Raw genomic sequence first — 134,593 nt, 5'->3', positions numbered from 1 at the left:
CACTTCCCCTTCTCCCCCTCATTTCCCCTTCTCCCCCTCACTTCCCCTTCTCCCCTACCCTCTCCCCCTCTCTCTCCCTCTCCCCTCTCTCCCCCCATCTCTCCCCCTCTCTCTCCCCCTCTCTCCCTCCCTCCCTCTCTCTCTCCCTCCCTCTCTCTCTCCCTCCCTCTCTCTCTCCCTCCCTCTCTCTCTCCCTCCCTCTCTCTCTCCCTCTCTCTCTCTCTCTCCCTCTCCCTCTCTCCCTCTCTCCCTCTCTCCCTCTCCCTCTCTTCCTCTCTCCCTCTCTCCCTTCCAATGAATTAGCTTGAATGACCCTGGGTTAGAGAAAGTGAGAAAATCAGCCATGGTTCCTGCTCCCGGTGAACACGTAGTGACCCTCCCGCCAGCCCCCACAACCCCAGAAACTGTATGCCCCCGCCTGTGGGCTTTAGATCATAAAGAGAATTGGGTGATGATTCCCATGGCCGCACAGCCTGTGGATACTCATTGTTTAGGGTCATACATGAAGAATGGCTCCCATGTGGGCATTGGGTTGCCAACTGTGATTAAATGTATTCCTGGAGGCTCCATCACATGACTCGCCCCCACGCTCCAGCCATTGGCCGGCCAACACGTCCATCCTTGTGACGTACGGCCTTCCTACGCCAATCGGAAAGCGAAATGACTCATTACCCAATTGGATGATGTTTGACTGTCGGCCAAACAGCCTTTTCCTCCATTTTCAATATTTTTATATCTGGAAAAGAGAAACGTTCAAAGAAAATGACAGAAAAGAAACAATCTTTTTTAACGTCCCGATGATTTTTCTCCAGGGTGGCCCACGGCAGTGACCCGGAGATTGACCTTCGACTCCTGGAGCCTCCAGGCCAATCCTGGAGGGTTGGCAGCCCTGGTTCTCTTGGGGACTGCACCCCACCTCTCCGAGCCCCACGGGAGAGTTGGGAGGACTGATGGGACGATGGGGCTTGGGTTCCGATTTCTTTAATCCTTCTCATTTCTTTCCCCCCCCACTCTCCCCCACCCTGCCCAGACCTGAGGTCCTCGATTTGGTGAAAATGGTGATCATCGAACACATCGAGGAGACAAGGATCGTTCACCTTCCAGAGCCTGAGGATGAAGACAAGGAGGAGAGGATTCTAGCCATGTTGGGTATCAGCGGCACTGTTCTCAACCTCCTCGTCATTATATTCGTCTACATTTACACGACGTTGTAATAGCCGGAGACTGGGGGGGAGGCGACGGCGAGAGAGGGGAGGAGGCTGACAGGAACGAATGAAACTGGGAGTGTGGAAAACTTCAGCTCCTCCGCCGAATTCTCCATGGAAACCAACAGCCCGACACGCATGATATTCCAGAGACGCTGGGGCAGGAACCGGAGATTGTCCGGAGCGACGCGGGAATGGCTTCCGCTGCCATTATGAGTTCACGTTTCACCCCGGCAACCACAGGCCTGACAGGCCCCGAATTCGGCTTTTCGAAGGTCTCGCTGGAGGGAGAGAGTTGATTGGCCGGGTTTCCCCTGTGTGGTGGGGGTGGGGTGGGGGGGGGTGGGGAAGGGGGGAACCGAGGACCTGAGATTTCCCGATCGCCGTCGCTCGCCTCCCCTCATCCCCCTGCCCTCCTCCCTCCACACCCACCCCCCTCTTCCACCCAGGCGTAGGCCACGTCGCCCTCACTGTTGCTCGTGCGCGAAGAGAATTGGAAAAGCACAAGAGGGTTAAGATCTTCCTCTGGAACATCTGGGCCAAGGAGCAGAGGGTGGAGATGCGGCTGATGGCTCTGGGGGAGCGTCTGGCCGCAGGTCGGAGTCCGAGTTGGGGGAGCCAGCGTCGCCAGGGGAGATGCCAGGAGGAGGAATGCCAGTACCGCCCGCAGCAGAGGGGCAGACTTGAGTTGCTGGCCATTCCATCGCTGGAACGATCACTTTTGCCAGCCTTGAGTGGCCAAGCTCTGATTGGCCAGGAGGGCTGAGGGTGGCGCGAACGGAATGTCTTCACTTTCAGAGACGGATTTTATTTTTAATTTATTTCCAGAGCGATGTGGATTCGCCAACTGAGTAAGAACCCGGAGTTGGCTTTTCCTCAGTCCCGCATGGCTCAGCTAGAGGTTTCTTTTCGTGGCAAAGAACGCCCTGCTGTTCCCTCTTGCCCCCATTGGCACTCGCCCTGGCGCTGAGCCTCACACTCTGGGGCCCGCACCGTCGCTGGGTCAGCCTCGGAGATTGGGATGGCCGGGAGGGAGGGTGGGGGGGTGGAGAATCATTCAGACACCTCCAGCTCTGCGGCACCGTTCATGGGGAACTGGCGTGAAGGCGAGGGGAACCTTCACTGAGATATGCTTGGCCGCTGAGTGACTTCTCGACTCAGAGAGTGTCGACTGGAGTGTCCTCTCTCCACTTGCTGAGTTTGGTCATTTCTTAGCACCTAGTGAGAGATTTCCCCACCCCCACCCCTCACCGTCACATCCCCACCCCCACCCCTCACCGTCACATCCCCACCCACTCCCCATCACGCCCCCGAAGTAATAAAATATTTATCCGCTCGCTCCCTGTGCTATCCCTCCTGCTCCCCTTCACCTTCTGGGTTAGGCCCGACCCGTGTCACTGATTAGCAAGGTTAGTTTAACGAGGAACCCAACTTAATGGGACCAGCCTGTGAGAGGCAAAGTACTTCGCAGCCATTGACCCTCAAGCAAATCCCACTTGCAGCCGTCATTCCCGATACAGGTGAAGATCTTGCCCTGTAAGTGCCTAAGAACTCGAGTCATTCCAGCGGGGCTGTTCACTGACGATTGCACAGTGTGCAATGCTATTCCTCAGATACAGAAGTAGTGCCAGCCCACATGCAGCAAGACCTGGACAACATTCAGGCCTAGGCTGATGGGTGGCAGTGATGTTTGTGCCACACAAGTGCCAGGCAATGACCAACTCCAACAAGAGAGAATCTAACCATCACCCCTTGACGTTCAATGGCATTACCATTGCTGAATCCCCCATTATCAACACCCTGGGGGTTACCATTGACCAGAAACTGAACTGGACCAGCCATATAAATACTGTGGCTACAAGAGCAGGTCAGAGGCTGGGGATCCTGCAGCGAGTAACTCACCTCCTGACTCCCCAAAGCCTGTTCACCATCTACAAGGCTCAAGTCAGGAGTGTGATGGAATACTCCCCACTTGCCTGGATGAGTGCAGCTCCAACAACACTCAAGAAGCTCGACACCATGCAGGACAAAGCAGCCCCGCTTGATCGGCACCCCATCCAGAAACATTCACTCCCTCCACCATCGACGCACAGTGGCAGCAGTGTGTGTACCATCTACAAGATGCACTGCAGGAACTCACCAAGGCTCCTTAGACAGCACCTTCCAAACCCATGACCATTACCATCTAGAAGGACAAGGGCAGCAGATGCATGGGAACCACCACCACCTGCAAGGTCCCTTTTAAGTCACACATCATCCCAACTCAGGAACTATATCGGCTGCTCCTTCACTGTCGCTGGGTCAAAATCCTGGAACTCCCTCCCTAACAGCACTGCGGGTGTACCTACACCATATGGGACTGCAGCGGTTTAAGAAGGCAGCTCACCATCACCTTCTCAAGGGGCAACTAGGGATGGGTAATTGCCAGTGAGGCCCACACCCCCAGAATTATTTTTCTAAAAATTCTTCCATCTCTGCAACAGGATAAGCAAGTGAAAAGATCGATTCCTGGTGCTCCTCAGGACCACAGCCACATGGGAATGGTGTACTCGAATAATGCAGCTAGTGCTTTAACCTTGGTCCATTCTTTGTCACTGTATCTGTCAGGAAAGCGAACTTGACCACGACAATGATATAAAAGGGAACCCTGAATGTTGCACCCTCCCATCACAGTGCCATCACCAGTGGTGCCATTCCCTTATCACATGTCACTACTCTGGGCTCCTACTCTCTCACTTAAGTGCCAGTTAGCTCCGTTGATTAGAGGGCAGTGTTAGTGATGCAGTGGTCACAAAATTGAGTCCCCTGTATTGTCCATTTATTTTTCTTTTGCTGTGGCTTGTTGGCCGAGGATCTTGATTTCTGGCTTTGGGATTCTCTTGGGGAGCTAGCGATAGCCCCCCTGTTTCAAATCCTGGACAATCATCGTGTTTTTATACAAAGGGGAAACTAGCTGAGCTACCGCCGGTGGTGGTGGGGGGGAAAGACTGAGTGAACGGGTCGAGCAAAAGAGGAGGAGTAGGAGGAGGCTCGTGTGGAGCATAAACACCAGCATGGAGCAGATGGGCCGAGTGGCCTGGTTCTGTGCTGTGGACTCAATCCCCGTCACCCTCTTCCAGTCCATGTCAGTCCCCCGCCCCGACAGGGGTATGGCTCTCGCGTCGGCAGTTGCCGACCCCCGGTTCACGATTCAGCTCCTCCCATCGTGGCTTCCGATGCCGACACCTTCGACCCTCTCTAGTCAGCGACCAAACAGACCTCGAAGACCCCACCTTCTCCCGGAACGAAACTGACCCCCCCCCACCGGCTTCCCTGCTTCGTTTAAAATTACTCCCCACAAAAAACATTTTCCCATCCAGAATTTTCCTCTCCCCCCCTGGAAAAACACACCGGGGTTTGAACACCACCTCCTCGGGATCCAGGGTAACAGCTCACGATCGAGGAGCGAGAGTCCGTAGATCACCTCCGGTGTCTGAGACCCAGTCTGGGCCCTATATGTGACTCCCAGTCCCCCACGTCAGCTCTCGAACTGCCCTCTGAAGTGGCCGAGTGAGACCAGAGTTGGGAAACTCTTTCGAGTTATCGACAGTCACAGATTGTAACTCTTTCAAGTACAATCGCAGTTCTTGTTTTTTCCGGGAGTGGGACATGAACCCACAACCCTCTGATTCAAAGGCGAGGGTGCTATGGACTGAGCCACAGCTGACACCTCGAGACCAGAGTCGGAAGCCGGTCTTGGTGACGGTGAGCGAGAAACGATCATCGATTCGTGGTCCAGTGGTGCCCCCGCCTTTCGGGGGAAGGAGATTTGTCGTCCTTACCCGGGTCTGGCCTACCGGGGCACTCTTTAGCTGCCCCCCAACCCCCCCACCCCCACTCTGAACCGGCCGAGCAGCCCACTCAGTTCCGGGGCAATTAGGGACGGGTGACCAACGCTGCCCTTGGCAGAGTCACCCCCCCACACACACACACCCCTCGTGAAAGATGAAACGAGCCCATTGGTAAATAAAAGACGGAGGTTGGAGAGAAGTGGCTTAGCCCACCACCCCCAGTCCTTCTCAGGGCCGCTAGGGATCGGCAGTAAATGGCTGGTCCCACACATCCCAGAGAATTCATTTTAAAGGAAGGGAATTCAATGAGAGGATGGCACAGCTCTGCCCTGCTCTGCTCTGCGGCTGTTCACGGTGGCTCGCGCAGGACCCCTGCTGGTGACTAGCTTCTCCTGCAGCTTTGTAAAGCCAAGGTGGGGAGGAACACTTTGCAAAAAATAAGATGGTGAGGTACTGAGGGAGCCTTTTCCTGCAGATGGGTGAGAGTCGGTCTACAATCTCAGCAGCAGAAGGTTGAAAACGTGGGTAAAGGGGGTGGGGTCCAGTAATGTGGGGGAAGACGTGGTGGAGGGTGGGGACAGGGAGGGGAGAATCCTCTTCTCCGAGAATGTGTTGATCACAGGATCCCACAGCGTGGAAGGCTATTTGGCCCATCGTGGCCATGCTAGCATCATCGAAGGAGCACCCAATTAGCCCCACACCCCTGCCCTTTCCCCGTAGCCCCTGCAAAATTGTTCCTCTTCAAGTATTTACCCAATCCCCCTTTATAGAAAGCTAATATTGAATTTGCTTCCACCGCCCTTTCAGGTCACAACAACCCGCTGCGTAAATTAAACAGCTCGACATCTCACCTCTGGCTCTTTTGTTGATTCTCTTAAATCTGTGCCCCCTGGGGTTACCGACCTTCCTGTAGGAACAGCTTCCCTTTACTAAACCCCCGTGAAAATCGTTCGGAGAGTTACGCCCGGACACTTAAAACTGTATTTGTTTAACACACCCAAATGCAAAAAAAAAAAAGATAAAGGTTTGAAAAGGGGCTGATTCACTCCCAGTGGCAGCAAACACAAGGGACTCGAAATGATTTATCACCTCGCCTCCGGGAAAGAATGGCAGAAGTTTTAAAGTATTTTGTTCAGGAGTGGGAAATTATTAACAAAATGTTTATTTTTAAAATTGTGTATCGTCAGATCTCAGATTCCATCATGATTGACCTCAGAGCATGTCTAATGTGTGAGTTTGTCACAGGATCTTAGACCCTATAATTCATTCACTGAGCAAGGGAAGAATCTGGAGTCCGTCTTTCCTACATGGAGGTTTATTCATGAAATCTGGAGAACACAGGGAGAGACTCCCTGTTCCATCCCCCCACCCCAGTACAGGTGGAAACCGGTTCTTATATATACCTAAGAATAATGCCCTAACCTTTCCCCAGTTGGATACAGTTGCTCTCACCCACAACTAAAGCTTTCAGGATTGCAACATTAACATTAGACACCAAGAGGATGCAGCCAAGACCGGTTAAGTAACTCCCGTCTGGCTCACTGCGGGTGGGTGGAGGGCCATCATTCCCCGAAGCTAAGGGGAGGAGGTGGATCGAGTTCCTTTCCCGCCACCCACCACCCCCCACCAACTCCCGCTCATGATTACCTTCCAAGGTGGAGCGAGGGGGGGCGATGAGCTCTACTGTGATGCACCCCATGGTGCAACATCCGTTCGCCAGCTCCAAGCACGTGTTGCAGGGGTGGGGTGGGGAAAGCGGTCGGCTCGACCTCCAACCGGAGGCGGTGGGAGGGCAGAGTGTGCGGGGGTGAGGGGTGATGGGGGGAGGAGGGGGTCAAGGGAGGTGGAGATCAAAAAGCTCGTCAGCTCCGAATTCAGATAAAAGCGCCGCTAAACGTGGAAACGAATTAAACAGTGGCGTTTGGTTCCTACCTTTCCCTTTCACAGATGTGTTTGCATGCCGCGCCACGCTGATTCTGAAAGCAGGTTCATTCCAAAGAAGCAGTACCTCTTTATCCGTGCGCCGAGTGATTTCTATTGCACGCTCCTCAGGCCGGGAGCCGCGGAGCGGTGAGCTGTGGCTGGCCGACTGTGTGTCCTGTGGAGTAACACCCGGCTGGTCATTTACAGCCGCCTGTTCCCGAAAGGGCAGCTCGATTCAGTTGGGGTGTCCGAGGCCATTAATGAGGATCCGACGGGGTAAAGAGAGAGAGAGAGAGAGAGAAACGACTTACTCTGGGGTGGGGAGCCCAGGGCAGACTTAAAACCAGAAGCAGACCATTCAGGAAGCCCTCCCCTCCTTCAGGCAAAGGAGAGGGGAAATCTGGAACTCTCTCCCCCACACCAACCCCCTCCCCCCACACCCCACACACACACAAAGGCTGTTGAGGCTGGGGGGGGAGGTTCAATTGAAAATGCCAGTGGGCAAAGGGTTACGGAATCCAGGTGTGAAAATGGGGTAAAGATTCCATGATCTAATGGAAAGGCAGTACAGGCTTGAGGGGCTGAATAGCCTCTTCCTAGCAGTGTTGCTATTCAACCCTGTAAGGCATCACAGCCGAGCTTGATTCCGTCCTGATGTTATTTGGAAAATTGGGGGAGCAGGTGAGTGAACGGTGGGCAGGAGGAGAGAGGAATCCTGGCTGATTCTCCCTCGCCACCCAGCTCACCCCACCCCACCCCCAACCCCAACGCCCCCACCCCGGCCTCCCACTTCCTGAGCCTTGCCATGCTTAGGCCGCTTGCAGCGTCCCAGTTGTTGCCCTGACTGAGAACTTAGCACAGGCACAGCCTGCACCCCTCCTCTCCCTCCTGGTCCTCCTCGCCAACCCCCCCTCTGCCCCTCCTCCTTTCCTCAGATACCAGCTCCTCCAACTCCCACATGAAACTGGAAGGAGCATAGAATACCAAGAAGGAGCATGAAACAAGTTGATATCAGGGGTGTACAATATCCCGGGATGGTGGTGGTGGGGGGTGGATTTATACAGTGGGGAGGAAGGCTCCTGGTCTAATGCAGAGTGACGGGTGTAATCTCATTTCTGTCTGCCAAAAGAGGCTCTGTTTCTTTAGAAGCCAGCGATAGCATAAGCCTTTATTAACGGGACTGTGCATACCACCAGACCGGTGTCCTCGGTATATACATTGTGGTCTTACGTTCACTGTGTAGTCCACGCTACGGCAGGATCCAAACCACAGTCAGCTCCGGCCCTATTGGTGCCCCGGTAACTCCGCCCTGTCTGCGTTTACACCCCCCCCGCCCCATCGATGTCTCGGGGTGTCTGTTGCCACGTTTGGTGGGATGAGGCCTGAGTTAGAAGCCGGGGATTCTGTCCGTTATTAGTAGCTGGGCAGGGGTGGCAATTCGTGGCGGGGATGGGGGGGGGACGACAGGTGTTGTCTCTTCAGCTTCTGTGCGACAGGGTTAAAGCCGCCCACACGGTTTGGACAATGCTGCAACGTGGGATGGAACAGCGAGGCAATGCAGCATTTATTCCAGCCACAGTCATTGTGCTGTTGCACTGAAGGCGACTTTAAGTGTATAAATTACTCTCTTTTTCCAAATAAAATCAATATGACACTTTTTTTACTTAAAGAGACTTCCGTTGCTGTTTCTCAAAGTTCCCTCCCTGGGCTCCCCAGTCGCTGGGCAGACTGGGCCACAGCCACGATCCTGGGCACCTTCTCCTCCAATATCCACACGTGGATATTCATGGGTTGTGGGCATCACATCGCTGTGGGCCTGGAGTCACACGCAGGCCAGACCAGGTAAGGACGGCAGATTTCCCTCCTTAAGGAACGAACCAGATGGGTTTTTAACCAGACTTTTCATTAGATTCAAATTCTGCCGTGGGGGGATTTGAACCCAGGCCCCCAGAGAATTACCCTGGGTCTCTGGAATACTAGTCCAGTGACAATACCACTAAACCACTGCCTCTTCTAGGACAGATGGATCCCAAAACGAGATGCCTAGTTGTGCGTCCGCCTGCACAGTTAGGAATGTCCTCCTCAAGAACAGAGAAGGTTAAGAGGTTTTCTTATGAGGAGAGGTTGAGCGGGTTGGGCCTATAAATCATTGGAGTTTAGAAGAACGAGAGGTGATCTTATTGAAACATGTCAGATCCTGGAGGGGGGTTTGACAGGGTGGATGCTGAGAGGATGTTTCCCCTCGTGGGGGTATCTAGAACGAGGGGGCACGGTAAGGGGTCTCCCATTTAAAATAGAGAATGAGGAGGAATTTCTTCTCTCTTCAGTCTCTATAATTCTCTTCCTCAGAGAGCAGTGGGGGCTGGGTCACTGAATATATTCAAGGCTGAGTTAGACAGACTTTTGATCGACAAGGGAGTCAAGGGTTAATGGGGTGGTGGGGGGGGCAGACAGGGAAGTGGAGTTGGGGGGCCACAATCAGATCATCCGCCATCTTATTGAACGCCGGAGCAGGCTCGAGGGGCCGAATGGCCTCCTCCTGCTCCTAACCCTTAGACTGAGAGATTTTGAAGATAATGGGAGGTTTTGATCGGGTGGACTGAGGAATGACTTTGGCGTCTGGCGTGTGAGTCAATCACCAGAGGTCATGGGTGTAAAATAAGTTTCAGCTGGGATTAGAGGGAAATTGAGGAGGATTTTTTTCACCCAAGGTGTGATGGGGGGTCTGGAACTCACTGTCAGAGAGGGTGGTAGAGACAGTCACCCTCACCTCATTTTAAAAAAAAAGAACGGATGTGTATTTAAAAGTGCCGTGGCCTATAGGCTATGGAGCAAGAGCTGGATAGTGGGATCTTGCCTTGGCTGGAATGGGCTTCCATCCAGTGCTATAAATTTCCCGTGTCCTGACATGATGTTTGATTGAATCGATTCATTTTGAGCCACATAAAGGCTGACGCTTTTCAATCTGTGACTTTGGGTTGTGACAAGACGCAGGGTGAGAGCGCTGGATTGTTATATGGATAGGCCGGACTTGGCCGCATTTCAAATGTTCTCTCCTTCCAGAACATTCTCAGAATGGGGAGGCTTTTGTAGCTTGTCAGGGCAGCGTGAAGCCCTTCCGGGTTGCCATGTACGAAAACAGCTCCCCAAAATTAAAACCAGTTTGGGAATGAAAGCTTACATCGCCAGGGGGGTGAGAGGTCAAAACCGCTCCAAATTTTACCCCCTCTGATCTTCCCCCCCCGTCCGACCCCCCCGATAGGGTCTTCGACAAACGAATGGTGAAAGGAGAGGGACGCGGGAAGAAATACAGGGAAGGAGAGGCAGAGGGGAGGAGGTGACAGAGAGAGCAAGAGTGAGAAAAACACAAGGAGAGGGAGTTGAGAAAAGTAACGCGGTGAAAAAAATGGAGTCAGAGGCCAGGATTTTCGGCACCCGACACGCACGGGCGTAAAATAGCGCGGCGATGATGTCAGGTGAGCGTCCCGACATCGTCGCGCAATATTTCGGTCAGCAGGTGCACACGGGAGTCAGCAGCGCGCCCGCCGACAATTAAGAGGGGCCGTTAAGCCCCTTAATCGAGTCATTGAACTTTTCCCCTCCTGCCCGTCCAACCTTACGGTGGACGTGTGGGCGAATAGGCCGGGCGGCCTTCGCATTTTCCAGGAAATCTCCACCGCGGGTGGGATGAGGTTTCCGATGTTAATTAAAAATAGAATAAGAATGTTTAAATCTCAGTTCTAACACGTCCCGGCTCGTGGGACAGAGTCACCCGAGGGGATGTCTCTTCCTTACTTCTGACAGCTTCATTTTTAACGTTCAAAAATCTTCAGCTCCCTGAGGCGGCTCTGTGCCTTCACCCTCACCGAGCTCGCCCGCGCACACTTCAGTGCTCGCGCTCCCCCTGCTCCCCACAGCCCGGGGAGCGCTGAGGCTATCGGCCCGCGTTTGGCACTGGCTGCCCGTTCATCGGCCAGCCGGCATAAAACCGTGGTTGTGGCTTTACCGCGGGCGGTGGGGCTGTTGCGCGGCTGCTCCCGGGCCCGCCCATGTCATGCCCGCCCTACGAGGGTAAAATCCTCCCCAGTGAGTCTATAAAAACCTGCATTTATATAGCGCCTTTCACAGCCACAGGACACCCCAAAGCACTTTACAGCAAATGTCGCACTTTTTGACGCGTTAACCGCTGTTGTCGGAATCATGGCAGCCAATTTGCACACAGCAAGCTCCCACAACCAGCAATGTGATAATGACCAGTTTTAGTGACGTTGGTTGAGGGATAAATATTGACTAGGACCTTGGGCAGAACTCCCCCGGCTCTTCTCCGAATTGTGTCACGGGATTGTTTACATCCACTTGAGAGAGCAGACGAGGCCAGATTCAACATGTTATCTGAAAGACAGCACCTCAGACAGTGCTGCATTCCCTCACGATTGCCCTGGCAGTTGTCAGCCTGAATTGCGTGCTCCAGCCTTCGGAGTGGGACTTGAACTGCATAGGTTTTCTGTCTCAAGAGGTGAGAGTGCTGAGCCACAACTGACATAGAGGCAGAAAAAGAGAAGACAAGGAAAGTGGGAGGCAGGGAGAGAAGAAGCAGGGAGGAACAGGAAGATGAGAAAGAGAGAGTCAGTCAATCAGACTAAGAGTTCAAACAGAGGCAAAGAGACTGAGAGAGAGAGAAAATAGAAGAGAGACGAAGAACAAATAGAGACAGAGTTGGATACTGACACAGGGATAGAAATTAGTGTCGAGGATATTGATGCACAGTTATTGCTGCTATCAAATTTCGCAGGCATTCGTCTTAAATTGGGTTGATGCCTCTGTTAAAATAATGAGCAAAGGGACATGTTGCAAAGAGATTCACAGGTCGTGACGTCAGACTCTGGCAACGAAAAGCAAATGGAGCTAACAGCTGCCAATGAGTCATCCAATCCCAGCTGTCTGTCTGCTAGGGTACGTATGCTGACTAGCTCCTAGATTCTCCCTTCCGATCTGAACATTTATCTCTTCTCTGCGTGTCAAAGAAATCCCTGAGCTGTCCTAACAGAGATGTGGTTAAATCCTGCGCGCTGCTTTTTCTTAGGCAGGGGCTGGGAACTAATGATTTTGCTCTCTAAGCAGCCCGGGCCAGCAGAATCACGTGGCACAGTAAACCATTCCGCTCCCTGAGCCTGTGTCAGCTCAGAACAACTCGCGTCTACATAGCGCCTTCGAGCTAATAAAACATCCCACGGTGTTTCACAGGAGCATTAGAAAGCAAAACTTAACACTGAACCACACCAGGGCAGGTGGTCAAAAGCTTGGTCAAAGAGTTTGGTTTTAAGGAGAAAAGAGGTGGAGAGGTTTAGGGAGGGAATTCCAGAGCTTAGGCAGCTGAAGGTTCGGACACCAATGCTGGAGTGATTAAGGATGTTTCTCCTTGTGGGAGAGACTAGACCTAGGGGGACACAACATAAAAATAAGGGGTCTCCCATTTAAGACAGAGATGAGAAGAGTTTTTTTCTTGAAGAGGGTTGTGAATGTGACTGTGGCTAAAAGAGCAGGTCAGAGGCTATGAATCCTGCAGCGAGTAACTCACCTCCTGACTCCCCAAAGCCTGTCCAAGAAACAAGTCAGGAGTGTGATGGAATACTCCCCACTTGCCTGGATGAGTGCAGCTCCAACACACTCAAGAAGCTTGACACCATTCAGGACAAAGCAGCCCCGCTTGACCGGCTCCCCATCCACAAATATTCATTCCCTCCACCACTGATGCACAGTAGCAGCAGTGTGTGTACCATCTACAAGATGCACTGCAGGAATTCACCAAGGCTCCCTTAACAGCACCTTCCAAACACATGACCACTACCATCTAGGAGGACAAAGGCAGCAGGCACCTGCAAGTTCCCCTCCGAGCCACTCACCATCCTGACTTGGAAATATATCGGCTGTTCCTTCACTGTCGCTGGGTCAAAATCCTGGAACTCCCTCCCTAACAGCACTGTGGGTGTACCTACACTACATGGGCTGCAGCGGTTCAAGATGGCGGCTCACCACCACCTTCTCAAGGGGCAATTAGGGATGGACAATAAATGCTGGCCCAGCCAGCGAAGCCCACATCCCGTAAATGAATAAAAAAAGAATCTTTGGAACTTTGTTCCCCAGACAGCGTTGGAGGCAGGGTCAATGAATATTTTTAAGGCAGAGGTAGATAGATTTTTGACTAACACGGGAGTCAAAGGTTATCAGGAGTAGGCGGAATGTGGAGTTGAAGCCACATTCAGATCAGCCATGATCTTATTGAATGGCAGAGCAGGCTCGAAGGGCTGAATGGCCTCCTCCTGCTCCTAATTTGCATGTATTGGGGATGCTCAGGAGGGCAGAGTTAGAGCAGTGCGGAGATATTGGAAGGGGCTGTGGGGCTGGAGAAGCAGAGACGTGGGGGTGGTGGTGGTGGGCGAGGCCACAGAGGGATTTGAAAACAAGGCTGAGAATTTTGAAATTGAGGCGTTGTTTAACTGGGAGCTGGAGTAGGTCAATGAGTGCAGGGGCGATGGGTGAACGGGACTTGATTCAAGTAAGCACACAGTCGGTCAAACTACCCAATTAGTCCCACTCGCCTAGCTCTTCTCCATAACCTGCAAGTTTCTCTTTCTCAAGTGTGCATTCAATTACCCTTTGCAACTTTCTACTGAATCTGTTTCCATTAGCCTTTCAGGCAACACATTCCAGTTCACAATAACTCGCTGCCCCTCCCGTTGCCTCTGATTCTTTTTCCAATTACCTGAAAACCTGTGTCCCTCTGGTTACCAAACCTCCTCACACTGAAAAGTTCTATTTACTCTACCAAAACCCTTAATGATTTTGAACACCTCTGTTAAATCTGCTCTTAATCTTCTCTGCTCTAAGAACGATCCTAGTTTCACTTGTCCAAATTTCTCCAACCCTGGTAAATTCTAGTAAGATCTTCCTCGATTGTGACCCTCTCCAAAGACTTGACATCCTTCCTAAAGTCTGGTACTGAGTATTGAAGACGGTACTGCAGCTTAGGCTTAACCAGTGATTTATAAAGGTTTTAGCAAAGCCCCCATGCTTTCACTGTGTCAGAGCCTTGAGTGATGATTAATGTGTTGGCCTGGGGAGAGCATTCACTTCTTTTAAAGAGATTTTTCTTTCTATCATATTCACATTAGTAAGCTTGTCCATATATGAAAGAACTTGCACTTAAAATGGCCTCAATCTTAACCCCTTCTGTCTGATGAGAATGGGGTTAAAGTCCCAGCAGTAAGATACCGCTGCCATTTTTACAGGGAGAGTTTGGGGAGCACACGATGACCTCATTCACATTTGATGATGTAATTCAGACCTCAATGGCATTTTAACAATAAACAGATACAGTCGATGCTGGGTGGACGCCTTGGGTTGCCAACTCTGGTTGGACATATTCCTGGAGGGGATTGGTCGCCTGAAGTCTTGCCTCCAACTGCACCTCCCAGTAAAATAGCCTCACTGTCCCAACTCTGCATCTCCAATAACTTTATAACGAGTAAAGAAAATTATTCAACAAAGAAGAAAAAAAAAATCTTCTGGGCTTTTGGTCGTAGGAGTGTCCAATAATCTTTAATCCCTGGAGACTTCAGGGCAGCCTGGAGGGTTGGCAACACTGCAAGCTTTGGCAGGAGCAGTGGGTCAAGCAGGGGATCAAAAATTTTAAACCTTTACGGGTATCAGCACTACCTCAGCGAGCCCAGCATTTTTTTTGTGATGCACTGTCGTTTGTAAGAAGGTCCAACAATTTTTGAGTCGTTTGTGAGAAGTTTTGGATTTTCTGACAAAATCCCCAATCACACTGTAGGTCCCAGACTTCCCAATCACCTGTACCCTCCCCTCACCGCCCCCGAACCACTTACCTGACAGCTGGGGACCACCGACGTTAGGTTCAAGTGGGAGTTACAATGGCTGGGGCCTCAAAGCCGAGGGCCAGCATCTGCAGCATTTTTGGTTTCAGCCAGGACAAGCTTGTTTCTCAGCCCACTAGCTCCATGTCTGCCCAGTTAATATATCACAGCAACGGCACTTTTCCAAGCCTCAAGATGTCTGTCACAAGTGGCTTCGCAACCAATTAAGCTCCCACAAACAGAAATAATGAGGTTGTGTGTGTTAGTGTTGCTGTATCAGCCACACACTGGGACAAACTCCCCAGCTCTTCTTCGATAGAGTGGCAGATATTGTATATTTTATACATCTCAAAATAATGCTGAGATGACAGTTTCTAAGTGTGCAACTGGTTTATTTATAAGAGTTTTAAATATCTTTGTAATCACAAAATGTCTGCACTCTTGCTTACAATTCAGTTTCCAGTAGCTTCTGTGGTGTCTGTTTACTTTGCTCTGAGTCAACATCCAGGCTTAACCAATGAAGCACTAGGAGCATAGATCCGTTGCCAGACCAACATAATCAAACACAGAGCAATGAAACCATTGAACACTAGACCAGGGGATCTTTTACTCATCTGAGAGAGACAGACTGGGCAGCAAAATGAGACAGGAGCCATTTTCGCTGTTTTTCTACTCGTTATTATCTCCTCCCCACTCCCCCCATTTTGAGTTCTCGCTTTTTTTTAAGTCATCCCTGGAACTCGGCCACCGAGCCAGTCCATGATATATATATATATATATATATTTAAATGAGGGCCCGTGGTCCAGCAAACACAGATGTCTTGCTTTGCCATGCGTGCAGCACTGGGGTAAGTTAGACTGAGGGCGGCAAGGTGCATCTGCTGACCCAAGGTGGGCAGAAGCAAGGAGCCTGCGGAGATGGACAGTGTGGATCGTCTCAATTGTAAAACCTTTGCAATTTGTTTTGCAGGGTGGCATCTGCCCCCACAGGCCCAGATTTACCACATGGCATTTGACTTCAGAAGAAGAGCAGCTGAGTTCAAGGGGCATTGCAACGTTAGAAGCTGTCACTGCTAATGACAGCTTTTGCCCTGCCCTTACTAACCTTATTACCACCATCTCCTGTAGTTTCTTCTGCCTGGCTATCTCCCTGGGCAGAATGTTCCCCTGTCGGGAGGGAAGTTCAGGAGTGGGTGTGCCTCCGATCGGGGGCACGCCACCATTTTACGTGGGCGGGCCTTAATTGGTATCTTAATTGTGTGACGTCTGCCAGGAAGAGCTATGCGCTCCCTATGTGGGCAGGAGGGTGGGATTCCCTAAGCCGAGAGTGTGCTCTTTCGCGCATGCGCACGACAGAGCGCACTCATCTCCCTGAGGCTAAGTGCTGCCTCAGGGAGATCGGCGCCAAATTCAAAAATGTTAAATACAGAAAAATAAAATTTCCCTGACATGTCCCCCCGTGTGACACTGTCACATGAGTTGGGACATGCCCATCACTTTTAGTTAAACTTTTGAGAAATTTTTCAAAACCTACATGAAACCTCATCCCGCCGGATGATGGGGTTTCATGCTTTCTCTGAAGCCCGCCAGGGCTCCCGGCCTGCCCGACAACCTTAAGGTTGGACGGGCAGGTCCTTTAACGTGTTCAATTACTTTTTAAATGGCCTCAATTGGACATTGACAGGTTGGAGGGTGCACAGCTGATTCGGCTGCGCCCCCACCGACCTGAAAATTGAAATGACGCGGGGTGACGTTGGGAGTTCCACCCGACGTCATTTTACACGTCGGCGAGCGGGCCCCACCTCTCGCCCTCAATATCCTGCCCCCTATTACAGAGCTCCTTGCTTGTGTGACGTTGGGAGCTGCAGTATTGGTGTTCACTCCATCTCCTGTTCTCTTGTCAGTGGTTGGACTTTGTAAAGGGTTACAAGTTGCATGGACATATAGGTCGAGTATCCTTTATCCGAAACTCTCGGGGCCGATTGCATTTTGGATTTCGGATCATTTCTGCTTTCGGATACCGCATATAAACTTACATTACAATAGTCTAAGCCTAGGCTGGCTACAGTCTAAAGTCAGTAAAATGGCTGGAAAAGTAAGATGTATCTCTGAATAATAAATACAGGGTACCTGCTGTAAGTTTCTTTTTGACATGTTCACCACAAAAATTGCAAGGTAAACAGTGCAGACAAACAACTAGACTTCCTGTTCTAAAGGTGATGAGCTTAAAAAAATGTGCGGTTTTTGAATGTGTTTGGTTTTTTGGATATAGGTACGTGACCTGCATTAATACGCACAGGCCATGATAAGGAAGAACTGTGTACCGCTCCTTTAAATAAAGATATGCAGAATCCCTCGTGGATCTCCTCCCTGTGGAGGCCCAGTACTGAGAATCTGTCCGTGGTGATCCAGGATACTTGCGTTGACAGACTGAGTAACTGGTGATATTCGAGTGTTCACGGAGTTTGCCCTTTGTATATGCGAGTTTCCCTGACGCCCAGTGATAATAAAACTGTGAGAAGCGAGAGTTCTGTGCAGCCTCCAACAGCGCAGCAGGATTGCCAACAGTGCCTTGACTTACCTTAGCCACCCTTGTGAGGTCATTGAATTTCTTCCTGCACTGGGCAAATCCTTGGGATGGCTTGGACCCTCCATCAAAACTATATTACACTTTTCTTTTTAAAAGAAATCACAAATAAACTTTTTATTGTACTAATTTTTTCTCAAAACATAAATAACATTGCAAAATGTCACAGTTTTCAGTAGAGTCTGATACAGTATTCAGAACACGACTAAACCACATCACAACGGAACTAACCAGAGATGTGCTAAAAGCCTGCAGAGGGGGAAGGTGATAACATTTCTTTTTGAATGGCCTGGATGTGACATGTACAGAGAATCCATAGCTATTTACTACATGCAGGAACTGTGCCCATTCTGAAGCACGAGTGTCACCTCTCCCAATCGAACATTGGCTCAAAAATTGCTATGTAGAAATTGGTCCCATCTATTGCTTCCAAGTTGGAATACTTGCTATTAATTATCTCATGTGCCTCCATTCTGATATCCTCACCAGCACCCCCATCCCACATGCACAATACTTCCTTTGACATACCCCAATTTCTCCTTGGGAATGGGAATACCATTTTACATCAGCGGCCTCCCTTCAAGTGGGTAGTAGGCTGTGCCTGCACATCTCCATCGCTTTTACTATTTGCTAAAACTTCTTGTGCAAAACATCTGGGGTGGATCCAAGACTCACAAGATGCAAGCACCTTTGAATTTGAGATCTATCCCATCTGCCCCCATTCTACCCCCCACCCCACCCCACCTCCCCCCCGCCACCCCGCACCCCGTCCCATTTGACGTCTGCTCACACACAGCCTGACATTCAGCCTGTGGTCACTGCAGTGAGAGTTACACTTCTGCATGTGAAGTGCATCAAAGCCATTTGAACAAAGCCCCTAAGATGTTTTGTGAATACCCTGTTCTGGTCTGGTCGGGGAAGCTCTACACTAAGCCATTCATCGCTTAACCTTTATACGATTGGCAGACTAAGTGCTACATGTGCACACTGTAATGTCACTCCCCAAGGACACTAACAGAGTCAGATATACCCAGAATGAAGACCATATATAAGGTACCTTCTGAATACTTGTGCTATTGTGTTAGGAAAGGGCTGTCTTTTAAGTTGACTGGGTTATGTCATAGGGATTAGAGTAGGAATGTGTAACACAAGGAGCAGCCAGCAATGGGATAAACAGGACATAGGACAAAAAGGAAACTCTGGAAGTCATTCAAGAGGCAGTTAAATACCATGACGGGGAATCAGAAGTCTCTTTGGGAGGACGGGTGCAGTGGCCTCCTGTAACGAGGCTTCACAGAATGACATGGCAGAGGCATGGCCCTTTGGCCCATCATGCATGTACTTCTGCAACTAGCAAGCAGCTCATCATCATCTTAAAAACAAAAGGCGCAGGTTAATCTTTCAGGTGCAGTGAAGGGTCTGGTGAAACGTTGAGCGGTCGTCTCTTTTTCAGACAAAGGTGAGGCTGTGTGCACTGACAGCAGTTTCTGTTTTATTTCGGATAATGGGTATTTGTATTTGGGTGTGTGCCCGGGGGCAGGGCTTGCACACTTTCCTGAGTTCGAGTGCACAGCTGCTCACCTGCAGCTGTGTAACATGCGATTGCTGCGCTTGTCTGTTTGGGATTTGGAATCGAAGTTGAAACAACCTCTGGTGGTGATAAACTGTACGACACCAGCTTAGTGTCCGAGGCAGAGGCAGAGAGTTGTTGCAAGCTCCTGATGCAGGATGTTTAGTGACGGGAGACTACAGGAACTGGCCAGTTTTCAAATCAGAATAGAAAAGGCTGGAAAGTGCTATATGGGTCAGGCAGATCAGTGCCCTTTCATGTGAACTAATGGACCTTTCATTGAAAAGTGAATCATACTACCAAAGCGTTAACCCTTTCTTTCTCCCTTGCTCTCTCTCTCTCTCACTCTCTTTCTCTCTCCACAGGTACTGTTTGACCTACTGAGTTTTTTCCTGTTTTGATTTCAGATTGTTCACTCTTGGCTTTCCCATTTTAAGGATCGCTCTTCCATCTCACGTCTGTGTGGAACTGATGTGGTCCAAGAGCGCAGTTATACTGCAGCTTGGCTCTACGGGAGTCCCAAATACCACAACGACATTAAATCACAATCACGGCCGCGTCTTTGTCAAGCAGCCACGCTGAGTATGTAGAGAAGCATCCCCTTCCCAAACCGGAATTCCAATGGGATTAGAAATCCTGGCAGGAGCGAGCTGGGGGCAAGGGAAAACTTCCTGCGCACGCTTATTACAACTAAAATGTAAAAGGGTTTAAACAAATCACACAGAGGAAATCTTGCTCGCTGATTTTCCTACTGGGATAGTCAGAGCAATAATTGTGATTGAGGGGGGGGCGGGTGTGTACATCTCTGCACTCGGTGAGATTTTTAATGGATTGTTAGAACGTGGAGCTCACTGTCATAGGGAGTCATTGAGATAAATAGGGGCATTTAAAGGAAGCTAATTCAGCATATGAGGAAGAAAGGAATAAGATATGTTGGTAAGATGAGATGAGGTGGGGTCGGAGGAGGCTTGGGTAGAGCATAAACACCGGCATGGATCTGCTGGGACAAATGGCCCGTTTCTGTGCTGTAAAATCTGTTGCAATTCGATGAAGTACCCAGCACTGGTTGTGAATTGGGCCAGTTTAAGTACAGAGAGACAGAGAGGCTATAATTGTAACAGTGTCAGGAAGGGGGAGGCAGAGGCTGCCATGAGAGGGTTGAAACATGGAATATATTTTAAAAGGTTTTGAGATTGTGTGGCCTTGCTCTGATCTTTTAGTGTGGATGCATCTAAAGGGAAAGCTGGATAAGCACACGAGGGAGCAAGGGATGGAAGGATATGTTGATGGGGTGAAATGAAGGGATGGGAGGAGGTTCGAGTAGAGCATAAACACCAGCACGGACTGGGCCGAATGGCCTCGCTGATGCTGTAAGTGCTACGTAACTACGTTATGCATACAATCATTGTGGCCTTGACTCAGAGCTGAATGAAGCGGATTTGGCTGCACCTTATACCACGCCGAATGGGGACCTCTGACTTTGCAAGAGCTGGAAGCCTCGTGTGTGTCGGGGGCAGGGTGGGGGGGGGGGGGGGGTAGGTTGAGGGGCAGTGCACTGCAGAGTTCCGAGCAGCTTCAGATGCTCCTGATGCCCGGTGTGTCCTAGCCCGATTCGGTCAGAGACCCACGGCGTGCCAGGTGGGTGTGGCTGGTGCTCAGAACGCGGGATTCTGTCAGGCTGTTGGTCGGCCGCTGCAGCGGGGGAGAAAGAAACAGGGAACAGTGAATGTCAAGATACTGCCTTTGAAATCTGTGTAATGGATCAAATCATAGAGGCAGAGAAGGAGGCTATTCAACCCATTGTGTCCGTGCGTGACTGGCCTTGTAAAATATAAATTTCCTCCCCTCTCAGGCTCTTAAGTAATGCTGGTTCAAAGAGAGAAGAGTCACTTGTCTCCACTCTTGGGCCCAGAGAATACGATTAATTCCCCCCACTCACAAAGGGTTGCATTTACACCCGATGAACGGGGTGAGTGAATACTTGACCATCGATGGTGAGTGACCATTGCCAAAATCATGGAATTTCTCATGAAAGAAGGACTTGTATTCCTACAGCATCTTTCATGACCACAGCGCGTCCCAAAGCGTTTTACAGTCAATGAAGGACGGGTCACTGTTGTAATGTAATGCTGCAGCCAGTTTATGCACAGCAAGCTCCCAAAAACAACTATGTGATAAACGGCCAGATAATCTGTTTTTTGTGATGTTGGTTGAGAGGTAAATATTGGCCAGGACACTAGGGCGAACTCTTCTCCCTTAGAGCCATAGGTTTTTTTACGCCCACCTAAGAGGGAAGACAGGGCCTTGGTTTAATGTCTCATCCAAAAGATGGCACCTCTGACAGTGCTGCACTCCTCAGCACTGCACTGGTAGTGTCAGCCTAGATGGCTTTGCTCAAGTCCTGGAGTGGGACTTGAACCCACAACCTTGGGGTTTATAGGAGCTTTGGTTTTATCAGGTCCAGACTACTTTGTGACCCCTGGGTCCCAGCACCTCTGACAATGCAGCATTCACTCAGTATTGTACTGTGGTGTCAGCAGAGAGCAGAGACCCAGAGCCCCAACATTCTGATCCAGAGGCAGGAGCTATCTACTGAGCCTGGACTAATACACACACACTGGTGAAAATGGGTGAGGTGACTGAAGGCTCTGATAAACCTCAAATAACTTTAAGAGTCGAACGACTGATCACTGCCTGCAATTGACGGCACAAAGATGGGGTCTTGCAGGCATGAAGCAGTGGAAGAGTTTACCTGGTAAGTGTCTCCAGTAGTTCTGCTTCCCACATTCAGAACATTCAGGGAATTTGCTCGCTTCATCCTGTAAGAAAAACACACAGTACTTTGATTTTTATCCTGTTGTATGAGTTATGCACCATCCCCAGTCCATGGGATGAGTTGCTGATAAGCTCTCAGAACTCTTAACTCACTCACAGACTCCAGCAATAAATAATGCAGCCCAGTTAGATTTTAATCTTCTCTATTCAAAATGCCTAGCCATAGGTTGCTCCCATTAGGATACTGGGTAAAGGCAGAACCTGATGTAGTACTACACTGAGACATACACACTAGGATGTCACATCAAATAACTCCAGGGTAGGCACAGCATTGTTTAGGTACAGAGTAAAGCTCCCTCTACACTGTCCCCATCAAACACTCCCAGGACAGGTACAGCACGGGGTTAGATACAGAGTAAAGCTCCCTCTACACTGTCCCCATCAAACACTCCCAGGGCAGGTACAGCACGGGGTTAGATACAGAGTAAAGCTCCCTCTACACTGTCCCCATCAAACACTCCCAGGGCAGGTACAGCACGGGGTTAGATACAGAGTAAAGCTCCCTCTACACTGTCCCCATCAAACACTCCCAGGACAGGTACAGCACGGGGTTAGATACAGAGTAATTCTCTCTCCACACTGTCCCCATCAAACACTCCCAGGGCAGGTACAGCACGGGGTTAGATACAGAGTAAAGCACCCTCTACACTGTCCCCATCAAACACTCCCAGGACAGGTGCAGCACACAGTTAGATACAGAGTAAATCTCCCTCTACACTGTCCCCATCAAACACTCCCAGGGCAGGTACAGCATGGGGTTAGATACAGAGTAAAACTCCCTCTACTCTGTCCCCATCAAACACTCCCAGGGCCGGTGCAGCACAGGGTTAGATACAGAGTAAAGCTCCCTCTACACTGTTCCCATCAAACACTCCCAGGACAGGTGCAGCATGGGGTTAGATACAGAGTAAAGCTCCCTCTACACTGTCCCCATCAAACACTCCCAGGACAGGTGCAGCATGGGGTTAGATACAGAGTAAAGCTCCCTCTACACTGTACCCATCAAACACTCCCAGGACAGGTACAGCACGGGGTTAGATACAGAGTAAAGCTCCCTCTACATTGTCCCATCAAACACTCCCAGGACAGGTACAGCACGGGGTTAGATACAGAGTAAAGCTCCCTCTACATTGTCCCCATCAAACACTCCCAGGACAGGTAGAGCACGGGGTTAGATACAGAGTAAAGCTCCCTCTACACTGTCCCCATCAAACATTCCCAGGACAGGTGCAGCATGGGGTTAGGTACAGAGTAAAGCTCCCTCTACACTGTCCCCATCAAACACTCCCAGGGCCGGTGCAGCACAGGGTTAGATACAGAGTAAAGCTCCCTCTACACTGTCCCCATCAAACACTCCCAGGACAGGTGCAGCATGGGGTTAGATATAGAGTAAATCTCCCTCTACACTGTCCCCATCAAACACTCCCAGGGCAGGTACAGCATGGGGTTAGATACAGAGTAAAACTCCCTCTACTCTGTCCCCATCAAACACTCCCAGGGCAGGTACAGCATGGGGTTAGATACAGAGTAAAACTCCCTCTACACTGTCCCCATCAAACACTCCCAGGGCAGGTACAGCATGGGGTTAGATACAGAGTAAAACTCCCTCTACTCTGTCCCCATCAAACACTCCCAGGGCAGGTACAGCATGGGGTTAGATACAGAGTAAAACTCCCTCTACACTGTCCCCATCAAACACTCCCAGGACAGGTGCAGCATGGGGTTAGATACAGAGTAAAACTCCCTCTGGAGTAAAGCTCTCTCTGAATTGTAACTCAGGTCTAATTGCAGGAGGGTGACGCAAACAACATCCACCGTTGTCATGATTTGACTCACTTGCTCATGCAAAAGGTAAATTGAGAAACTCGATTGAAGGCCAATGCTCACACTACAGGACAGTGGCCAGGTTGATCGGGAAAGTAGGAGTGAAAGCGTGGTAAATACACAATAGTAATTAGGCAGTACAACAACAAGAAGAATCTGTATAGGCCCTTAACATAGCAAGGCATCTCTTCACGGTAATGTCATCAGAGAAAATTTGACACCAAGCCACATAAAGGGATATTAGAATGGCAAAATGAAAAATACAGATGCTGAAAATCTCAGCAGGTCAGTCAGCTTCTTCGGCCATCGATCTGAAATGTTAAATCTGTTTCTCTCCCACAGTTACTGTCAGAGGTGTTGAGTATTTCCAGCAATTTCTGTCTGTAACAGAGATACATACAGTAGGGCAGGTGACCAAAAGCCTGGACAAAGAGGGTTACGCATTAAAAAGCATCTTATAAGAAGGAGAGAGGAGGGGAAGTTTAACGAGCGATTTCCAGAGTCTAGGGTAGAGGCAGCTGAAGACATGGCCGCCAATGGAGCAGTGAAGAAAATCAGGGATACACTAGAAGTCAAAATTGGAGGTACATGGGGTTCTTGGAGACTTGTGGGGCTGGAGGAGGTTACGGAGACAGCAAAGATGGATTTCAAAGCCTGTACATTGTAGGACAGACTGAGCTTTCCCACATCACCCAGTGCCGAGGCATTGCGTACCCTGGGTTCCTTGGCCGCGTGTCCTGTGCTGTGACTCCTTTCAGCTTTCGGACAAGCTTCTCGCTGCTTCTTCGAATGGAGTCACGGAGTTTGGTGAAGGATCCGCTGCGTTTCAGGCTCCCAAGCGTGTCCTACAGGCAGACATTGTCAAAAGAAAAAGAGAGCTGCAACATTTCCTTGTGTCATACCAACCTGCAGCAACACTGATAGAAAGGGTTAAGTTAAACAAAGCACTTGGCAGCAACTGAAAATATGCAAATCCTTTGAAAAGGAACAGTGATGATTTTGGCTATAAACACAACTATGGTTTTTGGTTTCGAGAGGACTGCATAGGCTTGGCTGCTGTAAAGTTTCTTATCAGCAAATAAATAGTTAAGACAGTTGAACCTGGATACACATTCTTGACTGCTTGCCAGGAGACAACTCTTTACAGGGTTAATTAGATGCTCTCATCATACACGCCCTTCCAAAATAAACATTATATATCAAGAGGTTTATTTACTGCAACCTGTATCTGAGGCAGTTGTTAGCCTGTTTTCAGACTGCACATTCCCAGTGTAGTTTTATTCTGCTTTATCCCTACTCAGTCACTTGGCAGACACTCTCACATTAATATCCAGAAAAAAAAACAGGCACAATGTTTATCTCACACCCTCTCTCCTCCGCCTTAACACAATAGAGGTTATCAGACACAGAGCAGGAGAGAAGGAACAGAGGTAGATGTTATTTAGTCTTCATGTGGTGGGTAGTGTTAGTATCAGGAAGGTCGCTGCATCGAAGAGACTGAAAAAGAGAAGATAAAGGGGGTTAATGTGCCTAAGAGAAAGGTTAGACTGTTCTGTGAATTCTTGTTTTCATCAAACACAACCGAGACAGGTGCAGCTGGGGTTAGAAACAGAGGTCTTCTTACACCCCATCCACCTCCCAGTGGGTATGGGGAGGTCCTGCTGCTGGTTTTCTTGCCCAGTAGCTGGCAAGCTTGTCAATTTGTCCAACTGCCAGGCGTGAACGAGAGAGTCCCTGGTCTCGCAGGGTTTGGCCCTGCCACTTCCCTGCCCATCAGTATCAGGACCAGAGCGTAACTCCCCTTACAATGTCCCCATCAAACACTCCCAGGACAGGTACAGCACGGGGTTAGATACAGAGTAAAGCTCCTTCTACACTGTCCCCATCAAACACTCCCAGGACAGGTACAGCACGAGGTTAGATACAGAGTAAAACTCCCTCTACACTGTCCCCATCAAACACTCCCAGGGCAGGTACAGCACGGGGTTAGATACAGAGTAAAGCTCCCTCTACACTGTCCCCATCAAACACTCCCAGGACAGGTACAGCACGGGGTTAGATACAGAGTAAAGCTCCCTCTACACCGTCCCCATCAAACACTCCCAGGACAGGTACAGCACGGGGTTAGATACAGAGTAAAGCTCCCTCTACACTGTCCCCATCAAACACTCCCAGGACAGGTACAGCACGGGGTTAGATACAGAGTAAAGCTCCCTCTACACTGTCCCCATCAAACACTCCCAGGACAGGTACAGCATGGGGTTAGATACAGAGTAAAGCTCTCTCCACACTGTCCCCATCAAACACTCCCAGGGCAGGTACAGCACGGGGTTAGATACAGAGTAAAGCTCTCTCCACACTGTCCCCATCAAACACTCCCAGGGCAGGTACAGCACGGGGTTAGATACAGAGTAAAGCTCCCTCTACACTGTCCCCATCAAACACTCCCAGGACAGGTACAGCACGGGGTTAGATACAGAGTAAAGCTCGTTCTACACTGTCCCCATCAAACACTCCCAGGACAGGTACAACACAGGGTTAGATACCTAATAAAGGTCCCTCTGTACTGCCCAAATCATGTATCTCAGTCCCCCTACTACATCAGTGTGAACTGTTTTCTTTATTTCGCTTGCCAGTTGCTGCTCGATACATACGAATATACGAATTAGGAGCAGAGGTAGGCATTCGGCCCCTCAAGCCTGCTCCGCCATTTGGTAAGGTCAAGGCTGATCTGAATGTGGCCTTGAGTCTACTTTCCTGTCTACCCCCTATAACCTTTGATAAGTTCGTGCTGAATTAGGGAAGGTTTTGTATTTATGGACCAGTGCCCGCCATGAACTGATCGAGCTGTTCTCAACACACTTCATATAATGGGGTGAGTGGGTAAATATGGACCTTTGGTGGGGGCGGGAGCCAGTTGTGGATCAGCTGCCAATCAAATGTCCCATGCAAATTCCCTTTCCACTGTTGCTGACTGATGATCCATAATGGTCAGTTTTCTACCAGCATCCTGGGTCAAAATTACCTCTGGGATCTATATACAGCCAGCATATAGAGGCAACTTTCATTGTGGAATCATACCAACATCCTAAAGTTTAAAGGCCAGTGCCTAACTCACTGCAGCCTTTTCAAATAAATTATTTAAAACAACGTCCAGTGAAACTGTTTTTTCGTTATGCTTTTCCTCCAATCACTGCAGACATCCTCTTTTTAACAGAGTCCAGTACTTTTGAACACCAAAGCATTACCCATGGCTATCTAGCTTTTTCTCAATCACTCAATCAATGCCATGTTGGTTCATCATCTGACTTTCAAAGCTCACCCAGCCACTCTCTCCCTTCATCAGATAAAAAGAGACTTTCATTTATGTAGCACCTTTCATGATCTCAGGACCTCTCAAAGCGCTTTACAACCAATGAGGTATTTTTTGGAGTGTGGTCACTGCTGTAATGTAGGAAATGGGGCAGCCAATTTGCAGACAGCAAGGTGCCACAAACAGCAAAGATAATGGCCAGATATTCCATTTTTGTGATGTTGATTGAAGGACTAATATTGGCCTAGGTTTCACTGAGAAGAACTCTCCTGTCATGTCATCTTCGACATCTACACAAGAGAGCAGGTGGGGCCCTGGTTTTAACATTTTATCTGAAAGATAGCACCTCTGACAGTACAGCACTCCCTCAGTACTGCATTGGGAGTGCCAGACTTGATTTTTGTGTTGAAGTCTCTGGAGTGAGACTTGAACTCCCAACCTTCTGCCTCAGAGTGCTATCAGCTGAATCGTGGCTGACATTGTCAATGATCTCCACTCATCATCCGGCGCCATCCACCCCTTTACTGCTGGTTCCTCTCTAGACTCATCAATGTCTTTCAGGTCACACCCCCAGCTCTCACAATGCAGCGAGTGAATCACCGCACCTTGGTCTCCTTCTAGTTTTTCAATGAAGCGATGAAAATCTAATTTCAACCAAAATCTCACCTTTATTGATAAAAGCAAAAAACTGCGGATGCTGGAAATCCAAAACAAAAATAGAAACAGAAATACCTGGAAAAACTCAGCAGGTCTGGCAGCATCGGCGGAGAAGAGCACAGTTGACGTTTCGAGTCCTCATGGCCCTTCAACAGAACTGGTCTTGAAGGGTCATGAGGACTCGAAACGTCAACTGTGCTCTTCTCCACCGATGCTGCCAGACCTGCTGAGTTTCTCCAGGTATTTCTGTTTCTGTTTTTGTTTTCTCATCTTTATTGACTCCATTCCAAAGCTTCTTTATCTATTTCCCCATAGCTCTAATGGAAAATTGGACTTCAGCCTTCCACCCCATTCCTCCCATGGCTGACGGTGTCACCAAAAGAGTTCGGATTTGTGCTCAATACGCTTTCCCTTAACAACTCTTAACTCTGTTTACAGCCCAAGTCCGTGCAGGATTAAATCCCGCTCCTATATGTGGGGAAACTCTCCCAGGACCTCTAACACAGCACCTGCAAGAGAATACAAGCCTATAACCAAACAGGACTGTCCCTTACCTCCAGCTCCTAATCTCCCTGTCGTGCCTTCAATTGCAGCAATTTCATCAACACTTGAAGGAACGGAGGTTGAGGGGAGATTTGATAGAGCTGTACAAGATTGTGACAGATTTGGCTAAGGTAGACAAAGAAAAGCTGTTTCCATTTGTTGATTCTAGAAGGACTAGGAGACACAGATTTAAGGTTTTGCCAAGAGATACGCCGGGCTGTGAGGAAGAACTTTTTTACACAGCGAGTGGTAATGATCTGGAACTCGCTGCCTACAAGGGTGGTGGAAGCAGAGACGATGAATGATTTCAAAAGGAAGTTGGATGGATCCTTGAGGGAACTGAATCTGCAGTGGCTATGGGAATAGTCAGGGCTGGGGGAGGTGGTAATGGAACTGATTGGATTGTTCCACAGAGAGCCAGCATGAATTTGATGGGTCAAATAGTCTCCTTTTTTGGTGCAATGAGTTTATGACTAATAAGTCTGGTTTCCTCTTTTTTTATTCCAGTGGCTTTTACTGTTGGACAAGCTCTACTTCTCTGATTTACCCTACATCTCTTTCCACTCTTCTCAGCCTTGGCAGTGTCCTGCACTTTGGGACTCAGCCCTTCACCCGCGTTTTGGAATTAAATTATTATCATGTCTGCAGCAGCGGGAGGTGAATAATAACGGTCATCAGTCAAATTTCGTTTCTTCACTGCACCCACTTGACCTCCCAAACATAACATGTTACTTTCCACAGTGTCCCGAGGGATTCACTTAGTTGGTGAAAGTCTTGTAATGATCAGACATCACTCCAGCAAGCAAATAATTCCCGTGACACCACAATCCTGGCTGACTCCCCCCTTTCCTGTAAAAACTGGAGCCCTGAGTCTTCGATTATTGCAATACTAGAGGGTATTTTTTGTTGAATTGGTTAGCCTATGATGTACTTACCCCATTCCATTCCAGTCCCATACTCACTTCCTCGCAGCCCTCTGGCCCATTTGCAAATATCACAGCGGTAGCATCCAGGTAGTCACAGGGGTAGAGCCGCCTGCAGGTGCGAGTGTCGGGTGTGCTGCCAGGTGTCTAAAGAGGAACGCATACGGATCAGTAAATGGCCATTGTTGACAATGGAAAATCATGCTTGACAAATCTATTGGAATTTTTCGAGGATGTAACTAGTAGAGTTGATGAGGGGGAGCCAGTGGATGTGGTTTATTTGGACTTTCAGATGGCTTTCGACAAAGTCCCACATTAGAGATTGACGTGTAAAATTAAAGCGCATGGGATTGGGGGTAGTGTATTGAGATGGATAGAAAACTGGTTGGCAGACAGGAAACAAAGAGCAGGAATAAACGGGTCTTTTTCCGAATGGCAGGCAGTGACTAGTGGGGTACCGCAGGGATCGGTGCTGGGACCCCAGCTATTCACAATATCTGTTAATGATTTAGATGAGGGAAATAAATGTAATATCTCCAAATTTGCAGATGACACAAAGCTGGGTGGGAGGGTGAGCTGTGAGGAGGATGCAGAGATGCTTCAGTGTGATTTGGACAAGCTGAGTGAGTGGGCAAATACATGGCAGATGCAGTATAATGTGGATAAATGTGAGGTTATCCATTTTGGTAGCAAAAAACAGGAAGGCAGATTATTATCTGAATGGCTATAAATTGAGAGAGGGGAATGTGCAACGAGACATGGGTGTCCTTGTACACCAGTCGCTGAAGGTAAGCATGTAGGTGCAGCAGGCGGTAAAGAAGACAAATGGTATGTTGGCCTTCATAGCCAGAGGATTCGAGTACAGGAACAGGGATGTCTTGCCGCAAAGGGTAGGAGTTGGGGCGCTACAGGTTGGCCTCGACGTGCCTGGCACAAAGGAAAAAAATCGAATGAGGAATCACGTTCCCAATCAGGTGAAAGGGGGTGTTTGAGCAGGCGGTGAAAGAAAGACCCTGCATTTAATTAGCACGTTTCACAGTCTTAGTACAGCCCAAAACACTTTACAGCCAATAAAGTACTAGGCACGGAGGAGGCTGGCTAGGATCTTCACATCCCCCACCATGTGCGAGTGTGAGTGGGTGAGTGAGTGAGTGAGTGAGGGTGAGTGAGTGAGTGTGAGTGAGTGAGTGTGTGGTCCCCACCATCCCCCAATTAGTGGGAGGTAAGCCAATGCCCAAGGAACCATATTCCAGATGTCATCACATTCAGAAGTTAAACAAGTAGAAGGGAAATTAAACCTGCTTTTGCAACCCTCATACTGCACAGCCCTTGATGCAATTACAGCCTCATCTGCTCTTGTCTATCTATGGCAGTCTGCGAGGCTGAGTCAGTCCTCATATTGCAGCTAGCAACAGTTTCGACTGTGTGTTACTGAGGCCGGAGTCGGGTAAAGGATTCCTTCTCAGTGTCTGGATTGCTTCATCGTCTTTGACGTACTGACTTTGTGCGGTGTATTTAAAAGTTTTACCTGTCATCCGGCTAAACACACTTGGGCCATTTGACATAAGTTCCTCTTTAATGTCTAGATGAGGAGTACATACCCCTCCCTACCTTGCCTCATTCTGACTAGAGAAGATAATTACACTTCTAACCCAGCAATTTTCTCTCACCCTTTCCTGACTGCTGCTGGATACTGGGGTATAGTAAAGACAGGACCCTGGTAACTCACTCAAATGGGCTTTTATAAGCTTTGACAGGGAGAGTTGGCAGGCTATTCAGCAAGGAGGGCTGAGCCCAAATTCCACCTGCCCCTCTTCCAGTCAGGCATATGGAGTGGTCACTGAACAGAGATTAGGAGCTGGCACCATGACTGATGTTTTCCCGTTGCTGGTACATAGACACTAAAACGAACATCGCTGCACAAACTGGATTCCTCTAGCTCAGTATATCCTCCAGGTATCTATGGTTCAGTTCAACTCTTGATAATACTATGTTGATTCTGGGCACAGCACCTCAGGCTGGATGCACTAACCTTGGAAGGGGTGCAGTGCAGATTCACCAGGATGATTGTGGGCTAAAAGCGTTAGATTATGAGGACAAGGTTGCACAGGCTAGGCTTGTATTCCCTGGAGTATAGAAGATTAAGCAGTAATCTAATTATTAAAGATAATTAAAGAATTTCCAAGGGGTGACAGAGAGAAACTATTTCCTCTGGTTGGGGGAAGCCCAGATAAAAGGGACATTGCCTTAAAATTCGAGCCAGGCTGTTCAGGCGTCAGGAAGCACTTCTTCACACAAAGGGGAGTGGAAATCTCCCTAGAATTGAAACTGGAATGATAGATTTCTGACGGGTAAGGATTGTAAGGGTAAATGGAGCTGAACGACAGGCCAACCATGATCTAACTGAAAGGGGAATGGGCTCAAAGGACTGAATGGCTTGCTGGATTCGGCAGCTGAGACACTAGGGGATAGGCCAACACTGAAGGCAGGAAAGCTGGTCATCCATTTAATGAAAAAAAGCAAGGCTGTGCTAGTTCCCACTGGATCATGCACCGGCCTGCTCACTCACTGAGTATGTCCGAGGCTGGAGTGGTGGGGAGATGGTAGTAACAAAATGGGGGCAATTCTCAGGAGGATCACCACATCAATTTTGGAATAAACAAAGTGAAAACTGAAATGGGGCCATGTCACCCGGGGGCACAATTACCTTTGACAAGAAATCGGTGTTCCTTTTGTTGGGGATCAGAACAATCTCATTCCTTTCCTGTTGCAGGTGTAGAGTTCCGTCACCATCTGGTAGTCCTGCTGTATCGCTGAGAAAGGTAGATTTTTGTCAGTGTTTAAATCGAGCTTCTAATTAAGAGAACAAAAATATAATTAGTATACATTTTAATTTATAATTCAGATGATCCTAGTTCCCAACGGCTGAGCATACACCACATAATTCAATGGCACACAAGGAGCCCATTTGGCCCCTCTTGCCTATGCTGGCTCTTTGGAAGAACTGTCCGATTCGCTTCACTGCCTCCCTGCAAAATTTTCTCTTCAAGTATTTATCCAAATCCCCTTTTGAAAGTTATTATTGAATCTGCTTGAACTACCCTTTCAACCAGCGCATCTCATATCACAACAACTCGCTGCACTAAAAAAAAAACCTCATCTCTTGCCTGGCTTCGTTGTCAATTAACTTGCCCTCTGGTTACTGACTACTGTTAGTGGAAACAACTTCTCCCCATTTACTCCATCAAAATCCCGGAGTCTGCCCTCAAATCTAAGGGCATTTGTTGTGGTTTGAAAAGAAGGAAATGGTGATTTCTCCTTACCCCAATAAGGCCTGCCCTTTTCCATCTCCTTCTAATTCCCCATCTCCTCCCCAGCAGATGGGATTCTGCAGGACTTCAATTTACTTCAATGGGTTCAGAAGCTCAGAATAGACTGCCATTGATCCAGAACTGCACAATCCCAATAAAATGTGGAAACCAATGAACAATTCAGTGTATCCAGCCAGTAACGTGGCTCCATTTTTCTGCAAGGTTACTCCCCACAGCTTAAATGAACAAAGCTTCTCTGAGGCAGAACTGAATCCACTCTCTGTCAGAGGAGCCTGGGAAGGAACCCCCAAAATGGGGAATTTGGATATACCCCCGCAGCATTGCTGGCGGGTGGGCTGGGGTTTGGCACACAGTTGTGACAGCTGCTCACTTGGCCTGTTCCTTTCATGTCATTACCCTGGGAAAAGTGGTCTAACTGAAGGTTAATTAGGTGATAATTGTCAAGGAAGATGCCTGTGGGTTGGCAGCTGCTTGTAAATCGTCTGTCTGGGTGTAGGCTAAATTCTTTTTCTTCAGTTCTCTGCCCAAAGGCAGGTCCGGCCCACCGCGCTGTGACCTCCACCACTGATAGGGCAAGGAGGCAGGTCCTGGATATGTCCCAACCGGACCAGCGATCAAACCCTGTGCTGTTGGCACCAATCTACTCCACACCAACCGTCCAGTCACCAAAGCTGACCGGCACCCCCCTGCCAAGGAACCTGAGTCGCTGTGGCAACATGCACTTTTACACGCATGTTGTAGCCTGGAGCAATGGATAGTGACGGTAGAGGTTCCAACTTTCTTTCCATCACACGGCTGACCAGGAATCTCTCCTGCTCTTACTGCCTGTCATTGGTGTGTGTTGGAAGGAATAACAAGTTGATAATAAACCTGTTCAGCCATGTCCTGAAGGCACCTTCCTTGACCATCGAGACCTAGAGTGGGACTCAAACCCGGATCTTCTGGCTCATAAAGTCTCGACAAAACTAAATTTTGCCTAATAATAAACTGAACTCTCATTACTTAGTTCCACAGTCATCATCACAATTCTTCATAATTTAAAAAAAACTTAATAAACCTCCCCCTAACTCCACTGCTCCATTGGATACAGTACCAGTGTCTCAAGTTCATGGTTATATCTATAACATCACATTCCTAGCACCATGCTGGTAAGTCTCCCTGTGAGGGGGACATAAACAATAGATGTGGTACAACAGAGGTAGGGTGGACGCTTTTCACATTGCATTTTCTTTTGTGCACTCCCCAACCTTAAGAGAACCCAGACGTCTGTACACGAGAATTTTATAGCTAACGTAAAATATTTCTGAGGTGCTGGACTCTCTTCCCCTCCCAACCTGTGGAGAATTCCATGGAAGAACAGTACAGTTCTCAACAAACACACTGGCATGAAGTGACAGAGATCGAATATTTGGGAGGGATTTAACTGCAATGTGAATTAACATCATACCTTTCCAACCCTTGACAGAATCTATTACTTGACAATTAGATTTTTCACCATCGATAACTAGCAGATTTAAAAGTCTTGCTCAGGTTTGCTCAAGTGCAAAATGAGTTGGTATCGGAAGTGAAAGAGTACTAAGATTACCTGCAGGCTGTGCAGTAGACTGAAGATTCGATGCGTTCCCAGTAGCTGTCTGCAGGGGTCAGTCTACCCTAAATGTAAGAAAAGGGGGAATCCTCTTCAATGGGTCCCAGCTGTTCATTCACCCTTGGCAGCAGAAAAGGAAAAGAGAGCGAGAGGGAGGAAAGAAAGAGAAAAAGAGAGCAAGAGAACTTGTGCGCTTGTGAGAGAGAAAGGGAGAGAGAGAGAACAAGGTGCAAGAGACAAAAGGAGCGAGGGCTCAAAAAGGAGCTGAGATACAAATCAGCCATGATCTAATTGAATGGCAGTAAAGGTTTCAGGGGCTGAGTGGCTTCCTCCTGTTCCTACTAATCCTTCCTCAACTTTTCTCAAGCAATTAATTGTGCGACATGTGAGCAGAGATCCCGTGAGCAAAATGTAGATGGAAACCAAACCGAGCAGGGAGCAGGGAGCTGGGGCACAAACAGAAGAGAACTCGCCAATATTTGAGGTACTTGCCACATAGGTACCTCCAATAACTAGAGGCATCCTCATTCCTTCCTATTACTATCAGAAGTAACCCAGGGGCCATGCTCCATCCACTTCATACTAACAAAGGTCCTATATCTTTACGTACAATGCCTAGGTAAAATGTTACACTCTGGCCAATGTTTATCTTGCAACTGACAGTTTGGATGGTCATGTTAATTTATAGTATTGGTCTGCAAGCAAAACAGTTGTCCCGTCTACTGATGCAACAAGTTAATCGCCTCAGTGTAATTCATTATCCATTAAACAATTTGGACCATTTGAGAAAAGCGATAAGGTGCTGTATAAACTGATAGCAAACTGTACAGTCTTATCAGGGAATCTAATCTTTCTCTATTCAGCACTCATTCACCTCTTAGTAGGTATAAAAGGTTAAAAGGGGATCTAATTGAGGTGTTTAAGATGGTTAAAGGGTTTGATTGGGGTTGATGCAGTGAAACTATTTCCTTTGGTGGGGAGAATCCAGAGCAACATTAAGATTCGAGCCAGGCCATTCAGGGGTGATGTCAGGAAGCACTTCTTCACACAAAAAGGTCGTGGAAATCTGGAACTCTCTCCTTCTAAAAGACTAGAGGTTAATGGAAAATGTAAAAACTGAAAATGATAGATTTTTGTTAGGCAGGGATATTAGGGGACATGGAACCCTTTGGAGTTGAGACATAGGTCAGCTATGATCTAACTGAAGGGTGGTAAAGGTTTGAAGGACTGAATTGCCTCCTCCTGTTCAGCAAGTATGGGCATGTGGCAGAATAAAATAGTACATCCAAAAAAATAAATAAACCCACAACCCTATAATTGTTAAAAATCATCACAAGGTTTTCCAATTGGAGCCACAATGCTGCCATATCAGAGACAAGGTGCCAGAGTATAAGGAGTCAGTGTTTAGATTGAGCTTCCAGCACCATTGGTACTCCATCAGTCTGGAAAGGTTGAACGGCGATGAGGATTCTGGCAAAGTTTGGGGTTCAGAATGTAGCTGGGGAATGCAAAGATGTGATCCTAACTGGAAGGATCATAGCTTAACAAAACAATCTCTGAGCAACGGTTTGGAATTTACTGTGCATTTCCCTCTGCCTGTACTTGGGTGTAAAGGGTTGTGTGTGCAATCAGGTGTGGCCCCGTTTCCTTCTATGGCTCCAGCCCAGCACAGAGGACAATCTGTCTAAATATGTTCTTCCTAATATCGAAATGTTCTGTCTGTACCTGCCTGCTCCATGTTGTATTCAAGACATATGCCATCTTCCTACTTTCACAGGGCCCCAAAACTGGACCATTCTGAGTCTTCCCTCTCACCTCCAAACTGCAAACGGTTGAATAGGAGCAGAGAAGGCCATTCGTCCCGTCAAGCCTGTTCTGCCATTTGATAAGATCATGGCTGATTTGAGTGTGGCCTTAACTCCACTTTGTGGCCTGTCCCCCATAACCCTCTACTCCCTTGTCAATAGAAAATCTGTCTAACTCAACCTTGGATATACTCAATGACCCAGCCTCCACTGCTCTCTGGGGTAAAGAATTCCAAAGAATAATGAAACTCAGAAGAAATTCCTCCTCATCTCCATCTTAAATGGGAGACCCCTTATCTTTAAACTGTGTCTCCTGGTTCTAGATTCCCCCACAAGAGGAAATATTCTCTCAGCATCTACCCTGTCATGCCTCCACAGAATCTTATATGTTTCAATAAGATCACCTCTCACTCTTCTAAACTCCAATGTGTAAAAGACCCAGCCTGTGCAACCTTTCCTCATTAGAAACACCTTCATCCCAGGAATCAGCCTAGTGAACCTTCTCTGAATTACTTCCAATACAAGTTTACTTGTTACCTCATCTGCTGTCCTACGCCTGTGGGCCTTAACCCTTCACTTACTGGTCTCAATAAAAAAAAAACACCAGCCTACCCCCATCCTAGAATAGGAATCAGAACAAGGCCTTAAGGTGCAGTTGACACCAACATGGCTGACTGCTGCATCTGCTACAGTTGATTCTTCAAATGAGAGCCAAGCTGACTAGAATTTGCACCTCCAGGGACCACCTATTGAGAACACGCAATAGAATACTTAGGATTTCTGTTTGGTTCTGAAAAATCAGATCAGCCAGCCTCCAAGTGGTTAGATGAAACAGTGCAGACACAGCAAAAGGAAACAGTGATTAGGAGAGGAGGGGCCAGGGAGGCAGCTCATGAAACCTCTGTGGGATGCACTAAAGAGAGAAAATGTAGTTAGATTACATCGACTAACAAGAGTGACGACTATAGCGAGCTTTGAACACTTCTACGGATTTCAGCTGCTGCTGGCAACCTTGTGGGGCACTGAGTGGGTGATGTTGAGTAACTTTACTGCAACAAGAAGCCTTATAATGGGGTGCACTGTGTAATCATCAACCTGACTGTTATTGTACCAGGCAACTTAAAAAGAGACAACTCGCTCAGATTTACAGACTTTGCAAGATCTCAGATCTGATCCCTGGTCTGTGCTGAGTGCGCTGATCTCAACCTGGGTCATCATGGGAATGCTGCAATCGGCCTCAGAATTTCCTGGCTACAGAGAGTGGGGAAGGAGGTGAGAATTTATCTTATACTTATGGCCCCTAGTTTTGACAGTATTGCTGGAGGGAGATGGCTGCTGTTGCTCCCACCAACTGAGCACGTCAGCTGCTCCCAATCACCAAATAGCAGCCCTCCTGAAAAGTGCAAGGAGACTTAGTTTGAGAAAGGACAGGAATATAGGAACAAGAGGCTATTCAGCCCCTTGAGGCTGATCTGCAATGAAGTGGATCAGGGGCTGAATCAGGGTTGGTTGTAATGCTGCCCTTGTGGTAGATCAGTCTCCTGCCACTGTGGCTGGACTCCGACACAGAGCTGGTCAGGTAGAGGAAAGGTCACCTGTGGCTTATGGGGCTAGAACGGAGTCAAAAACTTCAGGGGGGAGGGGGAATTTAGGGTAGAAAGTAACACGTGAATTCCATTTACGGGGATTGCAGTATTCCAACACAATGGACAGGGTGCAAGCACCCAGCCACAACTGCTCATACGGGAGGTCATCTTAACTGCCCTGCCATAGCATCAGGTGACGAGCAAGGATTTTCGAACATGGGGAACAAATAAATAGAGTCCATGGTGGGAGGCTAGGACTGGGCAGCAGCGGTGGGCTAGAGACTTTAACCTCTCGAACCTGGTTTTAAATTCAGCTCAAGCAGGCAGGATGAGTGTCTCCAGCGGGAAGCAGCCAACGTGAATGAAATCTCAATCCAGTTCCTTGTGCATACGGTCCTGTAGTACATCAGTCAGCAGTGCCACTCAGGGAAACAACAGCCAGTGCGGGGAAATGGAAAAATATGATGGAAGGGCAGTGGAAGGAGGCTCTTCTGAGGTTGGGCGAGGGTAGTGAGGGCTTTCTTCTGTATCTAACCATGCAACACCTGACCTGGGGAATATTTCATCTGTGTACAAAATGGAAAGTGCCCCATTTCCAGTACCAACAGCCATCACCTTAGACAGCACAAAAATCCATACACACACAAAAAAGTATAAATAGTCTTGGATCTCCGTGGTATAAACCTTAGCGACACTGACAAGTCTTTTGGGCGGCTTGCCTGATGACAGGCACAGTGTGGTAAACATAACCTGGATGAGGGGGGATAAAAAGAAAAACAGAATAACCTGCTTTTGTTTGAAATATTAAAGAACACTTTGGCATGAAACCTTTTACATCGTAGAGCTGTGAATGAATAGTCAAAGCTTATTACCAGTGACAGAATAACAAAGCTTTACATTAAGCTTGGTGCAAGTAGCTAAAAACACTGCGTCAGAGGAAGAGCCAGATCACTGTCAAACATAAGCAGACATGAATTGCACAAAATGCTAAAGGTGTTGTACAAGCGGGAGTTAAAACCAAACCACTCATTTACCTGCTCACTCAGGTGCAGGTTAGTTTTCAATGCTCGCTGACTGTTGAGTCTTGCCAGTTTGTGACTGAGTTGAAGGATAAAGTAGGAACAGTTTGGTACTCTTGTCGAGTTTATAGCATAGGAACAGGTCCAACTGGTCCATGCTGTTTTCATTCGACACGATACTCCCTCCCGCTGATCCTCAGCTCACCCTGTCAGCAAAATCTTCCATTTCTTTCCCCCTCATTTGTTATCTAGCTTCTTCTTAATGCATCCAAGCTATTCTAACTCAACCACTCCCTGTGCTGGCCTGTTCTACATCCTAATCACTCTCTGGGTAAAGAGGTTTCTCATGAATTCCCTACTGAATTTATCTGATACTTGTGGCCCCTAGTTTTGACAGTATTGCTGGAGGGAGATGGCTGCTGTTGCTCCCACCAACCGAGCACGTCAGTTAAACTGAGGCCAATGTAAAAGGTCAATGTTTTTCAGTTTTACAGATTGAAAAGGAGCTTTCCCGCCGAGACTGCATAATCGAATGAACTACAAAGTCACTGCATCACTCATCCAGCCCGGAAAGAAGAAAACTATTGTTTCCCCCACCACAGCATCCAGTTGGCTCTTGAACAACATTCAGCTTCAGTATGTGGGGAGCCTCTTACGAGAGTTGAGTGCTCCTGAATGTAAAACTCACCAAAAAAAAATCAATCCCAAGTTCTCACACCACCCCCCACCCCACCTCTCCCCCCGCCACCAGTGCCTTATGATCATTGTTCACAAGATAGTGCTCCTGGTTTACCCTTCCTCGACTGCTTCACATCTACTTCTGCAAGGACTGCCCAGCCCACTGCCTCAGTCACTTTCTTTGGAGGTTTAAGTGTTCTAGTTTCTCTGATCTTTTCCCATTGCTCAGCCCTCTGATGTTGGGGATGGTGGGGGGTTGGCTTTGTGGTTCTCTGTTCCACTTTGATGGCTTTAATACAATGCGTGCATCATGGTGACCCAGACTGGACCTAATTATATTAAAGACTTGAAACAATATTGGCCCAAAAACTGGTGTTAAGAAACAAACGGCCCAATTCCTCATTCAGTACCAGATTCTGTATCTTGCAGTTCAGCCAATTCGTTATCTCAGTTCCAGGTTCTGGACTTTGGAATTCAGCCTGCACACAAGCAGCCAAGGCAATACTATCCACCCACTGCCTGGCTCCAGGTGTGATAGGCTCCATATCAAGCTTTGCCTTTGCAGCTCCCCTTGACTGGCAGTGGGTAAATATTCATGTCGATAATGGAAAATAAAATACGTGAGGATATTGAGGACCGCTGCCAAGAACTTGTCGATTTAAAAAAAAAAATCGAATTTAAAATTATTAATTTTTGTTGAAACCCGGTACCAGAAGTAGGACAACAGAACGCAAGGAGACAGATTAAAACCCACTTTAATCCTGAGGGTGGGCGGTGTATTCCTCTTGTCCCAAAGTGACGCATTGAAACCTTGATTCTCTCCATTCTCAATAAGAATGCTTACGTGAGAATTTAGCTTTGCTTAAGCCAGTTAAAATGGTTTTGGGCTCTTTCTCCGCATTCCCCCTCCTTCAGTGCCAGAGCGTGGAGGGTTATCAGGGTAAACCCTATGTTCCATTGAATGACTTAGAATGTCAAAAGCCACTTAACATCCTACAAAATTGTACAACACAGGAGACCACTTGGCCCACCCTGCCTGTGCCAGCCCTTTGAAAGAACTATCCAATTAGTGGATGGTGAGAAGGGGAAATCCTAGTATCCCTCTGTGATGGAAGGAAACTGCAGCTATTGATCCACAGGTTTCTAAGCAGAAAAGGCTGGCTGTTGTGTACATCACTTGCTAAATGGCTAATTTTTCTGTCTCACGCAAAAACATTCTGGCCCGTAGTGTCGATCCACACAGGAAAAATATGCAGGCTGTGAGTAAAGGTGGTAATAGGCAACACTTGGGTAAAAGTTCAAAAATCCAAGCAAAAAATAAGGAACTTGAAAATGAAATCAGTAGAGACAAAATAAAAACCCACTAGAGAAAGTTACAGACAAACAACAGGACACACTGGAAATACATAGCACATCTGAAAAAGTGCTGGCCAACATTTTGGGGGTGGGGGTGTGAAACAGAAAACTCTCACAAAGGTCTACTTCCAAAACTCTTTTCTGTCTTTGCTAATTGCAGAACTTTCTGTTTTTATTTCATCTTTGCAGCAATTGTTGCTTTATTCCCTATTTGCTTTCTTTGATAGATACCGACTGGTCTCCCGTGGCGTTGCTTACAGCGACCGCAGCGGGGGAAAAGAAATAGTTTGGAGGCTGAATACTGCGACGGGTGTGTGGCTATTACCTTGTTTGAATCGTCTCCGTCCTCAGAGTTTATCCACACCCGCCTGTGGTCACCTGCAGGGGAAGCAATAACAGGTTCAACATTAGCTTCACTTTGGTTTTGGTTTTAAGCCGCACTTGCAGAACGGGCTCACTTAACTCATATGATGCTTCACACAGTGATACCTCTTGGGGCTTTGACTAGGATGGATAAGCAAGGATGCAGAGCAAGCACAGAATACAGTATTTCCTCACTTAATGTCCCAGTTGCATTTTCCTTGAAAATTGCGACTTTAAGCGAAACAATGTTAAGCAAATCAGATTTTCCCACTATATGTGGGAAACTAATATGTAAACTGGAGTTAAATTCTTCTGGATGTTTCTCGTCATAAAGAAATAAACATTATAAGTTGAAATATTGTAATGTACAAAACATCCCTAAATGAAATGACTTTTAGAACTTGACATTACAGAGATAGATACAAACTTTTTAAAAATTCTTTCGGAGGATGTGGGAGTCACTGGCTAGGCCAGCATCTGTTGTCTAATTGCTAATTGCTGTCATCCCTAATTGCCCTTAAGAAGGTGGTGGTGAGCCGCTTTCTTGAACTGCTGCAGTCCGTATGGTGTAGGTACACCCACAGTGCTGTTAGGGAGTTACAGGGTTTTGCGACAGTGAAGGAACGGTAAGATAGTTCCAGGTCAGGACGGTGAGTGGCTCTGAGGGGAACTTGCTGGTGGCGGTGTTGCCATGCATCTACTGCCCTCGCCCTTCTAGGTGGTAGAGGTCATGGGTTTGGAAGGTGCTGCTGGTGACTGAGATGATGAAAAGCATCGCAGGAAACAATGGAAGCTGTGCCGTGAGATGGAGAATGTTTCCTGTAGTGAAGAGGTTAATAAGCGGATAGGTAGGGGTGACTATTCTGCAATTTTGCTCTATTCTGTATGGGATTGGCAAGTACTTACACACAAGTTTCCCTCAGGAGATTCAGTGAGTGAGCGGAGCACAGGTCAGTATAGATTGTACAGAGTTATGGAAGCAGTTAGCTCGATGGGTTTTCTCTTGTTCCATGTTTTCTAAGATTCATACAGAATATGATAATTGTCCCTACCTACTATAAACATTTATGCATGCCACTTCATATAATGTGCTTTTTTCATGGTAGCCACTCAATGCTATCATCGGCCTCTTTGATAAATTACCAACTTGTTTTCCCCGGGGTTCACCAAGGAATAGTTCACTCGAAATGTTTAACTCACCATCAACAGAGCCAAACTCCCTCTCGTGGGCCCGTGTCAGGATTTCTTTGTACAGAGCCTCAGCCTGTCTGTACTTGCCTTGCTTTAAGTAGCAGGAAGCCTAGAACGCAGAAGATGAGAATTACAGAGCTCAGGGGCATCTCATTGATACAAAGTGCAGTCCAGACATGAGCTTCTATTTATATGACAAATACGGCCTCCTCACATCTCTATTGATATTACTGTTGCTAACCCACCTGATTCACTGATGTCCTTTGGGGATGGAAATAGAACCATAGAACAGTTACAGCACAGAAAGAGGCTATTCAGCCCACTGTGTTTGCGCCAGCCGAGAAAGGAAAAATAATAAAAAAAGAATCCTGCTATCCTTACCTAGTCTGGCCTACATGTGTCTCCAGACCCACAGCAATGTGGTTGGCTCTTAAATGCCCTCTGAAATGGCCTAGCTAGACTCTCTGTTGTATTCAAGAAGGCAGCTCACCACCACCTTCTCGAGGGCAATTAGGGCTGAGCAATAAGTGCTGTCACAAACATCCTCTGAGTTTTCTGGTTTCTCCGAAGCTGTAAATTCCCCGTCCTCCTTCTCCTTTCCTGCATTCAGACTCCATTGAAACCAAGGCTTAATGCATCAGCTTTTATTCCAGTGGTGCTTTTGTAAGACTTCACATGAAACCTTTCACCACCCTGACTATTCCCTTCCCTCGTACGATCTAAAGCCTCTTAAAACCCAGGCTTGGAGCCTTCTAACTTCCTTTCATCTCACCTCCGACTCTTTTCAATCTTGGTGTCTTTTTTAATTCATTCACAGTTCATGGGCATGCTGGCGTTTATTGCCCAGTCCTAATTTAGAAGGTGGTGATGAATCATCTTCCTGAATACAACTGAGTGTCTTGCTTGGCCATTTCAGTTTGCAGTTAAGAGTCAGCCACATGGCTGTGGGTCTGGAGTCACGTGTAGGCCAGACCGGGTAAGGTCGGCAGATTTCCTCCCTAAAGGGGCATTAGTGAACCAGATGGGTTTTTACAATCCAGCGGTTTCATTGTCACCGTTACTGAGATTAGTTTTATATTTCAGATTTGTTTAATTGTTGGATTTAAATTTTCCAGCTGCCATGCTGGGATTTGAACTTGTGTTTCTAGGTCATTAGCCCAGGGGCTGGATTTTACGATCCCCAGCTGGGCTTGTTTTCAGCCGGGGGACAGGTAAATAAGGACAGGTGGCTAGGCAGCTGCCTTCCCGCCCACCCGCCCACCCACCCACCCCCGTGGGCGCGGGCAGGCAGGGGAGAGTCGGTAGGTCTCTTTTTTTTTTAACCAAACTGGATAAAAGCTGGGAATGAAGGGGTGCTTGTTCTTCGGGGTGGGGTGTTGTTGCCCTGTACACATCAGGGGCACTCAACGCCCCCTCCCCTCGTAACTTCCCGCCTGGCCTACAAAACCCACCCCCAAACCCCCTCCCCAAGCTCCCCGTACAAAACCCCAGACTTACCTGGGGTTTGGATACCATGACTGTCTCCATTCCAGGGCCCGCTTGCAGCCCCATCAGCGGGCACTACTCGGTTCTGGTGGCGCTGGGGCTGCTCGAGCTCCAGCCTAAACAGACTGGCTGGCAGCTCTCGAGGGTGCGACTGTTTCCCACTGAGGGGCAGAAATCCCACTCTCACCTAAAGCTGCCCGCGGCATGTTGTTGCAGTGGGGCGGCCTTGTTTAATGTGGGTCAGCTAGCATCTGACATTTCTTCCGGGGATTGGGGGAGGTGGGAGTGGGCAAGGGGGGTGCAAGCAATATATTCCCCCCACCCCCAGCAACACCCCCCCACCTCCCAATTCAAATTCAGCTGCAAGTCTTTGGATTACTAGGGCAGTAACATAACACAATGCTACCATGACACTTTAACTTGGTTTCTCAAATGAGGAAGGTGTCCATTCCTCATATCTGCCTGGTATAAAAACCAAACAAAACGTCTTCGGAAAGGTAGCATTCTAATGTTTGTGCATCTTTTGTGCAGTACAGGACTGGGGAAATGAAGTATTTCCACATTTTGATCTGAACCACCAGCATTAAGCTAAGCACATCCAGGTCGTTCATAACATGGGTTAGGAATGGAGTAAAGCCCCCTCTACTCTGCAAGGGCAATGTGCCTGAGCCCTTTCCACAGAAAAGCATTCTTGATGCACCAGTGAGGCAGCTTAAGTAGCTCACTATCACATTCAAGAGATGGGCAACGATTGTTGGCCTTGCCAGCGACAGTCACATCCCAAGAAAGAATGGAAAAAAAAGTTCCATTTCGCAAACCAGCCTCCGCGCGGCGTCTCCACAGGTGAGGCTGCCAAATCATGTCTGCAGGGAACTGCATTGGGATTGCCCCATAAAAATCAGGCCCAGGATTTTAATATCCTTTAATAAGAGACAGGTTCCTTTCATTCTAACCTCTGCAGGATTCAAACCGGGATTTGAGAGGTGGTTAGTCTGTGTTTTAACTGCAGCCAGGCCTCAGTAAGGTTGGTTCTGATCTAAATCATATATAAAGGAGGGATGGATTTACTCAGCTACAGTTTGTCTCCAAAATACAACTATAGAATGACCCAATATTGATAGTACAGGAGCAGTTTGTAAGCTGTCCCTTCCCCACTTTCAAATGTTGATCCAATTCTCCTCTGAAAGATGCAATGGTCTGTCTGCTTCAACCATATGAACATTTAATTTAGGAACAGGGAGCAGGCCATTCGGCCCCTCGAGTCTGCTCTGCAATTTGATAAGATCATGGCTGCTCTGACTGTGGCCTCAACCCCACTTCCGTATCTACCCCGCCATAACCCTTGACTTCCTTGTCAATTAAGAAAATTGTTTATCTCCCTTGACTGTCTAACTCAGCCTTAAAAATATTCAGTGACCCCGCTCTCTGGGGAAGAGAATTCCACAGACCAGTGACATTCTGAGAGAAAGATTTCTCCTCATCTCCATCTTAAATGGGAGACCCCTTATTTTTAAATTGTGTCCCCTACTTCTAGTCTCTTCCACTAGGGGAAACATCCTGAACCACTCCCGGTAGCACAACTTTGTTTCAAAGTACTGCTTTGCCTGAAAAGAAATTTCTCCCGACTCCTCTCGTGCCTCTTTAGTGACGATTTTAATATAGCCCTGTGTGATCTGCCTGTTTCTGTTTAAAAGCTATGAGTGGACAACCCCTCGCCAGCTTAGTTGGCAAGTGTAATACTGAGCCAGACTGGCTAAGGGAGGTCTCAGCAATGTTGCCCTATCTGTGCTGGGTCCACTGATTTGCCATGTACTATGAGTGCTCTTAGTGCCTTTGGGCGGGAGGGGGATAATTCAGCCACTGATTTTTCTTAACGTTCTTGGGATATGGGTATTGCCGGCAAAGGAGAGCATTTATTGCCCTTCCCTAAGTTCCCTTGAGAAGGTTTTTGCATCCTGGTGAAACGTGAACACTTATGGATGTCATGCGAGGACAGAGATTAGGGTGGCCTGTGATGCCCCTGTGGTCAAACAGCCTGCTGACACTCAGTTAGATAGCTCATTACGTGAAGAGTTGACATGCTTATTTGCAAAATCTTTCTCCTCTCTGGAATACTGCTGCGAGCTGATTTCCTCACCAAGTTATTCTTCGTCTTGGCCACATTGGGATCCTCTGATCCCAGCTTGGTCTGGTAGATCTCCAAGGCCCGCTCATAGTAATACTCCACCTCCTCATACTTCCCCTGGTTCTGGCATAGCAGTGCCAGGTTATTCAGCTGCTTTGCTACATCGGGGTGGTCCTTGCCCAGCACCTGAGGATTCGTAACATGAAAATTAGCAAAGCTCATTGAAGAAAGCCTCACACGTCTACAACACCTTATACATCTATCAGTAGTGCTTCACTGTCATGAATGGCCTTGAAATGCAGAGACTTTGTTACTTAGGCAGCCAGTCTTCAGATGACAAGATTTCAAAATGAGATGCCTTCTGGAGATGTTGGTTGAGGAAGAAATGCTGGTCACACAGCATAGAAAGAGGCCATTTGACCCATATGCTGGCTCTTTGAAGGAGTTATCCAATTAGTACCACTGCCCTGGTTCTTTCCCCATAGGCCTACAAATTCCCGACATATATCCAATTCCTTTTTGAAAGTTACTATTCAATTTGATTCCCCCACCTTTTCAGGCAGTGCGCTCCAGTCATGGTGACTCGCTGTTTAAAATAAAGAATTCTCCTCACCTCCCCCAATTTGTAAATTGTCTTAAATCGGCATCCCTTCTAACAGTACAAACAGGTTCTCTTTATTTCTGCTCTTCTTTCAATCTGTAACATTACCTGGACAGATAGGTGAGTGTCTGACAGTGCAGCACTCCCGCATTACGTGCTTAAGTAAGGCTTTAATTTTCTGATGCAGACACAAGACACACGCGCGCACTCAAGATGCATGCGCAATCAAATGCTCAGGCACACACACACACACAGGCACACACGTATGCGCACTCAGACACGTACACACACATACGTGTTCTATGCGCGTATTCAAGACATGCACACACACACTCAGACACGCACTCAGACACAGACACACACACTCAGACACACACACACTCAGACACACACACACACACTCAGACACACACACACACACTCAGACACACACACACACACTCAGACACACACACTCAGACACACACACTCAGACACACACACTCAGACACACACACTCAGACACAGACACACACAATCACTCAGACACACACACACACTCAGACATACACACACACTCAGACATACACTCAGACACACACACACACACTCAGACACACACACACACACTCAGACACACACACTCAGACACAGACACACACACACACTCAGACACACACACACACTCACACACACACACACACAGACACACACACAGACACTCAGACACACACACACACTCAGACACACACACACACACTCAGACACACACACGCACACTCAGACACGCACACTCAGACACGCACACTCAGACACGCACACTCAGACACGCACACTCAGACACGCACACTCAGACACAGACACACACAATCACTCAGACACACACACACACTCAGACACACACACACACTCAGACATACACACACACTCAGACATACACACACACTCAGACACACACACACACACTCAGACACACACACACACACTCAGACACACACACTCAGACACACACACACACACTCAGACACACACACTCAGACACGTACTCAGACACAGACACAGACACACACACACACTCAGACACACACACACACTCAGACACACACACACACTCAGACACACACACACACTCAGACACACACACACACTCAGACACACACAAGTGTGTTGCTGTCTGAGCCACACTGACACTTAATAGCTTTGGGAGAAGGGAGACATTTGAAATTAAAGAAGTGTCATGAGAAGTTTTTAAGTTTCGGTAGAATCCTCATTGGCAGCCAATAAAAGGTAAGTAAAAGCAGTGAAAACACACTAGTTATGGTCCTGCCTCTAAATTGCAATGCACAAGGCACCACGAGTTCGCTGCTAATTATATATCCCCCAAAGCACAGGAAAAATAGTTGGCATTTTCATCTTTTAAACTTAATTTGCAGACAGCTCATTTGGGACCTAAACTGGTTAAGGCTGAAAGCCATCTGGGATTAATTAAAAGTCTCTGTAGGAAAGAATTCCTAGGGGGCCACATGGAATAAAAAATTGGATTCAGGCATGCTAAATCAAATCAGCTGTCTTCAGAACTCGGGTCGCACACAAGTATGAAGAAATGTTTTCTGAAAAATTAGGAGACCTTCTGTGATATTATTTACACTATGTCAGAGGGTTCAATCTTCACAAGGAGCAAAGTGTTCTATCCTATCAAACCCAGGTCTTTCAGCTAGGTTACAAACAACAGCAGAACAATATAGAGTTCTACAGCAATATGTGCCACTTGCCCCTTTTTTATTAGTGACAGTCTTATCCTTGTGATATAACATAGCTCTAAATCCTTTTATTAATTAAATGCTTTCCCAGCATTTGCAGTCTTTGATTATAGCTCATCAATTAAAAATGACACATCTAACGAGTACCAGGGTCCACACCAGAGATCCCACACTTTGTTACAGGGCAAAACATTTTCTTTTCTGGATCAGTCAATTGATGTTAGTTGCCTCAGAGCTGGAGCTGAGATTGAAAGAGGGCAGGAGCTATAGGCCATTCAGTCCCTCAGTTCTGTTCTACCCTTCTGTTAGATTATGGCCAATCTGCATCTCATTTCTGTCTATTTGCCTTTGCCCCTAGGTACACCTTCCCAACAAAATCCTGTCCATCTCAGTCTTTTACAGTTTGAATGTTACCAGCATCCACGGGCTTATGTGGAAAGAGTTTTCCAGGTTTCCACCAAGTTTTGCGTGGAGAAAGTACATTCTGATTCACTCCTGAATGGCCTCTCTCCAAATTTATTATGCCCCCTTGTTCTGGATCCCCGCCCCACCAGAGGAAACTCCACATCGACCCTATTCAATCCCTTTATCCGTTCAAACACTCGATTCGATTGGCCCTCAGACTTCCAAACACAAGAGAAACACTCTTAAGCAACCCCCCACCCTGTCATAGTTTAACCCTTTAAAGCCCTGGTATTATTCTGGCAAATATTCACTGCACCCCTTCTGTGGCCTTGAGCTGGAACAAGTCCCATTTAAATTAATAATACATTGTGCAATACCGGCACAGTATCCTGATTCACCGCACTTACCAGAAGCAACGTCACAAGACATCAACTAGTGAATATATTAGTGGATATCCCATGGCATTGCTCAATCTTGTCTTTCTGTGGGGGTACGGGGGGGGGGGGGAGGAGCACACTGAGCAGTATATTGGGGAGGGGGGTTTAGCACACTGAGCAGTATATTGGGGGGGGGGGGTTTAGCACACTGAGCAGTATATTGGGGAGGGGGGGGTTTAGCACACTGAGCAGTATATTGGGGGGGGGTTTAGCACACTGAGCAGTATATTGGGGGGGGGGTTTAGCACACTGAGCAGTATATTGGGGGGGGGGGAGGAGCACACTGAGCAGTATATTGGGGGGGGGGAGGAGCACACTGAGCAGTATATTGGGGGGGGGGTTTAGCACACTGAGCAGTATATTGGGGGGGGGGAGGAGCACACTGAGCAGTATATTGGGGGGGGGGAGGAGCACACTGAGCAGTATATTGGGGGGGGGGGGGGGAGGAGCACACTGAGCAGTATATTGGGGGGGGGGGAGGAGCACACTGAGCAGTATATTGGGGGGGGGGGGGGAGGAGCACACTGAGCAGTATATTGGGGGGGGGAGGAGCACACTGAGCAGTATATTGGGGGGGGGGGGAGGAGCACACTGAGCAGTATATTGGGGGGGGGGGGGGGAGGAGCACACTGAGCAGTATATTGGGGGGGGAGGAGCACACTGAGCAGTATATTGGGGGGGGGAGGAGCACACTGAGCAGTATATTGGGGGGGGGGTTTAGCACACTGAGCAGTATATTGGGGGGGGGGGGGAGCACACTGAGCAGTATATTGGGGGGGGGGGGTTTAGCACACTGAGCAGTATATTGGGGAGGGGGGGAGGAGCACACTGAGCAGTATATTGGGGGGGGGGGAGGAGCACACTGAGCAGTATATTGGGGGGGGGGGGTTTAGCACACTGAGCAGTATATTGGGGGGGGGGGGGGTTTAGCACACTGAGCAGTATATTGGGGGGGGGGGGGAGGAGCACACTGAGCAGTATATTGGGGGGGGGAGGAGCACACTGAGCAGTATATTGGGGGGGGGGAGGAGCACACTGAGCAGTATATTGGGGGGGGGGGGGGTTTAGCACACTGAGCAGTATATTGGGGGGGGGGGGTTTAGCACACTGAGCAGTATATTGGGGGGGGGGGGGTTTAGCACACTGAGCAGTATATTGGGGGGGGGGGGGTTTAGCACACTGAGCAGTATATTGGGGGGGGGGAGGAGCACACTGAGCAGTATATTGGGGGGGGGGGGGGTTTAGCACACTGAGCAGTATATTGGGGGGGGGGGGAGGAGCACACTGAGCAGTATATTGGGGGGGGGGGAGGAGCACACTGAGCAGTATATTGGGGGGGGGGGGTTTAGCACACTGAGCAGTATATTGGGGGGGGGGAGGAGCACACTGAGCAGTATATTGGGGGGGGGGGGGTTTAGCACACTGAGCAGTATATTGGGGGGGGGGAGGAGCACACTGAGCAGTATATTGGGGGGGGGGGAGGAGCACACTGAGCAGTATATTGGGGGGGGGGGTTTAGCACACTGAGCAGTATATTGGGGGGGGGGGGAGGAGCACACTGAGCAGTATATTGGGGGGGGGGGTTTAGCACACTGAGCAGTATATTGGGGGGGGGGGAGGAGCACACTGAGCAGTATATTGGGGGGGGGGAGGAGCACACTGAGCAGTATATTGGGGGGGGGGGAGGAGCACACTGAGCAGTATATTGGGGGGGGGGGGTTTAGCACACTGAGCAGTATATTGGGGAGGGGGGGAGGAGCACACTGAGCAGTATATTGGGGGGGGGGGGTTTAGCACACTGAGCAGTATATTGGGGGGGGGGAGGAGCACACTGAGCAGTATATTGGGGGGGGGGAGGAGCACACTGAGCAGTATATTGGGGGGGGGGGGAGGAGCACACTGAGCAGTATATTGGGGGGGGGGGGAGGAGCACACTGAGCAGTATATTGGGGGGGGGGGGAGGAGCACACTGAGCAGTATATTGGGGGGGGGGGGGTTTAGCACACTGAGCAGTATATTGGGGGGGGGGGGTTTAGCACACTGAGCAGTATATTGGGGGGGGGGGTTTAGCACACTGAGCAGTATATTGGGGGGGGGGGGTTTAGCACACTGAGCAGTATATTGGGGGGGGGGGGATTAGCACACTGAGCAGTATATTGGGGGGGGGGGAGGAGCACACTGAGCAGTATATTGGGGGGGGGGGAGGAGCACACTGAGCAGTATATTGGGGGGGGGGGAGGAGCACACTGAGCAGTATATTGGGGGGGGGGGGTTTAGCACACTGAGCAGTATATTGGGGGGGGGGGTTTAGCACACTGAGCAGTATATTGGGGGGGGGGTTTAGCACACTGAGCAGTATATTGGGGGGGGGGGGTTTAGCACACTGAGCAGTATATTGGGGGGGGGGGTTTAGCACACTGAGCAGTATATTGGGGGGGGGAGGAGCACACTGAGCAGTATATTGGGGGGGGGGGAGGAGCACACTGAGCAGTATATTGGGGGGGGGGAGGAGCACACTGAGCAGTATATTGGGGGGGGGGGGAGGAGCACACTGAGCAGTATATTGGGGGGGGGGGGTTTAGCACACTGAGCAGTATATTGGGGGGGGGGGGGTTTAGCACACTGAGCAGTATATTGGGGGGGGGGGGGTTTAGCACACTGAGCAGTATATTGGGGGGAGGGGTTTAGCACACTGAGCAGTATATTGGGGGGGGAGGAGCACACTGAGCAGTATATTGGGGGGGGGGGGAGGAGCACACTGAGCAGTATATTGGGGGGGGGGGGAGGAGCACACTGAGCAGTATATTGGGGGGGGGGGGTTTAGCACACTGAGCAGTATATTGGGGGGGGGGAGCACACTGAGCAGTATATTGGGGGGGGGGGAGGAGCACACTGAGCAGTATATTGGGGGGGGGGAGGAGCACACTGAGCAGTATATTGGGGGGGGGGAGCACACTGAGCAGTATATTGGGGGGGGGGAGGAGCACACTGAGCAGTATATTGGAGGGGGGGAGCACACTGAGCAGTATATTGGAGGGGGGGAGCACACTGAGCAGTATATTGGGGGGGGGGAGGAGCACACTGAGCAGTATATTGGGGGGGGGGGTTTAGCACACTGAGCAGTATATTGGGGGGGGGGAGCACACTGAGCAGTATATTGGGGGGGGGGAGGAGCACACTGAGCAGTATATTGGGGGGGGGGGGTTTAGCACACTGAGCAGTATATTGGGGGGGGGGGGGGAGGAGCACACTGAGCAGTATATTGGGGGGGGGGGGGGAGGAGCACACTGAGCAGTATATTGGGGGGGGGGGTTTAGCACACTGAGCAGTATATTGGGGGGGGGGAGGAGCACACTGAGCAGTATATTGGGGGGGGGGGAGGAGGAGCACACTGAGCAGTATATTGGGGGGGGGGGGGGAGGAGCACACTGAGCAGTATATTGGGGGGGGGGGGGAGGAGCACACTGAGCAGTATATTGGGGGGGGGGGGGGAGGAGCACACTGAGCAGTATATTGGGGGGGGGGGGGGTTTAGCACACTGAGCAGTATATTGGGGGGGGGGTTTAGCACACTGAGCAGTATATTGGGGGGGGGGGTTTAGCACACTGAGCAGTATATTGGGGGGGGGGGGAGGAGCACACTGAGCAGTATATTGGGGGGGGGGGGAGGAGCACACTGAGCAGTATATTGGGGGGGGGGGGAGGAGCACACTGAGCAGTATATTGGGGGGGGGGGAGGAGCACACTGAGCAGTATATTGGGGGGGGGGGAGCACACTGAGCAGTATATTGGGGAGGGGGGGTTTAGCACACTGAGCAGTATATTGGGGGGGGGGGGGAGCACACTGAGCAGTATATTGGGGGGGGGGGGGAGGAGCACACTGAGCAGTATATTGGGGGGGGGGGGAGCACACTGAGCAGTATATTGGGGGGGGGGGGAGGAGCACACTGAGCAGTATATTGGGGGGGGGGGTTTAGCACACTGAGCAGTATATTGGGGGGGGGGGTTTAGCACACTGAGCAGTATATTGGGGGGGGGGAGGAGCACACTGAGCAGTATATTGGGGGGGGGGGAGGAGCACACTGAGCAGTATATTGGGGGGGGGGGGAGGAGCACACTGAGCAGTATATTGGGGGGGGGGAGGAGCACACTGAGCAGTATATTGGGGGGGGGGGGGGAGGAGCACACTGAGCAGTATATTGGGGGGGGGGGGGAGGAGCACACTGAGCAGTATATTGGGGGGGGGGGGAGGAGCACACTGAGCAGTATATTGGGGGGGGGGGGGAGGAGCACACTGAGCAGTATATTGGGGGGGGGGGTTTAGCACACTGAGCAGTATATTGGGGGGGGGGTTTAGCACACTGAGCAGTATATTGGGGGGGGGGGGTTTAGCACACTGAGCAGTATATTGGGGGGGGGGGGAGGAGCACACTGAGCAGTATATTGGGGGGGGGGGTTTAGCACACTGAGCAGTATATTGGGGGGGGGGGTTTAGCACACTGAGCAGTATATTGGGGGGGGGGGTTTAGCACACTGAGCAGTATATTGGGGGGGGGGAGGAGCACACTGAGCAGTATATTGGGGGGGGGGAGGAGCACACTGAGCAGTATATTGGGGGGGGGGGGAGGAGCACACTGAGCAGTATATTGGGGGGGGGGGGAGGAGCACACTGAGCAGTATATTGGGGGGGGGGGGGAGGAGCACACTGAGCAGTATATTGGGGGGGGGGAGGAGCACACTGAGCAGTATATTGGGGGGGGGGGTTTAGCACACTGAGCAGTATATTGGGGGGGGGGGGGAGGAGCACACTGAGCAGTATATTGGGGGGGGGGTTTAGCACACTGAGCAGTATATTGGGGGGGGGGGAGGAGCACACTGAGCAGTATATTGGGGGGGGGGGGGTTTAGCACACTGAGCAGTATATTGGGGGGGGGGGTTTAGCACACTGAGCAGTATATTGGGGGGGGGGGGAGGAGCACACTGAGCAGTATATTGGGGGGGGGGTTTAGCACACTGAGCAGTATATTGGGGGGGGGGGAGGAGCACACTGAGCAGTATATTGGGGGGGGGGTTTAGCACACTGAGCAGTATATTGGGGGGGGGGAGGAGCACACTGAGCAGTATATTGGGGGGGGGGGAGGAGCACACTGAGCAGTATATTGGGGGGGGGGGGAGGAGCACACTGAGCAGTATATTGGGGGGGGGGGTTTAGCACACTGAGCAGTATATTGGGGGAGGGGGGGAGGAGCACACTGAGCAGTATATTGGGGGGGGGGGAGGAGCACACTGAGCAGTATATTGGGGGGGGGGGGAGGAGCACACTGAGCAGTATATTGGGGGGGGGGGGTTTAGCACACTGAGCAGTATATTGGGGGGGGGGGGTTTAGCACACTGAGCAGTATATTGGGGGGGGGGGAGGAGCACACTGAGCAGTATATTGGGGGAGGGGGGGAGGAGCACACTGAGCAGTATATTGGGGGGGGGGGAGGAGCACACTGAGCAGTATATTGGGGGGGGGGGGGTTTAGCACACTGAGCAGTATATTGGGGGGGGGGGAGGAGCACACTGAGCAGTATATTGGGGAGGGGGGGAGGAGCACACTGAGCAGTATATTGGGGGGGGGGAGGAGCACACTGAGCAGTATATTGGGGGGGGGGGTTTAGCACACTGAGCAGTATATTGGGGGGGGGGGGTTTAGCACACTGAGCAGTATATTGGGGGGGGGGGGGAGGAGCACACTGAGCAGTATATTGGGGGGGGGGTTTAGCACACTGAGCAGTATATTGGGGGGGGGGGTTTAGCACACTGAGCAGTATATTGGGGGGGGGGAGGAGCACACTGAGCAGTATATTGGGGGGGGGGTTTAGCACACTGAGCAGTATATTGGGGAGGGGGGGTTTAGCACACTGAGCAGTATATTGGGGGGGGGGGGTTTAGCACACTGAGCAGTATATTGGGGAGGGGGGGTTTAGCACACTGAGCAGTATATTGGGGGGGGGGGAGGAGCACACTGAGCAGTATATTGGGGGGGGGGGAGGAGCACACTGAGCAGTATATTGGGGGGGGGGAGGAGCACACTGAGCAGTATATTGGGGGGGGGGGAGGAGCACACTGAGCAGTATATTGGGGGGGGGGGAGGAGCACACTGAGCAGTATATTGGGGGGGGGGGAGGAGCACACTGAGCAGTATATTGGGGGGGGGGGGAGGAGCACACTGAGCAGTATATTGGGGGGGGGGGAGGAGCACACTGAGCAGTATATTGGGGGGGGGGGAGGAGCACACTGAGCAGTATATTGGGGGGGGGGGAGGAGCACACTGAGCAGTATATTGGGGGGGGGGGTTTAGCACACTGAGCAGTATATTGGGGGGGGGGGGAGGAGCACACTGAGCAGTATATTGGGGGGGGGGGGAGGAGCACACTGAGCAGTATATTGGGGGGGGGGGGGAGGAGCACACTGAGCAGTATATTGGGGGGGGGGGTTTAGCACACTGAGCAGTATATTGGGGGGGGGGGGGAGGAGCACACTGAGCAGTATATTGGGGGGGGGGGTTTAGCACACTGAGCAGTATATTGGGGGGGGGGGTTTAGCACACTGAGCAGTATATTGGGGGGGGGGAGGAGCACACTGAGCAGTATATTGGGGGGGGGTTTAGCACACTGAGCAGTATATTGGGGGGGGGGGGTTTAGCACACTGAGCAGTATATTGGGGGGGGGGGGAGGAGCACACTGAGCAGTATATTGGGGGGGGGGGGAGGAGCACACTGAGCAGTATATTGGGGGGGGGGGGGAGGAGCACACTGAGCAGTATATTGGGGGGGGGGGGAGGAGCACACTGAGCAGTATATTGGGGGGGGGGGTTTAGCACACTGAGCAGTATATTGGGGGGGGGGTTTAGCACACTGAGCAGTATATTGGGGGGGGGGTTTAGCACACTGAGCAGTATATTGGGGGGGGGGGTTTAGCACACTGAGCAGTATATTGGGGGGGGGGTTTAGCACACTGAGCAGTATATTGGGGGGGGGGGAGGAGCACACTGAGCAGTATATTGGGGAGGGGGGGAGGAGCACACTGAGCAGTATATTGGAGGGGGGGAGGAGCACACTGAGCAGTATATTGGGGGGGGGGGGGGAGGAGCACACTGAGCAGTATATTGGGGGGGGGGGAGGAGCACACTGAGCAGTATATTGGGGGGGGGAGGAGCACACTGAGCAGTATATTGGGGGGGGGGAGGAGCACACTGAGCAGTATATTGGGGAGGGGGGGAGGAGCACACTGAGCAGTATATTGGGGAGGGGGGGAGGAGCACACTGAGCAGTATATTGGGGGGGGGGGGAGGAGCACACTGAGCAGTATATTGGAGGGGGAGGGGTTTAGCACACTGAGCAGTATATTGGGGGGGGGGGTTTAGCACACTGAGCAGTATATTGGGGAGGGGGGGAGGAGCACACTGAGCAGTATATTGGAGGGGGGGGGAGGAGCACACTGAGCAGTATATTGGAGGGGGGGGGAGGAGCACACTGAGCAGTATATTGGGGAGGGGGGGAGGAGCACACTGAGCAGTTTCAGCTCTGCCGCTGGAACGTCTTCTTGTCTTTCTCACCTTCTCTCGAATTTCCAAAGCTCTCTTGCAGAGCGGTTCAGCTTCTTTGTACTTTCCTCTCTTGCCAAAAAGTACGGCAAGATTATTCAACGTGGCAGCTACCTGTGCAGAAAGAATGAAAAGGCCAGGTTAGCACAAGGTGCTTTTTAGTCTGCCTTCTGTAATTTCCTGGTCCTGAAGATGTGAAGGCTCCTTCACTGTTCAGCATTCTATGGGCACATGTTCCAGTAAATTGTACGACCGTTTGGGGGGTGGGGTATGTAAGACCGATTAGTCTGAATCCAGTAGGCATGTTACTGTATGGTGATCAGCAGCTGAAACTCTGGCCCATTTCTTCCCGCCACCCCCCCGCCCAACCCTGCCTAATTCAGGGACATTAAACTCAACCGCAGGGTCCCTTTGCCATTCTGGTGGAGATCAATCCACTCAACACAGACCAGCTATTCAGGAACTAACATCAGCTTCTCCGGTAGTTACAGCACAGAAAGAGGCCATTCAGCTCAACAGGTCTGATACCACGTGAGACTCCTCCCATCCCTCTTCATCTCACCTTATCACCATATCCTTCGATGCCCTTCTCCCCAATGTGCTTATCAAACTTTCCCTTAAATGCGTCCATGCTATTTGCTTTAACCACTCCCTGTGCTAGCAAATTCCACATTCTCACCACTCTCTAGATAAAGAAGTTTCTCCTGAATTCCCTCATAGATTTATTAGTGACCATCTTTTACTGATGCCCCCTGGTTCTGGTCTCACCCTCCAATTTACACTATCCAACCCTTTCATAATCCTGAAGGCATCTATCAGGGTCTTGAGACATTAGGTTAATTTACACAATTTTTTGGTTGATTAAAAAGACTTGCACTTATGTAACGCCTTTAAACAGCTCAAGGTCCCAAGGCGCCTATTATTTATTTTTCCAATGTAGTCAGAAACCAGCAGCCAATTTGCACATAGCAAGATCCCACAAGCAGCAATGTGATCATGACCAGATAATTTGTTTTTAGTGCTAACTGAGGGATAAATATCAGCTGGGTCTTCCTTGCTCTTCTTCAAATCATCGTAGGATTTTTCACATCCATTTGAGAGGGCCGATGGGGCCTCGGTTTAATATCTGATCCAAAAGATTGCACTTGTGACAGGATGGCACTCTCTCGGTCTTGCACTGGCAATGTCAGACCAGAAAACATGCTTGCGTCTCTGTAGTTGCAGTTGCACCTACAAGTTTATGTTTAGAAGTGAGAGAGTGCTAGCCAAAGAAGCCTCGGCAATATATAACGGGTTGGCGTGTTAATGGAGCAGCTGCTGCCCTATGGAATTGCAGTCCAGCAATTGTGAAGAGCACTCAAGAGAGGACAGAAAACTGAGGGAGGCAAGCTCCCTGACTTTTAACCACCCATCTGCATAAAGCACCTACTATCCCACTGCACCCTGACAATCCTTGTTTCTAAATCCCTTCATGGCATTGCCCCTTCCTTTTTTTGTAACCTCCTCCCCTTCCTACAACACTCAAGATTACTGCTCTCCTCCAATTCTAGCCTCCTGCATCCCCAATTTTAATCACTCCACCAGTGTCGGCCTTGCCTTCAGCTGCCTGAGGCCTAAGCACTGGAATTCCCTCCCATAAACCTCTCTACATCTCTCTCCTCCTTTAAAACCGACCTCTTTGACCAAGCTTTTGGCATCTGCCCTAATAACTCCTTATGTGGCACAGTGTCAAATTTTGTCTGATGACACTCCCGTGAAGAGCCTTGGGACATTTTACTACTTTAGAGGTGCTATGTAAATACAAGTAGCTGTTGTATCAGCTGACAAGCCAACCTTTCTGCTCCAGGTATTGAACTGCATTGGGCAGCGATAGATCATCAGACTATCCAGCCCGGTTAAAGGCTGCACATTAAAACAACAAAACTGACCGCTGGATGGTCCTGGCCCAGGGTTTTCTCCCGGATCGTCAGGGCATCGTTCAAGAGGTTTGCAGCTTCTTTGTATTTGTTCTGATCTCTGCAAAACAGGAGAAGGAGGATCGTTAGGAGGATTTCTGAGAGGCACTGTGAATGTAGTGGATGCAGCAAACAATTAATGTTGTCTGCCATTGACTGCCCTTGGAGTGGCTGAGAGAGTGCAGGCAGCAAACAATAAAAAAAGGGAAGTGTTCAGTTAAGGACTAAGTAACAAAGCAGAGCGATAATTCACCCGGAGCGCTGATGGGTTTTGGAGAGTAAATCATTCCCACTTCCCAACATTATTTGCATTTTCAAACTGAAAGAGTTTGGACATCCACTGAAATATAATGGGCTGCTTTGCTTCTCTTGTTACAAGTGCAGCACATGGCATTTTTAATCATTCTCCTAAAGTGTTCTATAAGATTGCAACCTCCATGTGTCAGGGCAATCTGGTCCCTGGTCTCCCTCAGTATTGTCCTTCTCTGCCCTCCTAACCCCGTGAGGAGCAGAGAAAAATAACAAAACAAAAGGGATGTGCGAGAAGGGGCTGCTTACTACAACAAAACGTTCTCTTTTGCGCTGTGAAGTAATATTTTTTTCCTCCTACCCTTCCTCTTTTCAGCCTCTTTGTGTCCTCCTCACAGCTTGCATACTCACCTGGTTTTGTATCATCAGGAAAATTAGATACACCGCTCAGTCTCTTTGTCAAAGTCACTAATATAAATTGTCAATAGCTGAGGCCCCGGCACTGATCCTTGCAGCCCTCCACTGGTCAACGTTAATCTTACGCTAATTGTATTGTTAAGGTTAAGGATAAACAGGTGGAGGGTATTGATTGATTAAGTATCTTAAGCACATGTGAAAAGGGACTCTGGCTCCGCGGGGGTTGGGGTGCTTTATCGACCCCCTTAATCACATTTTGATTTGATGTTTGTAAGTTTTCTTTAAACTTTGTCTTTGGTTTTACAGCTAACCTAACTTAGGGGCTGTGTTTATTTTATCCCTCATTCTGTTAATTTGGTTTATTTGGTTGGCTTTAAAAGAGTTAAAAAGGGACTCTTTGTTACGGTGCCCCACCAGAACTATCACCCCCTCAATTATTAATTTTTGTTTAATTTATTGAGTTTTGTTTTTTCTAAAAAGAGTATAAAAAGGGACTGCCCCTTTAAGAGGCTGTTAGTTTTATTTGTTAATTAGTTTAGTTGGTTACTTGGTGCTCAAAAGAGTATAAAAAGGGACTTGGGCGCCACAGGGGCTGGAGTGTGTCATCAGCCGCAGAAAAGGCATTCTAATTTAATTTGCTAAATTTCCTTTAAAGTTTTGTCTTTTTGTTATAGTACACCTTTAAGGGGCTGTTATATTAGTTTATTTGTCAATTTATTTTTATTGATATTACAAAAGACTATAGACACTCCCTTTAATGGGTGGTTCTTTAGTTTAATTATTTATTTGATTTACTCAAAAGGGTATAAAGAGGGGCTGCACATGGTGTCCGCTGATACACTTGAGGCCTTATGCGAGCAGTGGGTGCCGCAGGGGCTGGGGCGCATCAGCCCCCAAAATATTATTTTCGTTTAACTTTGATCTGTTTCTGTTAAGGCTTTTGATTTTAGTTACAGTGCCCTTTAACGGGCTGTCAATTTGTTAATTATTTTATTTGTTCTAATGGTACACTCATTAGAGTATAAAAAGGCACTGACGACAGCCAGTTAGTTCAGATGGTTAGAGCGTAGTGCCAATGCCAAGGTCCAGGGTTTGATCCCCATACTGGCCAGTGTGCCTGCTCTAAAAGAAATTGTATCAAAAATAATTTGTTTTCCCCTTTAATTGGGGCTTCATTAGTCAATTAGTTTATCTGATACTCAAAAAGGTATAAAAAGGGACCTGCTGGGACACTGGGTTGGTTGGCAGGTAAGAGGCGGAGATATATAATGCCGTCAAGTGTTGGCACTCTGGTTTCCATCTCAAAGCAAAACTCTGGTTTTAGAGTTGATAAAGAAACTAAAATTGAAATATTGGTAAACTGTTAAATGTAACTTCTAGTTCTGACGTAAGGTTATCTATCGACTCGAAACTTTAACTCTGCTTCTCTCTCCACAGGTGCTGCCTGACCTGCTGCGCTTTTTCAGCATTTTCTGGTTTTATTTCTGATCTCAAACAGCCACAGTGGTTTACTTTTATGTGAAAGTTCTACTGTTGTTAAATGCATAGTTATGCTCACAGTAAGATTATGCCTTGATTGGGATGCTGAGTAACGGGGAGATCTTTGTCCCGCAACTCGTGTGAATAAACTGACTATCAAGAAATGGATCTGTATCTAGATTCATTCTTCACCATCTGGCTTGGTTTCTTATAACAGACATGGCCTGGGTGGCGTTCTCCCTAATTCTGCCTGAAGCCCGGCTTTAGATGAGCAACAACCCGTGTGACCCCATTAACCAAACTTCATGCTGGGGCCTTTACTCCATGTTCTGTTCTGCCCCTAGCGACTCAAAGTTGCCTTTACAATGGCGTTTGCTTTCTGGCTGCTGGCCTTGGCAAATCCTGGCAACTTCACCGTCAAGTAAAGAATATGGGACACCCTTGCTGTCAAGTTTGACCGTGGTGAAAATATCCCTTCACAGGCACTGCACCCGCTTCTGCATGTGCTTTTGTAATGGTCCTAACAGCTGAGGAAATTGGTCAGGGTCAGAAGCAGCATGATATAAAAGCACCTTCAGCAAAAGGTTATGCTATGTGTCAGGAGAAAAATTATCTTTAAGATCAAAATGCTCTTCTGGAAATATAGTAGAAAGAACACAAAGTGCCTCTGAGTGAATTGAAAAGCACTAATCCAATTCTCGGATTAAGGCTAGCCTTTTAAAATCTTGATGACCTTCTGTAAACTCAACAGCATTAATTCCTTCAGGTATTCATGATCCTCTTAAAGAACTAAATATAGTTAATCTGCTGCCAAAATTCACCTTCTACATTGTGGAAGCTTGATGGAAATTTAAAAAAATACTGCTTTTGCTTCAGATTTTTGCAGGTGCTATTTAGACACAAATTCCCAACTAAAAGGACGTGTCGGGCTGTGGGACAAAGATCTCCCCATTACTCAGCATCCAGATCAAGGCATAATCTTACTGTCAACATAAATATGCACTTAATGACGGTAGTACTTTAACAAAAGTAAACCACCGTGGCTGCTCGAGATCGGAGATAAAAACCGAAAATGCTGAAAATACTCGGCAGGTCTGGCAGTACCTGTGGAGAGAGAAGCAGAGTTGAACTTTCAGGTCGATTACCTTACATCAGAACTGGAAGTTAGATTTAACAGTTTACCAATATTTCTATTTTAGTTTCTTTATCAACTCTAAGACTGGTGTTTTGCTTTAAGATGGAAACCAGAGTGCCAACGCTTAATGGCTCAGTTGGTATTTGCCTTGTGTGGAAAGGAGCCATTCTGCCACACTTAATCCCTGACAACTAGAAAGGGAGCCTGTGCAGACACAGCATATAGCTGCTGTAGGATAAGGAGAGGACATGGCAGCAGAGCCCTATAATGTCTTTAAATGATAAGGCAATTACTATTACACATGCACACATGCACTCCCAGGGACCCCCTGCAATGACTGACACACTCATGTGGACCCACTGCAACTACTGACACACTCCTGGGTCCTCCTGCAACTACTGACGCACTCCTACACACCCCCCTGCCAACAACTGACGCACTCCTGGGAACCCCGTCCAAGCACTGACACACTCCCGGGGACCCTCTGTAAATACTGACCCATTCCCCGGGGACCCCCTGTAAATGTTGACACATATCCCGGGGACCCCTGTAAATGTTGACACATATCCCGGGGACCCCTGTAAATACTGACCCATTCCCCGGGGACCCGCTGTAAATGTTGACACATATTCTGGGGACCCCCTGCAAATACTGACCCATTCCCCTGGGGACCCCCTGTAAATGTTGACATGCTCCCGGGCGCCCCCTGCAAATATCGACGCTCTCCAGGGGACTCTTGCAATTTCTGACACTCCTGGGGATCCCATTACAAATACTGTCACACTTCCAGGTCCCAGGTACCAATACAGAAATTTTCTATTAAAATATTGTTTTTTTAATAAAAATACAGCACACGTCTGTTATCTATGAAGAGGTGGGCTGTTTAAAAAAAACTCAACAGAAATATTTTTTAAAAGTAGAGTATACTCCAGCAGAGGCAACGCGCCAGTAACTCAATGAATAGAGAAAGGATGCAGAAACCTAGGGCAGGATTTTCCCCCCATCGGGGAGGGGGGAAGTTGATGGGCGGGCGCGCACAGGTGCGCTTCCAATCGGTGCCCCCAGTTGGGGGCGCAGCACCATTTTACGTGGGTGGGCCAATTAAGGCCCGCCCAGCATGACGTCCGCACAGAAGCGCTGTGCGCTCCCTGTGTGGGCCGGGTTGGGGTGGTGGGGGGGATTCCCAAAATCGAGAGTGTGCTCTTTCGCGCATGTACACGATAGAGTGCACTCATCCCCCTGAGGCTAAGTTCAGTCTCAGAGAGATCGGCTGTAAATATCAAAAAGCTAAAAATAGAAAAATAAAACTTCCCTAACATGTCCCCTCGTGTGACACTGTCACATGAGTTGGGACATGTCCATAATTTTTACAAAAACTTTCTTATAATTTTTAAAAACCTACATGAAACCTCACCCCGCCCGTGGATGAGGTTTCATGCCTTTTCTAATTCGCGCTGGGGCTCCTGGCCTGCCTGCCAACCTTAAGGTTGGACGGGCAGGTCCTTTAATTACTTAATTGACTCTGTCAATGGCCTCAATTGGCCACTGAAAGGTCGGCGGGCGCGCAACTGATTTTGCTGCGCCCCTGCCTTCCTGAAAATTTAAATGGGGCGCGGTGACGTCAGAAGTTTTGTCTGACGTCACCACGTGTCATTTTACGTGTCGGCGAGCGGGCCCCGCCCACACTCGCCGATGTGTAAAATCCTGCCACTAATATCCCTGCATGCTCTGCATTTGTACTAAATGGTCAGCTGTGGCCAGAACAAAGAAAGCAAGTTAAAGTTTTTAAGTAAGCATATCACACAAGGTGCAACTACCGATGCACTCCTGGGGACCCTCTGTAAATACAGACACTCTCCTGGGGACCCTCTGTAAACACTGACACACTCCTGGGGACCCTCTGTAAACACTGACACACTCCTGAGGACCCTCTGTAAATACAGACACACTCCTGGGGACCCTCTGTAAATACAGACACACTCCTGGGGACCCTCTGTAAACACTGACACACTCCTGGGGACCCTCTATAAACACTGACACACTCCTGGGGACCCTCTGTAAATACAGACACACTCCTAGGGACCCCCTGTAAACACTGACACACTCCTGGGGACCCTCTGTAAACACTGACACACTCCTGGGGACCCCCTGGTATAGGTCAATATATCATTGACTTAAGTGTAATCTCATTCCTTCTGTCCTTATTGTCAGTATTATTAAGTAAGCTTGCAGTGTGATTCTGGAGCAATAAAGGGATCATACCTGTACACCAAGGCGAGAATATTTAGCATGGTGGCCACGTCGGGGTGATTGTGGCCTGACGTTTTCTCCAGGTCCTCCAGTGCTTGTTTACAGAGTGGAACAGCCACTTCATAGCGGCCTTGTGAAGCATACTGTATGACCAGGTTGTGCAGTGTTCGCAGTCGTGCTGGGATCTCATACCCGCCCTGCTGGGCAGCAGCTGCTGCACTGCTGTGTGGCTGATGCACTGCAACACACAAGTACACAAATAAATCACTTCAGTTTCCAGTGCCCTCTCTTCCGTTCAATAAACACTACTTCCTATTCCAAATTGTCTTCCAACCCCACAATGACTTGTGTTCACAGGGGTATAGGATGCTCACACTTACCTCTTCCAAGGAGATCTTACTTAGCTTAGGCAACAAGGATTGACAGATTATTCAATTACAGAGGCGTCACTGCCAAAGCCAATGTCCTCAGTCCAAACTGACCACTAACCAGAATTTACCTGACCAGCCAAATCACAGAATGACAGAATTGTTACAGCACAGAGGGAGGCCATTTGGCCCATCATGTCTGCACCAGGTCTATGAATGAGCAACTCACTTAGTGCCATTCCTCCACCTTCTCTTGCACATTCTTCCTTTTCAGGTAACAGTCTAATTTGCTTCTGGATGCTTCAATTGAACCTGCCTCCACCCTACTCTCAGACAGCGCATTCCAAACCCTAGCCACTCTCTGCATAAATGAAGTTTCTCCTCATATCACTTTTGCTTCTTTTGCCAATTATCTTAAATCTGTGCCCTCTCATTCTCGGTCCTTTCATGAATGGGAACAGTTTCTCCCTCTCTACTAAAATAAAAGCAAAATGCTGCAGATGCTGGAAATCTGAAATAAAAACAAAGTGCTGGAAAAACTCAGCAGGTCTGGCAGCATATGTGGAGAGAGAAACAGAGTTAACGTTTTGAGTCCGTATGACTCTTCTTCAGAGCTGAGGTAAACTGAATAGTCAAAACGCTAACTCTGTTTCTCTCTCCAGAGATGTTGCCAGACCCGCTGAGTTTTTCCAGCATTTTACGTTTTTATCTCCCTATCTACTCTGTCCAGACCCCTCATGATTTTGAACACCTCTATGAAATCTCCTCTCAACCTTTTTTTTCTCCAGGGAAAACAGTCCTAACTTCTCTAATATAAATACTGTGGCTACAAGAGCAGGTCAGAGGCTGGGAATCCTGTGATGAGTAACTCATCTCCTGACTCCCCAAAGCCTGTCCACCATCTACAAGGCACAAGACAGGAGTGTGATGTAATACTCCCCACTTGCCTGGATGAGAGCAGCTCCAACACTCAAGAAGCTCGACACCATCCAAGACAAAGCAGCCTGCTTGACTGGTACCCCATCCACCACCTTACATATTTACTCCCTCCACCACCTGCACACTGGCTGCAGTGTTGACCATATTCAAGATGCACTGCAGCAGCTCGCCAAGGCTCCTTTGACAACACCTTCCAAACCTGTGACTTCTACTGCCTAGAAGAACAAGGGCAGCAGGCATGGGAACACCACCACCAGAAAGCCTCCCCCCAAATCACACACCACCCTGACTTAAAACATATCGCCGTTCCTTCAGTGTCATTAGGTCAAAATCCTGGAACTCCCCCCATAACCGCACTGTTGGTGTACCTACACCACAGGGACTGTAGTGGATCAAGAAGGCGACTCAATGCCAAATTCTCAAGGGCAAGCAACCCCAGCAGCTGCTTCAACTAAGACTGGTTAATGCATCGCAGGTTGGGGTCAAACATGGGACCTTTCTGGCCTGTATAGCTCAGCAGCTTCACTTAGGAGTTTTGATATTGACTTCTGAGTCCTGGGAGAAGCTCGCCCAGGATCGCGGCACTTGGCACAATGAAAAAAAAGTGCGGCCTCCTTTGAAATCAAGCGCATATCGGACACGGGGAGAAAACACAAGGAGAGGAAATCCTGAGCCAAACTGTCTGCAGTATCCTGTCCTATTTGCAGCAGAACCTTCCAGGCACGGATCGGCCTTTGCAGTCAGCTATGTGCCCATTGGAATCCCACCTAACACCTCTATGCTGTACATAGTCGTTTTCACCTTAAAGGATGAAGAGAGCTCAGTAGCAATCCATGCCTTTATTAATTGAGCTACCATGGGAATTGTGAATCAACGGTTGACACAGATGATGCTCAGCTATGGTGCTGCAGTGATTATGGTGTTGGGCTTGCAATTCAGATGTCCTATGTCAAGCCCGGATATGCCGATTTGACAAATTGAGTGCCATCAAACTGGTAACTTGTGGGCTGGCACCAGTAACAAATTCACTGCAAGTGTGGGTTTTTGTAAAAACCCAAGCAGTTCACTCATGCCTTTGAAAGGAACAGGAGCAGGAGTGAGCCAATTGGCCCCTCCAGCCTGCTCCTGTATTCAAGCAGATCATGGCTGATCTTTTACCTTAATGCCACTTTCCTGCCCTACCCCATGATTCTGTTAGTGGCCTGTCCTACACATACTCAGTGACAGGACATCCACTGCCCTTCCTGGTAAAGAATTTCAAAACTTCATAACACTCCTGAACATAAAAAAAAATCCCCTCATCTCAGATCAAAAAGGCCGAACCCAGACTCTGAGATAATGTCCTTCAGGGAAGGGTACCTGCCATCTTGACCCTATCTAGCCTATACGTGACTCTAGTCTCAAGTTATACAACAGCACAAGAATTAGGAGCAGCAGGAGGCCATTTGGCCTCTCGAGCCTGCTCCACCATTCAGTAAGATCATGGCTGATCTGATTGTAGCCTCAACTCCATTTTCATGTCTGCCTCCCATAACCTTGACTCCCTTGTCTATCAAAAACTTATCTAACTCTGCCTTGAATATATTCAATGACCCAGCCTCCACTGCTTTCTGGGGAAGAGAATTCCACAGACTAACGTCCTCTGAGAGAAAAAAATTCTCCTCACCTCTGTCTTAAATGGGAGGCCGCCAATTTTTAAACAGTCTCCCATGCTTCTAGGTTCCCCACAAGAGGGTCCTCTCAGCATTCACCCTGTCAAGTCCCCTCAGGATCTTATATGTTTCAATCAGGTCACCTCTCATTCTTCTAAACTCCAATGGTCATAGGCTTAACCTGCTCAACCTTTCCTCATAAGATATCCCCTTCATCCCAGAAATCAGTCAAATGAGCCTTCACTGAACTGCTTCTATTGCAATTATATATCCTTTCTTAAGTAAGGACACCAAAACTGTACACAGTACTCCAGATGTGGTCTCACCAACTGTACACTAGCATAACTTTTCTACTTTCACACTCTGTTCCCCTTGCAATAAACGGCAACATTCCATTTGCCTTCCTAACTTCTTATGTCACCTGCAAACCATACTGTAGTTGGCTCTTAATGAAGTAGCAAGCCACTCAGCTGTACAAATGATCGCTACAGAAGATAGCCCGCTCCTGCCTTTGCAGGGCATCTAGGAATGTGGGCAGCCTTGTCAAACATCACCCCAAACTTCTGAGAGCTAATTTCTTTCTAAAAGAATCACTGGAGCAAGGGAGACTGTTTAAGTAGGATAGGAAAAAGAAACACTAATTACTTAATCTGTTAAAAAAAAATGCTGAAATGAGACAGCCATCTAGCTCTCCATAAACCTCAACCTCATCAAACCCAACCAAGTATTTAAAATAGTACAAAATAACAAATAGCAGCATATTTCAGTCCCTCACCTTCAATTATCCCCACCCTTTTTCTGCGAGATGTCTCCATATCTTTTATAAAACCTTTCATCTCTCAGGTGCAGGAACTTGCCTGCTTTTCTTTTTAGGATTTTTCCAAAAAAAGCTTCCTGCTCATCTACCAGTGCGGACAGTTTGTTTTGCGTGCTCGTTCACATGTCCTCTGTCTGAAGAAACCCTACCGGAATTCCCTGACACTTGAGTTTTGCTGCGATCGGAAGCAACAACCGAGAAGCTTGCGTCGGACTTAGGGGAGGGAGGAACTGAATTTCCTTTCAAAATAGGAGCAATAGAATTCAAAAGTTAGCTCCCGTAAGGTTTGCAGTGTACGTACGTTGAGTCGGCTCGTCCTCGCTGGGGAACAGGTCATCCAGCGGACCCTTTGCGAACACACTGACTTTATCTTCCTGCCAAATAGAGAAGGGAAGTGGGGAGAACAGTCATAAGAGATTAAGAAACACATTACAACAGTGACTACACCTCAAAAGGCTCTTCATTGATGGTAAAGTCCTTTGGGGTATCTTGTGGGTGTGAAAGTGACCCCTGATAAAGAAGGCTTGATTTTCAATTACCTGTGGGGCGAGGTTGGGTGTGGGTGCGCTTTGAAAGCAGCGCTCCTGGGTGGGTGTCCGTCTTTTAAAGCCTCCGAAAGCACTGCTATTTTCGAAGTGTAGTGGGGGAAGTCGGCAGCCCGCCCACCTCCAACTAACTGCCTGCTAAGCTTCTTGAGGAGCTTGCTAATGGGTTGGGTGGGGGCGAGAAGGCAATTTTCAAATCGCAGGTCAGGAAAAAGGAACAAACTAGTGCACGGCTGTTGGGAGTGAAGCAAGTCATTAAGTAATGCTTCTGCTGAAGTTAAATGGTTGGAAAAAAGGTTTTTTTTATTTACTCATGGGATGTGGGTGTCGCTGGCTGGGCCAGCATTTATTGCCCATCCCTGGTTGCCCTTGAGAAGGTGGTGGTGAGCTGCCTTCTTGAACCACTGCAGTACATGTGGTGTAGGTACACCCACAGTGCTGTTAGGGAGGTCCAGGGTTTTGACCCAGTGACAGTGAAGGAACGCCAATATATTTCCAAGTCAGGATGGCGAGAGACTTGGAGGGGAACTTCCAGGTGGTGGTGTTCCCATCTATCTGCTTCCTTGTCCTTTTAGACCGTGACCCCTAGTCCCAGACTCCCCAACCAGCGGAAGTAATTCCTCTCTGTCTGCCTTATCAGCTCCCCTTAATATCTTGAAAACTTGATCAAACCACCCCATAATTTTCCAATGACGAATGAGCAGAGGCAATATAAACTAAACAGTTTAATTCTAAAAGGGGTGCAAGAACGGAGAGAATTGGAGGTTTATGAGCACAAAATTGTTGAACATAGCAGGGTAGTTTGTGAAAGAGTTAGAAAAGCAGACAGAATCGTATTCACACATGGTTGGGCCCTGTACCTTTTCATTGACCGTTTGGCTAATTCTCTGCACCAAAGAGCTGCTGGTCCTCTGAACTCCTGCCTGTTCTATTCTGCAAGGCAATGGCAAGCCCAGCAATGGCTGCCGTCTGCCTTTGAGCGTTGCATTCTGGAGTCAGTTCCCATCTCCTGGCAAGGTCTGGCGCCACAGAGTGCCGGAGCTTGCAACCAACCTAATTAAGGGTGCATTTTAAAATAGAGACGCGGCGCACACGTGGAGATCACACGAGGGCACGATTAGCTGTCAACACATGCCAAGTTAAGGCATGGAGAATTGGCGCTTCGGCATGGTGCCCAGAGGGGTGCTGCCCCTATAGAACCAGGGTGTTCTGATGGAGTCAGCACCTTCTTGTCAGAAGGCAGGAAAAAAAGGGAAGAAATAAAAAAAAATCATCAAATCATACAGCACAGGTGTTGGCCATTCTGACCATCGTACCTCTGCTGGCTCCTTGAAAGGGCTTCAATTAGTCCCACACCTCTGCCCTTTCCCCAGAGCCCCTTCAAATTTCCTCCCTTTTGAGTATTTAGTTGTGGCGCTGCTCTTTGACGTACCCCTGCCTCCTCCTCGTCGTACTTTTTGATTTGGTTCATGAATTCAAGATGCTTCTTCTCCTCCTCCAGCTGTGCCACCATCTGCTCGCTCTTCTGCAGCTTCTGCTGGGTGCCAGCCAGCTCATCCCGCAACCACTGGTTCTCCTGGCACAGCCGGCGCACCTGTGCTCGTAGCTTCTGCTTCTCTGCCTCCACGGTGCTGAGATGGGTCGACAGAGCGGTCACCACCTGAAATATAGGTCAAGAATAAAAACACATGGGCAAGTCGTCCAAATGCCTCCAGCTCCTCCAGAAACTCACTTCAATGGCTTCTCTATTTCCTGCTTCTCTGAAGAAAAGAACATTAAACGGTAAATATTTTAGAGCCAACATGCTGTTCAATAGAGGTTTGGGGTCTGTTATGTCCAGGAGTCAGGATCTGCAGCAACATGAAGGCTGTTGGGCCTGTGGAGTAAACAGAAATGATGCAGTTTTGTACTGCTAGAGGGAGCACCGTTGTCTCCATGGCTCAGAGAAACTCGGGTGATCCAGTAACTGGTACTGCAGCGTTGCAATGTGAAGACACATCCTTGTCAAATGCCTCGGGATCTGATTATTTTCACAACGTGCAGGAGAAAGGTTTCACCCTCTCTATGTCTGCTTTTCTGTAAAACCATACGGTTTTAAACCAACTTTGGGGGAAAAAAGTCAACAAAAAGCAGGATCTAAAGATTAGATTCAAGATCTTTGGAGGAATGCGCATTGAAGTCATTCATTTGTGGAAGGTGCTGTGAAATTTTCACTTTCAGGCGCCTGTCAGGGTTTTTAACCACTACAGTCGTTCGACAAAGGATTTGAAGTTGCTGAGGTAAGGCGTCCCTCCAACTAAGTTGGTGTTGGTTGGTTAAGCTTATTTAGTGAAATGTTTCAGCCAAACATTGTCTCGAGGAGTTTGATTTCTTAACAGTTCAGGGACCTATTAGTCAAAACCATAGGTTTAGTTTGTATCTCCCCTAGTGGGTAAGCACAAGTGGTGCCTCTTCATATCAAAGTATTCACCCAGAATGGATGGTGAGGTACTCCTATCATCCCTCCACAGCAGAGGGAAGGACAGGCCTGTGGAGGGACGATAGGAGAAGCAAAACCCAGGAACGCACTCCAGATGGATTGGTATTTTTCCCTGCAGGGTGGTGTTATTTTTCCCCTTTAAGTGCCTCCTGCCCCTGGATGGTGTACCCGGTGCCACTGGTGACAATCATGTCCATGCCCATCAGCTCCACTCAGTTATTGGCACCAAGATGGAACGTTCACCAGTCAGTTGGAATAATTGAGAATGTTGCTACAAGAGGAGCTGTAAGCTTCAGGATCAGCGAGGTTGAGGAGGGAGGATGCACATGGGCTAAGAAAATGAAGGAGTACCTGGTGAGAGTACAGGGGTGTGTAACTGTGTAAAAACAGAGGGACTCAAGAATGTGCTCAGTGTGTACAGGGACAGTGCCAATTGGAAATCATACCCCATAATTTTCTTCTCTTTGAAGGAGTATTTTGCATTTCTGTATCTTTGAAAATCCACAAGTGCTACAACCCTTGAAAAATGAGCATTCTTGGGAACTTAGAACAGGAGGAAGCCATTCAGCCCTGCAAGCCTGTTCCACCATTCAATGAGATCATGGCTGATCTGTGACCTAACTCCAAATACCTACCTATGTCCCATACCCCTTAATACCTTTGAAGAACAAAAATCTATCAGAGTTTTTTAAATTAACAATTGATCTAGCATTAATTGCCATTTGTGGAAGAGTGTTCCAAACTTCTCCCACCCTTTGTGTGTAGAAGTGTTTCCTAACATCACTCCTAGAAGGTCTGGCTCCCATTTTTAGACCATGACCCCTAGTCCCAGACTCCCCAACCAGTGGAAACAGTTCCTGTCTGTCTACCCTATCAGTTCCCCTTAATATCTTGAAAACTTGATCAAACCACCCCATAAATTTCCAATGACGAATGAGCTGAGGCAATATAAACTAAACAGTTTAATTCTAAAAGGGGTGCAAGAACAGAGAATTGGAGGTTTATGAGTATGAAATTGTTGAAGGGCAGTTTGAGAAAAGTTTAGAAAAGCATACGGAATTCTATTTATAGCTAGAGGCAAAGAGTGTACATAAGAAAGGAAGCTATGATGAACCTTTATAAAGCACTGATATGGCCTTAACTGGAGTATTGTGTCCAACTCTGAGCACCTCACTTCAGGAAGGAAGTCAAGGCTTTAGAGAGGGTGCAACAAAGATTCACGAGAATGGTTCCAGGGGTGAGGGACTTGGTTGGCCACTTAGACTGATTGGAGAAGCTGGGGTTGTCCTCCTTAGAGAAGAGAAAGTTGAGAGGAGATTTGATAGAGGTGTTCAAAATCATAAAAATCTAGATAAGAGTAGATAGGGAGAAACTGTTACCAGAAGGGTTGAGAACCAGAGAACACAGGTTTAAGATGAATGGCAAAAGTACCAGAGGTGACATGAGATTACGCAGCAAGAGGTTAGGATCTGGAATGCACTGCCTGAGATAGTGGTGGAGGTGGATTCAATTGTGGCTATCATAAAGGAATTGGTAAGCACAAGGGAAAAAAATTGCACGAGTACAAGGAAAGGATGGTGGAGTGGGACTAGCTAAATGCTCTTTCAGAAAGCCAGCATGGACTTGATGAGCTTAATAGCCTCCTTTTGTGCTGTAACCATTCTATTCTATAAATTCTTGGGAATACAATCCCAGTTTTGTGTAGTGTCACCTTGTAATTTAATATTCAGTCCTACCTGTGCTTCACTTAGCCCCAGCTCAATCATCTCCAGTGATCTCTGGACCAGACAGGTCTTCTCTTCCACCAGGTGAGCTTCTTCATCTTCAGTCAGACCATTCAGGGTTTCTTGCAGGTTCTGTAGGATGGCGTTGTTTTCATTCCTCAGTGCCTCCAGCCCCTGGATGACCTGCTTGGTGCCGGTAATGATCTCGTCCGCACTCAGCTTTTCATTTAACTGCACCATTGTGGACATGACGCTCTGGGCCCTATGCACAGGAGATAAACAGTCCATTAGCGGGAATTAAATATTCATTTGCATTGATGTGAGCTGCCTATCATGGAAAAGACAATGCCTTAAGCTTTCCCAAAGGCTAAATGAAAGTAAGCACTACCTGCTGTTTTACTTGGCCATACAGACCAGAGGTCCCAGATTTATTTCGTAGTCTGGGATGAGTCAGCTCCTCTCAAATGGGGAAGGGGGTGAACAGCCAAAATTGTCCTTTCAACCTGAGCAGGAAAGGGGAAATAAAGACAGAACTGCTCCTACAGCCAAATAACCTGGTGAAATTCTTCACCTAAACCCATACTTGGGAGTGCCCATGCATTCTAGAAAGATGTAATGCCCATGAAACAGCGTAGTAGGAACAGTCAGCTCCTTCACGAAAGGCGGGCAGAAAATTAGAAGGGAAACAAGAGACGAGGGACCCAGGGTCACGCAGGGCCTTAAATTCCTCCCCAGCATATCTGAAAGGTTTTTGAATTTAAATAGCATTTTATCGCATCTCTCAAAAGTATTTCACATAATAGTACAGTCATGGTCTGGAGGCAGGCATTTTACATGCTGCAAGGTCCCACAAGCTGCAATTATGTGAATGACCAGCTAATGTTTTCCCGGATGTTAGGGGGAGCATTGCTGCCGGGATGTTTGAGAACTCTCCACTCCTACATGAATAGTGCCCCTAATGTCTACGAAACCACCCTGCTTGGTTCTGCAGATGATGAATTATATAGGTGGGCAACCAGGCAATATTTACTGCCAATACCCCCACAATTGCGCTCATGGACCATCGTGGTTGAAGGGGGAAGGCCCACCACCATCACTTGAGGACAACTAGGGATTGGCAATAAATGTGGCCTTAACAACATTATCCTGAAAACAAATTTAAACAGAAATATGCAGAACAAAATGTTTTTAAACTCAAAGTTTAGTCCTCTATCACATGTTGTGAACATACAAGACAGCAGGGAAAAATGAGGAAAAATAAACTGCTTTTTGGTGAGTGGTTTACCTCAGAGTTTTCCAGGAAAGACACTGAGAAACCAGTTGTCTATCTTGAAGTTGAGGAAACTGAGGAGATAAGAGCTGTGGAACATCCTTTCTATAGCACCTTTCATGACCTCAGGATGCCCCAAAGCATTTTGCAGCCAATGAAGCTCTTCTGAAGTGTTGTAGGAAATACGGCAGCTAATTTGCGCACTGCAAGCTCCCACAAAAAGCAATGGGATGACCAAGTAATCTGTTTTAATGATGCTGATTGAGGGATAAATATTGGGCAGAACACCAGGGAAAATTGCCCTTCGAAACTGTTCCATGGGATCTTTTACACTTACCTTAGAGCACAAGAGACCGTGCTTTAACATCTCATCTGAAAGGCCGACAGTGTAGTGCTCCCTCAGTACTGGCACCGGAGTGTCAGCCTTGAGCTTTGTTTTCAAGTCTCTGAAGAGGGACTTGAACCACACACAAATGGTTGACACTTGGGTAAGTAAAGCTGAGAGGAAAGGGGGAGGGTAAGTGTCGGGAGCAGGTGGTGGGGCGGTGGTGGGCAGTATTACTCTAATCTCTGTAGTGACATTGTAAACACAATGGGTTAGGATAACACCGCCACCTGGAAGTTCCTGTCCAAGCCACTCACCATCTTGGCTTGGAAACAGATCGCCGTTCCTTCACTGTCACTGGGTCAAAATCCTAGAACTCCCTCCCTAACAGCACTGCGGGTGTACCTACACCACAGGGATTCCAGCAGTTCAAGAAGGCAGCTCACCACCACCTTCTCAAGGGTAATTAGGGAAGGGCAACCAATGCTGGCCTAGCCAGCGGCACCTACATCCATGAATGAATAAAAAAATATTTACCATGTGGATAGCGGCTGAGGAAACTCTCCTGCTGGAGTTTTTCTCTTGAGCATATCTTCACACACTTTTTTTTCCCCCTTTGGGGAATAGTTGAGAGTTTGTGGAAGGATTAACAGGCTGATTAACAGCCCATTGAACTGTGTCACGAACACTCCTTCCATAGCCAACGAGACCTGGCATGAGGCTTGAACCCAGAGCTTTTGGCCCAGAGGTAGGGATACTACCACAAGGCCCACTCCTCCCCGAGTGACAGATGGCAAAAGCAGAGAAGATTAAAACAAAGAATGAATAACGATTGCTTAAGTGTCCCATCTTGCCTCGTTAGCTTTGAAGACATACTTCTCTGAGGACATTGCAGCTCTTTCTACTGTAATTACCAATGTGCTGTAATTAGCGAAGGGTTACGTTGCCACACTATCACGTGAGTTATAGAGGGTGCTACAAGGTTGTTTCTGCAATCACACTCCCAGCTACTATGCAGCATTTATAGTGAGCCAAACACTGAACTGTTCATTCCCATCCACTGCCCTCCCACCAGATAAAATCCTGACTCAAACGTAAATATCGAAACACAAACAACCAAGCTTAAATATAAAATAATCTCCTAATATCAGGGTTTTTAAATGATCAGTTCACCAAAATAGTCAGTGCACTAACTACGGTTCAGCTAGCAATAACAGTGAGCTTCAGTTAATCTCCCACAGTTGGTACTCTGGAGCATGGGTGTGAGTGTGATGTTTAGCTGCTAACTTGGCCTATCATCCCTTTCAGGACCACCAGATAGCTCAAAGCACTTTACAGCCAATTAAGTACTTTTGAAGGGTGGTCACAGTTGTAATGTAGGAAATGCAGCATCTAATTTGGGCAATGCAAAATCCCACAAACAGCAAAGTAATGACCAGATAATCTGTTTTTGTGATGTTGATTGAGGGATAAATATTGGCCAGGACACTGGGGAGAACTTCCCTGCTCTTCTTCAAAATAGTGCAATGGTACCTTTCACATCGACACAAGCAGACAGATGGGGCCTCAGTTTAATGTCTCATTGAAATTTGGCACTTCGACAAGCATCACTCCTGCAGTATTGCACTGGAGTGTCAGTCTCAGTTTTTGTGCTCAAGCCCTGGAACTTGAACCTGGAACCTCGTGACTCAGAGACGAGCATGCTACCAACTGAGCCTGGGCTTAATGTTAGCACTGGGTGTCTAATATAGAAAGTTCCATCAGCAATACATCTCACCTTGTACAGCGTAGAAAGTATAATTTTTGTTTTAAAAAATGGCTGAATTCGAAAGATTAACTAGCTGGCTGTTTCAGCTATGCATTTCAGGAATCATGATGTATTCATAATACACCAGTCCGACGATTAGAAACTGTCGGAGGTAGCCTGGCCAATAAGGCTACAGCTTCAATCATCAGTCTGTGCTATTGGCTGATCCTGGCCAAGGCAAGGGGTTATTACAATTGGTAATATTATCCTGGGGGTTACCATTGACTGGAATCTGAACTGGACTAGCCATATAAAAACCATGGCGACAAGAGTAGGTCAGAGGCTGGGATCAGATGTCAGAGGCTCCTGACTCCCCAAAGCCTGTCCACCATCTACAACACACAAGTCAGAAATGTGATGGAATACTCTCCACTTGCCTGGGTGAGTGCAGCTCCAACAACACTCCAAGAAGCGTGGCAAAATCCAGGATAAAACAGTCCGCTGGATTGACACTCCATACAATACCTTAAACATTCACGCCCTCATGCACAGTAGCAGCAGTGTGTGTACCATCTACAAGATGCACTGCAGCAACTCATCAAGCCTCCTTTGACAGCACCTTCCAAATTCGTGATCCCTATCACCTAGAAGGACAAGGGCAGCAGGCGCATGGGAACAACTTCAACTGCAAGTTTCCCTCCAAGCCACTCACCATCCTGACTTGGAACTATATCGCCGTTCCTTCACTGTCGCTGGGTCAAAATCCTGGAACTCCCTCCCTAACAGCACTGTGGGTATACCTACACTACATGGACAACAGTGGTTCAAGAAGGCAGCTCACCACCACCTTCTTAAGGGTAATTAGGGATGGGCAATAAATGCTGGCCTATCCAATGGTGTCCACATCCAATGAAAGGTTAAATTTTTAAAATGCACTACATTAGTGAGAGACAGAAAGAGAGAGTGAGAGAGGCAGAATGTACACGGAAAATTATTGAAGAATGGAGTGCTTTTCTGCTAAGGATTGGATGAGACTGAGACAAATGTACCTATACGGGAAAGGTGAACAAATACTCAAAGCGGAGAAAAAGATAGGACTATGAGGAGACAGCAGGACAGTGAGATGAGGTTTGGATCGCTCTAGCAAGGAGGTGGTACAAACATAATGGGTAAATGTCTCCTGTCATTAACTTCTATCGTTAAGGACTTTTTAAAAATTCTTTCACGAGATCTGGGTATCATGATAAGGACAGCATTTATAGCTCATCACTAATTGCCCTTAAACTGGCTTGCTAGACCATTTCAGAGGGCAGTTAAGTGTCAACCACATTGCTGTGGATCTGGAGTCACATGTAGGCCAGACCGGGTAAGAATGGCAGATTTTCTTCCCTAAAGGACATCAGTGAACCAGATGGGTTTTTATAACAATCGATGATAGTTTCATGGTCACCATTACTGAGACTAGCTTTCAATTCCAGATTTTTTATTAATTGAATTTGAATACCTCCAGCTGCTGTGGTGGGATTTGCACCCATGTCCCCTGAGCATTAGCCTGGACCTCTGGATTACTAGTCCAGCGACCTTACCACAGAATTGTTACATAGGAGGCCCATCATGTCTGTACCGGCTCTCCTACTGAGCAATTCACTTAGTGCCATTCTCCTGCCTTCTCCCCGTAGCCCTGCACATTCTTCCTTTATCAGATAACTGTCTCATTCCCTTTTGAAGGCTTTCATTGAACCTGCCTCCACTACGCCAGGGGAAACACAGGGCAGAACAGGAATTCAGACCCTCGTGCATCATTCACAATGGCTGAGTGCCATCATTCAATGGGTGACTGATCACGACCCAGTGATCCTTGCTGGAAGAGCAGGTCTGTGGGCGCTGTGTGAGAATACAGTTAGGCTTGGGTCACATTTCTCCATTGAACCAGGGTCCCTCAGCTTGAACCTTGCAAAGCTATCTGAGCAACAAAATCTCTCCCACTCTCCCATCCTGCTGTCAAAGTCCCTGAAGGAGTGAAAGCTCTTTTAAGCACTTTGGAACCACGGTGTACTTAAAACCTAGCCTGCAGGCAACATTCTTAACCAGGGGACTGGATTAGAATGAGAATGGCAGATTATCAAACACAATCAGACAGGGCTTTGCGCAAAACACGTACAGGGTTTGTCAGCCTCTAGCATTTTCTGGTATCTTGCCCAGGAGTTGTAACCTTCTAAAAAAAGAGAGAAGGACAGGGGGAATGTTTTGACAAACCCAAATTTAGTTGGGTATCTGTGAAAACAGTACTACCAGTTTTCCCTTCTCCCTATCCTCCCCCACCGTCACAACACACGCTGCTTTGCAGTGACCAAGGAGACGGACAGATCTCCGCAACCACATAAGTGATGAAGCATACAAATGTAGAAATCTAGACTAAGAGCAGGAAACATTCAGCAAAGCACAGCTGTATAGCCAGCCTTTGGAAAGAGAGACTAATGTTACAGGCAGGTAGTTTCATCAGAACCGTAGGAAGTTCCACATGCCTGCCTTCCCAAGATCCTTGCAGATGGTCCCACTCGGAATGCTAAGGTACCTTTTCGCTTTCAGATGCCAAGTTGGCACTCTCTGTTTTCATTCAAGCTCCTGGTGGTGCCAGCACTTGGCACGTGGACACACAAGAGCTTCAATAGCGAACACGCTGCCAGGTATTTCACCCCCGGAAGGGAAACTCACTGCATCGACCATTGTCGGAAATGATTTCCATAGCAGAGAGATCAGTAAACAAGGGGCGTAGATTTAGAGTCGTTCGCAGAAGGATTAGAGGAAACTTCAGGAGAAATACTTTCACCCAGAGGGGCGGTGAGGGTCTGAAGCTCACTAAAATAAAAGCAAAATACTGCGGATGCTGGAGATCTGAAATAAAAACAAAAAATGCTGGAAGAACTCAGCGGGTCTGGCAGCATCTGTGGAAAGAGAAACAGAGTTAATGTTTGGAGTCCGTATGACTCTTCTTCAGAGCTAGCATGTTCAGACCGAGCTGAGTTTTTCCAGCATTCCCTGTTTTTATTTATGTCTGAAACTCACTGCCGGAAAAGGTGGTCGGGGAAGGAAACCCTCAAGGCTTTATACACCTGGAGTGCCAACAGGGCTACAGACCAGGAGCTGTAAAGTGGGATTAGGCTGGATGGCTCTTTTTTGACTGGTATGGACAGGAAGGGCTGAATGGCCTCCTTCTTGTGCTGTAAATTTCTATGATGCTCACGCTGTGCGTTTTCAAACATTGTATTCTGTCATCACAGCTGCCTTTTGCTTACAAATCCAGGCCCGTGGGCTTTCCACTCTTGTCAAAGAAATGCAAAATGAATTTCATAATTCATGCGAATGTTTCGGTAATTTATCCAATCGGTCCTGAATGTGTTCTTTGACACAAACTGCACAGTTTAAGAGGAAGGGCTTTAAAAACGATCACAAAGACTATTGGCACAGGGCTTAAGGAGCCTTTATTTTTGCTTTTCACAGAATCACTGAATTGTTACAGCGCAGGGGGAGGCCATTCAAAAAAAAAAGTTGTTAGTTTTTGAAAAAGAGTTAGCTTCTCTTCGGTAATGAAAGCACCAGAAAGGGCAGTGCCTAGCAGCGTTATCAGCAGTACCGTGACATACCTTTGTTACTGAATCAATGAGATTCAAATATTACCAATTCTAATTTACACCTGGATCTGATGAGACCACAATCCAGCACACAGGCTAATGTGACTTTCTAAGCAGTTTACACAGGATTTACATATGCAACCATTACCGCACTGAATGGGCACTAGTACTGGGGAAAGTGGGAGCTGTACTGTCGGGATGGTCTTCAACTGAACTGTGCTGGGACCAATGTTCCAGCAAGTCATGTAACCAGGGCAGTGGAGAGGGCTTTAAACTAAATATTGCAAGCATTTTGAATTCAACAAAGGAGGACCAAGAAACTAAGAAAGAAAATAGAATATGAAAGTAAACTAGCCAGAAACATAAAAACAGACTGTAAAAGCTTCGATAGGTGTGTAAAAAGGAAAAGATTAGCAAAGAGAAATGTAGGCCCACTACAGGCACAGACAAGAGAATTTACAATGGGGAATAAGGAAATGGCAGAGAAACTAAACAAATACTTTGTGTCTGTCTTCACAGAGGAAGATACAAAAAACCTCCCAGAAATACTAGAGAACCAAGGGGCTAACGAGAATGAGGAAATGAAAGAAATTAGTATTTGTAATAAAGTAATAATGGAGAAATTAATGGGACTAAAAGTTGATAAATCCTCTGGGCCTGATGATCTACATCCCAGAGTGTTGAAAGAGGTATGTGTAGGGATAGTGGACGCACTGGTGATCATCTTCCAAAATTCTAGAGATTCTGGAACAGTTCCTGCAGATTGCAAGGTAACAAATGTAACCCCACTATTTAAGAAAGGAAGGAGAGAGAAAACAGGGAACTACAGTCCTGCTAGTCTGACATCAGTAGTAGGGAAAACGCTAGAATCTATTGTAAAGGATGTGATAACTGGTAGGATTGGGCAGAGTCAACATGGATTTATGAAAGCTAAATCGTGTTTGACAAACCTGTTAGAGTTTTTTGAGGACGTAACTAGCAGAATTAATAAAGGGGAACCAGTGGATGTGGTGTATTTGGATTTTCAGAAGGCTTTCCGTAAGCTCGCACACAGGAGGTTACTGCGCAAAATTAGAACACATGTGATTGGAGGTGTTATACTAGCATGGACTGAGAATTAGTTAACGGACAGGAAACAGAGAGTAGGAATAAACCGGCCATTTTCAGTTTGGCAGGCTGTGACTAGTGGGATATCGCAAGGATCAGTGCTTGAGCCCCAGCTATTCATAACCTATATCAAGATCTGGATGTGGGGACCAAATGTAATATTTCCACAAGTTTGCTGATGACACAAAACTAGGTGGGAACGTGAGTGGTGAGGAGGATGCAGAGAGGCATCAAGGCGATTCAGACAGGCTAGTTGAGTGGGCAAGAATATGGCAAATGGAATATAATGTGTAAAAATGTGAAGTTATCCACTTTGGTAAGAAAAACAGAAATGTACAGTATTTCTTAAATGGTGAGAGATTGGGACGTGTTGATGTCCAAAGGGACCTGGGTGTCCTTGTTCATAAGGCAAATTGTACGTTGGCCTTTATTGCAAGAGGATCTGAATAAGGTAGATGCAGAAAGGATGTTTCCCCTGGATGAGGGATCTAGAACCAGGAGAGTCAGTGTCAGAATAAGGGGAAGGCCATTTAGGGCTGAGATGAGGAGGAACTTCTTCATTCAGAGGATGGTGAATCTTCCGAATTCTTTACCCCGAGGGCTTTATAGGCTCAGTCATTGAGTATGTTCAAGACAGAGATCGATAGATTTCTAGATACTAAAGATATCAAAGGATATGGGGATAGTGCAGGAATAAAGTGTTGAGGTAGATCAGCCATGATCTAGTTGAATGGTGCAGCAGGTTCGAGGGGCTGAATGGCCTACTCCTGCTCCTATTTCCTGCGTTCCTATGAGTGAAACTAGGTGCACTGCTCTTGCAGAGAGCTAGCACAGACATGCTGGGCTGAATGGTCTCCTTTTGTGCTGTAATAATTCCATGATTCTTGTATGATTCAGCAGCACAAAAGCAGCAGCTGCATGGGAACACCACAACTTGCAAGTTCCCCTCCAAATCATGCACCATCCTGACTTGGGAATGCAAAGCCATTCCTTCAGCATTACTGGGTCATAATCCTGGAACTCCCTCCCTAATAGCACTGCGGGTGTACCTACAACACATAGACTGGAGTTGTTCAAGACAGAAACTCGCCACAGCTTCTCAAGGGCTGTTAGGGATGAGCAACAAATACTGGGGAGGCGATGGCATAGTGATATTATGCTCTGGGGACCCAGGTTTGAATTCAATAAAAATCTGGAATTAAAAGTCTAATGGTGACCATGAAACCATTGTCGACTGTTGTAAAAACCCACCTGATTCACTAATGCCCTTTAGGGAAGGAAATCTGCCGTCCTTACCTGGTCTGGCCTACATGTGACTCCAGACCCACAGCAATGTGGTTCACTCTTACATGCTCTCTGAAATGGCCTCGCAAGCCACTCAGTTGTATCAAACAGCTGCAAAGTCTCAAAAAAGGAATGAAACTGGATGAACGACCCTGCATCGACCTAGGCACCGGAAACGACAAAGGCAATCTCAGCCCTGTCGACCCTGCAAAGTCCTCCTTACTAACATCTGGGGGCTAGTGAGAGCTACCTCACAGACTAGTCAAGCAACAGTCTGACGTAGTCATCCCCACGGAATCATATCTGACAGATAAATGTTCCAGACACCACCATCACCATCCCTAGGTATGTCCTGTCCCACTGGCAGGACGGGCCCAGCAGAGATATATGGTTGGGAGGGAACTGCCCTGGGAGTCTTCAACATCGATTCCGCACCGTATGCCATCAGGTCAAACATGGGCAAGAAAACCTCCTGCTGATTACCACATACCCCCCTCCCTCAACTGATGAATCAGGACTCCTCCATGTTGAACAGCACTTGGAGAAAGCATTGAGGGTGGCAAGGGCACAGAATGTACTCTGGGTGGGGGACTTCAATGTCCATCACCAAGAATGGCTCAGTAGCACCACTACTGGCCAAGCTTGCTGAGACCTAAAGGACATAGCTGCTAGAGTGGATCTGCGGCAGGTAGTGAGGGAACCAACAAGAGGAAAAAACGTACTTGACCTCATCCGCACCAACCTGCCTGCCGCAGATGCATCTGTCCATGACAGTATCGGTAGGAGTGACCACCGCACAGTTGTTGTGGAAGTGAAGTCCTGCCTTCACATTGAGGATACCCTCCATTGCGTTGTGTGGCATTACCACCGTGCTAAATGGGATAGATTTCGAACAGATCTAGCAACTCAAGACTGGGCAGCCAGGAAGTGCTGTGGGCCATCAGCAGCAGCAGAATTGTACTCTAACACAATCTGTAACCTCATGGCCTGGCATATCCCCCACTCTACCATTACCATCAAGCCAGGGGATCAACCCTGGTTCAATGAAGGGTGCAGGAGGGCATGTCAGGAGCAGCACCAGGCATACCTAAAAATGAGGTGTCAATCTGGTGAAGCTATAACACAGGACTACTTGTGTGCCAAACAGTATAAGGAGCAAGTGATAGACAGAGCTAAGCGATCCCACAACCAACGGATTAGATCTAAGCTCTGAAGTCCTGCCACATCCAGTTGTGAATGGTGGTGGACAATTAAACAGCTCACTGGAGGAGGAGGCTCCACAAATATCCCCATCCTCAATGATGGGGAAGCCCAGCACATCAGTGCAAAAGATAAGGCTGAAGCATTTGCTTCAGCCAGAAGTGCCTAGTAGATAATCCATCTCGGCCTCCTCTGGAGGTCCCCAGCATCACGCATGCCAGTCTTCAGCCAATTCAATTCATTCCACGTGATACCAAGAAACAGCTGAAGGCACTGGATACTGCAAAGGGCCCTGACAATATTCCGGCAATAGTACTGAAGACTTCTGCTCTGGAACTTGCCGCGCCCCTAGCCAAGCTGTTCCAGTACAGCAACAACACTGGCATCTACCCGGCAATGTAGACAATTGCCCAGGTATATCCTCTACACAAAAAGCAGGACAAATCCAACCTGGCCGATTACCACCCCATCAGTCCACTCTTGATCATCAGTAAAGTAATGGAAGGGGTCATCAACAGTGCTATCAAGCAGCACTTGCTCAGCAATATCCTGCTCACTGACGTCCAGTTTGAGTTCCGCCAAGGCCACTCAGTTCTTGACCTCATTACAGCCTTGGTTCGAATATGGACAAAACAGCTGAACTCCCAAGGTGAGGTGACAGTGACTGCCCTTGACATCAAGGCCACATTTGACTGAGTGTGGCATCAAGGAGCCCTAGCAAAACTGGAGTCAATAGGAATCAGGGGGAAAACTCTCCACTGGTTGGAGTCATATCTAGCACAAAGGAGATGGTTGTGGTTGTTGGAGGTCAGTCATCTCAGCTCCAGGACATCACTGCCGGAGTTCCTCAGGGTAGTGTCCACAGCCCCACCATCTTCAGCTACTTCATCATAAGGTCAGAAGTGAGGATGTTCATTGATGATTGCACAATGTTCAGCACCATTTACAATTCCTCAGATACTGAAGCAGTCCATGTACAAATGCAGCAAGACCTGAACAATATCCAGGCTTGGGCTGACAAGTGGCAAGTAACATTCGTACCACACAAGTGTCAGGCAATGACAATCTCCAACAAGAGAGAATCTAACCATCACCCCTTGACGTTCAATAGCATTACCATCACTGAATCCCACACTATCAACTTCCTGGGGGGTTACCATTGACTAGAAACTGAACTGGACTAGCCATATAAATACTGTGGCTGCAAGAGCAGGTCAGAGGTTAGGAATCCTGTGGCAAGTAACTCACCTCCTGACTTCACAAAGCCTGTCCACCATCTACAAGGCACAAGTCAGGAGTGTGATGAAATACTCCCCACTTGCCTGGATGAGTGCAGCTCCCACAACTCTCAAGAAGCTTGACACTGTCCAGGACAAAGCAGCCCCACTTGATTGGCACCCCATCCACAAACATTCACTCCCTCCACCACCGGCTCACAGTAGCAGCAGTGTGTGTACCATCTACAAGATGCAGGAATTCACCAAGGCTCCTTAGACAGCATCTTCCAAACCCATGACCACTACCATCTAGAAGGACAAGGGCAGCAGATAGATGGGAACACCACCACCTGGAAGTTCCCCTCCAAGTCACTCACCATCCTGACTTGGAAATATATCACCGTTCCTTCACTGTCACTGGGTCAAAATCCTGGAACTCCCTTCTTAACAGCACTGTGGGTGTAGCTACACCACACGGACTGCAGCGGTTCAAGAAGGCAGCTCACCACCACCTTCTCAAGGGCAACTAGGGATGGGCAATGAATGCTGCCCTAGCCAGCGAAGCCCACATCCCGTGAATAAATAAAAAAGAACACATCTCATAAACAGATAAAAGAGATGAAACCACTACACTGATGAAAAAGGTGTTCAATTCATCTCACTACCATTCCAAACATTAAAAACAAAAGAATTCGCTAAAGAATAAGATGCTTTTCAAAAATGATTAAGTGTGTTGTGCCAAGATGTTTTGGGTAAGTTATAACACTCTCGTCTGAAGCAGGAGGTTGTGGGTTGAAGTCCCATACCAGAGGCTTGGGCACAAAATCCAGGCTGACACTCCCATTGCAGTAAAGAGGGAGTGCCGCACTGTTCGAGGTGCTGTGCCATCTTATGAATGAAGCATAAAACTGAGGCCCCATCTACCCTCAGACGTAAAAAGTCCCTTTGCTCTATTTGAAATAGAGCAGGAGATTTCGCCCTTGTGTCCTCCATCTATTTATCCCTCCACCAACATCACTAAAACAGGTTACATGGTCACTGTGGATCGTGGGATCTTGCTGTGTGTCAATTGGCTGCTGCGTTTCCAACATTTCAACAGTGACTACACTTCAAAAGTGTTTCATTGGCTGTAAACTAAAATGCTTTGTGACGTCCTGAGGTTGTGAAAGGCGCTATAGAAATGCAAATTCTTACCCTCTGACCTCTGCCCCTCTTTCCCTTTGTAAACACATTAGAAGTTCTGCACCACATCAAGGATTCAAGCAGAAAATTAAACTATTTTTGTGCTATTAACTCCACGAATATCTGCAGCACGATTAGCTGTCAGGAAAGGAGGAGCGGAAGAATCAATGGGAATCTCATTATTAATAGATTAAGAGGCCACACTCCAGCTACTTGGCCACGTTTCAATGCTGAATAACTTGTTTTCCATTCTTCGTTCTCGGGTTTCTGCTGAGACGGCAGGGGTGCAGAGTAGCAGTTGCTACAATGCACACGGTGGGTCTGCCCATTCCAGAAGCTTTTATCACCAGGTGTCTCCATAAGAACAGACGCGCACACATTTAAAACTCATTGGAAGCAGACCGATATTTCCTCTACCCTGCTTTTCCCCGCCTGCCCAATCCCAGCCTTATTGTTTACTGGAGTACAGCTCCGCGAGTGAGGGAGGCCTCCCTACCCTTCACCTAAGCGGCCCTCCCTGCATAAGAACCTAAGGAATATACAGGTGGGGCGTTTGACTGGACATGAAGTCACAAACACAATTCTCTGCCCACACCATCAGCAATGAAAAACTGCCTGCTTGTTCCTCATCCCTCACTTTGCCCCCACTATTCTCACCCCGACTGAGATCAACTAATTGCGGCGGTGACCAGGCATACAGGACGGGGCTTTCCTGGTCTGTCCGCCTCTGTTACACATTAAATAATACACTTACTCACAGCGCCATCGACAAGATCACATCCATTGCTGTCAAACCAAATTTGAACTCAAGATAGAAGCATGAGCTTAAAAACTGCAGGTTGAAGGACAACAGAGAGAATCACCACAGCAGATTAGAGACAAGAGAATAAAAAGCACCAACATTACTCACAAGCTAAACAGTTGCTATGCTTCTCAGTCTTCAGTGAAGCCAGAGAGTAGCTTTAGTTGGTCGACGAGCAGAACTCCCCAGCTTCAAGAGAGGTGCTGACATTAAGCGTACAATTAATATTCATATAATTATATGCTTGTTCACAGCTTTGTTGAAACAGCCGATTAAATGGTGAGCTATTCCAGCAAGTCAGCACAACCTTTCAGATAATGACTAGTAAAATACAGGCAAATTAAGGCATGTGAATTAGATGTAAAAAAAAAATTACCTCATGTTTAACAGTTCCTCTTTCTCGGCAAGGCTGCTCTTTAGAGAAAGCTTTACAAAAAAAAAACCCTTTCCTTTTCTATATGTATCAAAACAACATCTCCCAGGATAAGCACTTTGCAGAGGCAATGGGGAAGAATTGTTTTGAAGGTTGATACCGTGTGCCCCACCTTGTGCCAACACTCTCAGTTACAGCCAGCCGCTCTGTTTTGATTGGAAGAAAACAAAGAGAAGGGAAAATGGGCGAGGCACTAGGTAGCACACATCCCAACAGATGCTTCTGTAAACTTAAAGCCAACAGGGAATTCCTGAGGATGCTTAATCTCAGCGGTATCCACGATGCAGAAGATACAGTGTGCTTTGTTGGGGGCTGAAATATATAACTGCAAACCAGGGAACAATGTTGTTACTACATCTCTCTAGGGTATTGGTGTCAGCTGCACTTAAACTAACGCACTTGCATGTCACGCCAGCATGTTTTTGCTGTAATACTTTTATCATTCCCAACACAAATGATAGGTCTGTAATGATTACTAATTCATCTTCACGTTTGGCTGTGAGAAAAGGCCCCCTCCCAATACACGTCGAGCTCAGAAGGGCAAAACAACTCTTGCTTGGCATTTACTATTTAGGTAGACGCGACGTGAAAATTCCACAACAGGATCGCAGGGAAAACACTGGGAAGAATATCTCCAAATTGCTAACCTGGGAGTGAGCCCCACTATAGCTCCTTGCCTGGGGAGATGTGTGTTACACTGAAGGAAAATGAGGTACGCATCAGGCAAACATACAACGTAGTTATGAAAACAAATCGTCACAATATGACACCAGAACAGAGAGGATATGCTTGTCAGGAAACCGTGTCAGAAGTGACTTAGCTGGTAGCACCCTCACCTCTGAATCGCAAGGTTCCAGGTTTAAGTCCCACTCCAGGGCTTCAGCACAAAAATCAAGGCTGACACTCCAGTGCAGTACTGAGGGAGTGCTGCACTGTCGGAGGTGCCGTCTTTTGGATGGGATATTTAACCATTTGGATGGGATATTTAACCAATCTGATGGATGTAAATGAACGCACTGCATTATTCTGAAGAACAGCAGGCGAGTTCTCCTGGCCAATATTTATCCTCAACCAACATCACTAAAAACTAGACGATCTGGTGATTATCATATTGCTGCGCGCAAATTGGCTGCCTTGTTTACAACAGTGACTACTCTTCAAAAGTATTTCATTGGCCGTGGAGCACTTTGAGATCCAGTGGTTGTAAAAAGCACTATACAAATGCAGGTCTTACTTTCTAACCCTAAACAGGCAGGGGCTCTTTTCTCTAGAAAAGGGAAGGCCTATTGGTGACCTAATGAAGGTCTTTAAGATCGTGAAGGGATTTGATAGGGTAGACATAGAGAAGATGTTTCCGCTTGTGGGAGAGACCAAAGTTGGAGACCATAATTGGAAGATGGTCACTAATAAAGCACTCAGGAAAGAGAATGGTGAGAACTCACTACCACAGCGAGTGGTTGAGCTGAATAGTATAAATGCATTTAAGAGGGAAGCTGGACAAGCCCCTAAGGGAGAATTAAGGAGTAGAAAGTTATGCTGACAGGTTGAGATGAAAATGGAGGGGGGCGGGATGGGGGTTTGTTTGGAGCATAAATAAATCAAGGAATAGAGCGGCTAAGTGTTGAGGTAGTTCTGCCACGACACTGAATGGAAGAGCAGGTTTAAGGGACCACTCCAGCTCCTATTGTGTTCATAGAGACACCAGCATAGAAGTGTTGGGCTGAATGACCTCTTTCCATGCTGTACCTTCTATGAAAGCAGAAAATATTTATCCGACTTGCTTCTGTCAGAACTTGACTGTTGCTGAAACTTGCATGAAAGACATTAACACAACATTAACTGGGCTTTCATGAAAGGCAGCTAGTCAAGATGAAAGTTTGGATTGGACAGCAGTCCACTAACCGCACTCATCCTCAAACATGCCCTCTCCTGAGTTCATTCCTGAATGTATTTGATTTATTGTTTGCGTTGTAACTTCACAAAATTCTAGTAGAGATCATCTTTCCATGTTGCCAAATTTAATCTTCAGCCAGTCTGATTAATTAGATGTTTGATTATTACCTGGGTGAACCGTTAAACGTGAAATCATTAAAGTAATAATCATTCAACTGATTGAAGAGTTAGACAGGCGCAAAGAATTTGTGTTGCATTATTGGTATGAGATTACAAAATGAGGGAATAGTTGTACAATTAAATTAATTAGTCTAAATTGCTCACTAATTGTCTCATGAGCAGAAGGTGTTAAGTTAGTGAATAAATTTGTTACCTAATTTACTAATTATCAGTTAAATAAAACTAGAAGCAGGAGTAGGCTATTCAGCCCCTCGAGCCTGCTCTGTCAATTAATACTGTAGGATTGTTTCTGATCTTCCTGCCCTATCTCATACCCCTTAATTCCTACAGAGTCCAAAAATCTATCACTCGGTCTTGAACATACTCAACAACTGAGTATCTACAGCTCCCTGGGGTAGAGAATTCCAGAGATTCACAACCCTAAAATAAATAAAAATAATATTAAGTATGAATTAAATAAAATATAAAAATTAAATGATAAATATAAAATATAGGCAAAATTTAAAAATATATTAGAATATTGAACGTAAAATTAATGAGGTTAAATGTAATATAAAAAAATTAAAAACATAAAATAAACATAAATTAAAATGTAAAGTAAAATATTGAACAAAAATAAATTACACATAAAATATCAAAAAAGTGAAGATATTAAATATTAAACAAAATAGAGATAAAATATTGTACAATAATTTAAAATAAAATATTAAAAAACAAATTCATAATAGAGGATATTAAACAAAAATAAAACTAAAATATTAAACAAAATGAAAATAAAACATTGTACAGAAATTTAAAATAAAGTATTTTAAAAATTCATAACAGAGGATATGAAACAAAAGTAAAACCAAAATATTTAAACAAAATAGAAATAAAATATTGTACAATAATTTAAAATAAAATATGAAACAGCAAATTCATAACAGAGGATATGAAACAAAAGTAAAACCAAAATATTAAACAAAATAAAAGCAAAACGCGGTACAGAAATTTAAAGTAAAACACGAAACAAAAAACTCATAAAGTAGGATTACAAAAATAAAACTAAAATATTAAAACAAAAGTAAAAATAAAACATTGTGCGGAAATTTAAAATAAAATTCATAACAGAGGATATTAAACAAAAATAAAACTAAAATATTAAAACAAAGTAAAAATAAAACATTGTGCAGAAATTTAAAATAAAATTCATAACGGAGGATATTAAACAAAAATAAAACTAAAATATTAAAACAAAGTAAAAATAAAACATTGTGCAGAAATTTAAAATAAAATTCATAACGGAGGATATTAAACAAAAATAAAACTAAAATATTAAAACAAAGTAAAAATAAAACATTGTGCAGAAATTTAAAATAAAATTCATAACGGAGGATATTAAACAAAAATAAAACTAAAATATTAAAACAAAGTAAAAATAAAACATTGTGCAGAAATTTAAAATAAAATTCATAACGGAGGATATTAAACAAAAATAAAACTAAAATATTAAACAGAGGAATAAACGAAACCTGGTACAGAAATGTAAATAAAACATCAACAAAATTTAAAAAAGATTAAATGAAAAATTAAAATGCAAAATGAAGATAATTTAATAGACAATTAAATATTAACTATGTGTAATATAATATTAAGTATATTATACTTATATATTAGATATGAAATAAACAAAAAATAAGGAAATAACTTAAAACATTGAATTTCTAATTAGCAAATAGAGATGAGTTTTGTGTTAGTTAGTTAGTTAGTTAGGTGCTGGTTAATAACTGGTTAATGGGTTAACCTGCACCATCCTACCCATCACTAGGGGAGGGTTGAGCCTGAGGGGGTGGGGGGGATGATTTGAGCCTTCGGCTTTCCCGCTGCTGCACTCACCGCTCTCCGCCGCGCTCGGGGCCGGTGCTGCAGTGGTGGGGGGGGGGGGGGTGGCGGTGAGGGGCCCTCCTTGCCCGGTGCCCGGTGCCCGTCCCTCCTCCGCCGGTCTCCCAATCTCTCGCCTCCCGTCACCAAGGGCCCCGTTGCTAGGTGACCGCCCCGCCTTGCCCCGCCCCGGGGAGGAAAGCCCCGCCCCCGCCGTCATGGGGAGGGGGGGGGTGCCTGGGTCCCGTCGCGTGTGACGGGGAGTCGATGACGTGACCGAGCGGCCGAAGGGCTCTGCCCCGATTGGTTCGCGTTTCCGTCCCGTCATTGTTCCGTCACGTGACGGGGATGCGGTGACGTAATCGGCTGGCCCGAAGCCCGTCACGTGATCTCAGCACCGTTGCCTTTAGTCAAGTTGATGCCAAACTTGACCTCTTTGTGTTACATTCATCACAAACCATTGCTATCCGGAATTTTTTTACTTTAAAATGCGATTCTTTTTCCAAAAGACAGTCCCAAAGCAATTTACAGCCAATTAAATACTGTTTTTGAGGCGCAGTCACTTTTGCGATGTAGAAAAAGTGCAGCCAATTTGCGCACAGCAAGCTCCCACAAACAGCAATGTGAAAGACAACCACTTCATCCGTCTTCCTGTTGTTGGTTGAGGTTAAATGTTAGCCAGGAAACAAATAGTGTCCACCACTTGGGCAGATTTGGCCTCAGTTTAAACACTGGGAGGGTCAGACTGGATTACATACTCAGGTCTGCGGAGCAGGACTCAAAACCACCCACTCTGGCTCAGGAGGTGAGAGCACCTGTCCACTGAGCTCCAGCTGACAGGCTTGATTTTCACCCATCTGACGTCAGCACCTACCTGCAACCACTGACCCTTGGGCTCCTGCTCAGAGTCACAGAATTCTGACAGAATTCAATGTTTCCAGTTGCTTCCTTTTATTTTAAAATTCTCATCCTCAGGCCTTGCCCGCCCCCTTACCTCCCTAAACTCCTCAAGACCTATAACTCTGCCAAATTGGATAATTTTATCCTCGTGTCTCCAATTTCCATCGCGCCACCTGTGGCGGTCGTCCCTTCAGCTGGATCCTTAACTCTGGAATTCCCACCCTAAACCCCACTGCCTCGCTACCTCTCCCCTCCTTTAAGATGCTCCTTAAAACCTGCCTTTTTGGCCAAGCTTTTGGGCATCAGCCCTAATATTTCCTTATATGGTTCAGTGTCAAATTTTATTTCACAATCGCTCTTGTGAAGCACCTTGGGGTGTGTTGCTACTTGAAAGATGCTATATAAATATGAACATTTCCTCTTGCAATTCTGCTGCTAATAGATGGGGTCCCAGCGGCTGCATATTGTAGGCAGAGACTCACCATTCCTCCGATGGATTCCCTTCTCCTTGCACTGGCATTGAGTGGGCAAAGGGCCTGGCACAATCAGGTCCAGCTTGAGTGGTGAGGATGAAAGGAAATGAATGGTATAAAATGGTCTGATAAGTGGCAAGTAAAATTCGCGCCACACAAGGCACTTGTGCTGTCCTGGATCTGGCACAGGCAATGACCATCTCCAACAAGAGAGAATCTAACCATCGCCCATTGATGTTCAATGGCATTACCATCACTCAATTCTTCACCATCAACACCCTGGGGGTTACCATTGACCAGAAACTGAACTGGACTAGCCATATAAATACTGTGGCTTACAAGAGCAAGTCAGAGGTTGGCAATTCTGCAGCAAGTAACTCACCTCCTGACTCCCCAAAGCCTACCCACCATCTACAAGGCACAAGTCAGGAGTGCCTTGTCTGGATGAGTGCAGCTCCCTCAACACTCGAGAAGCTCCACACCATCCAGGACAAAACAGTCATCTTGATCACCTTCCACCACCTTAAACATTCACTCCCTCCATCACCGACGCACAGTGGCAGCAGTGTGTACCATTTACATGATGCACTGCAGGAACTCACCAAGACTCCTTCAACAGCACCTTCCAAGTTCGTGACCTCAACCACTTAGAAGGACAAGGGCAGCAGGTAGATGGGAACACCCCCACCTGAAATTTCCCCTCCAAGCAACTCACCAACCTGTCTTGGAAATATATCGGCCGTTCCTTCACTGTTGCTGGGTCAAAATCCTGGAACTCCCTAACAGCACTGTGGGTGTACCTACACCACATGGACTGCAGCAGTTCAAGAAGGTGGCTCACCACCACCTTCTGAAGGGCAATTAGGGATGGGCAACAAATGCTGTCCTTGCCAGTGACGCCCACATCCCGTGAAAGAATAAAAAAAAGGGTGCAGGTAGGGGAGAGGGGAAGGGACAGCAGCAACTAGGAGCTGGTGTGCAGGAGGCAGGAGAATGTCACCATTAACTGAGGGCGAGTGGGAGAGAGAGTTCCAGCAACAATTGCGGGGGGAGGCAGAGAGGATTGGCTTGGATGAAGCAGCGTTGGAGGGCAGGTGACCGGAGGGTGGGGAGAGTTTTGAAGAAATATTTGGGCACGGACTGGTAGGGGCGGGGAGGTTAGTTAGAAGATGAAGATAGCTGGAGTGAGCAGGGCTCCTCTGTGAAACTGGGTGCAGGCTGGAATTGGGAGAGTGGCTGTTTTGGATAAGGGATGCTCTGTTGGAATCAGAGTCAAAGAGTGATTTCAAAAGGAAATTGGACGGGCAACTTGAGGGAAATAAACTTGCGGGGTTAGGGGGATCGAGTGTGGGGAATGGGACTGGGTGGATTGCTCTGCAGCGAGCTAGCATGGACTCGATGGGCTGAGTGGCCTCCACCTGTGCTGTAATTGGCTCTATGACGGACCTGTTCAAAATCGAGATGTCACTCCCTTTTTCCCCCTTTTCCTTAATAACGGCCAGCTGTCAATTATAAAGCGTAATACGGTGTAGAAGATTCAACCACTTTCAGGGCTCTGCTCCCTGACCCAGTCGGAAAGGTTTCCGGCATCTGGATATTGGTTTCAGGTTTTTATCCATCTGTGTGTTGTCCTTCCCCCTGTACAAGCCACACAAAGATGGATCTTCTGAGATCTTTACGATGCGCAGCCTGTGGAGCCGCTGGTCTTTGTGTCATTAAAAGCTCACAGTCATCGTCAACAACAACAACTCACATCTGTATTGCACCTTTAATCTGATAAAATGTCGCAAAGCACTTTGCTGGAGCGTGGCAAGGCAAAAATCGATCAGATCCGGCAGCCTTCCATCTGGTGAGAACACGGTTTGTGCCGGGGTGATCAGCTCCGTGTTAAAGCAGCGCCTGGCGCGCCTCCAGAGACCCCACCCCAGCCTGGCAGCCTCTGCTGCGTTTGCTGCGGAGGGCGACGGTGCGCCTGAGAAGGCCCACGACTCATTGGCCTCTGTTTGCTCTGGTGTCTCTTGGCCAGCTGAGATTTCCCATTCACCTCGCCTCTTCCAGCCCCACTCCGAACAGTCGGCCTTCAGAAGCCCAGGCCGTCAAGGTCTGGGTCAATGTCTGCCACCTCCATACCTTGCCTCCAGGTGTCCTCATGGTGGAGAAAGGGGGTCCAGCAGGTCATGACCCAGTGGCTAGTTTACCGTATGGAAGGTCTTTGGTTCTATGGCCATCACCTAGCCAGCGAACATGTCTGAGCCATCGCAGACATCGTTCTCTTAGTAATGAGTGAAGGAATGGCGATATATTTCTCGTAGCGGACGTAATGTACAAGAACGCTCCACTCCGGTTAATTAACGTGTACGGCCCGTCACAAGGGGCCGAGCGGCTGGTGGTTTTTCAGCAGCTCCCACTGCTGCTGGCGAGCTCCAGGCCGGTCATTCTGGGCGGTGACTTCAACTGCATCATCGATGCGGCTGGACGATCCGGCAGGGCCGACAGCAGATTGGACGCTACGTCCAGATCCCTGATGGAAACAGTTAAGGATGCCAAGCTGCACGACGTCTTCAGCAACCCTGCAGACGGAGCGCAGCGTAGATACACCTGGTCGTGGCCAGACGGGTCCATCCGTTTCAGGATAGACTTCCTGTTTGTGTCCCGTGCGTTCGCAGTCAGATCCACCGATGCCAAGCTGGTGTTCTTCTCTGACCACTGCCTCCTACTGGCTGACTGTCACTTAAAGGAAGACCAGAGGGTGGGCAGGGGGGCATGAAAGCTAAACGTGCAACTGCTGACCCCAGAGAACATTGAGGAGCTCAAGAGGGATTACAAAGGTTGGAGAACCGTGAAACCCCTCTTTGAGTCCCTGACACACTGGGGGGAAGCGATCAAGGGAAACATCAAGAGGTTTTTCATCCTCAAAGGCATCCAGAAAGCTAGAAAGGAACAGAGGGAAATGTCCCGACTCCAGAAAAACATGCAGAACCTGCTCCGGCTGCAGTCGATGGGGGTCGATGTCAAGGAGGAACTCCAAGAGGTGAAGAGCCAGCAAGACTCGCACTTTGCCTCGGAGGCCTCCAAGATCATCTTCCGTTCCAGAGTCCGCTCCGTGGAGCAGGATGAGACGTGCTCACGTTTCTTCTTCCAAAAGGTACACAGAGAGAGCTCTGTGATCAGCAGCCTGAAGGAAGAAGACGGTTCAGTAAAGTCATCACAGTCCGACATCTTGAGGATCAGCAAATCCTTTTATGCCGGATTGTATAACGTGAAGCCCACAGACAGCGCGGACTCCCAGTCCTTCCTGTCCTCTATCACGGAGAGGTCTTAGACGACAGTACACGGGAGAGCCTGGACAAACCGCTAACTCCTGACGAACTGACTAAGGCCCTTGAGTCCTTCGAGAAGAGTAAAACTCCCGGAAGCGACGGCTTGCCGGCGGAGTTGTATTCGGCTCTGTGGGACTGGATCGGTCCAGACCTGCTAGAAGTGTACGAGAGTATGCTTCTGGCCGGCAGCATGTCAGAATCCATGAGGAAAGGCATCATCACCCTCATCTACAAGCACAAGGGGGAAAGGGAGGAAATTAGAAATTGGCGACCCATTTCACTGTTAAATGTGGACTATAAGATTCTGTCCAAGGTCATCGCCAATCGGGTCAAGTCCACTCTGGAATTGGTGATCCACCCTGACCAGACCTGCACTGTGCCAGGCAGGAAGGTTTCTGACAGCCTGGTGCTGCTCAGGGATACGATTGCCTATGTACAGGACAGGGGTGTGGACACCTGCCTCATCAGCTTGGATCAGGAGAAGGCCTTTGACAGAATATCGCACATCTACATGGTGGATGTGCTCTCCAAAATGGGGTTTGGGGAGGGAATTCACAATTGGATCCAACTGCTCTGCACTAACATCAGTAGCGCAGACTCAATCAATGGGTGGGAATCAGAAAGCTTTCCGATTAAATCTGGAGTCAGGCAGGGCTGCCCTCTCTCGCCTGTTCTTTTTGTGTGTTGCATAGAACCCTTTGCTGAGTCCATCAGGAAGGATCCGGGCATAAGAGGAGTGACGATCCCAGGCAGTGGAGGCACTCAGGTCAAAGCCTCCCTGTACATGGACGATGTCGCCGTCTTCTGCTCGGATCCGCTGTCGGTGCGCAGACTGATCCACATCTGCGACCAGTTCGAACTGGCCTCGGGAGCCAAAGTAAATCGTGGGAAGAGTGAGGCCATGTTCTTTGGGAACTAAGCTGACCGATCCTTTGTCCCCTTCACTGTCAGGGCTGATGGCCTGAAGGTGCTGAGGATATGGTTCGGAGGGACCAGAGCATGCGTTAGAAACTGGAAGGAGCGAGTGTCTATGGTGAAAAGGAAACTGGGCATGTGGGAGCGACGCTCCCTCTCCATTGCGGGTAAGAACCTGGTCATCAGGTGTGAGGCACTCTCGCTGTTGCTGTACATGGCGCAGGTCTGGCCCATTCCAGACTCCTGCGCGATGGCGATCACTCGAGCCATCTTCCGCTTTATCTGGAGGTCGAAAATGGATCGTGTCCACAGGGACGCGATGTACAAGCCTCTAGCTAAAGGGGGAAAAAACGTGCCCAACATCGCCCTCATACTGATGGCCACCTTTGTGTGTGGCTGCGTCAAGCTGTGTGTAGACCCTCGGTATGCAAACACCAAGTGTCACTACGTGCTGAGGTTCTACCTGTCCCTGGTGTTGCGAAGGATGGGTCTGACCACGCTGCCGCGGAACGCTCCAAGTAGTTGGACCGTGCCGTACCACCTGTCCCTGGTGGAAAAATTTATGCAGAGAAACATCTTTGACCACAAGTCCATCAGGCAGTGGTCAACAGTTAATGTCTTAGAGGCCCTGCGGGAAAAGGAGAGGGTGGACCCTGTGGGATGGTTCCCCGAGCAGACTGTCAAAGTCATTTGGCAGAATGCCTCATCGCCAGAACTTTCCAACAAGCACCAAGACGTAGCTTGGCTGGTGGTGAGAAAGGCCCTCCCTGTCAGATCCTTCCAACACGCCAGGAGTTTCATCCCCTCCGCACGTTACCCTCGAGGTGGCTGTGGTGGGGAAGAGACCGTTGTTCACCTCCTTGTGGATTGTGCCTTTGCAAAGAAGGTCTGGAGAGAGATGCAGTGGTTTCTATCGAGGTTCATCCCGAGCAGTTCTGTGACACAGGACTCTGTGCTCTACGGGCTGTTCCCAGGGACACACACCGAGACAAACATCAACTGCAGCTGGAGGATCATCAACTCGGTGAAAGACACTCTTTGGTCTGCCTGAAACTTGTTGGTCTTCCAGCGCAAAGAGTTGTCCCCGACCGAGTGTTGCAGACTGGCACATTCCAAAGTCCAGGACTACGTGCTGAGGGACGCACTAAAGCTCGGGGCAGCTGCCGCAAAGGCTCAATGGGGAAGGGTCGCTGTCTAAGACCTTTCTGATACAGTGCACCGAGGGGCTGGGAACTGTTGAGAGCCCCTCGGGCTGTACAGCTCAAAATGAATGTCTGCATTGAATACTAATTGTATTATAATTGTATTGAAGCACCTCAGAGTGCAACATGATGTATGTTGATAACTCCAATCCCATTGTCTGATTGTCTGTAATGACTGTATTGAAATGACTGTAATATTCATTGATTGTATTGATGCACCTCGTGATCCATGTGTAAATGTGGAATCTGATTGTACTTTTGTGATGGGGATTTTGAAATGTTCTAGAATGTTCTTCCAGATATTTTATGAATAAAGTATATTTTTCAAAAAAAATATTATTTCCAAGTCAGGATGGTGAGTAGCTGGGAGGAGGTTCCCCTTCCTAACAGCACGGTGGGTGTACCTACACCACTGGGACTGCAGCGGTTCAAGAAGGCGGCTCACCCCCACCTCCTCGAGGGGCAATTAGGGATGGGCGATAAATGCTGGGCCCAGCCAGCGAAGCCCACGTCGCGCGAATGAATGAAACAGATAAACATGCCGCTGGAATTAGCACGATGCAGGGCCTCCGAGTGGGTGACCTGCTCCCGCTAAGAGGTGCCGAGGATACGTCTGAGACAGCGAAGGTGGAATCGGCCTTTCCTCCTTCCTCGCGAGTGTTGCCCAGGTCTCATCACTGCAGAGCAACGTGTGCTGAAGACGCAGGCTGGGCAGACTCGCAGTCAGGTCGCTGTCTTTCCGACACTCGCTTACTCAGCTTGGACGTAGCAGCCCCAACTTTTGCAAGGCAGGAAACTGGCCGGTAGAACGGAATCACGGAACACTTACAGCACAGAAGGAGGCCTTTCTGCCCATCCAGCCTGTGCTGGCTAACAAGAGCAATTTAGTTAGTCCCACTGTACACCTCCCCCACTATCCTGGTGACACCCAGCCACATCCAGAGGTATGAATGCAGGTGGCTAACAACCTAGTCAAAGAGCATGTTTTCATGGAGGGCTTAAAGGGGGAAGGTGAAGGGGAGAGGCAGATCCCAGAGTTAGGGGCGTTACAGCTGAACGGTGTGTCCTCTGTTGTTTGTGAAAATTCAAATTATTTTCTCATTCATCCTAACTTGTCTATCTAACTTTTATGAGACAGCCTTTCAGTAAAGCTGAGGTGTTTAAAAATCCCAGAGGGAAGCTTTAAACAACTGTCATAACCTATATTTTTAAGTGGTTATGTTTGAGATGCAGCTCTAAATTCAGGAATAAGACCACCAGTTCTCGAGAGGTTTTATATTAAACAAAATGAAACATTTTATTAAGTTACAACACGTTAAACACATACACATGGCTACAAATTACTACGATCATAACTTTTAACAAATTCCCAGCCTAATCTCCATTAAGGCAACAGCAACCCATAGACTTAACCAGACACCAGGCAAAGCATTTTCATCTTACAAATTCAAAATGAGGTTCCTTTCACTTTGGTTTCTGTGGAGGCAGTTGGAGGTTTACAGCTGCCTTTTGATCTCACATTGCCTCTGCCCTGCACACACACAACTGCTGAAGTTATACTTAGCACAGCTCATTGAATGTAAGTTCTCATTGTATCACCAGCCTCTTCTAACAATAAAACCCCTTTCATAGTATCAATTTTATTAGTAATATAAACATTGCTTGGTCTCTTCTAGCTAGGTGCCAGATTTCACCCCACTTCTTGAATGCTCTATTCAAAAAATGCACATGCGCTCTATCTCTCTTACACCTCAAAACTAGTACAAATCAAAGCACCCAGACTAGCTGGTTTTAATCCAATTAAGACACACCCACAGACTAAACCTCTATTTTAAAAGAAAAATATTTTCCAATAATATTATATACATTAACACTTCAGGATGCTTCAGTGCAGAGGGATCTGGGTGTCCTCGTGCATGAATCGCTGAAAGCTAGTATGCAGGTACAGCAGGTAATAAGGAAGGCAAATGGAATTTTGGCATTTATTGCTAAAGGAATAGAGTATAAAAAATAGGGAAGTGTTGTTGCAACTGTACAAGGCATTGGTGAGACCGCACCTGGAGCACTGTGCACAGTTTTAGTCCGCTTACTTGAGGAATGATGTAGTTGCATTGGAGACGGTTCAGAGGAGGTTCACTAGATTGATTCCAGAGATGCGGGGCTTGTCTTATGAGGAGAGATTGTGCAGTTTAGGCCTATACTCGCTAGAGTTTAGAAGGATGAGAGGATCTAATTGAGGTATACAAGATGCTAAAGGGAATAGACAAAGTAGACATGGAGCGGATGTTTCCCCTTGTGGGGCATTCTAGAACGAGAGGCCATAGTTTTAGGCTAAGGGGTGTTAGATTTAAATCAGAGATGAGGAGGAATTACTTTTCTCACAGGGCCATGAATCTGTGGGATTCACTACCTCAGAGTGCAGTGGATGCCGGGACGCTGAATGAATTTAAGGAGGAGATAGACAGATTGTTAATTAGTAACGGGTTGAAATGTTATGGGGAGAGGGCAGGAAATTGGAGTTGAGGCCGAAATGAGATCGGCCATGATCATATTGAATGGCGGGGCAGGCTCGAGGGGCTGAATGGCCTACTCCTGCTCTTAGTTCTTATGTTCTTATTAGTAGCTTCATGACACTAACACTGTACTGATTTTGTTAAAGTAAATTCTCCCTGCTAATCCTGCTGACCAGGGTTCTATGGCAGATTGGGGCAAAAAAATCGGAGGCATTGTACACAATGTTTAAAGTGACAAGGCATCGAATAATATTAAAGTGACATCCCTGGGACGATATTTAGTTCTGGCCTTCCCTGGTAAACCCTGCTGCTCAGCGCTCTGCCCTGTGGGTGAAAAGAGGGATTATAAGTGTCATTGCCTGTGCCGGCCACAAGATGGGGAACACGAGCAACCCAAGGGCAAGACGACTCCAACAGGATGGCTTCGTAGACCAAACCAACGCCAATCCCAAAACTCAGCCTGGTTCACCAGCTTTCGCTTCTGTCCACTGCGCAGATCGAGTCTCTCCCCAAGACTGACTCAGCAATGTGTTTGAGACCACGTAAGACACCAAGATACATACAGAGAACAAAATCCTGGTCAGAGAGGTGGGCTTTTCAGGTGCATCTTAAAGGAGGTAAGTGAAGTAGGGAGGCGGAGAGAGGTGTAGGGAGGGAACTCCAGAGCCTGGGACCCAGGCAGCTGAAGGCACGGCCGCCAATGGGTGGGGCGATGGGAATCGGGGGGGAACGGTCAAGAGGCCAGGACTAGAGGAGTGCAGAGATCATGGAGGGTTTTGGACTGAAGGAGGTTCAAGAGATAGGGAGCAATGAGGGCACGGGGGGATTTGAAAGCAAGGATGAGAGTTTTGAAATCAAGATGTTGCTCGACTGGGAACGAACGTAGATGAGCGAGTTTTACTTTTATTCTTTCATGAGACGTGGTCGTCGCTGGCAAGGCCAGCATTTGTTGCCCATCCCTAATTGCCCTTGAACTGAGTGGCTTGCTAGGTCAGTTCGTCAGTTGGTAGCAGTATTGGCACTCAGTCAGAGCGATGTGGGGTCAGGCCCCACTCCACGGCTTCAGGAAACCCCAGCTCCTTTCTCTTTCCCTTTCTCCCTCTCTCTTTATCTCTTTTTCTATTTTTCCCTGCGCCCATCTGGGTTCAGCCAATGCAGTGCCGACCAGGACATCGATCTGGCATCTTCTGCCCTCTCCATGGCTCGGCGGGTGGCACTCTTTGCCTCTGAGGCAGAAGGTCGTGAGTTCGGGTCCCACTCCCGAGGCTTGAGCATAAAATCCCAGTTGGAACCTCCCAGCGCAGTGCCGAGGGAGTGCGGCACTGTCACATGCGACCCTCTCAAGTGGAACCGCACTTGGTGGATAAGAGCGCAAGGGAGAGGGGGGATGGAGGGGTTTGTTGATGGGGCTGGATGGGGTGGTGATGGGAGGAGGCGCGTGTGGAACAGAGACTGAAATGGCCTGTTTCTTGTAAACTCCAACCCACCTGGCGATGTGCACTATAGCTGCCTGTCAGCTGCCGCACTGTAAGGTCAATTTTCTGCTCTAATGCTTACAGGAAATGACAAACCCCAAGGCAGTGATATTCTGTCCATTTGTTTCAAGTCAACATCGGGCTAATGGTCTGAGGCTCAGCTGCCCTGTGGGACAGCGCTCATTCGCCAATAGGATGAGGATTAGCAGAAGGACTTTAGATCACAATTCACTTAGTATCTGATGGGCAGGGAAAGGACTCATGACATATGTTCCCTGGAATTTAGAACACTGGGAGGGGAATCTCACAGAAGCGTATAAACTTCTTCGAGGGCCTGAGAGTGTTGACGCTGAGAGGATGTTTTCGCTGGCCGGAGACTCTCGATCGCGGGGGTCAAGTCCTCAGGATAAGGGGGGTGCGGCCATTTTGATTTTGGACTGAGGCGAGGGGAAATGTCTTCACTCAGAGGCCTGTGGACCGTTGGAATTCTCTACCCCAGAGAGCTGTGGCTGCTCCGTCATTGAGTATGTTCAAGGCAGAGGTCTATAGATTTTTGGGATTCGAGAAGGAAAGGCTTGCATTTGTATAGCGCCTTTCACAAGCACCAAATGTCTCGAAGCGCTTCCCCGCCACTTTTGAATTGCGGTCCCTGTTGTAATGTAGGAAATGCAGCTGCCAATTTGCGCACAGCAAGCTCCCACCAACGGCATTGCGATAATGACGAGGCAATCTGTGCTAACGACATTGGCTGCAGGATAAATATTGGCTGGGACACTGGGGAGAATGCCTCTGTGAATAGCGGCAGTGGGGTGTTTTATGCCCAGCCGGTGGGGCGGGGGGCAGACTGGGCCTCAATCGAACATCTCAGCCGAGGAATGGCGCCGCCGACAGTGCAGCACTCCCTCGGTACTGCAGTGGCGCGCCAGCTGAGATTTTGCTGTCCAGCCGCTGGAGCGGAATTCGAACCCTCGGCCCCTGTGACTCAGAGTCGAGCATGGTTCACTGGATGGGGGAATGATCAGAAACCCCCCCCATGTGCACACGGGGAGATTGCAAAGCGATTTGCAAGGTGGATAACTGGGAAGTAGAGAGAGAGAGAGAGTGGAAAAGTGGGAGGGGGAGGAGGGTCAAGGGATCTCTGAGCCTAGGCTGCTCCTTTCATTCTCCTGCTCTTTCACATTTGAAATCATTCACTAAACACCCCCCACATCCCACCACCACCCCAAGCTGCAAAACACCAGAGAACAGTCTTGCTCATCCCTTCATTTATAAAGAGGGACAGGAAGCTCTGCTGCAGCCAGGCAATGACCGTCTCCAACAAAAGAGAATCCAACCATCGCCCCTTGACGTTCAATGGCATTACTATCACTGAATACCCCACTATCAACACCCTGGGGGTTACCATTGACCAGAAACTGAACTGGACCAGCCATATAAATACTGGAGCTACAAGAGCAGGTCAGAGGCTAGGAATCCTGCAACGAGTAACTCACCTCCTGACTCCCCAAAGCCTGTTCACCATCTACAAGGCACAAGTGAGGAGTGTGATGGAATACTCCCCACTTGCCTGGATGAGTGCAGCTCCAACAACATTCAAGAAGCTCAACAGCATCCAGGACAAAGCAGCCCACTTGATCGGCACCCCATCCACAAACATTCTCTCCCTCCACCACCGACGCACAGTAGCAGCAGTGTGTACCATCTACAAGATGCGCTGCAGCAACTCACCAAGGCTCCTTAGACAGCACCTTCCAAACCCACGACCACTACCATCTAGAAGGACAAGGGCAGCAGATAGATGGGGAACACCACCACCTGCAAGTTCCCCTCCAAGCCCCTCACCATCCTGACTTGGAAATATATCGGCCGTTCCTTCACTGTTGCTGGGTCAAAATCCTGGAGCTCCCTCCCTAACAGCGCTGTGGGTGTACCTACACCACACGGGACTGCAGCGGCTCAAGAAGGCAGCTCACCCACCACCTTCTCAAGGGGGCACTTAGGGACGGTCAATAAATGCTGGGCCAGCCAGCAAAGCCCACACCCCACGAGTGAATAAAAAAAAAATGCTGAGGTATTCGCAGGCAGCTGGGAGATCGCCCTCTCTCCGCTTTCTCAGCCACAGCGTAAGGGTTGTTTTAGAGCCGTGTGCAGTTATCCCTCCCCAAGCAGGGGGAATTTCAGGTCAGCGGGTGCTTTTCCCTCTGAGTCACGTAGGTTGTGGGTTCAAGTCCCACTCCAGCCACCTGGACACAAACCCTCGGCTGACACCGTGTAGGGCAGAGTTCTCTGCTCGTCGGGGGTGGGTATACGCCCGACACCAACGGGCGTAAAACGACGGGCGATATTTCGGTTGGCGGGCGCTGTGGGAGTTGGCAACACGCCCGCCTGACAGTGAAAAGGCCCATTGAGGCCATTAACAGTCCAACGGACTTCAATTCCTCGCTGCCCGTCCAGCCTCACGGTCAGCGGGCGGGCGAAAAGGCCAAGCGGCCTTTGCACTTTTTGGCCAAACCTCATCCGCGGGCGGGAGGAGGTTCCGATCCGTCTATTCAAAAAGAATGAAACCCTTTCGGGCCAATTTCTGACATGGGCCCCGCTCAGGGGAAGGAGTCACGTTGGGGGGGGTGGGGGCGTGTTTTGCGACATCTCACAACGCTTTTGTTTTTCATTTTCCAAACTGCTCATCGCCCCGAGGCAGCTCTGCGCCTTCCCCCCCCCCGCCCCCGGAGCTTTTCCAGCGGGCACTGGCGGGCAGGCGCCAAGTTCCCCGCTCGCTCTCCCCCCCTCCTCCCCCACCACCCCATTTCTTGCTGGGCGGGTCTTCTGGCCTCGATCGCGGGCGGCAAGTCATCTTCCCAACCCCTCCTGACCACCATCCCCCCCCACCCCCCCCCCCCCCCCCCCCCCCACCACCCCCCCACCGAGCCCGCCTGGCGAGGGCAAAATCCTGCCCATCGTGCGGTACTGAGGGAGTGCTGCACTGCCTGAGGTGCCAACTTCTTATCAAGGCATTAAACTTGAGGCCCTGTCTACCCTTTCAGATGGGTGTAAAAGATCCCATGAGCTGCTGTTTCAAAGGAGAGTGGGGGGAGGGTGGGTGGGTGGGTGGAGTTATCCCCAGCGTCCTGGCCAACATTCATCCCTAAAGACAAATGATCGGATCGTTTCCGCGTTCCAGTTTGTGAGGTCAAATCGAAATGCTGCCGATGCTGGGAACCCGGAATAAAAATGGAAAAAAAATGCTGGGAGCGACTCAGCGGGTCTGGCCGGCGTCTGTTTGTGGGATCTTGCTGTGCCGCTGTCAGCTGCGAGACGCGGCGCAGGGACACCCTGAGGTTGCGAAAGGCGGCGAGGCATCTCAATGCCAGGTCAGAGGGCGGGTGAACGCTAACTCCCGCGGGCGTGGGTCAGACCGTGCGGGCACTGCCCATTCTGACCGGGGTTGCCCTCCTGGGGTTGCCCAGGCCTGCGGGCAGCGCGGGTTCCAGGCTGGAGGGGGTGGGGGGGCCACAGGTGGAGGGGGTGGGGGTGGTGGGTGGGGGGAGCGGTGATGGGATGTTGCTGGTTGCCAAAGGGTTAAATGAAATTGAGCATAAGTGTCTAGGAGCCCGAACTGAAGGGTAGTCGATAAGTGAAGACAGCTGAATGGGGAGAGGACTCCGCAGTTTCGTAAGCTGACAGCTGTGCCTCTCAGCTCATGCCTGGAATGTGGATTGTGACAGACACTCAATACAGGGGCTGGTCTCTCGCTAACCTATAAAACCCTGAGAATATCAGCCACACAGCACTCTGCCCTCCCCAGCCCCCAGCCCCCAGCCAGCTCTGCTTCTGGTATTATTCATTGCCCACCACACCCAAGCTCACACTGGGACACTGAATCGCAGAATCTTAACAGCACAGGAGGAGGCCATTCGGCCCATCGTGTCTGCACCAGCTCTCCGTATGAGCTGGTGCCATCGCCCTGCCTTTTCCCCGAATCCCTGCACATTGTCTCCATTCACAAAATCACCTGATGTCCTCTGGAATGCCTCGATTGAATCTGCCTCCACCACATTTCCAGGCAGCGCGTTCCAGACCCGAACCACTCGCTGCGTGAAAAAGCTTTTTCAAATGTGCTTCTTTTGCAAATCACTTTAAATCTGTGACTCTCGTTCTTGACCTTTTTACGAGCGGGACCAGCTTCTCCCTTTCTACTCTGTCCAGCCCCCTCATGATTTTGAACATCTCTATCAAATCTGCTCTCAGCCTTCCTCTCTCCAAGGAGAACAGTCCCACCCTCTCCAATCTATCCTCATAGCTGAAATTTCTCATCCCCGGAACCATTCTTGTAAACCTCTTCTGCACTCTCTCCCATGTGTTCACATCCTTCCTATAAATGTGGTGCCCAGAACTGTACACAATATTCCAGCTGAGGTCTAACAAGTGTCTTATATAAATTCATCATAACCTCCCTGCTCTTGTACTCTATGCCCCTATTAATAAAGCCCAGGATACTATGTGCTTTATTAACTGCTCTCCCCACCTGTCCTGCCACCTTCAATGATCTATGCACATTTACACCCGGGTCTTTCTGTTCCTGCACCCCCTTCAAAATTTCACCCCTTATTGCACTTGCCCAAATGCCTCCTCCTTCCATGGAATGAGCTTGATTAGTGTGTGCGCTGTGGGCTATTCAACTGCAAGGGGCATTGCCATTCCACCCAATCCTGCCTTCAATGAGCACTCACACACACGCTCACACACACAGTCACACTCACACACTTACACACACACGCTCACACACACACAGTCACACTCTCACACACACACTTACACACAGTCACACACACACTTACACTCACACGCTCACACACACACTCACACTCTCACACACTTACACACACACGCTCACACACACAGTCACACTCTCACACGCTCACACACACACGCTCACACACACACGGACAGTCACACTCTCACACACTTACACTCACATGTTCACACACACACAGTCACACAATCACACACATGCACACAAACTCACATGCACACACTCAGATACACGCGCATGCACAGACACACACACATGCTCACACACTAACACACACTCTCACATGCACAGACACACACAAAATGTTTCCAACTGAGGCCTTAGAACATTCTAGAGTGGGACCCCTGGTAGTTTTTTTCACCTCCCCCATCTTTTTCGTGGCCTGAGGTTCTGAGGCCAGTTACAAAGTTCCAGCTGGGATCAGTGGACAGAGCAGGAGCCCCCAATCTGGAATCTTCCAATCCGTGATCTTCCAATCTGGGATCTTCTGTCCCTACTCCAGTCGCTACATTTGTCCCCTGAAAATTCACCGTCACCTCATTTTTTGATGTCCCAATTTTACTGGTAGAGTCAGGAGAATATGAGACGGGGCTGAATGCCCATTATTGAGACACATAATGTCTGCAAACAGGAATATTGCCTTCCTCTTCATATCCAGTGAGAGATTTTGAAAGGGGAGAGAGATGCTCAGAGAAAGAAAAACAGTGAGAGACAGAGCAAGACAGAGGGGTATATGGAGAGCAAGAGACAGAAAGAGCCTTACCTGGAGATGCAAGGGGGAAATGTGGAGAAAGTGAGCGAGACACTAACAGGAGGAGAGAAGGTCAGAAATAGAAGATGTGTGAAAGGGAGAGGGAGACAGGGGGGTATGAAGGAATGCAGAAGGTAAGAGACACTTGAGGAGACGCAGGGAGGGAATGGGACATAGAGAGAAAGGCATTCAGACTGAGGGGGTGAGGGAACAGAGCGAGAGAGATAGAGTTAAAGTGAGAGACAGAGAGAAGGAGAGAGCAAGAGGGATAGGTGACAAAGAGAGTATGCAAAGAGATGGTGAGATATCTAGAGAGTGGACAACAGACCTTGTGTGGGGCAGTTTAATTTTACCTTGGGGGTTGAGATGAAGTTAGAGAGGCCATAGACAGCCACCAATGAGAAGATAATCTGCTTTAGTGATGTCAGTCAAGGGATAAATATTGGTCAGGAAACAGTGAGATTATTTCTTTTACGTCCACTTGAGAGGGCAGACAGCAACTCAGTTTAACATTTCAACCAAAAGACAGCACCTCTGACAGTGCAGCACTCCCTCGGGGGTGGGGCGGGTATTATATACTGGGGCCTCTGGGACTTCAACCCATGATCTTCTGACTAATAGTCATTCGGTGGTACAGAACTTGAGTGTTGCTGAAAAAAAGAGACATGTCGAAGCTTTCCATCTTGCACTCATCAGGACACTTTGCAAGAATAAGGGGTAAACAACAATTTATACTGTATGTGAAGAGAGTGCACTCTCTCCACATACAGTATAAATTGTTGATCTTCTGACTCAGAGGTGAGTCTACGATCCACTAAGCCAAGGCTTATAACTGCCTGGGCAATTTGCCGGCTGATATTTAGCTCCTGAAACAGCTCCTGGTGCCACTCCCGCTCTACGTCGGTGCATGAAGCCCGGACACTGGGTTCATCAATACTTTGAGCTCTCTCTATTTACAAGCCAAGGAGGTTGCACTGCATGATCTCAGCCTTTAACTCTGGATAGCTGCGCGCTGTCTCCTCCAGGCCTTCTGTTTATGGCCAGGCCGTGCGTCTCCTCATCTCTGCCACATCGATGTAACTTGAATTCCTCCTGTCTCCATTCACATGCTTATTTGGCTGCAATTCTAGACTAGAGCTTGTTACATCTTTCCCCACATTATCCAACACATCAGGAGCATGTTTCATTATGTTACGCTTCCTTCCATCTCTTTTCTCTTTCCCTTGGGGCTCTTATTCCCTGTCTTCTCTCCTTCCTGTCGGCAATTCAGTTTCTGGGACACAGCTGTAGATTGGCTACAATTGGTTATACCTGGATTATAACGGGATTATAACTGGATTAATAAACGGGGAGATATAAATTCATATCTCACCGTGGCAATTTGTGAATGAAATAAATCCAGAAGTTGGAAAGTTAATATTGGTATTGGCAGCCAAGATTGGTGTTAAAAACCCATCTGGTTCACTAAATACCTTCTAGGGAGGGAAATCGGCCGTCCTTACCCGGTCTGGCCTGGTCTACACGTGACTCCAGACCCACAGCAAAGTGGTTGACTCTTAACTGCCCTCTGAAATGATCTAACAAGCCACGCAGTTGCCATGAAGGTGGCTCAGCACCACCGCTTTCTAGATGGGCAATAAATTCTATCCTTCTCCAGTGGGTCTCCGCTCTGAACAGTGCTATATAAATGCAAGTCTTTCTTTAGTTCTCACTATAAAGTATTACATTTCAGGCTGTCACTCCTCAGGGCTTTGATCTGGGAGCCAGTATAGGGCGTACGAACATACGATTTAGGAACAGGAGTAGGCCTCTTGGCCCCTCGAGCCTGCTCTGCCATTCAATGAGATCATGGCTCATCTGATTGTAATCTCAACTCCACATTCCCGCCCACCCCTGATAACCTTTTACCCCACTTGCTTATCAAGAATCTATCTACCTTTGCCTTAAAAATATTCAAAGACTCTGCTTCCACCGCCTTTTGAGGAAGAGAGTTCCAAAGAGTTCCCTCTGATAGAAAAAAAATTCTCCTCATCTCTGTCCTAAATGGGCGACCCCTTATTTTTAAACAGTGGCCCCTGGTTCTAGATTCTCCCACAAGAGGAAACATCCTCTCCACATCCACCCTATCGAGACCCCTCAGGGTCTTAAAGGTTTGAATCAAGTCGCCACTCACTCTTCTAAACTCCAGCGGATACAAACCTAGTCTGTCCAACCTTTCCTCATAAGATAACCTGCCCAATCCAGGTATTAGTTTAGTAAACCTTCTCTGAACTGCTTAGTGGGCAGAGGTGTGATGGATGAACAGGACTTGGAATGAGTTAGGATGCGGGGGGAGGAGTAGCAGAATTGGGTGAGTTGCAGTTGATGATATTGCTGAAAAAAAGAGACATGTCTAAGCTTTTTGTCTTGCACTCATCAGGACACCTCTCAAGGATACCAATATGAGGGGAAAACAACAATTTATACTGTATGTGAAGAGAGTGCTGATTGGTTTTCAAGTGGACGCTGATTGGTAGAGGTGTTGCCATGGAGAATGCACCAGTGATGGTGACTGACAGTTAACTGCCAAGCATTGTTTGAAATTTAAACCAGGCGGCTTGACCCTGATTGGTCAAGCCGTTGCCCTGAGGGATGAGGCATTGCCCTGGTGAGTTGATGATATCTAAGCTTACGAGGTATGTTTACAGCAACGATATAATTAACGGACAGTGTGTACCCCTCCCCTTCTCCCGTGGCTGTAAGCATTTGTGGAACGGCGCTGGTGGTCACAATCTTCAGGAGGGAAGCAGGGAGGTTAGCACGAGGACCCCAAAAAAAAGGGTCAAGCTATGAGCCGCCGGGTCAGGGAGCTGCGGTGACTTTGCGCGGTCATAAATCCACTTTTCCTCTCCCAGCTCTTTTCCTCCCTCATCCGTTAATGCGGCTGGAACTAGCCACTGAATATCCAGGCTGACCACGCAGGCAATTCCAGGCCAACTTATCTGTGAGGAGCAGGAGAGGGGATTCTGTTACACACGGGTGTTATAAAAAGAGAGACTGAACCATTCAAACATGCGGGTTGACATTTATTATTGGAGCTATTTTTAGTTCCCATCTTGTGAGGAATGTTTCCCCTGACGGATGGGGTTTGCGTGAAGGTTTTATTCCATTTCTGCGCTCCTCGACAGCAACAGCCAGAGCAGCGCGGCTTGCATTGAAATAGCGCCTTTGAAGCTGGGCGTTCCCGAATGACATTTGGCCCTGAGCCACATGAGGAGCTATTCAGGCAGGTGACCAAATGCTTGGTCAAGGATTTCAAGCAGCATCTTAAAGGAGGAGGGAGAGGGCGGGGGGAGGTTCAGGGAGGGAATTCCAGAGTTTAGGGCCCGGGCAGCTGAAGGCGCGGCGGCCAATGGTGGGGCAGATGCATCTTTTAGGGGCTGGATTTTACCAGCCCCTCCGCCTTCCAACCCCGCCAGCCGAGGAGTGTCAAATTCAGCCTCATGTCTTTGTGTACGTTCCTGGGAGTATGTGTGTGTGTCTGTGCATGTGTGTTATATGTGTTTCTGTCGGGGTGTGTACATGTGCGTGTGTGTGCGCGCATGTGTTAGCGAACAACGCACTTTCAAAGTGTCGTCACAGTTGTAATGCAGGAAATGCGGCAGTCAGGTTGTGCACAGCAAGATCCCACAAACAGAAGTGACCGGGTTGTTTAAAGGGTAAATATTGTCCAGGATGCACTCCCCTGCTGTTCTTCAGAACAGTTCCAAAGGATCCTTTATATCCGCCTGAGACGACAGCCGTCTCATCTGAAAGACAGCACCACCGACAGTGCAGCACTCCCCTCAGTACTAGCACCAGGAGAGTCAGTCCGGATCTTTATGCTCACTTGGCCAGAGGGGGGAGGTGAACCCTTAACCTTCAAGACTAATAGCCAAAGAGGGCTACACACTGAGCCAAGGTTGACACATGCTGTCACCTGGTAGATGGTAAGTTAAGCATATGGGCAACAGTCCAATGGAGGAAAAGCTTCCATTACTGTGACATCAAAATGCTTGCGATCTGGGGCATAGGACTGGCATGGTCAGTGTGTGCTTAAGATGGGCATTCCAATATTGGCGTCACTCAGCATGAGGATGCCAATGTGTGCATACACACGGAGCTGGGAATACCACAGAACAGCTGTGGTTTTAGAGAGAGGGCAGGGTGGCAGACACACAGTACAAGTGGAACTCAGGGCACGGACCCCACTAAAGGCAGATGCCTGCCGGCTTAACGTGAAATCGGAGAGGGATTACGGCCAGCATAACGAAATGGACTTTCAGTCCCAAGGCAACTGCTCAAAGCCCAGCAACTGGCTGAGCCTCAGTCACAGGGAAGGTCGTAGAGCACAAACCCCTTCTCTGTGTTGAGACGGCTGCTGTTGACAGGGGAGTTACAGCTGCGTGAGGCATCCCAAGGTTAGGGAGGGAGAAAGGTCACGAGGGTTCCAGCTCCCCGTGGTTTTCACTGAGCTCCTTGTGTGTGGATATGGGTGGGTGGGGTTGGGGTGGGGTGTTGGTTGCGGGAGGGCAGTGGGACGGGGCCCCCAATTGCGATAGAAAAGGCACCAATAAACTGCCAACGTAAAAATTCCAGGACTAGAATCAGACGTCATGGAAAAAGAAAATAACTGATCTCGTTGAGGGATCTGAGTTACCCAGTTCAGACAGTGCAGAGGGAGCTTTATTCTAAATCAAACCCCGTGCTGTACCTGTCCTGGGAGTGTTTGATGGGGACAGTGCAGAGGGAGCTTTACTCTGTATCTAACCCCATGCTGTACTTGCCCTGGGAGTGTTTGATGGGGACAGTGTAGAGAGAGCTTTACTCTGTATCTAACCCCATGCTGTACCTGTCCTGGGAGTGTTTGATGGGGACAGTGTCGAGGGAGCTTTACTCTGTACCTAACCCCGTGCTGTACCTGTCCTGGGAGTGTTTGATGGGGACAGTGTAGAGGGAGCTTTACTCTGTATCTAACCCCGTGCTGTACCTGTCCTGGGAGTGTTTGATGGGGACAGTGTAGAGGGAGCTTTACTCTGTATCTAACCCCGTGCTGTACCTGCCCTGGGAGTGTTTGATGGGAACGGTGTAGAGGGAGCTTTACTCTGTATCTAACCCCGTGCTGTACCTATCCTGGGAGTGTTTGATGGGGACGGTGTAGAGGGAGCTTTACTCTGTATCTAACCCCGTGCTGTACCTGTCCTGGGAGTGTTTGATGAGGACAGTGTAGAGGGAGCTTTACTCTGTATCTAACCCCGTGCTGTACCTGTCCTGGGAGTGTTTGATGAGGACAGTGTAGAGGGAGCTTTATTCTGTATCTAACCCCGTGCTGTACCTGTCCTGGGAGTGTTTGATGAGGACAATACAGAGGGAGCTTTACTCTGTATTTAACCCCGTGCTGTAATGGTCCTGGGAGTATTTGATGCGGACAGTGTAGAGGCAGCTTTATTCTGTATCTATTCCCGTTGTGTACCTGTTCTGGGAGTGTTTGTTGGGGACGGTGTAGAGGGAGCTTTACTCTGTATCTAACCCTGTGCTGTACCTGTCCTGGGAGTGTTTGTTGGGGACAGTGTAGAGGGAGCTTTACTCTGTATCTAACCCCATGCTTTATCAATCTGTGAGTGTCTGATGGGGACACTGCAGGGGAAGGTTTACTCTGTATCTAACCCCGTGCTGTACCTGTCCTGGGAGTATTTGACAGAGACAGTATAGAGGGAGCTTTACTCTGTATCTTACTGTCTGCTGTATCTATCCTGGGAGTGTTTGATGAGGACAGTGTAAAGGGAGCTTTATTCTGTAACTAACCGCGTGCTGTACCTGCCCTGGGAGTGTTTGATGGGGACAGTGTAGAGGGAGCTTTACTCTGTATCTAACCTTGTGCTGTACCTGCCCTGGGAGTGTTTGATGGGGACAGTGTAGAGGGAGCTTTACTCTGTATCTAACCCCGTGCTGTACCTGTCCTGTGAGTGTTTGATGGGGACAGTGTAGAGGGAGCTTTACTCTGTATCTAACCCCGTGCTGTACCTGTCCTGGGAGTGTTTGCAGCTACCGTTGGTACTCCAAGTGGGTAAGCGTCATATTCTGCAGTATTAACACCCTTACTGTGAACGCGCACCAAATCCGTATTCCCAAAAAATGAAAGTTGGCCTGACGCTGTTTCATGGAGGCCATTGCCCTTTGAAGAAGGAGAAAAGAAGGGCAATTCGTTCTGGCCGGGCAGGAATGACCCCAACATCTGGCCGCTGCTCCAGATGGGAGCTCCTCGCAGTGAGCTGGGAATAGCCCTGACCTTTCAGTGGGCCCGTGAGCCCGCTCCCTCTCACCTGTGCTGCAACCAGTTGTTGTCCTGCCTCTGACAGCTCCAGTCTTACACGCTGTGTGTGTGTGTGTGTGTGTGTGTAAATCCAGCGAGAGTGGGAGCAGCAGTGATCAGGTTTCAAGCTGAATTACTGCATTTTCTTGCAGGCTGTCCATTCCTTCCCTGTCCCCTCGCTGTTTTTTTGTGTGTGTGTGTGCGGCATTACTCTGGGACTTGTCTGTTCAACGTTGCTTTATGTTTTGCCGAACTTGAGACTGGTTTTCCACCTGCGGGTTACATCGCCGTACAGTCACTGCAGCGCTGCTCTGTCCAGCTTATTCTCCGCTCGAAAGAACTATACTCGATGGAGTTTAGAAGGATGAAGGGGGATCTGATTGAAACTTACAGAATACTGAAAGGCCTGGATAGAGTGGACGTGGGGAAGATGTTTCCATTAGTAGGAGAGACTAGGACCCGAGGGCACAGCCTCAGAGTAAAGGGAAGACCTTTTAGAACAGAAATGAGGAGAAACTTCTTTAGCCAGAGAGTGGTGAATCTATGGAATTCATTGCCATAGAAGGCTGTGGAGGCCAGGTCATTGAGTGTATTTGAGACCGGGATAGATAGGTTCTTGATTGGTAAGGGGATCAAAGGTTACAGGGAGAAGGCGGGAGAATGGGGTTGAGAAACTATCTGCCATGATTGAATGGTGGAGCAGACTCGATGGGCCGAATGGCCTAATTTCTGCTCCTATGTCTTATGGTCTTATGGTCTTATGGTTTTCCAATATGTGCTCCTGAAGATCAACGTGCTCTCCAGGAACACACATCAGTCCTGAAGATTAGGACCTGGTGATATGAGTCACAGTGCCTCGGGAGGTGAAACTCATGTGCACAATCCTTCACTACGAAAACAAAAATACCTGGAAAAACTCAGCAGGTCTGGCAGCATCTGTAGGGAGGGACACAGTTAACGTTTCGAGTCCGTATGACTCTTCAACAGAACTACTAGAGTCCTTCACTACCTTGGTCAGGAGAGTGCTAAAATTCTACAATGTGGACCTTTCTGCGAGGAGTAATTCAGAGTAGGTGAAAGGTTTTCCCCACTACCCAGCAAGCCCTTGTGGAAATTATGACAGGCGGGGCAGGGCAGGTGGGAGGTTCCATCACACTGCCATGGTCGAATAGCTGCTGGCAGACCTTGTCCAAAACCACAGATCAGAATCGGTCACCTAGGTGAGGAATGACCTCTTGGTGCCATCCCCCCATCTCCCCCTGTAAACTTTGGCCCCAAATTCTGCCGCCCATATCCGAACCCGCGTCTAGTCCCGTCCACCCATCACCCCTGTGCGCGCTGATCTACCCGATCAGCAGCTCAAGCACCAATCCCTCCATGGCCTCGCCCCTCTGCAATCTCCTCAAGTCCCCACAAACCTCCGAGATCTCTGCGCTCCTCCAATTCCGGCCTCTTGTGCATCGCCAGTTTTAACCGCTCCACCATTGGCGGCCGGGCCTTCAGCTGCCTGGGCCCCAAGCTGTGGAATTCCCTCCCTAAACCTCTCCTCCCCTCTCTCTCCTCCTTTAAAGAGGTTCCCACCTCTTTGACCAAGATTTTGGCCGCCCCCCCCCGCAATAGCCCCTTATGTGTCTCCATGTCATGTTTTGTTTTATAATGGTCCTGTGAGGCGCCTTGGGATGTTTTATTGTGTTAAAGGCGCTATGTTTTTGTTTGACATGCATAGTGTTGGCCTATCGTCTGGTCGTGGAGAAGTAAAGCTGTTAAAAACGGAACTCACAACAACACAAGTCTCAGATGTGAAGCCCTTACAAGTTTAGAATTAATCCAAGACGATGGGGCGGGGGGCTTTTACTTCTGCTCAGGTTTCTCCGCAGCTGTCCTGAAGCTGGTTTAGCTCAGGCCCACGTGACTCCTTGACTACGAACAGCTGCCCCCCTCCCCCCACTCGGTCGGACAAGCTGCCAAACATGCCAATGCACAACGGGGGCCTAACCGTGAGGCCCCTGACCCACCCCATCCCCCACCCCCCCCACACCCCCCCCACCCCCCCACCCATCCCCCACCACCACCCCCCCACCCCCACCCCCATCCCCCACCCACCCCACCCCCATCCCCCACCACCCCCCTCCCCACCACCCCCCGTCACCCAGTCCCCAAGGTTAAATACAAACACGGCTAGTGCGTTCCAGGGAGCAGTCCTTATAAGGAAATGGTGGTTCATGTAGCAAATATTTGCGTTGACGAGCACTCCTCAAACCACCCCACCCCCCACAAATAATCTACCCATGGAACAAGAGGGAAAAGATGAACTTCCCAAACAAGCCTCTCGCCAACATGTGTAGGTTCCAGTGAGCAGAATGGCCTGGATAAAAAGGAACAAGAAAGAGAGACTTGCATTTATATAGCAACTTTCACGGCCACCAGATGTCTCAAAGCGCTTTACAGCCAATGAAGTAGACATAGAAACATAGAAACTAGGAGCAGGAGGAGGCCATTCGGCCCTTCGAGCCTGCTCCGCCAGTCATTATGATCATGGCTGATCTTCCAACTCAATAGCCTGCTCCCGCTTTCTCCCCATATCCTTTGATCCCTTTTGCCCCAAGAGCTATATCTAACTCCTTCTTGAAAACATACAATGTTTTGGTCTCAACTACTTTCTGTGCTAATGAATTCCACAGGCTCACCACTCTCTGGGTGAAGAAATTTCTCCTCATCTCAGTCCTAAGTGGTCTACCCCATATCCTCAGACTGTGACCCCTGGTTCTGGACTCCCCCACCATCAGGAACATCCTTCCCACATCTACCCTGTCTAGTCCTGTTAGAATTTTATAGGTTTCTATGAGATCCCCCCTCATTCTTCTGAACCCCAGCGAATATAATCCTAATCGACTCAATCTCTCCTCATATGTCAGTCCCGCCATCCCAGGAATCAGTCGGGTAAACCTTCGCTGCACTCCCTCTATAGCAAGAACATCCTCCCTCAGATAAGGAGACCAAAACTGCACACAATATTCCAGGTGTGGTCTCACTAAGGCCTTGTACAATTGCAGCAAGACATCCCTGTTCCTGTACTCGAATCCTCTCGCTATGAAGGCCAACATACAATTTGCCTTCTTTACCGCCTGCTGCACCTGCATGCTTACCTTCAGCGACTGGTGTACAAGGACACCCAGGTCTCATTGCACATTCCCCTCTCTCAATTTATAGCCATTCAGATAATAATCTGCCTTCCTGTTTTTGCTACCAAAATGGATAACTTCACATTTATCCACATTATACTGCATCTGCCATGCATTTGCCCACTCACTCAGCTTGTCCGAAGTACTTTTTGAAGTGTGGTCACTGTCGTAATGGAGGGAACGCAGCAGCCGATTTGCGCACAGCAGGCTCCCACAAACAGCAACGGGTTGATGACCAGGTCATCTGTTTTTTTGTGATGTTGATTGAGGGATAAATATTGGCCAGGGGATCTTTCACATCCACCCCTGAGCAGGCAGATGGGGCCCCGGTTTAGCATCTCATCCAAAAGACAGCACCTCCGACAGTGCGGCACTCCCTCAGTACTGGCACTGGGTGTATCAGCCTTAAGTTTTTGAGCTCAAGAGTGGACTTGTACCTGCAACTTTGTGACTCGGAGACGAGAGTACTACCCACTGAGCTGCAGCGGGCATTGGTGGTGGGTATGCTGCCATGTCCTTTTGTTTGTTCCTGGACTCTTTTGCTATTGGACCAGTCTTACTGGAATAAAGAAAATAGGCTTGAGATGAGGTTTCCAATGCCTCAACTGGTATTAAAAGCTGTAGCGTAGCCAGAGGAGCTCCTGGGCTGAGGTTGTTGGGATAACTCAATGGGCCAGTGTTCCATTCATTGAGGTAGTTGAGGCACAGGCACCAGGGTTCAATGGTTATAGCTGGGGTGAGCAGAGCAGAGAGGGGGTGGGGGGGGTGGTGTCAAAATGGACTTCAGCACCCCCTAGTGCTCGGAGGGGTTTCAGGGTGGGAAATCGGCCCATGTTCCCCCTCCTACAGTTGTACAAAGCCTTAGTTAGACTAGGGCTGGAGTACTGCCTTCAGTTCTGGGCCCCAAATCCTTTGGATGAACACATTGTCCCTGGGTGGAGAACAGCGCGGATTTAGCAGAATGAGACCTGGACTCAAAGGGTTAAATTACAAGGAGAGATTACACAAACTAGGGTTGTACTCCATGGAATTTAGGAAGTTAAGAGGAAGTTTTCAAGTTATTAAGGGGAACGGATAGGGTAGATAGAGAGAGACAATTTGGCTGATTGGGGAGTCTAGGACTAGGGGGCAGAGTCTAAAAATTGGAGTCAGACCTTACAGGAGTGAAATTAGGAAACACTGCTACACACACAGGGTGGGAGAAGAGAGTTCCAAACTTCTACCACACTTTGAGTGTGGATGTTTGGAACTCTCTTGCAAAAATAGCAGTTGATGCTAGATCAATTGTTAAGCCAGTGCAGACTCGATGGGCCAAATGGTCTCCTTCTGCACTGTAAAGATCCTGCGATTCTGTAAAGTTAAAACTGAGATTGATAGATTTTTGTTAACCAAAGGTATTAAGTGATATGGGACAAAGGCAGGTTATATGGAGTTAGGTCGCAGATCGGCCAAGGTCTAATTGGATGGCAGAACAGGGTCAAGGGGCTGAATGGCCTCCTCGTGTGCCTATGTTCCTGGTCTCTACTTCACAATCCACAGTGGAAAATGTGCACCAGACGATCATCTTGATGGGTCCCAATCCCATGTCCAGCCAGATACTCATTGGTTAGACTCAGGCATGGCTGAATTTTGACCAGCTCCCATTGCATAGCTGCCCCACCATGTGACTTTCCCTCAGAAGAGCCAACACCTTCAGGAGATGATGGGGGTAAGATGGAGGAGAGATTGGAAGTGAGCTCTGTAGCCCTCCTACCTGATAGGAGTCGGATTTTATCCTTGGCTGTGATGACTAGGCCGCCTCCTGCAGCTAAGAGGGCGTTGGCGACCATGGACTTCCATCAGATTGGTCCACGATGACGCTTGGCAAAGTACAGCAGCGGTCAGTATGGCTGACCAGGAAACTCTTGTCACCTGCCGTCAGGCATATTGAAAGGATTTAGAGGACTTACAGGGTGACCATCAACCTGTTTGGCCATGTCATGTAAATGATTATGCCACAGTTATTGATCACAGCAAAAAATTAATTTGCTGGGTTTTTCTTTTGGAAAAATTACCTCAAAATTTATTGTCTCACAATTTTGTCTGATAACGCTCCCATGAAATGCCTAGTACATAACATGAGAACATATGAATTAGGAGCAGGAGGAGGCCATTCAGCCCCTCAAGCCTGCTCCACCATCCTATAAGATCAAGGCTGATCTGACTGTGGCCTCAACTCCACTCTCCTGCCTGCTCCACCCACCTTGCCTCCCTTGTCAATAAAAATCTGCCTAACCCAGCCTTGAATATATTCAATGACCCAGACTCCACTGCTCTCTGGGCTAGAGGATTCCAAATGCCAACATTTCAGGTGTTATATAAATGTGTGTTTTTCTTGTTAATTAATAATGTGTTACTACAACTGCTGAAAACATAGGTTAGACTGATTATTAATGGCTGCATTTTGGGCCTGGTAGTGCAATGGTTAAGTTCCTGCATGAGTAACCCAGAGACATTCAATGATGGTGTGTTCAAACCCGACCATGGGAATTTGGAGTCAGCTTTTTACAAACAAAAGTTGGAAATAAAAGTTAGTCTCAGTAAGAGTGACCAGGAAGCTGTCGGGTTGTTGTTAAAAACGCCCTTTAAAGGAAGAAAATATTACCGTCCTTACCCAGTCTGGCCTACACATGACTCCAGACCCACGGCAATCTGGTTGACTCTTAACTGCCCTCCCAAGTGGCCGAGCAAGACTAGGGTTGCCAACCCTCCAGGATTGGCCTGGAGTCTCTAGGGAATGAAGACCAATCTCCAGGACACTGCCGTGGGCCATCCTGGAGAAAAATCATTGGGACATTCAAAAAAAATTGTTTTTTTTGTCATTTTCTTTGAACGTTTCTCTTTGCCAGATATAAAAATATTAAAAATGGGAGAGAAAAAGGCTATTGGGCTGACAGTCAAGCATCATCTGATTGGGTAATGAGTCTTGTTGCTTTCCGATTGGCGTAGGAAGGCCGTACGTCACAAGGATGGACGTGTTGGCCGACTAATGGCTGGAGCGTGTGGGGGGCGAGTCATGTGATGAAACCTCCAGGAATACATTTTAATCACAGTTGGCAACTTCACGCAAGACTCTGAGTTGTATCAAGTAGAAGAAGGATGATCACCATCTTCCCAGGACAACTGGGGAAGTAAGGGGTTTAAATGTCAGCCATGTCAGCGATGGCCAATTCCTGGAAATGAATTAGCAATTCGAGTTGTAGGGATGGGAGGCAGAGTATGGACAACGGTGTGTGTGTGTGTGTTGGGGGGGGTGGGGGTGGTGGGGGGAGGTGAGGTGAAATTGTTGATCTACTGGGACAGAGCAATGGTTAAGCGATGATTAACCGACAAGGCCTCAGTCTCGTTGGAGGCCCCTAAAAGAATGGACATTCCTCTTTTACGGTGCACAACAGAACCAGGATGACATCAGATGGGGGGGGGAGAGAGAGAGGCTTTGAGACACTGATATTATTTCCCTGTGCAGCTGCCAGGGGTTGGAGAGGAAATTTGAAACAGATTATTTGACAGGTTGGATCCTCCACTGAGTCTCGGAGGCTGTCAGCTGCAGCTGTGACCCTGTGGGAGGTGCAAGAGGAGGTCACGAGTACCTAGCAACCGAACCCTGGGGTTCGGCGGGAGGGTGGGGGAGATGGGCGTGGGGGTGGGGTGGGGTTGTCAGCGGAGAAGGGAGAGGGGCAGTCTTGTCACTAGGACTCCCCTGGGGGTAGAGGGGTGCGCGTGTGTGTGTGTGTGTGTGTTTGTGGGTAGCTTGTGAATCTAACAATGAGGCCAACTAACTTTTCAATCTGATCGAGCAAGAAGCCAGAGAGTTGTTTCTCAGTAAGAGTCCTTTGGCATATTTGGGCTCGGAGTGCGTTGTGGAATAATGTGCAGTCACCAACATTCCAGGCTCCAGCAGCAAGCTCCACAAGCTTAATCATGAGAATTTAATCCTATGTTGTGACCCCCTGTAAGAGAGAACAGAACGATTGGTATTCGTTGGCTTTCTATATTTAGCCAAGTTCAGGTTTCAATTACAGTGCAGCTATCCCCATGCCTTATCTTCCCCAGAACTTTCTCTTCCCTCCTCCATAGGTCTAAACTGATAAAATGTTAATGATAAAGCAAACAGGCCTTTATATAAATAGTTAAAGCTAAGAATCTAAGCTCGGTCTTTATAAGCCTGAGATTCACTGGCACTCTCACCGTTGGGTCTGATCAGAATGTCATGGATTCAAGCCCCACTCCAGAGACTTGAGCACCAAAGTCTAGGCTGGCACTCCCAGTGCGGTACTGACGGAGTGCTGCACTGTCGGAGGCGCTGCCTTTTGGGTGAGGTGCCAAACTGAGGCCCCGTCTGACCTCTGGGTGAACGCAAAAGATCCCATGGCACCACTTCAATGAAGAGTAGGCGATCTCCCCGGTGCCCTGGTCAACATCCATCTCTCAGCCAACATCACCATGACAGATGACCTGGTGAATTATCACGTTGCCATTTGTGGGATCTTGCTGTGTGCAAGATGGTTGCTGTGTTTCCTACATTGCACTTCAGTGGCTGCACTTCAAAAGTACTTTATTGGTTGTAAAACGCTTGGGGGCATCCTGAGGTTGCAAAAGGTGCTACAGAAATGCAAGTTCTTTCTTTTATCGCCGGTTACACCACAGCTGGGGTACTGAGTCCAACTCTTGGCACCGCACTTTAGGAAGGATGCCAGGGTCTGGGGGAGGCTGCAGAGGAGATTTACTGGAATGGTACCTGGGTTGAGGGACTTCAGTTAATGTGGAGAAGCTGGGATCGTTCTCCTTAGAGCAGAGAAGGTTAAGAGGAGATTTAATAGAGGGGTTCAAAATGTCGAGGGGTTTTGATAGAGTAGACAAGGAGAAACTGTTTCCAGTGGTAGGAGGGTCGGTAACCAGAGGGACACAGATTGAAGATAATTGGCAAAAGAGCCAGTTGGATGTGGAAGATTTTTTTTTGCGCAGCGAGTTGTTGAGATCTGCCTGAAAGGTGAAGGAAGAAGATAAATTCTCTGCAAAATCCCTCACCCCTGAATCTCCTCCAGTCCCACTTCTTAGCGCACACTCATCGCTTTTCTTAAAATGGGCTGTTATACATCGTCTCCCGCAGCCCCTCCATTCCACCATTGGCGGCAGAACCTTCTGGAACTATCTCCTTAAACTCTGCTCTCTTTTTACCTTCCTTGAAAAGTCTTTGACCTCGCCTCTGGCAGTACCTTTACTAACTGATACACGGTATCCGTCTTCTCAATTAAAAACAGAAAATGCTGGAAAAACTCAGCAGGTCTGGCAGCATCTGTGGAGAGAGAGAGAGAGTTGACGTTTCGAGTCCGTGTGACTCTTCTTCAGAGCTAAAGAGAAGTAGAAATGTGATGGGTTTTATACTGTTTAAGACATTGGAAAGTAGGTGCAGCAAAATAGAAGGTCAGGGATAGGTGGGAGCTCAGGAGAGATTGACAAAGATGGTATCAACACAAGACCAAACGGAGTGTTAATGGGAGTGTTAAAGACTAAAGAAGGTGTTGATAGTGGCATAAAGATAGCAGAAAGTGTTAATAGCGGAACAATGGTCAGCATTCTGTGAAAGCAAAACATAAAGACAAGTGAAAGATGGCTTTGTGGGGGAAGGATAAAAAGGATAAGAAAGGATTTAAAAAACATATATTAAAAAATTGCGTTAAAAAAGGGGTCAAGATGGAGGAAAGAATTCAAGGTCCGAAGTTGTTGAACTCAATGTTATGTCCAACTTCTCGCTTCCTTGTTAATCCCCTTGAAGCTTCTCACCCCATTACAGGTCCTATAAGTTACCATATGCTATCATTCTCTGAACGACTATGTGATGGTGTGGGACATCATTACTTGTGCTAATCTTGAAAGCAAGAAAATTGAGTTGGTAATAAGTTGAAAAGAGGTTACAAAACTGAGGTTGAATTGCCTGGAATTTAGGAGATCCAGGGGTGAAAGTGGATGAAGTTTTTAAGATATTAAAGGAAGAGCACAAAAAACAGTAGGTCACACAGCCCATTGAGCCTGTGCCGCCATTCAGTATGATTATGGCTGATCTTGGGCTTCAGGCTCACTTTCCTGCCCACTCCCCATATTCCTTAATTCCCGAGAGACCAAAAATCCGTCTATCCCACCCTTAAATGTATTCATTGATGGAGCATTCGCAACCCTCTGGGGTAGAGAATTCCAAAGATTCACAACCCTTTGAGTGAAGTAATTTCTCCTCATCTCAGTGCTAAATGATCGGCCCCTTTATCCTGAGACTGTGCCCCCAGATTTCCAGACCAGCGGGAACAATCTTTCAGCGTCTATCCTATCAAACCCCTTCAGAATTTTGTAGGTTTCAATAAGATCGCCTCTCATTCTTCTAAACTCCAGAGAAAAGAGACCCAATTTACTCGGCCTCTCATCATAGGACAATCCCCTCATCCCAGGGACCAATTTAGTGAACCTTCGCTGTACCGTCTCCAGTGCAAGTATCTCCTTCCTTACATGTGGAGACCAAAACTGTGCACAGTGTTCCAGATGTGGTCTCACCAAAACCCTGTACAACTCCAGCAAGACTTCTTTATTCCTGTACTCTAATCCCCTTTCAATAAAGGCCAACATGCTATTTGCCTTCCTAATTACTTGTTGCACCTGCATGCTAACTTTCTGTGTTCCTTGTACAAACACACCCAAGCCTCTTTGAACATCCACACTTACAAGTTTCTCACCTTTTAAAAAATATTCAGCTTTTCTATTCTTTCGACCAGAGTGAATAACTTCACTTCCCCACATGATACTCCACCTGCCATCTTGTTGCCCACTCACTTACCCTGTCTATATCTCTTTGTAGCCTCTCTGTGTCCTCCCCACAGCTTACCGTTCCCACCTAGCTTGGTCTCATCAGCAAACGTAAATACGTTACTCTCTGTCTCCCCACCCCAGTCATTAATATAATAATTGTAAATAGCTGAGGCCCCAGCACTGATCCTGTGGCACTCCACCATTCGGCGGTAGATGGGAATGTAGAATTCGAAACATAAACAGGTCAGCCATGATCTTATTGAATGGTGGAGCAGGCTCGAGGGGACGAATGGCCTACTTCTGCTCCTGTTTCGTATGTTCGTATGTATGTATGTTCATTTTCACTTCCTGCCAACTTGAGAAAGCCCCATTTATGCCCACTATCTACTTCCTATCTGTTAAACAATCTCCTATCCATGCTAATATATTACCCCCAAATCCATATGCACTTATCTTGTCTATTAACCTTTTGTGTGGCACCTTATTGAATACCTTTTATAAATCCAGGTATACTACATCTATCGGTTCCCCTTTATCTACCTTATTAGTTACATCCTCCAAAAAACGCTAATAGATTTGTTAAACGGGATTTCCCTTTGGTAAAACCAAGTCGATTTGTTCTAATCATACTATGGTTTTACAAGTGCATTGTTAACACTTCCTTAATAGAAACATAGAAACATAAAAAATAGGAGCAGGTCATTCAACCCTTTGAGCCAACTCCACTATTCAATATGATTGTGGCTGATCCTCTATCTCAAAGCCGTACTCCTGTGGTCTCCCCATGTCCCTTGACACCTTTAGAGTCCAAAAATCTATCTATTTCCTCCTTAAATATATTCAGCGACTTGGCCTCTGTGGTAGAGAATTCCATAGGTTCACCACACTCTGAGTGAAGAAGTTTCTCCTCATCTCAGTACTAAATGGTCTACCCCTTGTTCGAGACTGCCCTCCACAGCCAGAGGAAATATCATCCCTGCACCCAGTCTGTCAATCCCTGTCAGAATTTTATACATTTCAGTGAGATCCCCTCTCATTCTTCTAAACTCCAGTGAACACATGCCTAGTCGGTCCAATCTCTCTTCGTAAGACAATCCTGCCATCCCAGGAATCAGTCTGGTGAACCTTCATTGCACTCTCTCTATGACAAGTGTATCCTTGCTTAGGTAAGGAGACCAAAACTGCACACAATACTCCAGGTCTCACCAAGGCCCTTTACAGCTGTGGTAAGACACCCCTGCTCCTGTACTCAAGTCCTCTCGCAACCAATCAATCTCACAATCAAGTCCTCTTGCACTGAATAATAGATTCAAGCATTTTCCCAACAGCTGATGATAGGCTAACTGGCCTGTAGTTCACTGTTTTCTCTCTCCCTCCTTTCTTGAAAAGCAGAGTAACATTTGCCAACTTCCAATATGACAGGACTGTTCCCGAATCCAATGAATTCTGGAAAGTCACAGCCAGCAGGTAAGACAGATAGAGAGAATCTATTTCCGCTGGTCAGGGAGTCGGGAACCAGGGGGAATGGTTGAAAAATGAAAGTCAGGCCTTTCAGGAGTGAAATTAGAAAACACTTCTACACACAAAGGTGGAACTCTCTTCCACAAATGGCAACTGATGCTTGATAAATTGTTAATTTGAAACTGAGATTGCTAGATTGTTGTTATCCAAAGGTATTCAGGGATATGGAGCAAAGCCAGGTAAATGGACTTAGATTGCAGATCAGCCATGATCTCACTGAATGGCAGCGGAACAGGCTCGAGGGGCTGAATGGCCTCCTCCTGATCCTAATTTCCTATGTCTACTGGAGGCAACGCTAAAGTGAATGATCCCTCTTTCAATTAATCTCTCTCATTCTTTCTGTATCTCTCCGATCATCTGGCCTCTACATCCGATCTCTATTGTTGTCTCTATGTTGGTCTCTCTCTGTATTGGTTCATATGCTGTCATTGTAATGGTGTCCCTCTCTCTTACTCTCTCTCTCTCTCTCTTATTCTATAATGCTCACCTCCCCACTCTCTCTATCCTGTTCCTCTCTGCCCCTCTCCCTTCATCCGTGCTGGTTTCCACCTTCTACGTCCCTCTTAATCTCTCGGTCTTTCTTCCTGAATGTGATCCCCTGCTTCTTTGGTCTCAAACCAGGTGCCAGCAAACTGCCTGCCACCTTCCGGGTATCTGGGGCGTACGTTGGGTTACGCCAACGAGGAAAGCAGGGCCAAAGATGAGTGGCTACCGGAATGGACAGAGGACGATAGACGTCCATGGTAAGCGGGAGCCGGGTTGCAGAGTGAGGTTCAATGCCAGAGAGGCTCAGTAAAGGTCACGGGGCATTTCTGATGGCGTTGCCACCCCATACACAAACACGACATGGAAAATCCACGAGGGAAACTTGCCACCGTGGTCAAGTTAAGGAAGAGCATTGCACCTGCTCCCTTCTCTACGTCTGTCCCAACAGGGAGACATTTGATCCTCCATATTTATTTTTAATCCCTTGTCAGGTGCTGACTTGAGCACAAATTCACATGTGTGGCATTGAGGGAAGGAACTGTTCCTGATGTCATGGGCAGAGATGTATTAGGTTTGACTTTAATGTGTCAACAGGGCCTCGCGTTTAGATAACTCCTTTAGTGCAAGAAACCATCTCCCAGTGCTTCAGGGGAGCATAAATCAGATAAATGCTGATGCCAAGGAGATGCGTGAGCAGCTGGGGGAGGTGGTGGCATAGTCCTAATGTCACTGAATTGGTAATCCAGATGCCCATGGGTTCAATTGGCACCTGGTAGAATTTAAATTTATTTAATAAAAATAATCTGGAATTGAAAGCTCTTGAGTAATGGTGGCCGTGAAAGTACCATCGATTAATGTAAAAACCCATTTGGTTCGCTAATACCCTTAAGGGAGGGAAATCTGCCATCCTTACCCGGGTCTGGCCTACATGTGGCTCCAGACCCACAACAATGTGGGTGACCCCTAACTGCCCCCTGAAATGGCCCGAGTGAGCCACTCAGTTGTACCAGCCGGCTATGGACTGCCGTGGTTCAAGAAGGCGGCTCACCACCACCTTCTCAAGGGCAATTAGGGATGGGCCAAGAAATGCTGAGCTTGGCAGTGAGGCCGGTTTCATGGATAAGGACAGCAGCCGCCATCAGCGTCTGAGTCAGCGAGAGGCTTTACTGAACAGAGGAGGAATGGGATCTCACCAGCTGTACAGAGTACAGAGCTACCATCAATCCCAGAGGTCCACGAATTCCCAACAACCACAACGGGGGCAGCAACAGTTACCACGGCAACAAGGGCCACGGGAACAACACTCTCCGGACAAGGAGCGTCAACCAGGCGAACGATGACAATGGCGGGGCTGGGGTGGTTCGAGGTGGCAAAACCTCTGGAAATACATCCAATCAGAGTTGGCATTGGCAACTGGGGTGACAGAAGGGCAGCGAGGTGGCCGGAGGGTGGGGTGGGTGGGTGGGGGGTGGGGTGGGTAAGTGGTGCTGAAGATTGGAAATGCCAAACGGGTCAATGTTCTCAGCTTTCAGCACCGCGGAGTTACTAAATTGGTTTCAGGACTAGGGACAGGGAAAATTAAATATGGATTTCTTTTCCTCTCACTGGTGACCCTCCCTGTCACCCTCAGAAAATTACCCTTGTGGCCATTGGCTGGGGAAGAGGGTAAAGCTTAACTATGCGGCTCACTGCCATCTCCTCAAGGGGCAATTAGGGAGGGGCAATAAATGCTGACCTAGCCAGCGACGCCCGCATCCTGTGGACGAATATTCAAAAAAAACTCCCTGTGCGAAGGAAATATTCTCCCCATCACCCCCAGTCTCTCACTTGCCAATTATCTTAAATCTGTATCCCCCCAGTTACCAACCCTCCTGCTAGTGGAAAGTGTTTCACCCAGCCTATCTAAATTCCTCGTGACACTGAGCGCCCCCTATTAAATCACCCCTTAACCTTTCCTGTTCCACGGAAAATAACTCCAGCTTTCCTGGTCTCTCCACTGCCCGATGAAGCTATTTCTGCAAAACCCGAGAGCGATTATCAATCAGCCCCTCCTCACACGAGGTGGTGGTGGGGGGGAAGGAGGGACAAATTTGGTCAGCCCTGTCAGTGAGGAGAGATGGATGGCTGTGCTGTGACACTGGAAGCAGTTTCGATTACACCGCCGACTCAGCTTGAGCTGCCTCGACAGTTGGATGAGTAAAGTTCCCACAGACACGCGAGGGAGAGCTGGGGAGTGGTACCCTGGCATCCCGGCCGATATTTCTCCCTCGGCCAATGCCTAAAAGCAGACCACCCGATCGTTTGTTTCGCTGCTGTTTGCGGGAGCTTGCTGTGTGCAAATTGGCTGCCCCGTTTCCTACGTTTCAACAGCGACTCTCCTTCAAAACTGCCCCCTTGCCTGTAAGAAGGTCCAGAGGCCGGGAAAGGCGCTATGTAAATGCATTTCTTTTCTTCCTCCTTGGCTTCGGCTGTGCCTGTTGGTTGACCTCCCAGCTGCTGGGAAGCTCAAGTCTGCTCTGGGCCAGTGTTCCAGACTGGATTGCTCTACAGAGAGCTGGCATGGGCTCAATGGGCCAAATGGCCTCCTCCTATGCCCTATTAGCTGTATGGCTCTATGAGCAGCTCCTTCAGTCCTGTCCAATGCCACACATCACAGACATTTAATTCAAATAATAGAGTTCATTCCCAAAGAGAGTTTGCTACAACCAGCTGACTTGGGTATTGACCCCCAATCTGGGGAAGACCTTCCCTTCCCACATTGTTCCCCCCCCTCCTGCCCCCATTAATAGTGGTATACAAAAGGATTTTGGAGGTAACTGTAATTATTTATACATGTTCCATGTCCCAGATATATTGAGGCCAGTTAAGAAAATGGGAACATGAGGAGGCCATTCAGCCCCTCGAGCCTGTTCCACCATTCAATGAGATCATGGCTGATCTGTGACCTAACTCCATATCCCTTTGTTTAACAAAAATCTATCAATCTTGTCGTAAGTTGCCAGGCATAGTTCGGCAAGCCTTATTAAGGTATTTGTAGTCTCAGGTAGTTCAACAGTAAGTATTTATTAACGATTAGAAATTATATACCTAGGTATGGAAAAGTCCAAGCCAGTAGCTGTCTCCATGCTTGCTTTTACACACAGCTCTGTCCAACACCACACTGACCCCTAGGTGCTGGTCATATGCTCTCTTACATCACTGTGTGGGCGGTACTGTACTCAGTCCCACGTTAACCCTTTATGTGCTGGTCCTTTATACTACATCTACCCCCAAATCTTTATCCAATGTATTTATAAGTTATCTCAGTTTTTGCATTTATCAATTGAACCAGCACCAATTGCCCTTTAAGCAGGAGAATTGCAAACTTCTCCCACCCTGTGTGTGCAGAAATGTTTCCTAATTTCACTCCTGAAAGGTCTGGTTCTAATTTTTAGACTCTGTCCCCTAGTCCCAGACTCTCCAACCAGCGGAAATACTTTCTCTCTCTCTCTACCCTATCTGCTCCCCTTAATGTCTTGAAAATGTTGATCAAACCACCCCTTGACCATCTAAATTCCAGGTGATACCACCCGGTTTATTTAATCTCGCCTCGTAATTTAACCCTTGCACTCCCTCCAAGGTCGATATATCCTATGTGAGGTGGAGGTGCCCAGAACTGAGCACAGTAACTCCGGGTGTGATTTGACCAGGATTCTGTAGCTGAAGCATGACTTCAATCCCCCTGTATTTTTGTCCTCTAGATATAAAGGCCAGCATTGCATTAGCTTTTTTGACTATGTTCTGTCCCTCTACATGTATTTAATGGAGGTCTTATGGCGCAGTGGGTTAGTAGTGTCCCAGCTTCTGAGTTAGAAGCTTAAGGTTCACATTCCACCCCAGGGCTTGATGGCCATGGAAGGTGTATTCAAAACACATCCAAACATGTTGAATATTAACCTGCAAATCCTTCCAGACACACGCCAATGGCGGGCTGTAAGAGCAGGAGAGATTCCCGGTCAGCCGTGTGATGGGAAGAACATTGGAGCCTCTACCATCACTATCCATGGCTCCAGGCTACTACATGCATGTTACCACAGCAACTTGGACTCTCCGTGTGAACTGTGAAACATGCCACCACTGTAAGGCATTTTAATGATCTGTGTATCCAGATGCCCACATCTCTTTAGTCTTCCACTGTTCTAGCTTTTCACCATTTGCAAAGAACCCTGTTCCATCTGTTTTAAGTCCAAAGTGGATGGACCTCACATTTGTCTACATTGAAATCTATTTGCCTCAGTTTTGTTCATTCACTTAACCTATCATCGTCTTTTTGTACTTTGATGCTTCCGGCCATGCTGTTCGGGGGGTAGCACACTCACCTCTGATTCACCAGGTTCCAACCTTCAAATCCCACTCCAGGGCTTCAGCACAAAAATCGAGGCTGACACTTTGTGTGGGGTACCGAGGGAGTGCTGCACTGTCAGGGGCTGCTGTCTTTCACATGAAACAGTAAACTGAGGCCCCATCTGCCTATTCAGGTATATAAAAGATCCTCTGGCACTATTTCAAAGAAGAGCAGGGGAGTTCGCCCCAGGGTCAATATTTAACCCTCAATCAACATCACAAAAATGGATTATCTGGTCATTATAATGTTGCTGTTTGTGGGAGCTTGCTGTACACAAATTGGCTGCTGCGTAACCCACTGCGCCATAAGACCTCCATTAAATACATGTAGAGGGACAGAACATAGTCAAAAAAGCTAATGCAATGCTGGCCTTTATATCTAGAGGACAAAAATACAGGGGGATTGAAGTGCAACAGTAATCACACTTCAAAAGTACTTCATTGGCTGTGAAGCACTTTGAGATGCCTGGTGCTACCAAAAGGCGCTATGTAAATGCAAGTCTTTCTTTATTTTTAATGTTACAATGCTGTTTCATCAGAAAGTTTGGATTTTTAAAAAATCGTTCCTCTGATGTGGGCCTCACTGGTTGGGCCCAGCATTTATTGCCCATCCCTAATTGCCCCTCGAGAAGGTGGGGCTGAGCCGCCTTCTTGAGCCGCTGCAGTCCATGTGGTGTAGGTACACCCACAGCGCTGTTAGGGAGGGAGTTCCAGGATTTTGACCCAGCGACAGTGAAGGAACGGCCGATATATTCCCAAGTCAGGACGGTGAGTGACTTGGAGGGGAACTTCCATGTATCTGCTGCTCTTGTCCTTCTAGATGGTAGTGGTGGTGGGTTTGGAAGGTGCTGTCGAAGGAGCCTTGGTGAGTTCCTGTAGTGCATCTTGTAGATGGCACACACACTGCTGCCACTGTGCATCGGTGGTGGAGGGTGTGGATGTTTGTAGATGGGGTGCCAGTCAAGCGGGACTGCTTTGTCCCGGATGGTCTCTCCATCATCTAAGCTGTGAATGAAGGTGGTGAATAGTTGAGGTCTGAACACAGTTCCGTGTGGGACACCACGAGTAACATCCTGCCAATTAGAGTACCCACCCCTTGTCACTGGTCTCTGTCTCCTTCTGTTCAGACAGTTTCTCAACCTGGTCAATAATTTACCTTCAGTTACGTGAGGGGAGATCAAGGAGCTGGAAGCACAGCCTTCGCTGATAAAGTGGAGAGAGGCCGAGGCGTTCAGTAACCCAGATCCAGAAGGTTCTACCGGGGTAGATTTGGAATCAGTCTTGGAATCCAGTGGTTTTTGTGCCAGCAGGAAGTACAGTCACCAAACAGCTGGGAGACTTCCAGCTCCCTGCGTACACGGGTCGGTTGATGCCAGTTACGAACTGGGGTAAAAAAATTCTATCAAATTCTTTCAATTCAGAAGTCGGGGAGAAAATGGAGGTCATAATTTTTCCGTGCTATAGGCCACTGCTTCTTGCCTTAGAAGGGTGTTCCTTTGCTGAGTAGTAGCAGCATTAACCTTGACACTGTGTCCAAAATAGATCAAGACTCAATGGCCAGTCTCCTGAAGTGAAAGGTATGTTTAGACTCCCGGTGATTTATTATCTATAATCACCTCTGCATTCTCACGTCATTCTTTCCCTAACATACTCACTGACTCACACACACACGCACACAGACACTCACACACATAAACTCGCACACACAAATTCACATACACACTCACAGATAAATTGACACACACGCTCACACACATACACGCACAAACTCACACACACTCACTCACACACACAAACTCACACACGCTCACTCACACACACTCACTCACATACAGACATTCACACACACACACAAACTCACACACACACAGACACTCACATTCACACACGCAATCTCGCACACACTCACTCAGACACACTGGCACTTACACAGACACACACTCACACAGACACTCACACAGTCACACATACACACACATACACACACACACACACACCCCTAGCCTCTCCCTGGCTTTGCACTCTCTGTGTTCCCACTCCGATCCTAATTTGGTGACTGCTGTTGGAATGCGAGTGCTTTTCCACCTCAGTGTGCAGTGGAAGAGTGAAAGAAATTGCATTCATATAGCACCATTCACAACATCAGGATGGTCCAATGAGCTTTACACCCAATGAAGTGCAGTCACTGTTGTAATGAACAAAACACGACAGCCAACTTGCACACAGCAAGCTCCCATAAACAGCAATGTGATAATAACCAGATAATGGAGAAATGCCTAGCACAAAGGAAGATGGCCTGTGGTTGTTGGAGACCAATCATCTCAGCTCCAGGACATCACTGCAGGAGTTCCTCAGGGTAGTGTCCTCAGTCCAACCATCTTCAGCTGCTTCATCAATGACCTTCCTTCCATCATAAGGTCAGAAGTGGGGATGTTCGCTGATGATTGTACAATGTTCAGCACCATTCGTGACTCTCAGATACTGAAGCAGTCCATGTCCAAATGCAGCAAGACCTGGACAATATCCAGGCTTGGGCTGACAAGTGGCAAGTAACATTCGTGCCACACAAGTGCCAGACAATGACCATCTCCAACAAGAGAGAATCTAACCATTGCCTCTTGACATTCAATGGCATTACCTTGGCACTATCAACATCCTGGGGCTACCACTGACCAGAAACTGAACTGGAATAGCCATATAAATACTGTGGGCTGGGAATCCTGCAGCGAGTAACTCACCTCCTGACTCCCCAAAGCCTGTGCACCATCTGCAAGGCACAAGTCAGGAGTGTGATGGAATACTCCCCACTTGCCTGGATGAGTGCAGCTCCAACAACACTCAAGAAGCTTGACACCATCCAGGACAAAGCAGCCCCGCTTGATTGGCATCACATCCACAAATATTCACTCCCTCCACCACCGACGCACAGTGGCAGCAGTGTGTGTACCATCTACAAGATGCACTGCAGCAACTCACCATGAATGAATTTTTAAAAAATCTGTAATGTTGTTTGGGGATAAACAGTGGCCAGGAGACCAGGGAGAACTCTCAGAGGAAAGCAAAATACTGCAGATGCTGGACATCTGAAATAAAACAGAAAATGCTGGAAAAACTCAGCAGGTCTGGCAGCGTCTGTGGAGAGCGAAACAGAGTTAATGTTTGACAGAGCTTTGAAGAAGAGTCAGACGGACTTGAAATGTTAACTCTGTTTCTCTCTCCACAGATGCTGCCCGACCTACTGAGTTTTTCCAGCATTTTCTGTTTTTATTTGTATTAGACCAGAGAGAACTCCCCTGTTTTTCTTAGAAATAGTGCCATGAGATATTTACGTCCACCAGAGAGGGCAGACAGGGCCTTGGTTGGGCGTCTCACCTGACAGACAGCACTTCCGACAGTGCAGCATTCCCTCAGTCCTGCAATGGACTGTCAGCCTAGATTCACTTGCGGAAACACCAGACACAAACGTGCGCCATCCTAACCTGGAGAGATATCGCCGTTCCTTTATTTTAACCAGTTCAAAATGGTACTTACTTAGCACCATCATGGGCACAGCACAAGGACATCAGTGGTTCAAGGAGAATGGCCATCATTGGTGCCACAGGGGGCAGGCAGTAAGAGTGGTCTCACCTGCAACACTCACATCCCAATGTTAAAAGGCCATCAGGTGATCTACTCGAGGTGTTAAAAATGATTCAATAGGACCCACAAAGAGACACCATTTCCTCCCTAGTGGAGGAGTCCAGAACATAGGGACAGGAGGAGGCCATTCAGCCCCTCGAGCCTGTTCTGTCCTTCAATTAGATCATGGCCGATCTGTATCTTAACTTCTTAGATCATGGCTGCTCTGTATCTTAACTTCATCTACCTTGGATCCGTAACTCTTAGTACCCTTAACTAACAATTTTGAAACTAGAGCAAGGCCATTCAGGGGGTGAAATCAGGAATTTCACCTTCCCACAAAAGGTGGTAAAAAATTGGAAGCCTCTCAGCAAAGGGCAATGGATTCTGGGTCACTCCAAGGCTGAGAGTGACATAGTTTAATTAGGTCAACATATCAAGGGATATGGCACAAAGATAGGATTCTACAGGAAAGGTAGCATAGTGGTTATGTTACTAGACTAGTATCCAGAGGCCTTCACTAGAGACATGAGTTCAAATCCCACCACTGCTGGGGAAAATTGAATTAAATAAACCTAGAAAGGAAAAAAAAAATTAGTCTCAGTAATGATGACCATGAAACTCATCCATTGTTGTAAAAACCCATCTGGTTCACTAATGCCCCTTTAGGGAAGGAAATCTGCTGTCCTTACCTGGTCTGGCCTACACGTAACTCCAGACCCCCAGTAATGTGGTTGACTCTTAACTGCCCTCTGAAATGGCCGAGCAAGACACTCAGGTGTTAAGAAGGTGGCTCACCTTCACCAGGGCAATTGGGGATGGGTAATGAATGAGTGGCAAAATAATGGGGTTGAGATACAGTTCAGCTGTGTTCAAATTGATTGGTGAAGCAGGCTCGAGGGGCTGAATGGCCTCCTCCTGTGTTACAAGAACAGAAAAGAGTGACATTAATCAACTTCATCCTTGCAGTGAGTTGCCGAATTCAGTTCTGGAGATATCAGACCCTTCACATAACTCTCGAGATCCCGTCCCCTTGCAACTCGTTCCCCTAACTCCACCTTTAACCTTCCGGAGAGTTCTCCTTCAAGTCACTGATGCTAGCCATAGCTAAATATTATTACATATATATTTCATCAATGCCACTACTGACTCGAATTTACTTGCATCTTTCCTGACCTAGAGAGGGGGGTCATGAACCTGGGTTCCCACTCACGCTCTCCCTCTGCCGCAAGTTGGCAATCACTATTGAGACTCCTCTATATCTTCACAACCTACTCCAGCCCTTCAAAAACTCTGTATTCCTCCGATTCAGGCCCCTATTCGCTGCAACCTACCATTGGTGGTCGCGCCT

General features: G+C 48.1%; 1 protein-coding gene across 7 annotated transcripts; it reads right to left on the bottom strand.

The window, feature by feature from the left end:
* Positions 1 to 17,506: 17,506 nt before the first annotated feature.
* klc3 (kinesin light chain 3) lies at positions 17,507 to 90,665 on the bottom strand. Of its 7 annotated transcripts, XM_078533260.1 has the most exons (18): positions 90,544 to 90,665; positions 86,271 to 86,365; positions 72,409 to 72,658; positions 69,626 to 69,853; positions 67,950 to 68,022; positions 63,885 to 64,110; positions 58,316 to 58,403; positions 56,400 to 56,501; positions 45,628 to 45,801; positions 42,015 to 42,114; positions 40,777 to 40,829; positions 38,083 to 38,148; positions 34,005 to 34,072; positions 31,795 to 31,900; positions 29,100 to 29,234; positions 24,366 to 24,496; positions 21,745 to 21,811; positions 17,507 to 20,684 (listed from the first exon to the last, which is right to left on the bottom strand). In XM_078533260.1, the coding sequence occupies exons 3-18, from the start codon at positions 72,643 to 72,645 to the stop codon at positions 20,595 to 20,597; spliced, it is 1,944 nt and encodes a 647-aa protein (XP_078389386.1). In that variant the 5' UTR covers positions 72,646 to 72,658; positions 86,271 to 86,365; positions 90,544 to 90,665; the 3' UTR covers positions 17,507 to 20,594. The 7 variants fall into 7 exon arrangements, with proteins under 7 accessions (XP_078389386.1, XP_078389387.1, XP_078389388.1 ...); XM_078533261.1 differs by lacking the exon at positions 86,271 to 86,365 and having other exon boundaries at positions 90,544 to 90,649; XM_078533262.1 differs by lacking the exons at positions 86,271 to 86,365; positions 90,544 to 90,665 and adding an exon at positions 89,033 to 89,078.
* Between the last annotated feature and the right edge of the window lie 43,928 nt (positions 90,666 to 134,593).

Source organism: Cetorhinus maximus, chromosome 32 (genome assembly GCF_964194155.1).
Source record: "Cetorhinus maximus chromosome 32, sCetMax3.hap1.1, whole genome shotgun sequence".
Classification (NCBI taxonomy): Eukaryota; Metazoa; Chordata; class Chondrichthyes; order Lamniformes; family Cetorhinidae; genus Cetorhinus; species Cetorhinus maximus.
Note: the sequence above shows the minus strand (reverse complement) of the source record. Positions and strands in the feature narration are given on the sequence as shown.

Coding starts and splice junctions, on each gene's coding strand:
- klc3 (XM_078533259.1), bottom strand. Junction 58,404..63,884: donor ATTCTCGCCTTGGTGTACAG/GTATGATCCCTT, acceptor CCTGTTTTGCAG/AGATCAGAACAAATACAAAG. Junction 20,685..21,744: donor CTACTGGAGACACTTACCAG/GTAAACTCTTCC, acceptor CCCCCGCTGCAG/CGGCCGACCAACAGCCTGAC.